Raw genomic sequence first — 130,954 nt, 5'->3', positions numbered from 1 at the left:
ATCCAACATGTCTCTGGACCTACTCACTATCACAGTCATACTCTGGACCTAGTTTTGTCCCATGGAATAAATGTTGTGGATCTTAATAATTTTCCTCATAATCCTGGACTATCGGACCACCATTTTATTACATTTGCAATCGCAACAAATAATCTGCTCAGACCCCAACCAAGGAGCATCAAAAGTCATGCTATAAATTCTCAGACAACCCAAAGATTCCTTGATGCCGTTCCAGACTCCCTCTGCCTACCCAAGGACATCAGAGGACAAAAATCAGTTAACCACCTAACTGAGGAACTCAATTTAACCTTGTGCAATACCCTAGATGCAGTTGCACCCCTAAAAACAAAACAATTTGTCATAAGAAACTTGCTCCCTGGTATACAGAAAATACCTGAGCTCTGAAGCAAGCTTCCAGAAAATTGGAACGGAAATGGCGCCACACCAAACTGGAAGTCTTCCGACTAGCTTGGAAAGACCGTACCGTCCAGTATCGAAGAGTCCTCACTGCTGCTCGGTCATCCTATTTTTCCAACTTAATTGAGGAAAATAAGAACAATCCAAAATGTATATTTGATACTGTCGCAAAGCTAACTAAAAAGCAGCATTCCCCAAGAGAGGATGGCTTTCACTTCAGCAGTAATAAATTAATGAACTTCTTTGAGAAAAAGATCATGATCATTAGAAAACAAATTATGGACTCCTCTTTAAATCTGCATATTCCTCCAAAGCTCAGTTGTCCTGAGTCTGCACAACTCTGCCAGGACCTAGGATCAAGAGAGACACAAGTGTTTCAGTACTATATCTCTTGACACAATGATGAAAATAATCATGGTCTCTAAACCTTCAAGCTGCATACTGGACTTATTCCAACTAAACTACTGAAAGAGCTGCTTCCTGTGCTTGGCCCTCCTATGTTGAACATAATAAACGGCTCTCTATCCACCGGATGTGTACCAAACTCGCTAAAAGTGGCAGTAATAAAGCCTCTCTTGAAAAAGCCAAACCTTGACCCAGAAAAAAAAAAAAACTATCGGCCAATATCAAATCTTCGATTCCTCTCTAAAATTTTAGAAAAAGCTGTTGCGCAGCAACTCACTGCCTTCCTGAAGACAAACAATGTATAGGAAATGCTTCAGTCTGGTTTTAGACCCCATCATAGCACTGAGACTGCACTTGTGAAGGTGGTAAATTACCTTTTAATGGCGTCAGACCGAGGCTCTGCATCTGTCCTCGTGCTCCTAGACCTTAGTGCTGCTTTGATACCATCGATCACCACATTCTTTTGGAGAGATTGGAAACCCAAATTGGTCTACAAGGACAAGTTCTGGCCTGGTTTTCGGTGTTCGGTGTTCCTCAATGTTCCGTTTTAGGACCACTATTGTTTTCACTATATATTTTACCTCTTGGGGATGTCATTCAAAAACATAATGTTAACTTTCACTGCTATGCGGATGACACACAGCTGTACATTTCAATGAAACATGGTGAAGCCCCAAAATTGCCCTCGCTAGAAGCCTGTGTTTCAGACATAAGGAAGTGGATGGCTGCAAACGTTCTACTTTTAAACTGTTGAATCTGACAATTAATCTTGATGTTTGTACAGTTGTCTCAAATAAAACTGTGAAGGACCTCTGCGTTACTCTGGACCCTGATCTCTCTTTTGACGAACATATCAAGACTGTTTCAAGGACAGCTTTTTTCCATCTACGTAACATTGCAAAAATCAGAAACTTTCTGTCTGAAAATTATGCAGAAAAATGAATCCATGATTTTGTTACTTCTAGGTTAGTCTACTGCAATGCTTTACTTTCTGGCTACCCGGATAAAGCACTAAATAAACTTCAGTTATTGCTAAATACAGCTGCTAGAATCCTGACTAGAACCCCAAAAAATTATCATATTACTCCAGTGCTAGCCTCCCTACACTGACTTCCTGTTAAGGCAAGGGCTGATTTCAAGGTTTTACTGCTAATCTACAAAGCATTACATGGGCTTGCACCTACCTATCTTTCCGATTTGGTCCTGCCGTACATACCTACACGTAGTGGTGTGGGGGCTGTGCTTTGGCAAAGTGGGTGGGGTTATATCCTACCTGTTTGGCCCTGTCCGGGGGTATCATCGGATGGGGCCACAGTGTCTCTTGACCCCTCCTGTCTCAGCCTCCAATATTTATGCTGAAGTAGTTTATGTGTCAGGGGGCTAGGGTCAGTCTGTTATATCTGGATAACTTCTCCTGTCTTCTCCGGTGTCCTGTGTGAATTTAAGTATGCTCTCTCTAATTCTTTCTTTCTCTCTCTCGGAGGACCTGAGCCCTAGGACCGTGCCTCAGGACTACCTGGCATGATGATTCCTTGCTGTCCCCAGTCCACCTGGCCGTGCTGCTGCTCCAGTTTCAACTGTTCTGCCTGCGGCTATGGAACTCTGACCTGTTCACCGGACGTGCTACCTGTCCCAGACCTGCTGTTTTCAACTCTCTAGAGACAGCAGTAGCGGTAGAGATACTCTTAATGATCGGCTATGAAAAGCCAACTGACATTTACCCCTGAGGTGCTGACTTGTTGCACCCTCAACAACTACTGTGATTATTATTATTTGACCATGCTGGTCATTTATGAACATTTGAACATATTGGTCATGTTCTGTTATAATCTCCACCCGGCATAGCCAGAAGAGGACTGGCCACCCCTCATTGCCTGGTTCCTCTCTAGGTTTCTTCCTAGGTTTTGGCTAGTTTTTCCTAGCCACCGTGCTTCTACACCTGCATTGCTTGCTGTTTGGGGTTTTAGTCTGGGTTTCTGTACAGCACTTTGAGATATCAGCTGATGTAAGAAGGGCTATATAAATTTATTTGATTTGATTTGATTAGGAACACCTTCCCAATATTGAGTTGTAGCCTTTTTGCCCTCAGAACAGCCTCAATTAGTCATGGCATGGACTCTACAAGGTGTCGAAAGCATTCCACAGGGATGCTGTCCCATGTTGACTCTCATGCTTCCCACAGTTGTGTAGACGTCTTTTGGGTGGTAGACCATTCTTGATGCATATGGGAAACTCGAGTGTGAAAAACCCAGCAGCGTTGCAGTTCTTGAAACAAACCAATGCGCCTAGCACATACTACCATACCCTGTTAAAGGCACTTAAATCTTTTGTCTTGCCCATTCACCCTCTGAATGGCACACATACACAATCCATGTCTCAATTGTCTCAAGGCTTAAAAATCCTCTTTAACCTGTCTCCCATTCATCTACACAGATTGAAATGGATTTAACAACAGACATCAAAAAGGTATCATAGGTTTTACCTGGATTCACCTGGTCAGTCTATAACATGGAAAGAGCAGGTTGTAGTGGAGCAGGTTGAGAGCTTCAAGTTCTTTGGTGTCCACATCACCAACAAACTAGAATGGTCCAAACACACCAAGACAGTTGTAAAGAGGGCACGACAAAGCCTATTCCCCCTCAGGAGACTAAAAAGATGTGGCATGGGTCCTCAGATCCTCAAAAGGTTATACAGCTGCAACATCGAGAGCATCCTGACTGGCTGCATCACTGCCTGGTACGGCAACTGCTCGGCCTCCGACCGCAAGGCACTACAGAGGGTACTGCGTAGGGCCCAGTACATCACTGGGGCTAAGCTGCCTGCCATCCAGGACCTCTACACCAGGCGGTGTCAGAGGAAGGCCCTAAACATTGACAAAGACCCCACCCACCCCAGTCATAGACCGTTCTCTCTACTACCGCATGGCAAGCTGCACCGAAGCCCCAAGTCTAGGACCCAAAGGCTGTTCAACAGCTTTTACCGCCAAGCCATAAGACTCCTGAACAGATAATCAAATGGTTACCGGACTATTTGCATTGGGTGTCACCCCCCCCTTTACACTGCTGCTACTCTCTGTTTACCATATATGCATAGTCACTTTAACAATACATTGTTGTACATACTACCTCAATTGGTCGACTAACCGGTGCCCCTACCCGGAATATCTGCATTGTGTCCCACCACCCGCTCTTTTACGCTACTGCTACTCTCTGTTCATCATATATGCATAGTCACTTTAACCATACCTACATGTACATACTACCTCAATCAGCCTGACTAACCGGTGTCTGTATGTAGCCTCGTATGTAGCCTCGCTACTGTTACTATTCAGTTTTTACAGTTTTTTTTTCCCCTTACTTAACTATTGTTCACCTAATACCTATTTTTTACTTAAAAATTGCACTGTTGGTTAGGGCCTGTAAGTAAGCCTTTTTCTACACCTGTTGTATTCGGCGCACGTGACAAAGAAACTTTGATTTGATGTTAATGGTTTGTATGCTCAGTGTATTTTGCTTGTTAGAATTCAGAATGGCCACTAGGTGGCACATTGAATCATCTTTCTCTCACACATACACACAGGGCCGCTGGAAAACGTGTGGCTATGCATACACATACACACAGGGACGCTGGAAAACGTGTGAAAAGGCATACTTTACCACAGGACTTCTCAATCAGGTGTGGCGCTATTACTGATTTAGTTTAATAAAATGTATTGCCGCACATTTTTTAAAAGAGGGGCAAATAACTAATTTTTATTTTTTATTTTTATCGATTTGACAACTCATGCACAATTTCAGTACTAAACATCGAGTGCTGCTGCAGGCTCTGTGCGTGTCTTGATCAATCAGTCACGGAAATTGCAGTTTCGCGCGGACCAGGCACAAATCTCTCCTTTCTTCCGGTATTTATTTAGAAGGCGCGATGAGCAAAAACTCATACATAAATGTAGCAGCATTAGTGATCTGACATGCTTTATTGGATGGAAACGAGACAATTTTTCAGTCTGATCAACTGTAGGCTACAAACAGCAGCTGTCCCTCTGGCCAAGGTAAACGAAGCAGTAAAGTTGTGCATTTATAGCCCATTTGTTTGTGAGAATGTGAATGGGATCAAAGTTGGTTTATACTGATTTTTTTTTTTTTTAAGTAATCATTTCAAAGATATTACTGAGTTACAGTTCATATAAGGAAATGAGTCAATCTCGAGAAATTCACATGGCTGGGCAGGGGTGCAGCCATGGGTGGGTCTTGGAGGGCATAAGCCCAACACTTGGCAACCAGGCCCAGCCAATCAGAGTGAGTGGTTGGATGCACTGACAAATTCTCTAAAATTATGTTGGAAGCAGCTTGCAGTAGAGAAATGAACATTCAGTTCTCTGTCAATAACTCGTGTGGACATTCATGCAGTCAGCATGCCAATTGCACGCCCCTTCAACTTGAGACATCTGTGGCATTTTGTTGTGTGCACATTCTCAAGTGGCCTTTTACTGTCCCCAGCACAAGGCGCACCTGTGTAATGATCATGCTGTTTAATCAGCTTCTTATATGCCACACCTGTCAGGTGGATGGATTATCTTGGCAAAGGAGAAATGCTCACTAACATGGATGTAAACAAATTTGCGCATCACATTTTTGAGAGAAGCTTTTTGTGCAAATGAAAAATGTCTGGGATTTTTTTATTGCAGTTTCCCATGAAACATAGGACAAACACTTTACATGTTGCATTTATATTTTTGTTCAGGGTATATTCCAATTTGGCAGACTAGGCTAGACTTTTTCAATCCCAAATTATTAACTGGAATTAATCAATAAACGCAATAGCTGACAAGACTGTAATTGTTTTATTAGACCTACAGTTGCATAGGGCAGGACTACGTGATGCAAACCTGCATGATGCAAACCTGCATGATGCACACCTGCATGATGCACACCTGCATGATGCACACCTGCATGATGCACACCTGCATGATGCAAGTTCAGCCCTGTGAGTTTTACTGTCCAATCATGTTGCTTTCTCTGTGTGTCACAGGAGGTTGGTGGCACCTTAATTGGGGAGAACAGGCTCATGGTATTGGCTGGAGCAGAATGTTATCAAACACATGGTTTCCATGTGATGATTCTATTCACTCGGTTTCAGACATCTATTATGAGCCGTCCTCCCCTCAGCAGACTACAGTGGCTGTGTTTAGGAACCCCCCAAGTCCTTCTTTAAGATACACAGCACCAGTCAAAAGTTTGGACACGCCTACTCATTCAAGGGTTTTTCTTAATTTTTTTACTATTTTCTACATTGTAGGATAATAGTGAAGACATCGAAACTATGAAATAACACATATGGAATCATGTAGTAACCAAAAAAAGTGTTAGAAAATTATTCAAAGTAGCCACCCTTTGCCTTGATGACATCTTTGCGCACTCTTGGCATTCTCTCAACCAGCTTCACCTGGAATAGATTTCCGACCGTCTTGAAGTTCCCACATATGCTGTGCACCTGTTGGCTGCATTCCCTTTAATCTGCGGTCCATCTGTTTTGCACTTAGTGGGACTATCATTTGTTTCTCAAAAGTACAATGACCCAACACACCTCCGGGCTGTGTAAGGGCTATTTGACCAAGGAGAGTGATGGAGTGCTGCATCAGATGACCTGGCCTCCACAATCACCCAACCTCAACACAATTGAGATGGTTTGGGATGAGTTGGATGGCAGAGTAAAGGAAAAGCAGCCAACAAGTGCTCAGCATATGTGGGAACTCCTTCAAGACTGTTGGAAAAGCATTCCAGGTGAAGCTGGTTAAGAGAATGCTAAGAGTGTGCAAAGCTGTCACCTTTTATACAACAGATTAATCATGTCATACCATATTAGGTACAGAGTTTTACCTGGTTAGCTTATCAGATCAGGAAAAACTACAGGCCCCAGAAAATGATTTACATCACACACACACAATTCATTCAACTCTTTTCTCTGTATACATCAATGATGTAGCAGCACCCACTCCAGCAGGTATATTTCACTGGTCACCCCCAAAGCCAATTCCTCCTTCGGCCGCCTTTCCTTCCTTCCAGTTCTCTGCTGCCAATGACTGGAACGAACTGCAAAAATCACTGAAGCTGGAGATTCCTATCTCCCTCACTAGCTTTAAGCACCAGCTGTCAGAACAGCTCACAGATCACTGCACCTGTACATAGCCCATCTGTAAATAGCCCATCCAACTACCTCAGCCCTATACTGTAATTTATTTTATTTGGCTCCTTTGCACCCCAGTATCTCTAATTGCACACTCACTTCTGCACATCTGTCACTCCAGTGTTTATTGCTATATTGTAATTATTTTGCCACTATGGCCTATTTATTGCCTTACCTCCCTTATCCTACCTCATTTGCACACACTGTAAATATACTTTTTCTATTGTATTATTTACTGTATGTTTGTTTATTCCATGTGTAACACTGCTTTGCTTTATCTTGGCCAGGTTGCAGTTGCAAATGAGAACTTGTTCTCAACTAGCCTACCTGGTTAAATAAAGGTGAAATAAAAAAAACTGCATTAAAACACAAAATCAGATTTCATGGAATACTTGATATGATTAATCATGTAGTTTACAGTACTGTATTGCTAACAAGCAAACATTTACAGTTGAAGTCGGAAGTTTACATACACTTAGGTTGGAGTCATTCAAACTTTTTAATGGTTTTTCAACCACTCCACACATTTCTTGGTAACAAACTATAGTTTTGGCAAGTTGGTTAGGGCATCTACTTTATGCATGACACAAGTCATTTTCCCAACAATTGTTTACAGACAGATGATTTCACTTATAGTTCACTGTATCACAATTCCAGTGGGTCAGAAGTTTACATACACTAAGTTGACTGTGCTTTTAAACAGCTTGGAAAATTCCAGAAAATTATGTGGCTTTAGAAGCTTCTGATAGCCTAATTGGCATCATTTGAGTCAATTGTACCTGTGGATGTATTTCAAGAACTACCTTCAAACTCAGTGCCTCTTTGCTTGACATCATGGGAAATTCAAAAGAAATCAGCCAAGACCTCAGAATTGTTTTTAGGCCTCCACAAGTCTGGTTTGTCCTTGGGAGCAATTTCCAAACGCCTGAAGGTACCGTGTTCATCTGTACAAACAATAGTACGCAAGTATAAACACCATGGGACCACGCAGCCATCATACCGCTCAGGAAGGAGATGTGTTCTGTCTCCTAGAGATTAATGTACTTTGGTGCGAAAAGTGTACATCAATCCCAGAACAACAGCAAAGGACCTTGTGAAGATGCTGGAGGAAACCGGTACAAAAGTATCTATATCCACAGTAAACCGAGTCCTATATTGACATAACCTGAAAGTCCGCTCAGCAAGGAAGAAGCCACTGCTCCAAAACCGCCATAAAAAAGCCAGACTACGGTTTGCAACTACACATAGGGACAAAGATTGTACTTTTTGGAGAAATGTCCTCAGGTCTGATGAAACAAAAATAGAACTGTTTGACCATAATGAACATCGTTATGTTTGAAGGAAAAAGGGGGAGGCTTGCAAGCCAAAGAACACCATCCCAACCGTGAAGCACGGGAGTCGCAGCATCATGTTGTGGGGGTGATTTGTTGCAGGAGGGACTGGTGCACTTCACAAAATTGATGACATCATAGGTAGGAAAATTATGTGGATATATTGAATCAACATCTCAAGACATCAGTCAGGAATTTAGAGCTTGGTCGCATATGGGTCTTCCAAATGGACAATGACCCCAAGCATCCTTCCAAAGTTGTGGAAAAATGGCTTAAGGACAACAAAGTCAAGGTATTGGAGTGGCCATCACAAAGCCCTGACCTCAATCCTATAGACAATTTGTGGGCAGAACTGAAAAAGTGTGTGTGAGCACTAAGTTACACCAGCTCTGTCAGGAGGAATGGGCCAAAATTCACCCAATTTATTGTGGGAGGCTTGTGGAAGGCTACCCAAAACGTTTGACCCACTCTAAAGGCAATGCTACCAAATACTAATTGAGTGTATGTAAACTTCTGACCCACTGGGAATGTGATTAAAGAAATAAAAGCTTAAATAAATTCTCTCAACTATTATTCTGACATTTCACATTCTTAAAATAAAGTGGTGATCCTAACTGACCTAAAACAGGGAATTTTTGCTCGGATTAAATGTCAGGAATTGTGAAAAACGGAGTTTAAATGTATTTGGCTAAAGTGTATGTAAACTTCCGACTTCAACTGTACATTGCTTTAAATTGAAATATATCCTCTATTTCAGTTCTGATTACTGGGAGTTCGCTCAAGGGGCTGTTCTGTTGTCCACTGACAGAATAAGGTGTTGGATATGCCAGGCTAGCTGCAGCTCAGTGTTAGCCTGGAGCTGGGCCGTTACTCATAGTAGGTTGATGTCCGTGTCCACTGACAGAATAAGGTGTTGGATATGAATGTGCCTTGAATGTGCTGTACGTATAACATGTGGAAGAGATAGCAAGGGGTTAGACAAATCCATGACACATTCAACAAAAGTATCTATCTGAATATTAGGCTCATATAGTTCAAATATTGAAGTAGCCAAATTAAATATGTTAGCCTACTGAGAAAAGAGAAGATCCATTAAACAGTTTTGCTTACATATGAGAGCGGAGAAGGACACACCCTGGTCCTGTTCCGTCAGTCCAACGGAGGGTGCTGCCCGTCTTTGTCCTAGGGGAATAAGAAACTGACCCTGCGCGCTCTTCCGAATTTAGGTTGACAACCCGTTGGGACCTCCGTAGTCTAGGGAGGGCAATGTTTGGATCCTGAGGGACAGGGATGGGGTTTAGTCTTCTGGGTGGCACTGGCACTGGCACATTAGGTTGCAAGGACTGTGTTGAAGACGCCGGCTCCGCATATGCCTCCTGTGGGGGCACTCACATGAAAAGAGTCGTTTGACAATTCTGAGACACCAAACCCATTTCGGTAGCAATAAAAAAATGGTGCGCAAAAACCTTAAACGTAATCCAGTTTAGACCTACCTATATTTTATCCAGACGGTAACACGATTTATTCGGTTGGAACCACAGACTATTTGTCTTTTTAAAAATATCGTTGTCCTGTCCAGCACTTTATGGGCAGCACGGCCATTAGCACATTTTGATGAGGCGGGAAGCGTGAGAAACCGTGTTATTTACCTTGACAAAGACAACACTTGAATCATCAAGAGCACATTGCATAAGCAATTGACTGGTGCTTCATTTGGGTAGGCCAAAACTGTATCTCATAGACTCCCAACGTAAATGCAGATGGTACATCATGTACGCAATTAATACCTACAGCATGCTATGGATGCTAAGTCATGAGAGGAGGACCCAAGGCCGAAACTGTAATAGATTGTCTGTCATTTTCTTAACTCCATGGCATAAACATTTTGTTGCAATTCAAAAGTAGCTGGACATCATGTGAAATTGTGGATGATACCTGGTTAATTAAAGAGTTTGTCTAACTCAGGGAGGAACATAAGGGAAGCCAGGGGTAAGGTCACTCAACACAAGATACTACATACAGTAGGTTATATTGGACTCCAACAAGGCTTTATAAAATGGGTTTTGTCGACAATCTGTGCTGGAAAAGTACATTTGACACAGGGACATCCTTACAGGCTATATAGGAATGCATAGCTACGTTTCTGGAAGGATATTCTGAAACATTTGGGAGAATGGTCAGAATCAACGATCCCGGTTTCACCAATAATATGTCTCTTAGGTGACAACATAATTACCTAATGTATCAAATAAAGAATTTTCACTGATGGTATCATTACAGCTTCTAGATTGATCCTTCTACTTTGAAACAGCCATGCCACTCCTACTATGAAACAGTGGATAGAATCAATGCTGGAAGTGGCATCTTATGAACAAATGCTTACGCAAATCACTGGTAGAAATGAAAACGTTAAGAGAATCCGGACACACTTTCTTGGTCATGTCGTTTCTGGGACTGGGAGGTGATAGTCCAGGTTGAATGTTAATACTGTGCTTGTGAACCCATGTTGTATTGTATCTTATGCGATGCTGAAGTAGTATTAGATTGTGAATGCGTGTTATCCTGGAGGGTATGCCTGGATGTCATGCTCAATGTTTTTTATGGCTTTACAATGTGTTTGTTTGATTTAAAAAAAGGACTAAACTAATAACTTAAATAACCCCAATTTGTTTTTGCTGGACATCATTCTAGCCCATGTAGCCTAATGAACAGGAGGAAGTAAAGAATGGGGCAAATGTAGAGGTGGGGCTGAACAGTCTAATGGCAGGCTGTGTGTGTTGGTGTTGAGTTCTCCTCTCGCCCTATTTTGCCCACAGACTAGTTCTACATTTGGCACACGTACAGACACGCTTACCCCCTGCCCCACCAGCCAGACACAGGCCCAGCTGAGCCCTCTGGGTGAGTGATCCTTTATGAGTGGTGATGGTGGGGGGCTCACCTGCCCCAAATGCAGAGTGTGTGACTGAGAGGGTTGTGCGTGTGTGTGTGTGCGTGCGCATATATATATGTCTGTTTGTGCGTTCCCATGCTTGTGTGTGTGTGTGTGTCTGTCCTATAGGGGCTTTATATGATAGTGAATGTGCCCGCGGGGAGCTGCCACAGGAGAAGTAGTGGACATGCCAGTGCCAAGTCTTAGAGACAAGAGGAATACATTGAGGAGCGGGGGTAGACAAGGTTTTACCATCAATCAGGGAATGCCCATAAGTGGCACCCTGCCATTTTGATTCTCATACTCAGTATGGCCCATCCAGACAACCCATGGACTATGTCTGTGCTAAGACCCTCCATTTTGACTGTTGTCATCGGTTTCATCCCACAGCTTGTTCCACACGCTTCTTTTTGATATGGTTCTGGAGGAATAAGAAATATTATAAACTGGGTGGTTCGAGCCCTGAATGCTGATTGGCTGACAGCTGTGGTAAATCTGACCATATATCCCAGGTATGACAAAACATGTATTTTTACTGCTCTAATTTTGTTGGTAACCAGTTTATAATAGCAATAAAGCACCTCTGAGGTTTGTGGTAAATGGTCAATATACCACGGCTAAAGGCTGTATCCAGGCACTCCGCGTTGCATTGTGCATAAGAACAGCCCTTAGCCGTGGTATATTGGCCATATGCCACCCCCCCTGGCCTTATTGCTTAATTCTACCACAAGTAATTTTTTGTACCCATAGAACAGTAGACCAAGATACTTTTATATGTTCGTCTGGAATATGGTGTTTGTGTGTGTGTGTGTGTATTTTTGTTGTTGTTGCTTATGCTTGTTGTTTGCTTGTGTCTGGGCCACAATTTCCTCCTGCGCCCTGCTAGAGTTTGATGTTCAGTTTGATGACTGAGGCTCTTTGATCCAAGGCTGTGTAAATTCAGGGAACGGAGACAGACTCCTGCGGCCCCAGAGCTAAGACATAGTTATATATATATATGCACGCACAGATACACACACACACACCACTGGAACACAGAGAAGGGAACAGGCGTCGCTGCTGAGCACGTGTCACGTTCAAAGCCCATATAGAGTTGCATGAACAGCAAAATTGCAACATTTTGTTTAATAATGGCTGAGCACTTACAACGAACCACTCTCATGGCTTAACCTATAGCGTTGCGGAGTCCTTACTTCCTTTTTTCCTGGGGAAACGGAAGTTAGGTTGAAAAATACTGCATCCCTGAAAACCAGAAACATCTGCTTTCTGCCAACGACGCTAAGGGCGCTCATGGCTAAGACACAGTTATAAACGTTGGAAAATGTTTGAAATATGAATTCAACTCAGGCCACGTGGTGAAAATGTAGCACAATGTTTAATTAGCTGTCTCTTCTCACCATCTTTGCAACCAAATTGTGTGTCAGTCGTTCCAGTTATGGCTACATATTTATTGATTGGGCTCTTTGAAAAACCCGTTGACTTTATTCCTCCAGTGATATATGTTTTACTGCTGCTGCAGAGTGCTTTATTGCTGTTTTAAACACCAAATACTAATCCTCCTCAGTTTATAGTTCACAGACAAAATGGTGCCACAGTTTCTTGTTCGCTGTTTCATCAATAATGAGTAACAGCCACAGAAAGACAGTAACAGAATCGCTAGTCGAACCACTAGACAGAGATGAGAGAAACCGATCAGCGTTCAGTGTTTGAGGGGGGTAAGACTGGGGTTAGTCAATAGAAAGCTCCATCGACCAAGTATAGACAGAGATGAGAGAAACCGATCAGCGTTCAGTGTTTGAGGGGGGTAAGACTGGGGTTAGTCAATAGAAAGCTCCATCGACCAAGTAAAGTCACTGCATAATCCCACATTTCCAGTGGATAAAAGTGACCGTTGTCACCCATCGCTCTGCCACTTTCTATTTCTCACTCAGGTCTGCCTCTTTAAGGGAGCAGGGGCTGCTGGGATGGCAGACTGTTGGGGTTGGGGGGGGGGGGGGGGTGGCCCTGCAGGACCATTTGTGCTGAAGCTCATTTGCACAGCGACACTTAATTGGCTACAACAATTAATTAATGTGTTGGAAAGTTGGCACAAAAAGTTCATTTAAGAGGGTTTTAATAAGCAATTAGAGGAAAACCAGGAGAGAAAGGGAATTACCAGACTGGAAAAGAGGAGAGATGGACATGAGAGATGGAGGGAGGAGGAGAAATAGAGATGGAGGGGAAAACCTGATCACAAAAGGCAGGTGTATGTTTTGATATAATATAATCGGTCAAGTTCAACTCTCTCATGACCGAATGTGAAAAGCATAGTTTTCAATACATAACAAATGATCTGAGGTCATTATTCTCCTTTCTGACAATGTCGTTACTGTTATTAAGTAGACTTAAGCCTCATGCTATATGTAGTGTGTGCTGCACCCTGACCCCAGACCCAACTTGTCCCGGCGCCAGCCAGGCCCAGTGTAAAATATCACATGACTAATGAGAAGAGGTGGTTGGAATCCTGGGGAAGATGTCCTTGGAAGACGAATGCATTTTCAGCAGAATAATTAACTTAATTAACAAATTCACATGCATATTCATCAGCCTATTAATGTCTGCTCTGCGCTGCTTGATGAGCAATGCGGTAATAACCATTTCATTTGCATACTGCGATCACACTACTCTCTCCCGTCCCCAAAAAAAGAGAGAGGGAAGGAAATTCAAAAAACGGGTGAAATAGGACGCACTCATGAACACTCATACTGTCGCTCAAACTTACGTACACTTTCATATACTATACACACAGGTACATGTAGTCAGTACCCACAGTACTCACAACCCCACATTCAAACGTACAGTTTAACTAGAGCTTCTGCTAGTTGTGTATGCAGTGAATAATGTAGTTCCTGCTGTCTATTAAGTTTCAACAGCTGTGAGTATTGGTATTAGGCTCAATAGGAAAGTGAGATGGGGGTCTACCCTCCCCAGCTGTCTCGGTCTTCACTCTCACTCCCTCTCTCTCTTGCTCTTGTTTCCTGTTTGCATCTCTCTTCTCCATGTTATTAATTCATCTCTAACACACTTGTCTTTTATTTATTTATTTGTTGCTTTTTGAAGTTTCTCTCGTCTGCCTGTCAGTCCGTGTTTGTGGGAGAGTGTTTGTGTGGCTGACTGTGTGAGCACTTGTGACAGTTTTTTTTTTGTGCTTGTGAACGTGTGGAACCTTCTCCTTTTTACAGGATATGTGTGTGTGTGTGTGTGTGTTTACGCTCTATCTCTCTCCATTGGTATTCTGAGTGGCCCTGACTCTGTATGTGCTGTTGTCACTGATGAACTGTTTGTGTGTATTACCTCAGTCTGTACACGCATCATGGGCTTGCTTAGATGTCTGTGTAGTTCTGTTAATGTCTTTGATGGAACTTGTATTTGATGGTGTTTGAATTGGGAGATTGCATGTCAAAATACAGCTTGTTCTTTATCTGTGAGCTTGAAAGAATGAGTGTGTGTGGTTTAAAATTGAAAGTGTGTGTGTGTGTAGATCTGCACTTGTATGGGTGGGATCTTAAGTAAGTGTCTGTGTTTTTAGTGTGCCAGGGAGAGTGTGTGTGTGTGTGTGTGTGTGTGTGTGTGTGTGTGTGTGTGTGTGTGTATATAGATCTGTATGTGTATGGGTGGGATCTTAAGTAAGTGTCTGTGTTTTAGTGTGTGCCAGGGAGTGTGTGTGTGTGGTGTGCCAGCTTGTGCTCAGACAGCAGCAGTTTGCGGAGCGAGAATAAAAAGTGAGGAGTGATGCCAAGTGAGTCCCAGGAGACAAATTCAGGGGATAGAGAGAGAAGAAAGAGGAAATAAAATAGGATTTCAGACACACACACACACACACACACACACACACACACACACACACACACAAAGAGATGTGCTGTGTCGAACATACAATCTAACACACACAATGCACACAGTCACACCAACACATATAATTGTACTCATTTACAAACATTTGAATACTTTCATCAATTCATACACCAACACATCAGCACTGAGAAGACCAAGTACACACAAACACACTTGCAGTCCATCCTTTCTTTTACCATCCCTCTCTCCCACTCTTTGTCAGAGGGTGGTGACACATTGTGTGCAGTGTGACACGGTGAGGTCTGGTTTGACTTTCAACTACTCCCAGCCTTCACACCTCTGCCCCCTACTGGGCTAGCCGCATCACAGCACCTGACCTTCTTCCCTCCCCCCACTGCCTGCCAACTGTGTCCAATAGAAATGAATGGTAAATAATGTGTTGTTTCATTTGAGTCTCTTTTATTATAATTAAGAATACAATATGTTTCTTAACGTTTCTATATGAATGTGGATGCTATCATTATTACTGATAATCCTGAATGAATCGTGAATATTGATGAGTGAGAAAGTTACAGATGCACAAATACCAAAATGCTAACCTCTCCTGTTATTGTAATGGTTAGAGGTTAGCTTGTCTTAAGGCTATGATATTTGTGCGTCTAACTTTCTCACTTATCATTATTCAAGATTCATTCAGGAATATCCATAATCATGGTAGCATCCACATTAATGTAGAAGTGTTTAGAAACTATTCTATTCTTATTTACTATAAAAGTGACTTCAAAATGACACAATAGATTATTTACCATTCATTTCTATTGGGCACAAAATAATCTGAAACAACCAAAACAAAACAGTCACAAGTTTAATCTAGGCATTGCGTGCTATGAATATGGTACTAAATACTTAACTTTTTATTACTTTAATACACAAGTGAATTTGTCCAAATAATTTTTGTCTCCTAAAATAGGGGTATAATATACAAAAAGTGTTGTAATATCTAAACGCTTCACCCGATATGGATGAAAATACCCTCAAATTAAAGCTGCACTTTAACCTCAGTCATTGCTTGATTTCCAATCCAAACTTTTGGAGTATAGAGCCAAATGAAGAAAAAAAATCCTTCACTCTCTCAATACTTACGGAGGACATTGTATGTCATACATTGCCATAACTGTTGCGGCATACTGCTGTGTAAGCTCACCTCGGTCTCCAGTTGTACATGGAACCCAAAAGGTTTCTGAACGGAAACGGGGGGCAGGTAGCCTAGTGGTTAGAGCGTTGGACTGGTAACCGGAAGGTTGCAAGATCAAATCCCCGAGCTGACAAGGTAAAAATCTGTCGTACTGCCCCTGAACAAGGCAGTTAACCCACTGTTCCTAGGCCGCCATTGAAAATAAGAGTTTTCTTAACTGACTTGCCTAGTTAAATAAAGGTAAAATATAAAAAACAGAGCCCATTTTTTCTAAGAGTGTACATTTCATGAATATCACAATGAATTGATCCAGAAGTTGATGCAGCTGGAACCATTTAGTCACTTGTCAGTACACCTGTAAAAAATATTATATAAAACACAATTCTATACATATGTACAACAGCTAGCAATATCTATACCACAATGCAGTGGTGAGCATAATAGGCATTCATAATTATACTACAACATCAGTCCAACTGAATATGGATGTTGTGTTGGTTCCAGGCAGGTTCCAGAATGTTCTTCAGCTGGTGAACCTCTTCTTGTGTTGGGTAATGGCAGCTGGTTTAGCAGGCTTTGGCACTGTGCCGATGTTGGCAGAGATGTTGAGTTTGGGGAGCTGTGATTCAGGCTCCTTGTAGACAACCGTCTGGTTCTTTCTGAACTCCATAGCCAGGTGTACAAGCCTCTCGTACACTTTCTTCCCCACCCACTGCTTGGACCTCTTGCAGAAGATTTGTTTCTACTGCAAGTCTATTGGAAAGACATGAAGGCTGAACACAAGGATGTGTAAAACATGAAGGCTGAACACAAGGATGTGTAAAACATGAAGGCTGAACACAAGGATGTGTAAAACATGAAGGCTGAACACAAGGATGTGTAAAACATGAAGGCTGAACACAAGGATGTGTAAAACATGAAGGCTGAACACGAGGATGTGTAAAACATGAAGGCTGAACACGAGGATGTGTAAAACATGAAGGCTGAACACGAGGATGTGTAAAACATGAAGGCTGAACACGAGGATGTGTAAAACATGAAGGCTGAACACAAGGATGTGTAAAACATGAAGGCTGAACACAAGGATGTGTAAAACACGAAGACTGATCACGAGGACGTGTAAAACACGAAGACTGATCACGAGGACGTGTAAAACACGAAGACTGATCACGAGGACGTGTAAAACACGAAGACTGATCACGAGGACGTGTAAAACACGAAGACTGATCACGAGGACGTGTAAAACACGAAGACTGTTGGGGATTTTTTTTTTTTTTTATCAAGAGGGTATTGTGCTTTCATAAATACTGTTGGCTGTGCAGGTAGCCTAGTGGTTAGAGTGTTGGGCCAGTAACCGAAAGGTTGCTGGATCTAATCCCTGAGCTGACAAGGTAAAAAAAGCAAGGCAGTTAACCCATTGTTCCCCGGGCGTCGAAGACGTGGATGTCGATTACGGCAGCCCCCCGCACCTCTGATTCAGAGCTGGGTTAAATGCAGAAGACACATTTCAGTCGAACAAGCCCTTTCCCGGCTTGTTTAAAAGTCAGATGATGTTGAGCTTATTCCAGGCTGAAAGCTTTCATCTAATGGGTCTACAAACTCTGTACTACTAAAGCTGGGGTCAAGAACATCATCAACATCAACAGCAGGATTAGTAGTCAGTGATTTGACTACTTTGTCCCCATCAATACACACTCAAACAAGGTACTATATCCACCCACACACCTCATATCAATAGATCATGCATTTTAACCTTCACACGCAATACCCATCCCCAACAGGCACCAAAACCATCCCCAACAGACACCTGTCAGGCACCAACACCATCCCCAACAGACACCCGTCAGGCACCAACACCATCCCCTCCTCACTCATACCTCCTTTTCTCCAATTGAGACTTCAAGCCTTGCAACAGAGAAAACAACACTGACCATGTTTATTCCTAGCTCAAGTATATTGATTTTCTCATCATGGAGACATGGAAAGATTTAGTAGATTTTAGTCCGATTTTAGAAAGCATCTTACGCTAATTACTGGTGCTGAGCTTGATGTTGATTTGATAGGACACTAAATAGAACATATAGTCAGTCACATTGACCTCTGCGGTAGGTAGTGAGCTATTTTTCTAACTGTTAGCTAACGTAACCTAACAAAGCTAACTTTAGCTTGCAAAGTTACAATTGACATTGTCATATAGCAGCTGACTAATTACATTGAAATGCTTTGGAATGTCTAGCCAGCATATTATGAAAGCTAGCTAGCTAGATTTTGGTTCAGCCAAACAAATGTAGTTTGCCAGCTCGCTAGCTAACGTTAATTATCCATGTAAAGTTAGCTACGTTACCTCAGCTTGACTTATTTTCTGCTGCTCTGATGCCTTCCTCTTTGAAGGGGAAAGTCTATGGAATAGCATCACCTTTCAACATTCAACGACATCAGTTGAGACAGCCCCATCTGTTTTGAAATCCTCTGGCTGACAGTGCTGGCTACAAACACAGACATTTTCTACTGGATACACATCTATGGGGCGGTATGTCCTGAAATCGCTATGAATTCTGGATATTGTGGTATGCTTATAACTAGGAAATGTAAGCTGTCCCGTTTCTGCTGGTGAAATGAAGAAACGCTCGTATTTGCATGTTGTGAGGAAATTCTACATTTTATGACACATATGATATGTTAGTAACATATTAATGGGCATATATAGTGAAATAGAGCAGCTGTGAAATTTTCCTTTAAGCCAATCACAGTCTCACCAATTGCAGTCTGACTGTGGATCACCAGTGGGGTCATCTGTACATATGCTAGCCTGCCCTGTTGCCTTATGGGTAGATGAATGGGCTCAACTCCAGGAGGTGTGGCTCAGCCAACACTCTGAGTCATCACTCTAATATGGCTGAACTCTATGGAGGTGTGTGTGTGCACGTGTGCGCGTGCAGGCATGTGTGTGTCCTTTGTGTCTATCAAAATCTGTATCAGTCTGTCGATGTCTGAGGATGATGCCTTTCCTTCACATGATGTATATGGTTTTGTAATTTGGGTTTGTGCAATGTGCTGATACTATAAACTATAAGTGCGTGTGTCCTGGCAGGGCAATGGCTAGCAGGGCCGGAGTGATTGAGATATAGAGCATTAGCTGGTGTCAGGAGTAAATGAGGGGCCAGATCTGTTTTATAATCAGAGCACAAGCAGCGTGTTAGAGGAATTAGGGCGACAGCTGCTGGGAGCTTTTTATTCCTCTCTCTCTCTCAGCCAGAGACAGGCAGAGCCCAGCTCAGGGACCACCTCTTTACTGGAGCCACCTGTCAACACAACAGAGTGTGTATGTGTATGTGTGTGTGTGTATGTGTGTGTGTGTGTTCCACTCCCATTTGCATGCACACACTCTACTCATACACGTATGGGTGCACACACATATTAGCAGTTAGAAGCTAGCGCATGTGCATGGACGTACACACACCATGCCGGTATGCACAAACGTGCGAAAACACACACATACACCGTCTGTTGGTACACTGACCTTTCTCCAGCTCTTACATTAATGACAGTGCAGGTTTGGTGTGTGTGAACCCATTGGTTAGTTTTTGTTTTATGTACAGTATGTGTGAAAGGGCCTGGTTCAATTTAAACATGGTAGTGCAGTGCGTGACCTTGCACATGTCGGTTTACTATGCAGATCAGGCCATAATGCAATGTGAAATTAGCTCTGGTTTTGTACCGCTCTATGGGGCAGTCTCAGGGCTTTAGAAATTCATTTGATATTGGCATCATCCCTCCTCGTGCCTTGCTGCCCACTCGCTCTTGTGGAAGCCCTTGTCCGTGTCCAATCAGAGGAAGCATGCAGGAATGCCAATGACAGAACGTAGAGATGCAGTGACCGAGAGAGGCGCCTCAAAGTGACCAGGTGGAACTGTAAGGAGCTACAGTGCCTTGCAAAAGTATTCATCCCCCTTGGCGTTTTTCCTATTATGTTGCATTACAACCTGTAATTTAAATAGATTTTTATTTGGATTTCATGTAATGGACATAAGCCATTTTGCCACAACATTGGAAGTATGCTTGGAGTCATTGTCCATTTGGAAGACCCATTTGTGAACAAGCTTTAACTTCCTGGCTGATGTCTTGAGATGTTGCTTCAATATTTCCACATCATTTCCCCTCATGATGCCATCTATTTGTGAAGTGCACCAGTCCCTCCTGCAACAAATCACCCCCACAACATGATGCTGCCACTCCCGTGCTTCACGGTTGGGATGGTGTTCTTTGGCTTGCAAGCCTCCCTCTTTTTCCTCCAAACATAACGAAGGTAATTTTGGCCAAAAAGTTATATTTTTGTTTCATCAGACCAGAGGACATTTCTCCAAAAAGTATGATATTTTTCCCTATGTGCAGTTGCAAACTGTAGTCTGACTTTTTTTTTATGGCGGTTTTGGAGCAGTGGCTTCTTCCTTGCTGAGCGGCCTTTCAGGTTATGTCGATATAGGACTCGTTTTACTGTGGATATAGATACTTTTTTACGTTTCCACCAGCATCTTCACACGGTTCTTTGCTGTTGTTCTGGGATTGAGTTGCACTTTTCGAACACCAAAGTACATTTATCTCTAGGATACAGAACGCGTCTCCTTCCTGAGCGGTATGACGGCTGCGTGGTCCCATGGTATTTATACTTGCGTACTATTGTTTGTACAGATGAACATGGTACCTTCAGGCGTTTGGAAATTGCTCCCAAGGGTGAACCAGATTTGTGGAGGTCTACAATCTTTCTGAGGTCTTGGCTGATTTCTTTGGATTTTTCCCATGATGTCAAGCAAAGAGGCACTGAGTTTGAAGGTAGGCCTTGAAATACATCCACAGGTACACCTCCAATTGACTCAAATGATGTCAATTAGCCTATCAGAAGCTTCTAAAGCCATGACATAATTTTCTGCAATTCTCCAAGCTGCTTAAAGGCACAATCAACTTAATGTAAACTTCTGACCCATTGGAATTGTGATACAGTGAATTATAAGTGAAATAATCTAACTGTAAACAATTGTTGGAAAATTACTTGTGTCATGCACAAAGTAGATGTCCTAACTGACTTGCCAAAACTATAGTTTAACAAGAAATCTGTGGAGTGGTTGAAAAACTACTTTTAATGACGTCAACCTAATGTAAATTTCCGACTTCAACTGTATGTATTCACCCCCTTTGCTATGAACCCCCTAAATGTTGCAACCAATTACCTTCAGAAGTCACATAATTAGTTAGATTGCACACAGGTGGACTTTAAGTGTCACATGATCTGTCACATGATCTCAGTATATATTATATATATATATATATATATACCTGTTCTGAAAGGCCGCAGAGTCTGCAACATCACTAAGCAAGGGGCACCACCAAGCAAGCGGCAGCATTAAGACCAAGGAGCTCTCCAAACATGTCAGGGACAAAGTTCTGGAGAAGTACAGATCAGGGTTGGGTTATAAAAAAATATCTGAAACTTTGAACATCCCACGGAGCACCATTTAAATCCATTATTAACAAATGGAAAGAATATGACACCACAACAAACCTGCCAAGAGAGGGCCGCCCACCAAAACTCACGGACTAGGCAAGGAGCACATTAATCAGAGTGGCAACAAAGAGACCAAAGATAACCCTGAAGGAGCTGCAAAGCTTCACAGCGGAGATTGGAGTATCTGTCCATAGGACCACTTTAAGCCTTACACTCCACAGAGCTGGCCTTTACAGAAGAGTGGCCAGAAAAAAAGCCATTGCTTAAAGAAAACAGGCATGTGGGAGACTCCCCAAACATATGGAAGAAGGTACTCCGGTCAGATGAGACTAAAATGTAGCTTTTTGGCCATCAAGGAAAATGCTATGTCTGGCGCAAACCCAACACTTCACATCAGCCCGAGAACCACATCCCCACAGTGAAACATGGTGGTGGCAGCATCATGCTGCGGGGATGTTTTTCATCGGCAGGGACTGGGAAACTGGTCAGAATTGAAGGAATGATGGATGCCGCTAAATGTAGGGGAATTCTTGAGGGAAAACCTGTTTCAGTCTTCCAAAGATTTAAGACTGGGACAAAGGTTCACCTTCCAGCAGGATTATGACCCTAAGCATACTGCTAAAGCAACACTCTGGTGGTTTAAGGGGAAACATTTAAATGTCTTGAATGGCCTTGTCAAAGCCCAGACATCAACCCAATTGAGAATCTGTGGTATGACTTAAAGATTGCATGTTGTGTAAATCAAATGATACAAACCCCCCCAAAAATCTATTTTAATTCCAGGTTGTAAGGCAATGAAGTCGGAAAAATGCCAAGGGGGGTGAATACTTTCGCAAGCCACTGTAAACCCTTGGCCCCATGCACACAACCTAACATACCCTAATCTCTCTCTCTCTTTCTCTCTGCCTCTCTCTCTCTTTCTCTCTGCCTCTCTCTCTCTCTCTCTCTCTCTCTCTCTCTCTGCCTCTCTCATTCCCCACCCCATGTCTCTCTCTCTTTTCCACATCCCACACACATGCCCGGCCACACACTCATACATACACACATCTACAATCAGAGGCCTGGAGAGGAGCCAGATCTGCAGCAGCTCAGGAGTTAAATTATTAACATCAACTGGGAGAGACAAAGAGAGGAGAGAAGCAGGGAGGAGATGAGAGCAGAGGAGGAGATGCAGGGAGGGAGAAGAAGAGGGGACATATAGGCAGAAGATGAGTGAGAGTAAAGAGGATCAATTCATAAAAGGGGTGACAAAAAGAAAAGCGAGAAGAGAAGAGGAGAGAGAGAGAGAGAGAGAGAGAATGGTGTAAAGACGTAGAGAATGTGGGGATGTTGGTTCTGATCCAGAGAGTTAATGTTGCGATCACTGATGGATAGAGTGCCAGCCGCGAGGCTCCTTACCCACACAAGATGGATGGAAGACCAGCCTCCCTCTCTCTCTTTCTCTCTCTCTCTCGGCCCTACCGAATCTAAATAACAGAAAGATCCAGATCACAATCAAAATCCCCATCACAAATCACACTCAACTCCTTCTCGTGGACAACCGAAATGCAGCATGTGTGTGCATGCTTCATGCAGCTTGTCATGTATGCGGCCTCTTTCACTGTTTTAATATGTATGGGGTGCAATATAAAAGTGTGTGCATGTGTGTTTGTGCGAGTGAGAGACTGTGTCAGAAAGAGAGAGTGTAAGCTTGAGAATTTTGTGCGTGCGTGCCCCCCCCCAGCACCCCTCATTTCTGGCGGGGGCATCAGGGGTGAAGTGATCTGTGCGAAAGCCTCCTGTTCTGCTGTAGCGCGGGGCTAAGGCAGAGGGGAATTGTGGGTAGCTGTCTGCGGGGGGGGCAGCAGATGGCATGCCACACTGTGAGGGCCGTCGGCTGGCATCCAGAGGAGGGGGAAGGGGGCACAGGGATTGGAGAGGCACTGCTTCCAAAGTGCCAGCAGGCATCAGGAGAGAGGGAAAGGGAGACCGAGAGAGAGAGGGGCGAGAGGATTGGTGGGAGATGGAGTGACAGACAGACAGAGATTGAGCGGGAAGCGGGTGACAGCAGCAGGAAGCTGAACCCTGAAATGAGGGATTTACTAGAGCTTCAGTGGAGGTTTCAGGGCTAATTGCCTCCACTGAAGGAGAACAGAACGACAGATCTGATCTGCCTGGAATCCAAGCTCACTAGTGACTTTTGACCTTCTCAGCTCCGTACAGATAGTCAGGTGTCTTAAACCCCCACAGAACAAGTGATTTACATACGCACATACCAGATTGGGAGAGAGGAGGGGTGATGGTGGGTGCTCTGGCATAGGATTGATATAGGACTGCCATTAAGGGGGCACGAGGTTGGCGTGTGTGTGGCATAGGGTTGGCATGTGGAGGGTATGGATTTGACACTGGGTCTGTTTGGCAGAGGTCTGGTGTTGAGGTGGCATAAGATTTGCCCAGAGTTGGCACTGGGTTACTGTGTGTGTGTGTGTGTGTGTGTGTGTGTGTGTGTGTGTGTGTGTGTGTGAACATGGCAGGAACTCTCCCTGTCACAGTCACTCAGGAGACAGCACACAAAGCAGCTGAATATTTCATGGTTAAAACTTTGCCCGTAATTTCACATACAGATGTGAACTCACGTACTCACACATCTATCGTTGCGTCTCTCGCCCACTCTAGCTCACACACACACACACAAATAGGCTTACACACTACCGCACTTATGTGTTAAACAGTTGATTTAGGCACAGAAATTAGATAATCAGTCAATACATAGAAAATAACTCCAGTTTCTGGTCTGTCTGTCTGTCTGTCAAGGGGGTTGTGGACTCTGTTACAGAGGTGATCTCAGTGTCGTGGTGTTGAATGGTACTGTTTGTATTCTCTTGGTGTGTCTGAGAGCACTACAGGTTACCTGGTGTTATTGTTGAAAATGAGTCTCTGTCTACCTCTCATTAAAGATCCGATAGCAGGACGCAGAACACACACACACACACACACACTTAAATAACCAGCTCCTACTTCCGAGCTCAGCAGAACAGATGTTGAGGAATTTAAGATGCAAACTGCAACTGGGACTCTCCCTCCCTCTCCACCATCTCTCCCCACCCCACGTCTCACACATACATACATGCACAACATTATCATACATACCTAACACAGAAAGCACACAGATGCACACTGTCCGTCTCTCATAAACACAAGCATGCACGCGTGCACACACACACCCCTCATCCCCCTCCAGACTGGCCCTGCTCGTGGGGGCACCATGTGGCACTCCATTCCCCCCTGGTACCATGCTCCCACTCTTCCAGCTTTGCATTGTCCTCTGCCGACTGGAGAGCAGGCACCCAGATCACGCCTTCTCTATTCCACTGTTATTTTCCTCCCTTTCTCTCTCTCTTTCCCCTTCTCTCTTTTTCTCTCGTTTCCCTTTCCCTTACTGAGATGGATGGCGGTGGCAAGCTTTTGGTCTCTGAATTGTAAAAAGTTCAGATAAATATCTGTGCGTTACTATGTGCTATTGGGGAATCCTATTTCCCATGACGATGCCGGTAGCTCATTGTTTTCTTTTGTTTTCTACTTTCCCAAACGGCCAAAATGAATCTCTGTACTTCCTCAGATAATTGATATGCATGTCTCCATTAGGACAATTCAATACTATACCAACATTATAGCAATATTTACTTTATTGTGAGCTGACATACTCAACTGATTCATTAGGGTCTGCATAAAAAAAAAAAATCTTCAAAGTTATTTTATGCTGGTTTATTCATTGAGGAAAGGAGCAAAAATAGAAATGTTTTGGTTGTTCGGTCATCATCAATGTGTATGCCTACTCAATTGACATAGGGCCAAATCACATTGAATCACAATTTGACATGCACTCACTCACATAACCTGAATTTATGTGCAAATATCCCACCGACATGAATGTTCTGTAGGACAATACAATTATTCAGCCCATGGTGCTGGCTTGGGTCAAAGAAACCAGGACCAGTCTGAAAGAGCAAGAGAACGCAATGGAGAGAAACTGACAATAAAACACCAAGGTTCCCATGATAGTAATGCATTGAGGATGAAGGCTGTTGGTTCCCTGCTACCCTGGAGAGTAAAGGGAACATGCTCTATCCCATCACAGATGTCGCTGTGCAGAGAGGGTCCATGGGGCTCGGGGTAGTTTAGCTAGTTTAGCTCCCTGTGTCTGGGTGAGAATTAGCCAGCTTTACCGCTTCGCCTTGCTCTCTAATCTCTTAATCTGGCCTTCTGAAGAAGAGAAGGGCTGCAGGGAGATGTGGAGACGAGGATTGACACCCCGTCATTCTCTCAACCCATTTCTATTTCCTGTCCGGGCTGGCAGTAGAGACACAATGATGGGAGAAAAGTTAACGGAGAGAGTGGGGAGGGAAGTTCCAGGTTGTGAGTTGTGCCCTGTTTTGATTTACAGAGAGAAAGTGGGAGGTGTGTGGGTGGTGTGAGAATAGTGCATGAGGAAGCATGAATTAAGTGGTGCCTTGCTTGTGTGAATGATGGATGCTAATGTCTTCTTTAATATTACCCCAACACACATTAGGTGTATTAACATGGAACGATGGTCCTTGGATTCTTGGAGCTTGCCACTGAAGTCTTAACCCTTTTAATCTAATCAATGTAATCCTTTAATCTAGTAATGTGATCAGGTAAGGAATATATACAGTATATATGTATATTATATTTAGGGCTGTGACGATATTAGTATCGCATTATTTTTTCCATGGCAAAAATAAAAACATGAAGCAGACCAAACCCTTTGGTACTTTAAAAACCTGCTGGAGACTAGAGCTGCCGCTTTCAAGGAGCAGGACACTAATCCAGACGCTTATAAGAAATCCCGCTACAACCTCTGACTCCGACACTGTGGCAGAGCTTGCAAACTATCACGGATTACAAAGGGAAACCCAGCTGCGAGCTGCCCAGTGATGCGAGCCTGCCAGACAAGCTAAATGCCTTTTATAATCGCTTCAAGGCAAGCAACACTGAACCATGCATGAGAACACCAGCTGTTCCGGACGACTGTGTGATCTCGCTCTTCATAGCCGATGTGAGTAAGACCTTAAAAAAGGTTAACATTCACAAGGCCACAAGGCCAGGCGGATTTCCAGGACATGCACTCAGAGAATGTGTCTTCACTGACATTTTCAACCTCTCACTGACCCATTCCATAATACCTACATGTTTCCAGCAAACCACCACAGTCCCTGTGCCCAACAATGTCAAGGTAATCTGTCTAAATGACTATTACCCCGTAGCACTCACATCTGTAGCTATGAAATGCTTTGAAAGACTGGTCATGGCTCACATCAACACCATCATCCCAGACACCCTGGACTCACTAGAATTCGCATACCGCCCCAACAGATCCAAAGATGATGCAATCTCTATTGCACTCCACAATGCCCTCTCCCACCTGGACAAGATGAACACTTACACTGCATTTGGAAAGTATTCAGACCCCTTCCCCTTTTCCACATTTTGTTACGTTACAGCCTTATTCTAAAATTGATTAAATAAATACAAATCCTCATCATTCAACACACAATAACCCATAATCAAAGTAAAAACAGGTTTTTAGAAATGTTTGCAAATGTATTAAAAATACCTTATGCAGACCCTTTGCTATGAGACTCGAAATTGAGCTGCATCCTGTTTCCATTGCTCATCCTTGAGATGTTTCTACAACTTGATTGGAGTCCACCTGTAGTAAATTCAATTGATTGGCACACCTGTCCATATAAGATCCCACAGTTGACAGTGTATGTCCGAGCAAAAACCAAGCCATGAGTTTGAAGGAATAGTCCGTAGAGCTCCGAGACAAGATTGTGTCGAGACACAGATCTGGGGAAGGGTACCCAAAAATGTCTACAGCATTGAAGGTCCCCAAGAATACAGTGGCCTACATTATTCTTAAATGAAAAAGTTTGAAAACAGCAAGACTCTTCCTAGAGCTGGCCGCCCGGCCAAACTGAGCAATCAGGAGGAGAAAAGCCTTGGTCAGGGAGGTGACCAAGAACCTGATGGTCTCGCTGACAGAGCTAGAGAGTTCCTCTGTGGAGATGGGAGAACCTTCCAGAAGGACAACCATCTCTGCAGCATTCCACCAATCAGGCCTTTATGGTAGAGTGGCCCGATGGAAGCCACTCCTCAGTAAAAGGCACATGACAGTCCGCTTGGAGTTTGCCAAAAGGCATCTAAAGGACTCTCAGGCCAAAAGAAACAAGATTATCTGGGCTGATGAAACCAAGATTTAACTCTTTGGCCTGAATGCCAAGCGTCACGTCTGGAGGAAACCTAGCACAATTCCTACAGTGAAGCATGGTGGTTGGTGGCATCATGCTGTGGGGATGTTTATCAGTGGCAGGGACAGGGAGACTAGTCAGGATCGAGGGAAAGATGAATGGAGCAAAGTACAGAGAGATCCTTATTGAAAACTGGTTACAGAGCGCTCAGGACCTCAGACTGGGGTGAAGGTTCACCTTCCAACAGGACAACGACCCTAAGCACACAACCAAGACAATGCAGGAGATGCTTCAGGGCAAGTATCTGATTGTCCTTGAGTGGCACAGCCAGAGCCCGGACTTGAACCCAATCAAACAGACCTGAAAATAGCTGTGCAGCGACGCTCCCCATCAGACCTCACAAAGTTTGTGAGGATCTGAGGAGAAGAATGGGAGAAACCACCCAAATACAGATGTGCTAAGCTTGTAGCGTCATACCCAAGAAGACTCGAGGCTGTAATTGCTGCCAAATGTGCTTCAACAAAGTACTGAGTAAAGGGTCTGAATGTTTATGTAAATGCGGTATTTAAAAAATATATATATATATAAATTTGCAAACATTTCTCAACCTGTTTTTGCTTTGTCATTATGGGGTATTGTGTGTAGATTGATAAGGGGGGGGGGGATATAATCCATTTTAGAATAAGGCTGTAACGTAGCAAAATGTAGAACATGTCAAGGGGTCTGAATACTTTCCGAATGCACTGTATGTGAGAATGCTGTTCAGCTCACCATTCAAAAGCATAAGGCACTCCAAGCTCATCACTAAGCTCTGGGGCTGAACACCTCTGCCTGCAACTGGATCCTGGACTTCTTGACAGTCCGCCCCCAGGTGGTGAGGGAAGGCAACAACACATCCGCCACACAGACCCTCAACACGGGGACCCCTCAGGGGTACGTGCTTAGTACCCTCCTGTACTCCCTGTTCACCTACGTGTGGCCACGCACGACTCCAACACCATTGTTAATTAAGTAACACGCCCCATTCCACATCGGCGGGGTTGAAGTGAAACGGGTGGAGAGCTTCAAGTTCCTCGGTGTCAACATCACTAAGGGATTTTCATGGTCCACAGACACCAACACAGTTGTGAAGAAGGCACGACAACGCCTCCCTGCCATCCAGGACCTCTATACAAGGTGGTGTCAGAGGAGGACCTTAAAATTGTAAAATACTTTAGCCACCCAAGTCATAGGCTGTTCTCGCTTCTACCGCACAGCAGGCGGTACCGATGCACCAAGTCTGGAACCAAAAGGACCCTGAACAGCTTCTGTCCCCAAGCCATAAGACTGCTTAATTGTTAGTCCAGTTACAGTTGAAGTCGGAAGTTTACATACACTTAGGTTGGAGTCATTAAAACTTGTTTTTCAACCACTCCACAAATTTCTTGTCAATGAACTATAGTTTTGGCAAGTCAGTTAGGACATCTACTTTGTGCATGACACAAGTAATTTTTCCAACATATGTTTACAGACAGATTATTTCACTTATAATTCACTGTATCACAATTCCAGTGGGTCAGAAGTGTACATACACTAAGTTGACTGTGTCTTTAAACAGCTTGGAAAATTCCAGAAAATGTAATGGCTTTAAAAGCTTCTGATAGACTAATTGACATCATTTGACTCAATTGGAGGTGTACCTGTGGATGTATTTCAAGGCATACCTTCAAACTCAGTGCCACTTTGCTTGACATCATGGGAAAATCAAAAGAAATCAGCCAAGACCTCAGAAAAGAAATGTAGACCTCCACAAGCCTGGTTCATCCTTGGGAGATATTTCCAAACGCCTGAAGGTACCACATTCATCTGTACAAACAATAGTACGCAAGTATAAACACCATGGGACCACGCAGCCGTCATACTGCTCAGGAAGGAGACGCGTTCTGTATCCTAGAGATAAATCGCAAATCAATCCCAGAACAACAGCAAAGGACCTTGTGAAGATGCTGGAGGAAACAGGTACAAAAGTATCTATATCCACAGTAAACCGAGTCCTATATCGACATAACCTGAAAGGCCGCTCAGCAAGGAAGAAGCCACTGCACCAAAACCGCCATAAAAAATCCAGACTACAGTTTACAACTGCACATGGTGACAAAGATTGTACTTTTTGGAGAAATATCCTCTGGTCTGATGAAACAAAAATAGAAATGTTTGGCCATAATGACCATTGTTATGTTTGAAGGAAAAATGGGGAGGCTTGCAAGTCGAAGAACACCATCCCAACCGTGAAGCACAGGGGTGGCAACATCATACTGTCGGGGTGCTTTGCTGCAGGAGGGACTGGTGCACTTCACAAAATAGATGACATCATGAGGTAGGAAAATTATGTGGATATATTGAAGCAACATCTCAAGACATCAGTCAGGAAGTTTTAAAGCATGGTCGCAAATGGGTCTTCCAAATGGACAATGACCCCAAGCATACTTCCAAAGTTATGGCTTAAGGACAACAAAGTCAAGGTAGTGGAGTGGCCATAGCAAAGCCCTGACCTCAGTCCTATAGAAAATGTGTGGGCAGAACTGAAAAAAGTGTGTGCGGGCAAGGAGGACTACAAACCCGACTCAGTTACACCAGCTCATTCAGTAGGAATGGGCCAAAATTCACCCAACTTATTGTGGGAAGCTTGTGGAAGGCTACCCAAAACGTTTGACCCAAGTTAAACAATTTTCATGCAATGCTACTAAATACTAATTGATTGTATGTTAACTTCTAACCCACTGGGAATGTGATGAAAGAAATAAGCTGAAAGAAATAATTATCTCTACTATTATTCTGACATTTCACATTCTTAAAATAAAGTGGTGATCCTAACTGACCTGAGACAGGGATTTTTTACTAGGATTAAGTGTCAGGAATTGTGAAAGACTGACTTTAAATGTATGTGGCTAGGATATATATATACTTCCGACTTCAACTGTAGCTATTTGGTTAACTATATAACTGTCTGCATTGACCCTTTTTGCACTAACCCGTTTAACTAATCACATATGCTGCTGCTACAGTTTACTACCATGTGATGTGACTCTGGATGACAACATGTTTGTTTCCAACTTTATGGCTGTTTTCCTAAAGAAGTTAAATCTGCTTCCTGTTTTGTTTCCTTGCCACAATACTAACGAGTATCGCGATACTGGTATTGTCCCAACCCTAATTATTGTCCTTTAAGGGTACTACCTGTATCATAACCCCTCTTCTTCTTCTTCTTCATCCTCCTCTCTCATGTTGTCTCTCTCCCTCTCTCTGTTCCTCCTTCTCTCAGACACATGCGACATATTGAGTGCCTGCAGCGAGATTCTTCCCCTTGAGCGGCATTCCAGAGCAGGCCATCCCATGGGGGGAGGAGAGTAGGACTGGACAGGGGGGGCCAGAGGCTCCTTAGAGTAGATGGAGCCTGAGTGGAGGGAGAGATCCCCATTGATGTACCCCATCATTACACACACACATACACGTGAGTACATGCACGTACACATACACAGGCACACACACGCACACACCGTCAGTGAGTGTGTTCTGGACCAATCTAGGGAGAAATGTCCCAACTCCCACATTGTTTGTCTGGTGTGGTTGGTTCTTGCATCAGCCTCAGTCATGCCAAGCAGGCCTCTCTCCAGTCCCCCAGTCTGCAGAGGGGACATCAATTCAAACAGCTCCTATCCACCTATAGGAAAGGCCTGTAGCTGGAAGAAGCAGGTAGTAGAGGCCCAGTTCATTGTAGTGTCTGTCTCTGTTGAGCATCAGTCACATGTAAATGAGTGTGAATGTGAATGATCATATGAAATCAAATCAAGAACACAAGCTATAGTTTAGTCTTTTCCGTCCTTATGTCCTGTTTTAGTTCACCCTGGCCTGTTTTCACCACAAACTGTAATGTATGTCCTGACACATCACATCATACTGCTCATATGGGAGTGTGTTAGGGTGAGTTCTGGATTCGTCAGACTCTGTTCCTTGCTTAATTCAATTAGAACAGGGACTTTGAGTGTGCGATGCAATGCTTATCCCTGTTTGTGTGTGTGCATTTTTGTCACATTATCTTATCACTTCTCTCGTTCTTTCCCTTCGTCCTTGCCTCTTTCTTCATTCTTTCTGTCTGCCACTAAATATTTAATTTGCTGTGCAGTAGAGGCAGGCTGCTACATTAACCAGAGGTGCCAATTGAGCTCTCTGCTTGTGGCTCGCTGTATAAAAATAAACACACTCTACTTGTAATGAACAGATGTCACAGAATTTAAACGTGCACTCACCCCATCCTCTCCCTCTTCCTCCCCCCTTCCTGCACATGCACACACAGCATACATACAGATGCACTAGTGCAATCACACACACACACTCACTCCTACACACATAGCGCAACTCGGTGGCCATATTCACATGAACACTCTCTGAAACACACATACACACACGTACGCACACACATACATTAACATGCATATGTAGAGCACACACACACCTATTCCCATGTGCACTTTACTTGGGAAACAAGACTTCTGTCTGCCAGCTATGTCTCCCCTCTTCTCTCTCTCTCTCTCTCTCGCTTGCTCTCTCTCTCAGAAGGTAACACAGCATGTGGGCCTGTTGTTAAGTTATTGCATCTGCACTGTTTTCCTGTAGTCCTCCCATCTCTCTCCCAAAGCCAGCCAGCCATCCCAGAATCCCTAGCGACAGCATCGGCTCCCATGTCTGTGCCGAGGGGAAGGGTTGTGTGTGTGTTTCCCGACCCCCTGTTGTTCCCACCCTTTTCCCAGGGTGTGTGTGCCAACTCTCCATGTTTCCTGGCTGATAAGAGTGAAGGAGAGACGATGGAGAGACTTGCTACGTACCTGGAGACTCCCGGATGCCAAGGCTGGGCATGGCTTCCTCTAGCTGGGGATGAGCCTTCAGACTGCTCATAGCAAACCTTCACGACCTGTCTGTATTCAGAGAGCTGAGACGTCGGTATTAGTCCAGTAATACATGGCACATTAATTACACGTTTTTATATTATTGTTAGTGACCTACATGTAACTGAACCCTAAGGAGTGAAGAGGTGGTAGAGGACTAGGAGGAGAGTTGAGAGGGTAGAGCTGAGGAGAGGAGTGGAAAGGACAGGTGGTGAAGTGTAGGAGAGGATAGGAAAGGGAGGAGAAGAGAGGAGGAGAAGACAGGAGATGAAAGGAGAGGTGCTGGAGGACAGGAGGGATGGAGAAAAAGAGAAAAGGAAGATGGTGGAGAGGTCGTCAGGGGGGTGATCAGTGAGGTGGATGGGATGCTGTCTGACAGGTCCAGCTGGGAGACTGCCCGCCCCCCCAGTACTGCAAACTGGTCAATATGGAGGCCAATTACTGCTACCCATGTGACCGTAGCATCATCCAACCCTATCACACACACACACACACAAGCACGCAAGAGCACACTCACACACAATCCTATAACACATGCCATCTGTGCAGACCAGCAACAACCCACAGCTACCCCCTCTGATCCAACAGTGTCCCCATACACACTCCTACTTAACCTCCTAAACATGGTTCAACCACGCCCAACCCAGGGAGGGTCTCACTGGTGACCAGCCAGAACATAGCTACACTGCCCTCGACAGAGATGACTGACAGTTGTCAGATGGAAGCATCCATCTGCAGAGAGTAAACAATAAACTATAGTTACCAAGCCATTGTCCCCTATAGGCCTCACCCTCCCTGGTGTCTTCCCAATCTCTACCCCTGCCTGCATTGTCCCCAAAACCTATGTGGCAACCCCCCTAAGGTTCCAAACCTACCTGGCACCCCTCCTAATCTCCACCCCTGTCTGTCACCCTCCCTGCTACCCTTCCTGTTGTCCCCCTCGTTCCTCTACTGGCATTCAGTCCAACAGTAGCAGATTCTCCATTTAGCTTCTGCCTCGTCTGCCCCCGTCGCCCCGTGCCCCACCGCCGTGCCCCATTGTGCGATAACAAACAGATGTTGTGGAATTTCCACTGAATCGCCTGCCAGTGACAGCCTTGCCTCCTTGTCTGGCGTACAGTCTGGCACTGGGGCTGAGCAGTGCATGCATGGGGCTGGCTGTGTCGGATTGTGTGCATGCTTGTATTCACTATGTGAGAGGCAAGATATTTCAAGTAAGCTTTCTCTCTCTCCCTCTCTGTGGTGTGTGTGTGTGTGTGTGTGTGTGTGTGTGTGTGTGTGTGTGTGTGTGTGTGTGTGTGTGTGTGTGTGTGTGTGTGTGTGTGTGTGTGTGTGTGTGTGTGTGTTTCCAATGGCACTAGATATGACCTGATGTTGATTTCCTTTACTTACCTTCAGCATCATGGTCGCTTCTAAAAAAAAAAGCCCTCTCCTGTAGCTTTTATGATAATGACATAAAACAATTATGTATTTGTATTTTATTGATACACAGTATTATACGTAGGCAAATAGGTTCTTTAAATGTTTCCTGTTTAATTTGCTTTTCTAATATTTAGACTTGTTAATTGGAATTCACACCAGTTAAGGATACTTGTGACATTTTGATAATCGCACTATATTGCCTGTTATGTCGGACAAACACTTTTCTTTGATATCTTCCACCAAGTTTAGCGAGAAAAGAGTGGGCACACACGATAATTTAAACAGCGAGATGTATTCACTCACTTTGCAGAGGGCACGTGAATACTGTGTGTTCGGTTTGTGAAGTTCGTAGCCTTCAATACGATCTCTATTCCATTTCTGTTGCAGTGACTCCCTCAATCTCTCAAGAGCTGAGGATTGTGCTGCTGGTGGTCAACAATAAACACCATCCTGGGCAGAGAGGAGTTACTGTAAGGCCACAGTTTACGTTGGCCTAAAATATTTTCATACATATTTTTTAAAATAAATCAATGTTTAGAAAGAATATGAATTGACGTGTGGGAACCATCCTATCACCTGTGCGAGCTCGTGGATAGCCTAGGCACTCGCCCAGATCGGGAGCTCTCTCCATTGTGCAGCAGAGTAGCCTTCTGCCACTCTGTACAGGGTGTCGGCATCAGTCGTGGTTCGGGCAGAAATAAGGGAATGATTGTAATGCAACGTTTTAGCCAGATAACACATTCGTTAACAATCCCAAAATGTAAATTCCTGCTATGTCAATTGATCAAAAAACAGCATGAAGACATTTTCACCAGAGAATTTCTTCAGCACTTACTCGGTGTGTGTGTTTTGAAGTCAGAATAAGAACTTTCTTTTTAAACGTGCTGGATAATGAACAGATGCCGTGAAATTAGGAAAGAAATACAGACTCCTCCCAGCAGCGCCACTTTGGCCGGCAAACTGGCACAAGGCAGCGGCGAGGCGCGCGGGTGTCCTCTCCAGAGCTCGTGCTGGTGCCGGGGAACATTAAGGAACTTGGCACACGCAGCTCTGCATGGCTGCCAACTTCCGCCTCTGGAAAGCGCGCACCTAACGCCGGACAGGGGAATATTTTGATAGATGCCCTCTCCAACTGGCTCGAGCCTGCTCCACCGCATGCACTGACTCAATAAACGCACCAGCACACTTCGGTTTTTGCTGATTTGCCTAAAAACGCATTTTAAAGAATAGACTACGCCTATAGCATTATCATATGCTATTTAACCTTTTTTATGCAATACATCATGCTGTACTCAACTTTCTGCACACAACTGTTTTATTCAGTTTGTCAAGATTGCCAAAATCGTTCCAGTAATTGTATTATCCTAAAGTGAGTGAAGGCACAATTTAGTCACATCACAGTCACGTGTACGGGAATGCATCAATGACCACGAAGCCTAGACTTTGGTTTATTTCACGTCCTCTCGCGCACTGTCATCACTGTCATCGCAGAATGAAACGCGCGAGTGAATTGTGGTCAGTGTTTGGTTTGAAACGAGAGAAAGGAATAGACTAGCCTAAAAAATAGCCTAGATGATTTTAGACACATATACTGTATAAGCAAACTCAAGTATTACTGAGATAAATGCACTGGATTAAGCCTAGGCTACATCAGCCTAATTCCCATTTCATGCACCTGAAGATCTCCTGCGTGCAAAATAGCCTGCTTTTGGGATTAAGTAAAGTTGTCTATTTTTATAGGCTGATATCCGATATGTAGTTATGTTCGTTTTTATATTTGTATTTAGTCTATTTGTGTAAAATGTAGCTAAACTTTCAATTTAGATTGCTGTCCAAATGCCACACCAGTTTTAGTCTAGCCTCTAATACAAATAGATAACAATAAAACTGGGGCTACAAAATTAATTTTGTCCATATATATGTTGTTTTATTATATTTTTAACAAGGCTGTTCTCAATTTATACTGTTGGCTGTGCTGGCCTACATTGCTGCCGGTCATCATCACTCCACGGCCCAAGTCCAGCTCCCTTTCTTCTGTGAGCAGGAGTGTTCTCAGCTAATCGCACCCTGGACATTTTGAGGAACATATGGGACCCGGGGCAGCGCTCCAAACCAAGCCGGGTGGCATCGTTTCATGCACAAGGGACGCGCGAGGGCAACTGCTGCCCCTTGCATAGTGCGTCTAGAAGGCTTGCCTCAAAATCACACGTGTGTGTTCAAAAATAATACAAATGAATGTCATTATTTTTTTATTTTCTTCAGGTTATCATGGCATTGAATAAGCGTCATGAAGTGTTCAAGAGTTGCGACGAGAATATTAGACCGCCCGAGCTGCCTGACAATGATCGTATTTGGGACTAGGCCTGTTGTCTCTTAAATTACATTTTATTTTCTCATTCCGATATTTACTTTACAGCACATGTCAATGTGTTTTTAATTATAGTTGATAGTCAGGAAGTAATCCCCTCCGCGAATTTAGTCGATGTCTTATATGCTCCATTATATTTTGAGAGATAGTTGGCTATTATCTAGTGATGGAGAGGTGTGAATTAAAAAATATATCTATTTAGGAATATGAATGTTTTACTGTTGTTAATGTGCTTATGCTAAAAACTGGAACGTATAAATATGTGAGTGCAGTCATCAATACCAAAAGCATTAGACAGTGCGGGAGGCCATTCAACTAGTTGATAGTCAATTTTGAAAAGCATGTTTGCACATTCAAATACACGTTCATTCAGTGCATTTGACTCAAAATCCCAAAATGTATCTCATAAGAATGCACCATATACATTTTTTAAGGTGTAAAATCAAATAAGGTTAGTGTAAAGATTCATTAAAAACAAATCATTTCAGTTGAAACAATAAGTCTACTGTATTTTCTGACAAACAAAAATCGACGAAAAAAGTTTTGCATCAAGGGAATACAATCACACAATACACTTTTGATAAAGGTTAAAAGCTGTAACTGTGACCTAGAGAATTAGCTACGCCTGGCAAAATAAATGCTAAAAGTCAAGCACAATGGAAATCTCTTATCTCTCAATTCATTTCAATTTAAGGGATTTATTGTCATGGGAAACATATGTTAACATTGCCAAAGCAAGTGAACTAGATAATAAACAAAAGTGAAATAAACAATACAAATGAACAGTAAACATTACACTCACAAAAGTTCAAAAATAAAAAACACATTTCAAATGTCACATTATCTGCAAATAGTTAAATTACAAAAGGGAAAATATATAAACATAAAAATGGGTTGTATTTACAATGGTGTTTGTTCTTGACTGGTTGCCATTTTCTCGTGACAACAGGTCAAATGTTGCTGCCGTGATGGCACAATGTGGTATTTCACCCAGTAGATATGGGAGTTCATCAAAATTGGGCATGTTTTCTAATTCTTTGTGGGTCTGTGTAATCTGAGCGATATATGTGTCTCTAATATGGTCATACATTTGGCACGAGGTTAGGAAGTGCAGCTCAGTTGACACCTTATTTGGTGGTCAGTGTGCACATAGCCTGTCTTCTCTTGAGAGCCAGGGATGCCTACAGCAGCCTTTTTCAATAGTCTTTACATAGTCAAAGCTTTTCTTAAGTTTGGGTCAGTCTAGTTTACTCAGTTTTTTTTGTTAATTCTTTCCAAAGTGTCATAAATATATTTTCGTTTTCTCGTGATTTGGTTGGGTCTAATTGTGTTGCTGTCCTGGGGCTCTGTGGGGTCTGTTTGTGTTTGTGAACAGAGCCACAGGACCAGCTTGCTTAGGGGACTCTTCTCCAGGTTCATCTCTCTGTAGGTGATGGCTTTGTTATGGAAGGTTTGGGAATCGCTTCCTTTTAGGTGGTTGTAGAATTTAAAGGCTCTTTTCTGGATTTTGATAATTAGTGGGTATCGGCCTAATTCTACTCTGCATGCATTATTTGATGTTTTACGTTGTACATGGAGGATATTTTTTGGCAGAGTTCTCTCTCAATTCAGCGGTCTTTATTGGCATGGCAAACATATGTTAACATTGTCAAAGCAAGTGAAATAGATAATAAATAAAAGTGAAATAAACAATATCAAATGAACAGTAAACATTGCACTCACAAAAGTCCCTCTCTATCTCTCTCTCTTTCGGTGTGTGTGTGTGAAAGTTATGGATGTTATGATGTCCTGCTTAGTCCATCCGGGTAGGCTATCTGTGGAGTAATAAAGGTGGGGTTGAATAAATGCGCTGTGGCAAATACATGACTTTGCTTGTTCCCAAAACATTCCAACATGGAGTACATGGGCTGTATTAAGGTCCTCGGCTGCCCGAAGTATTTCAGCCTCTTTCCAATGCCGTGTTTTGATGATAAATTATATCCTTTACTAGTTTGGAATCCTGTATGTTTCGTGCCTTTTTGGGCCACAATTTTCGATAATTTAATGTCAATGAATAGGGCTTTAGTCGCCTGTATTTCTTCCGCCTTTCAAAAATAATATCATATACATATACACCGCCCATTTGCCTCTATCCCGTGCATTGTGACTCTTGTGTCCGTTTGAGTCAAGTTTACCTTTGATGCCAAGAATATTCTGGCATGCGCTCAAAGGGAGCAGGCTGCTGCTTGTATGCACAAACGCAAAAGAAGCCCGAAAAACACACAAACGCATGATCTAGATCCGGGATGGGCACCATTGATCATCAGACTGCATAACTGCAAAGATTTGTCTTGGAAAATATGTAGAATTGCCGCAAACTTGCTTTGAAATGGCAACATTTTCTCTACCCCCCCCCCCTGGCAAAATGTGTACAATTTCAGGAAATGAACTGTAAAACGTAAAGTTTTTCTCTTCGCTGTAAAGTCGGGTGCTAAAATGTGTTGCTCGCAAGGTGGGAGGGTCCCCAAAAGACTTGAACCGGCTCTGACTGCATATGGGTATGGATGTGGGTATGCAGACCCGAGAGCCACTGCGGCCCCTCATGATGAGTTCCTATGTTTTGTGACCCCACCCACATCAAAGTTGCACACCCCTGATCTAGAAGTTAGTTGTCATAGCAGTCCCTCCCTTTAAAGGAATTTGTTAGGCTTATAACGGTTCCCATATCATTTGACCATCCTAGAAATCCCCGAAAGCTTCAGACAGGCCCTTTGGTAACTGTTAGGGATTTTGGCTCGCCTGCAGATCCGGAGGCCGTTTCCCAATCTGTCCAGATCCTGCTGTTCAACTCATTAGAGTCCATTGCAGGGCTTCTTCGTTGACACATTTGTCTTTGTAATATGTTCGTTGTGTTCGGGAAAGATGGTGTTGGCCTGTTGATTAGATCCTATAATGCCCGTTCTTTCCTCCATGCCTAATCATTAGGAATGCTAGCATCTCCCACAGTGGAAGTCTTTCGAAAATGGTTTCGAAAACATTCTGCAACTCTTTTTGTGGGCTTAATTGAAGAATGGGATTTACAGCAACTTATTGATATGTCTGCCATATTAAACCATTGGATATAGCCAGCCGAACCTGTTAGAGTCACATGTCAAGTGACGCTACTTCTTGTAATCGGTCAACGCACTTACCGAAAGCATGAGCGATATGGGGATGTTAAATAGTAAACCCATTATTTTCCAGGCCACACTGCGTCATCTTTTCATAGAGCATTTCCAATGATGAGAATAATCATAGGAATAATATAATACAGTCCTTACGTAGTTGATTATTATGCTGATAATTTAACCTGCTAGCCAGAATATACTTGTTTTACACTATGTAATGGATCAAATTCAACGAGAAAAGATAACGTTTACAGAACTTGGATATAGGTTTAAAATGAAATGATGTAGCGCAAGTTCATGTATTATCATTTTATTTTACCACACACACATTGTTTAAATACAAAGTTTCAACTTTCACTTTCAATGAAAAATGCAACACATGTTGACGACTCTGGGGACCCTTAGTGGAAATATTTGCATTGATGAGTTATTATAGGCAAAAGGATGCATGAAATAAAACAGTTTGTAAATAATAATAACAATAATAGTAATAATCATGTTATTTCAGTGCAATATATCGACCTTCTGATATAACTTCGACTATTTCGAAATTGAGTGCTAAATCCTGGCCCTTACACTTTTAGAAATAGTCCTATTCAACAAGTCAATGTGCTCGATTGATTTAGAAAGTTACTTGACTTGCCATATTTGTTCCTGTGGCATGACATGAAATATTGTGTTTAGCATATTTAATATCGGCCTGTCCCATTTTCCGTCCAGTCACTGACAGGATTGTAGATGTATAAAGGCCAGTAGATGTATAAAGGCAAAGGCTATTGGCTTACATTAAACCATTTTCGATTGCATTAAAATGCAATCTAAAATCTAGTGCAAACTTGCAAATCCATCAAAGGTAGCCTCATCTAATGAACGTAAACACTATCGAATCGTTTACATTAGAAGGACTTGACCATCCGGAACCGGTAGCATGAGCCCATATCTGCTTCTTTAGAATCGTTCATTTCAAATGTTGGCTTTAGCCTTATAGGCCTACTCTGCCAAGTAGTGTTTCATTTTCCTTTGCTTTTCCTTATCCATTGGTGGTATTCTAGGGATCGAAAATTGTATTCTCTGTGTCATTATGGTGACTTGAATCCATGTCCCTCAATAACAAAAATAGACGTCAAGCAATTCCCCACCGTGTGTGTTATGGTAATCAGAATAGGGGCTGAGAAGCAATGAAAGTATATTGTTGAGAAGATTTAAATGAATGATTTAATGTACACTATTTTAGATATAGCCTATAGTTGGTCCTTGTATACTCGTTTGGCGTAGGCTAGTTCTTGCATAGATGTGAAATGTGTTTAATGATCAGACATAGCTGTTGCCAATTGCCGACATTTAAAAAATATATATCTTCCTATCTCTGCGACATGCTTGCTTTTAAGTGCACTGCTTGCTTCTTAATTGAATCCTCTATTTTCATATTAGGCTATTATTTCCAAATTAGTTACAGCATCATCGGTTGTTACAATGTTATAAACGTGACTATGCGGTTGCATTTTAACTATGTTCATCTAGCAATTTCAATAATAACCCATACGCCAATCACCGTCAAATCTGTACACATTCCATTTCAAATGCAACATTTTCACAGCATCCCATCGTCACAGAATAGAAACAAAATAAATACAATTATATAAAAGGACATAGAAAAACAATAAATAAAACGCTGTTTCCGCAATGATCCGTGTCTGGTGTCATAGTCCTTTGAGACTAAGTATTAGGGTAGGGGCTGGGGGGTGACCGTGCACGCTCCTTGCCAAAGGTGGGCAACTAATTGATTGTTGATTGCAAGAAGACTCCCACGCATGGCAATATTACTGCCGTTTCAGTTGTGGAAAAACGCATTGAGTTCATCGTATACGGGGACGGGGGCTCTTTCGTGGTGCAGGTGCATGTCGTGGTAAGGCGATACGTTTTCAGAGTGGATGCTGCTCCGCACACCTGAAGAACCGTATATGTGGCCAGCAGTGGGGCGAGAGCCGGCCAGGCCGGAGTAATGCATAGAGTAATGGTAGCCTTTCTCGGCTACCTCGGGGGACGTAGTGCCCTGGTGCTTCAGAGAAAAGTTGCCATTGATGCACACGGGAGGGGAGATGGGCCCCTCATACTCTGGGCTGTTGTATTCTGGAGATCCACTGCCACCGTACAGTGAATCGTAGGCTGAGCAGTACCCTTGTGTCCGTAAGGGATGCGAGTTGGAACCAGACTGATACTGAGGGCTGGAGAGGCGGGAGCACTGGTAGGGGTAAGGATGCATGGAGAAGGAGTTGGAGCTGGGATAGCGTCCTCCCTCCGGACACTGCTCCGTTAGGAAGTTTCGGGAGTTGAGCTGCAGACAACCCGCAACCAGGTTGGTCGTGGGTTGGGACAATCCTTTACACAGCGTCTGCACGTAGGACACAATATCAGGCTTCTTCCCGGAGCGCAGGATCTCAGAGAGGGCCCAGATATAGTTCTTGGCCAAACGGAGAGTCTCGATTTTGGAGAGCTTTTGCGTTTTGGAGTAACAGGGTACGACTTTGCGCAGATTGTCGAGCGCAGAGTTCAGATCGTGCATGCGCGTCCTCTCCCGTGAGTTTGCCTTCTGACGACGCAACTTGGAGCGCTCGATACGGGCAGGTGTCATTTTACGCTTCTTAGGGCCCCGTTTTTTGGGCCCGTCCCCCTCTGCACCGTCTTCTCCTTCGTCCTCATCCGCCTCGTCGTCGTCCTCGTCTTCACCGCCGATCTCAGAATGTGCCCGGCTGCTTCTCAGGTCCGGGACATCCATGTCGTCATCGCCCACGCGGCAGTGATCCTCATCCTCCTTGGTCTTCGAGTCCTCGCTCTCGCTGTCCTCTGCCCAGGCCGAATACTTCTGCATGTCGGGAAGCAGCGACGGGTCACTGAACAGCCTAGTCAACATTGCGGCACTGAAAGAGATAAAGGATGTTGTGTGAGGGCATTTCAAATCAGAAAAGGGCTAAAGGTAAGAAGAAGAACGTAATGAAATGCATTCAACAACAATGGGATAATACTCAAATGCGGATTAATATCTCTACATGATAAAGGCAGAGGACATGAATAGCCTAATAAGACTGAAATGATACGTGTTGGGAGGAACTAAAACAGCATGCCATAGGAAACATTTCAGTGAACACCCGGATCTATCGCCCAACCGTTCCCCTATTTAATTCCCTGCTGTCGTCCATGTGCTCCCCTTGCCCTCGCGCAGCGGGTCTCAACAGCAGAGGCCACATTACAGACCCGTGTGGCGCGCTGTGAAGCAACGTGCCCCTACTTTCACTCCCCCCCCCCCCCCCCCCCCCCCCCCCCCCGACGCCCACATACTTCTGGCTACATTCCAGCACTATTCCACCGCACTACCCACCTCCACAAAAAGCATGGCAAGAGGATATGTACAGTGTCTCTACCTCGGTGTTGATCATCGTGTCAGAAGATGACAAAATATTGTGTGTGGATATCGGAAATTATTTGAATTAATAGGCTATCGTATTTTTTTGTAAAATGTGACATTGAGATGACTTCTACCACACCTGCAGAGCCGCTGTTGTCTTATCACGCTCAACCTTATATCCTACCAGAGAGCCCTATAGGATAACAAGGGTTAATATTATCCACAAAGATCCATTTTGATTGCCAATAAATTATTCTAATAATAATAATATTAATAATAATGTACATTGTTATTATGACACTCAATAACGATTTAATGTGTAAATATCTTACCCAAACGCCAATTAGAATATCATCCAAATGTTATAATCCAAAAATGCGAAGTTGATTGAGCCAGGCCTTTTTGAAAATGGCATCAATTTTCACCAATTATCAATTATTATTTTGAATGTAAATAGCCAGTGCGAAGATATGATAGATGGACAGTTTAAACCATCTCAAACCAGTAACATAATTGTCACCCTAAATCACTGTAAATCTCTTGTATCTCTGGTAGGCTGGAGAACTGTGGTTGGGCTACGTGATGTTGTGTGGACCCAAAGTCAACCAGGAGGAATACGGTGCTAATTATCTAGAGGGTGTGCCAGAGGCAAAATCTCGTTTGGAAATTTCAGGCTCAGGAGATTTGCTCATTTAAAAAAAAACAAAAAACGTTTAATTAACAGACCATGTAGACTACCTTACCAGAAAAATATTTCACACATAATTCAGTATGCACGACTGAGCGATTCCAAACCACTTTTAGTTGGAAAGGTTTGCAATTACAGATGGAAATTGCTTGTATCCTTTTAGCAGTCGTTAAATATATATCAAAAATGCATTTCAGAAAACAGATTAGTATTTTCTTGAAGTTGCAACAATAATCTCCTCTTGCATGGCCCGTGCTTGCGTGATTTAGGGGAGATATCGATGTATTTGGAATGTAAAAGGGTGTGCTGTTGATAGAATAATTATGGATGATAAAACTACACAAATAAATAATGTCCGTATTAGCCTACTGTACATTCACTTTCAATAACGCCCCACCCACCCTTTCCTTTTCTCCAAGATGAACACTCAGATAAAATCGTCGATAAATCTTCTCTCTAAGCCATGAGATGCAGAAATAATTAGCTGACGGTGAAGAATAATTCTACCTCCCCTCTCTCTACCTATGTATCTCTCTTTCTCTTCATCTCTCTGTTTCCATGGGTCCATGGAAACAGGTTTTATTTTGTATTTTTCACTAATCAAATTAATGCCTTATACTGTCTGACTATAGAAATTAATTAAATTCAGGAGGAAGATTGTTGCATTTTTTTCGATTGTCCGCAGAGATAGACGGTAAACTAGAGCTTGTCTTTGTGTATTGCTGTTTTCTGAACAAAATAAGCATGGAATACTAATATTGCACTCCTAGCCTATAATTAACACACAGAATGGAGGTCCGCGCTGTTAAAAGTTGAAGGACGAATGGAGCATAACATCGTGCCAAACGAAGAACCAGAGCTACACCATAATCCAAATGTTCAAAAATGGCATATAGCTGAGTGAACTCAAAACAGACGTTTACAGGAGGCACAAACATCCACCAAAAAAACGGTCACGAATTAACCTTGCATTATTCATCTCTATTTATTAAATTAATTACTTTCCATATTGGGAAGGTCACTCGTCGATTTGTTTACACTCCAACTTACCTCAGCGGGAGCTCTTGAAGGGGTGGAAAGCGCGTGAGTTCAGACCATCTTCTGGGACCGCGAGCAAACGCTCCTATAGGTGCGGCAGGGTGCTTTCAGTGTGCTATCCGCGCGCGCGCTCTGAGACTGTGGCATCGCTACCAGGCAGGGTTACATACCAGCTATGATGCCAGGCCATATGGTTGGCACGTCACTGGCAAGAACCATCACATGAGAGCCGGTGATTGACATGCGCCCGCATTCGGAGAGATTGTCTTCCCGAGGGAAGAGGGCCCCGCCATCTGTCACTGCGCTCGCGCTCACACAGCCAGAAAAAGAGAGAAACTGAGACGGAGGCAATACGAGTGAAAGAGAGGAAACAGAAAAGTGGGCGAACAAAAATGTTTGTTGTAGACAACGGATATTATTAGTGTATTTGCCTTTATTTTTTATTTTTGTACATTTAACCTAAGGGTTAAGTTAAACGATAGCATGCATAAAACAACGGTGCTCAAGGAGAGGGGGTTGGGGTGCATTTGCAGACCTAGGAACAGAAGGCGATATTGTTCATCTATTTATTTACCTAATTGAATGGCATTATAGTGATCTATTCAGGGGGGAAAATAATCCAAACAAATAGCATTGCGCGCAGACTCTACGGGCAGAATGATCAATGACACTCATCTTCAATAAAGACAGACAGACAGATAAATATAGGCTATTGAGACCCTATTGATTGTTTGTTATTTATAGGTGCTCGTGAGACGAGATCGGAGATTAGACGTGAGCAAGGGTAGGAGGGATGACGAGGTTGTTTGAGCGCTGGTGTTTTCAGAGTGAGACGCTGAGGGTGGCCTGGGGGGCGAGCGAGCTCCAGTCCTCCTGCACAGCAACAACGATGGGGCCCAGGTGTGCGACCCCACCAGGGACAGGATAAGGGCGGGGATCGGTGAGGGAGGGGGCCAGGGGTTGGTTGGAGCTGGCATCTGTGCGGTTGCCCAGAGTGGGAGGAGCGTTGGCACACTAACCAAATCAATGGCATTATAAATAAGAGAGGTTCAAGCCTGCGAATTCCTGCTTTTCTCTTCCCCACTTCTTGTGTCATTGGTATCTCTGAGTTATCTCTATTCCAAGTTCCAACTCCAATATCTCACCATTAGGCAGGCATTAGTGAATTTAATCTGGAAAACGAGCTCTGTGACCATCAGTTGGCATGCATGTGTCTGTCCATTGGCACAGCAATGACACACAATTGAGAGGTGGGAAAAGGGACATTTTGAAGCAAGAAAATAGCACCATGGGTTCATGTCCTTGGACCAGGTTCTCCTCCAACTGCCCAGAGATCCCAGTTAGACACCCACCAGGGGAGGGTCACCTGTGGGGTCAGCAGTAGTGTGGCAACAGCTGTGGCTACGGAGGTCATGATTCTGCACGTTCGATAATGTGTCCCATCCAGTCCCTGACGGGCTGAGAGAGAGGATGGCATCCTGGCACCACTCCAAAGGTGGGGGATGGAAGGCATCACGTCATCACGCCCTGCTGCCAGCCAAATCGGTGCCCTACCTCAGCAGCACTAGTGAGGCGGGAATGGAGGGCGCTGGGCACGGGTTGCCTTACCCGTGCATTTCAACAAGTCCCAATCGTCCTTCAAATCACCTTGCCAAAAGAAATGGCAAATGTCAACAGCATCGTTTTAGCCAATGACAGGCTAAAGGAGACAACAAACATGGCGGTTGTAAACTGGTATTAGAATACTGGGAAGAGTTTATGCAAAATAATGTGTTCGTGTGTATGGATTTTGTCAGATCAAATCAAATCAAATTTTATTGGTCACATACACATGGTTAGCAGATGTTATTGCGAGTGTAGTGAAATGCTTGTGCTTGTAGTTCCGACAGTGCAGCAATATCTAAAATGTAATCTAACAATTCCACAACAACTACCTAATGCACACAAATCTAAGTAAATGAATGGAATAAGAATATATACATATAAATATTTGGATGAGCAATGACAGAGTGGCATAGGCAATATGCAATAGATGGTATAAAATACAGTATATACATATGAGATGAGTAATGCAAGATATGTAAATATTATTAAAGTGGCATTATTAAAGTGACTAGTGATCGATTTATTAAAGTGGCCAATGATTTCAAGTCTGTATGTAGGCAGCAGCCTCTCTGTGTTAGTGATGGCTGTTTAACAGTCTGATGGTCTTGAGATATTAGCTTTTTTTCAGTCTCTCTGTCCCAGTTTTGATGCACCTGTACTGACCTCGCCTTCTGGATGGTAGCCGGGTGAACAGGCAGTGGCTCAGGTGGTTGTCGTACTTGATGGTCTTTTTGGCCTTCCTGTAACATAGGGTGCATAGGTGTCCTGGAGGGCAGGTAGTTTGTCCCCGGTGATGCGTTATGCAGACCACACCACCCTCTGGAGAGAGCCTTGTGGTTGTGGGTGGTGCTGTTGCCGTATCAGGCAGTGATACAGCCCGACAGGATGCTCTTAATTGTGCACCTGTAAAAGTTTGTGAGGGTTTTAGGTGACAAGCCAAATTTCTTCAGCCTCTTGAGGTTGAAGAGGCGCTGTTGCGCCTTCTTCACCACACTGTCTGTGTAGGTGGACCATGTCAGTTTGTCCATGATGTGTACTCTGAGGAACTTAAAAGTTTCCACCTTCTCCACTGCTGTCTCATCGATGAGGATAGGGGGGTGCTCCCTCTGCTGTTTCCTGAAGTCCACGATCTTCTCCTTTTGCTTTGTTGATGTTGAGTGAGAGATTGTTTTCCTGACACCACCTGCTCCCTGTAGGCTGTCTCGTCGTTGTTGGTGATCAAGCCTATTACTGTTGTGTTGTCTACAAACTTGATGATTGAGTTGGAGGCGTGCATGGCCACGCAGCCATGGGTGAACAGGGATTACAGGAGGGGGCTGAGCACACACCCTTGTGGGGCCACAGTGTTGTGGATCAGCGAAGTGGAGATGTTGTTTCCTACCTTCACCACCTGGGGGTGGCCCATTAGGAAGTCCAGGACCCAATTGCAGAGGGTGTGGTTGAGACCCAGAGCCTCAAGCTTAATGATGAGCTTGGAGGGTACTCTGGTCTTGAATGCTGAGCTATGAACAGCATTCTTATATAGGTATTCCTCTTGTCCAGATAGGATAGGGCAGTGTGCAGTGTGATGGCGATTGCATCGTCTGTGGACCTATTGGGGCGGTAAGAAAATTGATGTTGGTCCAGGGTGACAGGTAGGGTGTTGGTGATATGATCCTTGACTTGTATCTCAAAGCACTTCATGATGATAGAAGTGAGTACTACAGGGCGATAGTCCTTTAGTCCAGTTACCTTTGCCTTCCTGGGTACAGGAACAATGGTGGCCATCTTGAACTGGGGGACAGCAGACTGGGATAGGGAGAGATTGAATATGTGCGTAAACACACCAGCCAGCTGATCTGCGCATGCTCTGAGAACGCAGCTAGGGATTCCGCCTGGGCCGGCTGCCTTGCGAGGGTTAACACGTTTAAATGTTTTACTCACGTTGGCCACGGAGAAGGAGAGCCCACAGTCCTTGGTAGCGGGCCGCGTCAGTGTCCTCAAAGCGGGCAAAGAAGGTGTTTAGTTTGTCTGGAAGCAAGACGTCGGTGTCCACGACGTGGTTGGTTTTCCTTTTGTAGTCCGTGATTGTCTGTTGACCCTGCCACATGCATCTCGTGTCTGAGCCGTTGAATTGCAACTCCACTTTGTCTCTGTACTGACATTTCCCTTGTTTGATTGCCTTACAGAGGGAATAACTACACTGTTTGTATTCGGCCATATTCCCAGTCACCTTTCCATGGTTAAATGCAGTGGTGCGAGCTTATGAACCACCTGGGTGTTATCATTGTCTGTTGACGACCACCCAATATATATACTATAATTTAGAGACACTTCAATGGGTGTTTTCTCTATAAAGGTGTGGTCCTTTAGGTGTAGTCCTTTAGTTGTAGTTCTTTAGGTGCAACACTCACATGTACTTCAACACTGTGACTCTCATTGGCTGCATTGTATTGGTTTGTCAGATTATCTACCACAGGGGTGTCAAAGTCTTTTCGCCACACCCCTGTACCTGTCACCTCCCAGCGTCCCACACGACCACGATTCTGACCAGATTACACGTATTTCACTTTTCTGTCTGTGATGCAACTCCTACACTGCAACTTCCACGCACGCACGCACGCACACACACACACACACACACACACACACACACACACACACACACACACACACCCACACACCCACCCTCCCCCGCCAGACTCCCAGACCCCATCTGCACTCTCCTCTCTCCAGCCTCCTAATTGCATATGCACAAATGCAAATGCCTATTAATTAATTACTTGACTAATTAGTGCAGTGGTATTAGAGAGCAATAAATCAAGTGGAGATGGGGCCGAGGATGAAGGGGCAGGAGGAGGTCTGTGTGCAGCCAGCATCCACAATGAACACACACCAGGGGGAGTGCTGCTACTGCTCATCTGTGTGTGTGTGTGTGTGTGTGTGTGTGTGCGCGTGTGTGTGTGTGTTTCTGTGTGCCCATAAGAGTGTGTGTGCACTGGAGCATCCTAAAAATCATTAAAAGACTGAGGAAGTGAAGAGAAAAGAGCGAGTTTATGAATACGGAGTTTGTGGTTCAGCTCATGTATCAGTTTTGACGCTAATGGTCATGTAGCCTAGTTGAGAGGCATACAACAAACCTGGCAGCCCTGGCAGCTCTGTCTGTGTTTGTGTGTTTGTAGGTCTGCCAGGACACATCATAGGTGCCCATAGAGATCTCCAGTCTGAAATATTCATCCCTGTGCACTCTCCGCTCACCAAGACAGTGTGGTCCTAATTGCAGCATCAGACAGCTCCACCTCTCTCTCTCTCTCTGTGCTGCCTGGCTCTGGCTGCCGTGGATACTAGCCGCATTTGTCTGTGTGTGGGTCCATGTGTGTCTGTATGGAGGTGGCGAAAGGTACTCACATTACGTTGTGCTTTGCTTATGTGTCTGTCTGTCTGTCTGTCTGTCTGTCTGGACTGCCTGACTGCCTGACTGCCTGACTGACTGACTGACTGACTGACTGACTGACTGGGTGTCTGGGTGTGTGGCTACAGGGTGTGCGTGGCTCAGGGATTCTTCATCAGTTCCCGTGCCAGACCATGTCCGGCCAAGCTGAACCATCTTATGGGATTTCTGCCTTTTAATTATAGTAACGATAGAGGATTAATTGTGGCAGTGGAAACAAGGGCCCATAGATTATTGATGATATGTGTGAGGGGCTTGGGGGTGTAGAGGGAGGGAGGGAGGGAGGGAGGGAGGGAGGGAGGGAGGGAGGGAGGGAGAAAAAGAGAGATATAAAGAGAGAGAATGGGAGAGAGAAAAAGAGGAGAGAGAGAGAAAGTGAGAAGGAGAGGGAGAGAGAGGTACGTAGACAGAGAGAGAGGGAGAGAGAAAAAGAGCGAGAGAGAGAGAGCGCTAAATAAATCACTGCCTTAGTCACAGCCACCTCCTCTCCTCTGTCATAATGTCCACCGCCTGCTACAGTACCATGTCTAGATGTCAGTGTCGGGGGTTTATTCAAATGATCAAATATGAGGCAAAAGCGACATCTGTAGGATATTAAGTGACACTGCATCCTGGCATGGTTTCTGTTTGTTTCATTGCTGCATCTCCTTTTGTACCAGTAGATGGTGGACTTTGGACACAAAGTGTTCCTGCCGTGGATCTTTTCATCACTTCTTCCCCCTGCCTCGTCTGTAATCCACCTCTCACAGTGGACCTGGTCCATGTCAACATGTGCTTTGTGATTCTCCCTTTTCCCCTATTCTGTTCCTCTCGCTCTCCCTCTTTCTCCGTCTCCCAGGGATTATCCCATCATTCGGTTGTGCATGTTGTCCTAACACATTCCAGATGGATATTGGTCCAGGCCAGAGCCAGAGCGCTCACTTTCTCAGTATGTTCAGTGTCTGGCTTTGTCATCATAATAGTCCTTATGGTACAATAATCTCTTTCTCTCTCTCGCTCTCTCTCGCTCTCGCTCTCTCGCTCTGCCTCTCTCTCTCTCTCTCTCTCTCGCTCTGCCTCTCTCTCTCTCTCTCTCCCTCTCGCTCTGCCTCTCTCTCTCTCTCTCTCTCTCGCTCTGCCTCTCTCTCTCTCGCTCTGCCTCTCTCTCTCTCTGTCTCTCGCTCTGCCTCTCTCTCACTCTCTCTCTCGCTCTGCCTCTCTCTCTCTCTCTCTCTCTCTCTCTCTCTGTCTCTCTCTCGCACTCTCTCGCTCTGTCTCTCTCTCTCGCTTTGTCTCTCCCTGTCTCGATCTCTCTAGCTATCTCTGTCTCTCTCACTTTCTCTCGCTCTCCCTCTCTCTCAATTCAATTCAATTCAAGGGGCTTTATTGGCATGGGAAACATGTTAACATTGCCAAAGCAAGTGAAGTAGATAATATACAAAAGTGAAAAAAAGAACAGTAAACATTACACTCAGAGACGTTCCAAAAGAATAAAGACATTACAAATGTCATATTATGTATATATACAGTGTTGTAACGATGAGGAAATGGTTAAAGTACAAAAGGGAAAATAAATAAACATAAATATGGGTTGTATTTACAAAGGTGTTTGTTCTTCACTGGTTGCAGGTCACAAATCTCGCTGGTGTGATGTATATTGTGATGTATAAATCGGGTTTGTCTCTCTCTCTCTCTCACTCTCGCTTTATCTCTCTCTCGCTTTCTCTCTCTCAATTTATAAAAAATTCAATTTGTTTTATTGGCATGACGTAACAATGTACATATAACCAAAGCTTACTTTGGATATTTACAATATGAAAATAATAAGAATCAAAGGTGTCAATGGCAAAACAGTAACAACATTAACCAAGGGTCAAAATAACCATAAATAACCAAAAATAACAATTAGCATACAGTAGAGAACATGTGCAGGTTGATTTGTCTGTCCGACACTCTCCCTCATCTTATGGCAGGCAGCAATCTAGTGTGCTGCCAACCCACAGCTCTCTGTGTCCTCCCCCAACAGGACGGGTAGCCTATTCTCATCAGAGATGTCTTTGGAACCTTGAAATAAGTGTTTCAAATTTGGGGAAATTACACTCTAGTAGTTTTATATTTATATATTTTGGACATTTTGTCAGGAAATGCAGCTCTGTCTCAGGTTCTGCTGTTGTGCAGTGGTTGCACAGCCTTTCCTCTACATGGAGCCAGGTTTTCCTGTGTCTACCCTTCTCAATGGCAAGGCTGTGCTCACTGAGCCTGTACTTTTTCTAAGGTTTTGATCAGTAACCATGGTCAAATAGTTAGCCACGGTGTATTGTCGATCTAGGGCCAGATAGCACTGCATTTTGCTTGGTGCTTGTGTTTGTGTTTCCCAATAAGCAATGTAGTTTTGTTTTGATTGTGTTGTAATTTGTTTTATTCTGATTGATTTGATGTTCTGGTCCTGAGGCTTCAGTGTGCTAGTAGAACAGGTTTGTGAACTCAGCCCCAGGACCAGCGGGATGAGGGGACTCTTTTCTTTGCTCAGCTCTTGGTATTGCAGGGCTTGGTAATGATATGAGAGGTGGTCACTGTATTTTAGATGTTTCCAAAACTTAATTGCTCTTTTTTGACTTTTTATTATTAGTGGATATTGGCCTAATTCTGCCCTGCATGCATTGTTTGTAGTTTTCCTCTGGACATATAGGAGAATCTTACAGAACTCTGCATGCAGGGTTTAAATGGGGTGTTTGTTCCATTTGGTGAAATCTTGTTTTGCAAGTGGAAGCCACATCTCGCTGCCATAAAGTGCAATTGGTTCAATGACACATTCAATTAGTTTTAGCCAAATTTTAATAGGTATTTCAATTTGAATTGCTTTCTCTCTCAGTTCATTCACTGCCTCATTAAGGTGTCCAGTTGAGCTTATTTTTAAACCTAAGTCGTTGTAGTGTGTGCAGTACTCTATATATTTTGTACCAATTGAGAACTTTGGTCTAATTCCCTAAGATATGAGATCTTTCTCTCTCACTCCTTCTCTCACTCTCTCTCTCTCCTTTTCTCACTCTCTATCGCTCTCTCTCTCTCTCTCTCCCTGTCTCTCGCTCTCTCTCTCTCTCCCTGTCTCTCTCTCTCGCTCTCTCTCTCTCTCCCTGTCTCACTCTCTCGCTCGCTCTCTCTCCCTGTCTCACTCTCTCTCGCTCTCTCTCCCTGTCTCACTCTCTCTCACTCTCTCTGTCTCATTCTCTCTCGCTCTCTCTCTCTCCCTGTCTCACACTCTCGCTCTCTCTCTCTCTCTGTCTCACTCTCTCTCTCCGTCTCTCTCTCTCTCTCCGTCTCTCTCTCTCTCCGTCTCTCTCTCTCTCTCTCCGTCTCTCTCTCTCTCCGTCTCACTCTCTCTCTCCGTCTCACTCTCTCTCTCCGTCTCACTCTCTCTAGTTCTCTCTCTCCCTCTCACACTCTTCCTCTCCCCTTCTTTCTCTCTCCCCTTCTTTCTCTCTCCCCTTCTCTAGCTCTCCCCTCTCACTCCCTCTCTCTAGCTCTCCCCTCTCACTCCCTCTCTCTAGCTCTCCCCTCTCACTCCCTCTCTCTAGCTCTCCCCTTCTCTCTCACTCCCTCTCTCTAGCTCTCCCCTTCTCCGTCCGTCCGTCCATCCGTCTGTCTGTCTGTGATCTCATAGTGGTGCTTGTACTCAATTGTCACCACATCACATACCATTATGGTGTGTGTGTGTGTTTCTACTTGCACGCATGACCGTATGCATATTCATCTGGTTTCCACAGTGCCATCCCTGTACTGACAGACAGGCCAGTAGATAGTGCCTAAACAATGGTCTGTCTCATCCTCAGTCCAGGAGCAAGGCAGGAGATACACAGGTGGATTTGAACTAGCTGCCTCACCTGTCCAGTGCTACCTTCCCAAACCCTATAATGACCACATGACCAGAATCATTGTATGATGTGAACACGTAGTTAGTATTTGCCAGCTGTGATGCGTCAGCGATGTAGGTAATGTAGGTGGAGAGCAGAGGGATGAGTTTAAGTGAGGACTGATAAACACTCTCTTTCTGTGTGACCTGTTATGAATTATGAGAACACCTGCCGTCCTGGGACAAAGCCTCTCTGTGATCCTTAGAAATGAATGATTTCACATTTTTACTTTGCTGTTGACGTCCAAACCCCAGGTGCTTCAGCTTATTACCGACAGAACACTTGGCTGGCGCTCATGAGGAATTAGGGCGGGGCAGGATTTGGACCGGACTGAGTGGGGCTGTAGATTATAGTTTCAATGCTCCATTACCTTTCCATAGCCTTGCCACCTCCATGTACGCAGGCACCTACGTTTCTTTACATCGTATGATCTTCTCTGTTAACAGGACCAGCCACAGAGGTTCTATAGTTGACTATTACGCCATTATATGGGACCAGCTCTCAAACCTCCACTCTTCTTAGTCTGAGCTCATTGAGCCAGAGCAGAGCTGAGCTGAGCATGGCTGAACTTGCCTCTGGAGGGGCTGTAATAACTCTGGGGAGAAAAATAATCGCCAAAATACAGTCTGGAAAACTATTTGTAATGCCATATTGAAAGTAAATGTAGCAATTATATGACATGGGAACAACATTCCCACCTCGTTCATGGCCAATAATACACGTTTTCTGATATTCTTAATGAAGAACGTTAACAAACTCAGGGCAGGAGTAATGCAGGGGCTTACCGGGGCTGAAGCCCCTGGGCCAAGGCCCGTAGGGGGATCCAAGAGGCAGCAACTACTAAACTTCAGCCATCGACGAGAAGAGGGACAACCTTCCACAGGCCACAATCAACAGCCTGATAAACTCTATGCAAAGGAGATGTATCGAGCTGCATGAGGCAAATGGTGGTCACACCACATACTGACAGGTTTCTGATCCACGCCCCTACCTTTCTTTGAGGGTATCTGTGACCAACAGATGCATATCTGTATTCCCAGTCATGTGAAATCCATAGATTAGGGCCTAATTTACTTATGTCAATTGACTGATTTCCTTACATGAACTGTAATGCAGTTAAAATCGTTGAAATTATTGCATGTTGCGTTTTTATATTTTTATTCAGTATATATATAGTATATATATTTATATTTTACTCAGACATCTGTGACCTGTTCAAAACCTCCCTTGACCCACCAGTTGAGAATCGGTGCTCTAAAGCCCACTGAGGAACTCTCCATCTGTCCTCCCACATGTAAGCAAGGCAAAGTGAATAACACGGCTGGCAGCGTTCCTCCTCTGACTGGCCCCCCCTGTCACCTAGTTGCACTCTTCCTCCACCAACCGCCGTGCTGTCTCCCTCATCCCACTCCCAACCCAATACAACCAAAGTCCTTCCCTGACCAGGGGCCAAATCCACCCAGCTTGACTCTCCACTTTCGAAAACCCCTCCTGCCTTACGAGTGAAATTGCAGCATGGTCCTACAAATAACCCTGGGCCTGACTGGGACTTTCCCCTCTCCCTCCTTTATCGTGTTTTCCCCTCTCTCTCTCTCTCTCTCTCTCTCTCTCTCTCTCTTTATCTCTCTTTATCTCTCTCTCTCTCTCTCTCTCTCTCTCTCTCTCTCTCTCTCTCTCTCTCTTTATCTCTCTCTCTCTCTCTATCTCTCTCTCTCTTTATCTCTCTCTCTATCTCTCTCTCTCTCTCTTTATCTCTCTCTCTCTCTCTTTATCTCTCTCTCTCTCTTTATCTATCTCTCTCTCTCTCTTTATCTATCTCTCTCTCTCTCTTTATCTCTCTCTCTCTTTATCTCTCTCTCTCTCTCTATCTCTCTCTCTCTCTCTTTATCTATCTCTCTCTCTCTCTTTATCTCTCTCTCTCTCTCTCTCTCTCTCTCTCTTGATCTATCTCTCTCTCTCTCTCTCTCTCTCTCTTTATCTCTATCTCTCTCTTTATCTCTCTCTCTATGTGTGTGTCTATTTCTCTTTCTCCTCTTGGGCATTGGAACAGCTGTTTTTGTTGCCATGCTGTGATTGCGACCTTTTACCAAGCGTCAGCCTCGTCTTGTTGTTCCTGCTTCCCCAGACACTAAGTCCTCTAATGAACATTATGTTCCAGCCCACTCACCACTCTAACTCTAGACTTGCCTGTAACCGCCAGAACTTTACGGTCTGCCTTGTGTAATGAATGGAATATGTACAGTACCGTGTATACAGTAAAGGCATGTTGCTCTGCGGTTCATATTTCCACTATTTGTTCTGTTTCTAAGTCGTGTGTTCTCCCCGTGCTGCATGCTGATGTGTCCGAGATGTTGTTTTGGTGGCGAAGGTGCATAAAGATGGCAGCCCCCATGTACTTACCACGAATGCCTTGTTTTCTTTTTTTGTTTTTCTACACCGGCTTTTGCGCAGTATACATGATCCCAAATATAGCTCCAAGACAGTGGCCATTTGAAAAAACAATTTACCGGCACGGTGAACTCTGTGGACCAGTGGTAAAAAGAATGACGTAACATCGGAATTCCTCCCATCGTTATGCACCTTCGCTGTTGAACCATCTCGGCGCCTGATTCGCAACTCTCTGTGGAACAGAACAGGAATGAGACTGTTACCTTCTTCCTGCATCCTAAGATCTTTGTTCTTTATGGAAATTCATTAGATGAGTACCCAGCATGCCACGAGTCACCATCAGATATTCACAGCACCACTGTTCACTCAATTAGCCAGCCAATCATAGCACATGCCTCTCTGCCTCCATGCCTGATGCTGATTCCTCTGCATCTGTCATTATTTATTCCTTGTTTTGCTCGGTCACCTCTCTTTTTCATCCTTTCTTTCTTCCTTTCCACTCTCTATATCCCGTTGTCTCTATTTCTCCCTGTTTGCCCCCCCCCTGCTCTCTCTCTTTCTCCTCCCCCTCTCTCCCTCTGAGAGCACAAATCTCTCATTCACAAACAGAGGCCAAAAGAGGCTCAGCTGATGGGATGAGATTATCTTTTTTTTCTGATTACAAATCAACGTCAGCTTAAATATATACAAAAACACAACTCCCCTCCCTCCGGTCCATCCCTCCCCCTCTCTCTTCCCTCCCTCACTCTAGCTTCCTCCGCCCCCTCCCTGCCTCTGTCCCACCCCCTCTCTCTATCTCTCTCTCTCTATCTCTCTCTCTCTCTGCCAGCTGTAAGGACGTGTCTCAATTACTCTTGTTGCACAGGTTGTGAGCGAGGGAAAGAGAGGGAGGAGAGAGAGATAAACACACACCACCTAGAACGTCAAACAAGAGTAAGTGTCAGACAGAAACAGGCAGAGAGGAAGAAGGGAGGGAACAGGGGAGATAAAGGATAGGAGAAATAGCTGACCGTGAGTGAAAGAGGAGAGCGACAAATATAAACAAAGATAACTTTTGAAGGGAGACAGTGGGAGAGAGGTGTGTGTGTATATATAGAGAGAGTGAGAGGTAGACCCAGCAGAAGCAGGACTGCTGTACAGTGTGTTGTGTTGGGACCTTCCTCCAGGGAGCCTAGTGGAGCAGAGCTTGGTGCCCGGTGAGAGAGACCCCCCTGGGACACAGACACAGCCATGGATCCCTCTGCGTCGGATGAGGTTGGGGACGAGTGCAAGGAGAGCAGGAAGATCCACTTTGCTGTGCAGTCCTCGGCACCCACCCAACTGGACCCCCGGCAAGTAGAGATGGTAAGTGAGAGAATTGGTTTGACCTGGGTAGAACAGTGTCTGTGTGTGTACAGTCAGTATGTGTTTAGCTTGTCCTCAGTCAACCTACGCGTGTGAGTGTGTGTGTTCATCGTGTTCCGTGTGTCCGTGCGCCTGACCTGTGTGTCTAGTGTGTTTTCTTGTATGCATCGTCAGTTTCCCCGTGTTACGCACGTGTGCTACAGATGTTCGACCTCACAGCCAAGCTTAGGGACATAACTTATAGTTGATCATGGTCATTGTCAGGGTTGGAACTTGTGGTTTACCAGACTGTGACAAACCGCGCCATGTTGGACCGTCAGTCTTAACTGCGGTGTGACTTCTCTTTTTCTTTGTATCTTGATCTGTGGCCTGATCCTCTCTGTCTTTTTCTTTGTATCTTGATCTGTGGCCTGATCCTCTCTGTCTTTTTCTTTGTATCTTGATCTGTGGCCTGATCCTCTCTGTCTTTTTCTTTGTATCTTGATCTGTGGCCTGATCCTCTCTGTCTTTTTCTTTGTATCTTGATCTGTGGCCTGATCCTCTCTGTCTTTTTCTTTGTATCTTGATCTGTGGCCTGATCCTCTCTGTCTTTTTCTTTGTATCTTGATCTGTGGCCTGATCCTCTCTGTCTTTTTCTTTGTATCTTGATCTGTGGCCTGATCCTCTCTGTCTTTTTCTTTGTATCTTGATCTGTGGCCTGATCCTCTCTGTCTTTTTCTTTGTATCTTGATCTGTGGCCTGATCCTCTCTGTCTTTTTCTTTGTATCTTGATCTGTGGCCTGATCCTCTCTGTCTTTTTCTTTGTATCTTGATCTGTGGCCTGATCCTCTCTGTCTTTTTCTTTGTATCTTGATCTGTGGCCTGATCCTCTCTGTCTTTTTCTTTGTATCTTGATCTGTGGCCTGATCCTCTCTGTCTTTTTCTTTGTATCTTGATCTGTGGCCTGATCCTCTCTGTCTTTTTCTTTGTATCTTGATCTGTGGCCTGATCCTCTCTGTCTTTTTCTTTATATCTTGATCTGTGGCCTGATCCTCTCTGTCTTTTTCTTTGTATCTTGATCTGTGGCCTGATCCTCTCTGTCTTTTTCTTTGTATCTTGATCTGTGGCCTGATCCTCTCTGTCTTTTTCTTTGTATCTTGATCTGTGGCCTGATCCTCTGTCTTTTTCTTTGTATCTTGATCTGTGGCCTGATCCTCTCTGTCTTCTTCTGCCACATGGTTGAGAATAAAGTGTTGTCATGTCTCCTTCTCGGCTGTTTCTCATACTTTTTTCTTCGGCCGATTTAACTACGTGTCCCGTTGTCGCTGAATGTTATCACTCTGGCCAGTTAAACCGTATAAAAGTCAACCATGGTTTGTGGTATCGTTGTAGTCACAGAACTATAGTTAATGATTATACAAGTGACTAATATTTGTCTTGGTCTGACAGATTTTTCTTTTGGACTGCTGGCCCTTCTCACTTCACTTCTTCTATTCACTGCTCAGTTTGTAGAGTCTGTTTCCCTGTTTCCCTGCCTGGTTCTTTTCTGCCGTTTGCCTGTAGTCATAAAAGATGGAACGGGACAATTCTGGTTCTTCTCCTTGGCCCTGCAGCCTGTCGACGGTGTGTTACATTTTAGTCCAGGAGAAAGTGGGTCAAAGTAGGAGTTGGTTGGTGCTGTGTGAGATCCAGGCCAGTGGCTCAGCCTCAAAAGATGCAGAGAGAGTGAGAGTGAGAGTGAGAGTGAGAGAGAGAGTGAGAGGAAGACAAGAACGCTATACGATGAAGGAGTGCAGAGAAAAAGGCACAACCTGTTTTCTCTCACTTTCACCTGTCTGGTGTCAGCTCCCTGAGCTGCTGTCCCTGTTACAGAGCTCTATCTCACATCAGCTAATAGTTTGGCAGGGCACCGTCTCCATGCTTTAGCCTGATTGAATCACTTACCGTGTGCAGTCTCTGACACAAGGGCACGACTGCAGCACTCAAACATCTTGGGATGTGAACCCATGACCCTCTCCTCTCCCTGTCCAACGGCCTTCTCTGCTTCAGCTCTGAAACCCTCTCTCTCTCTCTTAGAGAAGTGTTAAAACCCTCTAGTCTGTTAGTCAACGTTTTTATGTCTTTTTCTGTTGATGGCTCTCTTTCTTCAGAGGAACTGTTGCTCAATCTCCACTTACATCAGATGTTGTGATAGATTATTTCTCTCAGCCTGCAGCTGCAGGCAGGCTGACCCTGGCCTTTGCCTTTGGCCAGAGCCTCCTGTGGGGGCAGCTGGCTGGCTTGCCCCCCCCACCCTCCATGGGGCATCGTGTCTGGCTGGTGCCCCCATCCGGAGAGCAGAGGCTGGGGTCATCTGGTTCAGATAGTTTGCAGTGAAGTTCACAGTAACATTCACATCTAAAGAGAGGTGCAGGTTAAATGGTGCTGACTGTACTCTACTCTGGGAGGGGCTCCATGAAGGGACTGCTGTCTGTGTGTGTGTGTGTGTGTGTGTGTGTGTGTGTGTGTGTGTGTGTGTGTGTGTGTGTGTGTGTGTGTGTGTGATTTAATGTAAGTACCCATGTGTACGAGCTAACTTGTGTGTTTGTGGGCGAGTGTAGAGGTGTGTGTAGTTACTATACCACACAAACATACTGTCACAGGAACGACAAAAGGGAGTTTGGGGAGAGTGGATTATGTTTCACAGCTGTGTGTGTGTATTACTGAAGATACAATCTAGCAGTGGTTAGTTTTGGGGCCCCAGGGACAATGGGGTGGGCATAGTTAATGAGACCCTCATTATCCCACAGCATTAAACACATCCTCGCATGTATACAAACACACTCAAGGCCAGTGTTTGCTAAAGGGGTTTGATACACAAATCACTTCAATTATGTTTTAATGACAGCTATCAACTCTAACTACGTAAACTGCAGTACAGTTAGTATACTAAACTAGCAGAGGCCCATAGGAGTCATTTACCCTGAAGCACAGCTAACATGATTTAACAAGCAGCACGGTCACACTGACCGGTTGCATACTACCGCAGGGTTATTTCCATGACGACCGACTGCACAGCGACTTTCCACAGCCTCCCTCACAGATCACCTCTGAAAGGTCACTGTTTTAATGGAGGAATGTCTCTGTGTGGTTGGGTCGTTTGCATAGGCGCTAGCTTGCACATGTGTAAATGGAGGAGTGGGTCCAGGATCCTGATTTCTGCCCTGGGGGGTTTTAATGTGAGAGCGGCTCCCATAGCTGACACCTAGTGTGCCCTGGACCTGACTCAGACAGAGAGAGAGAGGGAGAGAGGGAGAAAGAGCACAGAAACATGCCCCACGGTAAGGTGACCAAATTTTGGATATGAAAACCGGGTACATATTTTGTTGTGTGCTAGCGGTGCGAAAAAATTATAAAAACAATGTCATGGAACTATATTTAATACATTTTTCACTATAGTCCTTTCAAATACTTGTAGTAATTTTAACACAGAGATGGATTACCCATCCTAGACTATCTAGTAGTTTTCAAGTTTGGTTCAGTGGTTAAAATGTACCACTGATCAAATGTTTGGCTGAACATTCTCATAAAAGGGCTATGGCGAAGCCACGGGAGCAAACAAGTTTGGTACAGGGACAGACATGAAAATCTGATTGGATACAGTGTTGGATTATTGAAATATCAGACTCAATTTAACTCCAGAGTTGCTTTTTTCTTTCTGAGGGCCAATCGGGGACATTTCTGGGGACAGCTCTGGTTGGGGACAGCTCACTAAAATCGGGGACTGTCCCAAGAAATCGGGGACGTCTGGTCGCCCTACCCCATGGCCTCATTCACACTTAACACTCAGACCAACTAGACAAGACCCCAGCACGTCCACTGGCTTGGTACACGTGTAGGTTATGACCACTCAACATCTGTTTTAGGGAAACTTCATGCAGATAAGATTTGTGTTTCTTGACAGTCGTTTCAACATTAGATGTGTTCATCCATGCTCTAAGATTTTCCCAAATGAAATATACAATTTTAATAGGGAAAAATGTAATGCAACTCCTGTGTCACAAAAGTCATTGTGGTGGCCAACAGTACTGGATCAACAGCACATGGCAGCGTGTGATTAACCTCCGTATTCCCCCATGTAATGCTCTGGGAGGGACTGGTGTGGGGGAATGTTCATAATGGACACAGATTAGGGTCATCGTTCAGACTGAGAGGCTCCAGTTGATTCACTCACAGTGAGTCGGCCCGCCCCATCCGTCTATGGACTAAACACACAACACGAGCCCTCTCCATACTAATCCCAATGTCAATCCACCTCTGATCCTATGGATAGATAGAGAAACTCAGGGGACCAAGGGTATCAAAGTACACCAAAGAGCAACAACCGCCCGGTCACCTATTTTAGGTCCAATCGAAATGAATCCAGCAGATGGGATAGAGAGCCTCTGTTGGGGTGGAAGGGTGAAAACCCTCACCCCATCTCACTCTCCTGAGTTACGTGCCCTTCCTCTGGCTGGGCATCACACAGCAACCTTTGGTTCAGTGAGTGTTTGTGTGGTAACACTGGATCTGATGGACTGTCAATATGCACTCCTAACCAGAGCTTCTCAGTGGGGGGCCCAGAGCACAGAGCATTCTGAGTTGGTAAGACTTCATGGTCATTTAGGCTGCATGTGTGCGTCATGTCACCGGAGTGGGTTCTAATCCGGAGGTGATTCGTTGATGCAGTTTATCTGCCAATGGGATGTTTCTAACGATGACTATTCCAGTCAATTAAAATAGTAGTAAAATATGTTATGCTCATTAAGGTGTTACATCAGTTATACCTCATTCACAACCAAAGGCGGTGCTTCCCCCCCCCCCTCCCCCTCTGTGACATCATCACCAGAGCTCTTGTTGAGGAGTGTCTTGTTATCAATAACAGCATCAGTGGAATTGATTGGGCTGGTGTAATCAAAGCACTATGGATGGCCAATTGTGTGACACATTACAAAGTAACAGCTATTATTAATTATATACTATGGTCCCACAGTAACAACAACAAAAATATAGAAAACAATGGCTTAATCATGCCCATACCAATAAGGCCTTTATTTATTTTTTTACTTACACCATTTTGTTTTGTTGCATTAATTTGAAGCGTGTGTCTGTATGTCTACCTTAAAGAGCAACTGCCCCCCTAAAAAACAAATTTGGGTTGACTTTGGATATCACTATGGGGCTAGAAATGGACCATTGGTAAATTACACAATGTACATGCGACAATATATTACATTCCAATAGCTCAAAATTTCAATGACTTAAAACCTCAAACAAACTTTAAATTGTAGAAATTCTTATACAAATTTGGATAGCATTTCATGACAAAACTGCAAGGTTTGCAACATAAAAATGTCTCAATTTCATTGTGTAATTTATCAACGGTCCCTAACTAGCCCCGGAGATAGACTATCCAAAGTCAAACCAATTTTGCCACGATTGCACACCGACTGAAGCTAATTGACTAAATTATTTGTCTAACTCTTCCAACCTGCGAACACACACACAAGACAATTCAGTCATGGCACCTAGCATTTCTTAATTTTACCAAAGTGAGGCCAAATCAAAGTGCAGTTGTCCTTTAAATCGATCAGGAGGAAGTGGCTATGCGACTCCCCTCCACAGTGACCAGGTCATTTGGTTGTATTGTGGTTGTGTCTGTTATTACAACTGTCAAGTGTTCCTCAGCATGCGTGTGTTTACTGTCCAGCACGTGTGCGCAGGTATTTGTGCAAGCTTGTATGGGGTTTTGCGTGCACACTGCTGTGAGCAGGGTTGGGTAGGTTACTTTCTAAATGTAATCCATTACAGTTACTAGTTACCTGTCCAAAATTGTAATCGGTAACATTACTTTTGGATTACCCAAACTCAGTAACTGAATCTGATTACTTTAAGATTACTTTTAGATTACTTTCCCTTTAAGAGGCATTTGAAGAAGACAAAAAGGATCTATCAAACGCATTTGGTGTGTCTTCATAGGGGTCTCTGACTTGTGGTCACGCTCGCTCAGGTGGAACAAACTTGTGCCATTTTTCAGTGCTGAATTGAATGTCATTGAGAGAACAGAAAGGTGTCATAATGTATTTTTTCACTAACATCCTTTCAGAATTTAGAAGTAATCCTCTATTTTTTTCAAAAAGTATCTGTAATCTGATTACAATCTTTTTTGCTGGCAACGTAACTGAAAATATAATTTTGTTTGTAATCAGATTACATGTTATCAGTTACTCCCCAACCCTGGCTGTGAGGTTGTACATTTGCATATCTAGATACAATCTTATTATATTAGGAAATTGAATCCCATACTAGTACTGCTCCTCTTTTTAATTGAAACTCACTGATAGACTATTAATAAACTCAGGCTGATTGACATTCTGTTGTCCTTTACATGCTTCCTATGATCAATGTTTTCCATGTGGCTTCTCTCTCTCATTATTTAACTGTAGTCAATATTAATGTTTCTCTCTTGTATAGTATAGAAGACCTATTCCTTTTGTGTGACTGTATGCACTCATACTTGTGTGTGTGCCTGTCCTCTGTGAGTCTGCAGGTGTTGTATAAACAGGTAAAGCACAAATATTGAAAGTAGGCAGAGTGATTTGTGGTGTGATGACACTGTACACAGTCATCAAAAGATCAACCAGAGAGCACTTCAAGAGCATGAGGGCTTATTATGATGTAACATGTCTGTGTGTGTGTGTGTGTGTGTGTGTGTGTGTGTGTGTGTGTGTGCTGTTAAAATGCCACCACCCAACCCTGTGTTATGATAAACGAGTTCCCTGTTGCCTGTTGGATTTGGGTACACACGTATACAACACTGCAACAGCGCACTCCATAAATCACACCTAGCACGGGCCTATCTAAATGTCAACTCCATAGGAATTAACATTATATCCTGTGAAATGATTACCCAATGCCTCTGAATATAATTTCTGTAAAATGCATTAATTTACATAATCTCAGGCCCTATTCTAAACATGCACATCCACGTAGTAGGTTGTCTTGTGCACTCTTGTACTACCCATCCACTCCAGTCAGCCAGCCAGCCAGCCAGTCAGCCTGTGAGCTACAGGCTCTCAGCAGTGCACCCTGCTGCTGTGACAATAACAGCAATACCATTTCCGTTGAGGGGAGAGAGAGAAGAAGGATTATGATCTTACAGCTCTGTTGCAAACATCAGTGTTGGGGGTTCTGGATCTGTCATGCTAGCTGATGTTACCAGGAGTGGATCAGAGGGTTGGGTCAGTACCAGGACCAATAAATGCCTACAATGGGTCTGGGTTTACAGTGGCAAGAAAAAGTATGTGAACCCTTTGGAAATACCTGGATTTCTGTAAAAATTGGTCATACAATTTGATCTGATCTTCATCTAGGTCACAACAATAGACGAAACACATTCTGCTTAAACAAATAACACATAAGCAATTATACGTTTTCATGTCTTCATTGAACACACCGTGTAAACACTCACAGTGCAGGGTGGAAAAAGTATGTGAACCCTTGGATTTAATAACTGGTTGACCCTCTTTTGGCAGCAATAACCTCAACCAAACGTTTTCTGCAGTTGCGGATCAGACCTGCACAACGCTCAGGAGGAATTTTGGACCATTCCTCTTTACAAAACTGTTTCAGTTCAGCAATATTCTTGGGATGTGATGTGAACTGCTCTCTTGCAGTCATGCCACAGCTTCTCAATCGGGTTGAGGTCAGGACTGACTGGGCCACTCCAGAAGGTGTATTTTCTTCTGTTAAAGCCATTCTGTTGTTGATTTACTTCTGTGTTTTGGGTCGTTGTCCACAAACAATGATGCTCCCTCCACCATACTTTACAGTGGGGATGAGGTTTTGATGTTGGTGTGCTGTGCCTTTTTTTCTCTACACATAGTGTTGTGTGTTCCTTCCAAACAGCTCAACTGTATTTTCATCTGTCCACAGAATATTTTGCCAGTAGCTCTGTGGAAATCCACTTTTGCAAACTTCAAACGTGCAGCAATGTTTACTTTGGACAGCAGTGGCTTCTTCCGTGGAGTCCTCTCATGAACACCATTCTTGTTTAGTGTTTTACGTATTGTAGACTCGTAAACAGATATGTTAGCATGTTCCAGAGATTTCTGTAAGTCTTTAGCTAACACTCTAGGATTCTTCTTAACCTCATTGAGCATTCTGCGCTGAGCTCCAGCAGTCATCTTTGCAGGATGGCCACTCCTAGGGAGAGTAGCGACAGTGCTGAACTTTCTCCATTTATAGACAATTTGTCTTACCATGGACTGATGAACATTAAGGCTTTTAGAGGTACTTTTGTAACCATTTCCAGCTTAATGCAAGTCAACAATTCTTCATCTTAGGTCTCTGAGATCTCTTTTGTTCGAGGCATGGCCTTGTCCCGGACCTGCTGTTTTCGACTCTCTCTCTCTACCGCACTTGTTGTCTCTAACTCTCTAACTCTGAATGCTCGGCTATGAAAAGCCAACGGACGTTTACTCATGCACCCTCTACAACCACTGTGATCATTTAATAATATTTTGGACCCTGCTGGTTATCTATGAACGTTTGAACATCTTGGCCATGTACTGTTATAATCTCAACCAGGCACAGCCAGAAGAGGACTGGCCACCCCTCAGAGCCTGGTTCCTCTCTAGGTTTCTTCCAAGGTTCCTGCCTTTCTAGAGTTTTTCCTAGCCACCGTGCTTCTACATCTGCATTGCTTACTGTTTGTTGTTTTATGCTGGGTTTCTGTATAGCACTTTGTGACATTGGCTGATGCAAAAAGAGCTTTATAAATACATTTGATTGATTGATTGATCCACGGTATAGCACGATTGGAATTTAAAGGCAATGTTCCTGCTGCATATGTCAGCTCAATCGGAAATAACCCTTACATTTCAACCGCACTATACTGCGGATTTTGCACGATGAGGATGGAATCGACCCCTTAGTGTATGTATAAGAAAGGACGAAGGTGAAACAGTGGAACAGTCCTGTGTTTGTATTCGACTGACTGTTGACCGATGGCTAATTAACTGAGCAGTGGGGTAGTGCAGTGGGCAGGTCAGTGAGGATGGGTACTGGGGTAGGTGTGACATCATACTGCCAGTAGCTATAATTACTTCCTGTCTCTTCTGATGTTTGCTGGTTACTCATCGAATCCCAGTGAATGGTGCCTGATATCATCATATATTCTACTGTGACACTGTGACGAGTGTGAGTGGATCTGACAGAGGTGTGACATGATAGAGCTCCCGAGTGGCGCAGCTGTCTAAGGCACTGCATCTCAGTGCAAGATGCGTCACTACAGTTCCTGGTTTGAATCCAGGCTGTATCACATCCGGCCGTGATTGGGAGTCCCATAGGGCGGCGCACAATTGGCAGAGCGTCGCCCGGGTAGGCCGTCATTGTCAATAAGAATTTGTTCTTAACTGACTTGCCTAGTTAACTATAGGTTAAATGACAAATAAAATAGAGCTGTGTAGCTACTGTACTGTATATGATTCTTAGATGTTAGAGAAGCTAGAGAGAAAAGGGCTGAGGTTCCTATAGGTAGGCGTGTTAAGGTTTAAGAAGAGGTACATGGAGACAGTATGGGGATGCTGGTGTTTTATTTATTAGGATCCCCATTAGCCGACATCAATGGCAACAGCTAGTCTTACTGGGGTCCGACACATAACGAAAAATACATTACAGACAAAATACTTTACAATTTATATACATTTAAAAACATGAAACATTAATGGCATCAAACACATCAAAGATGTGGTTTCCATGTGCTTGATGCCATTCCATTGACTCCATTCCAGCCATTATTATGAGCCGTCCTCCCCTCAGCAGTCTCCACTGACATACATGTCAGTACATACACAGGTCGGTCACATGGGGGAGAGGCGTTGTGCCGTGAGGTGTTGCTTTATTTGTTTTTTGAAACCAGGTTTGCTGTTCACTTTCACTATTTAAGATGGGAGTTCCATGCACTCATGGCTCTGAATAATACTGTACATTTCCTTGAATTAGTTCTGGACCTGGGGACTGTGAAAAGACCCCTGGTGGCATGTCTGGTGGGGTAAGTGTGTCACGCCTGCTCCCGCTCCCTCTCTCTGGTACTCGAGGGTGCCAGGCTACCCTTCTTTACACGCACCTGTCACCATCATTACGCGCAGCAGCACTCATTGGACTCGCCTGGGCTCCTTCACATTGTTGATTACCCCCTGTATATCTGCCTGTTCCTCGGTGGTGTTCCCTGTGTCCGCATTAATTGTTCTTATGTGTTCCTGTCCAGACGTTGTTCCTGTTCCGTTTCATGTCCATCAACTATTAAACCTTCACTCGCTGTACCTGCTTCTCGTGTCCTGTGTCGTTCCTTACAGAAGGCAGACACCACTACAAGAAGCATCAGGGAGTTTTTTAGGGTTTTGATTTGTTGGTGATGTCGAACCCGGGGGCTGCCGCCGATGGAATCTGGGGTGCCTATGCTGGCTCGTCGGGCTGTCATGCCCTAGCTGGCTCAAGAGGTTTCCTTGCCCCGGTTGGCTCAGCAGGTTCCCATCTCACTTCATACTTCAGTCGGCTCGTTGGGCTCCTATGCCTCAGCCTGCCCATAATTGATTTTGTTTTGTTGGTGACGTCGGGCTTGGATTCCGCCTCCAATGGAACCTGGGGTGCCTAAGCTGGCTCGGCAGGCTGTCACGCCCGAGCTGGCTCTTAAGGTTTTCCTTGGTGGTGTTCCCTGTGTCCGCATTAATTGTTGTTATGTGTTCCTGTCCAGACGCTGTTCCTGTTCCGTTTCATGTCTGTCAGCTAATAAACCTTCACTCGCTGTACCTGCTTCTCATCTCCTGTGTCGATCCTTACAAAGTGTGTGTGTCAGTGCTGTGTGTAAGTCGACTATGCAAACCATTTGGAATTTCCAACACATTAATGTTTCTTATGAAAACAAGAAGTGAGGCAGTCTTTCCTCAACTCTTAGCCAAGAGAGATTAGCATGCATAGTATTAACATTAGCCCTCTGACTACAATGAAGAGCAAGACGTGCCGCTCTGGCTATAGGGATACTTTGATCCCCTATTTCAGTTTGTTTACACAAAGTTCCAACCTGCAATCTTCTATCCACATGCAGCCCGCATGTGCTGTACGTCTCTTCCTTCAAACACGATGATCATCAATGTCTCTTGTGTTTCAGTTCTTTTTAGTTCATAAGCTCATATCAGCAGCATTCTGTTCAAGTGGGGTGAGAGATGTTCTTTATTTCTCTGTTATATTTTGCTATCTGTCACCAAAAGAATTTCATTACTTTTCGGTCTGTGCTGAGTTTCCAAACCACGTCAGCACCACCAGGCTTTTGATTTAAACCTTTGATGGTTTTGTTCTTGACAGAAGTGTTGCCGCGTTGCTAATGCCTCTTAATAGAAAAATAATCGCAGTGCACAAAGGGAAGGATTACGTTTCACTTTATTGTGTCATTTCCTTTAGCACTTAGCGCGACCTAAAGGTCCAACCATTTCATTTGTCTGGGCTCTCCCAGGGCCTGACACGGAGAGGAAGGGTGATACCACGGGAGAATTTAATAGAGTGAGTCCTGCTGCCTTAGAGTTCAGGCAGACACAGAGCTGTGATAGCAGAGGGTGAATGAGGCTTTGCAGCTATGTGCTCTTAATCAGAGATGAAGGGGTTAAAGAGAGAGGGGGGGACAGAGATGGAAGTGTGGATTAGAGAGAGAGAGAGAGAGAGAGAAAATAGTAGCAGATGGGATATTGACCTGCTTGTGGGAGAGAGAGATTTGAATGAGTTGTGTTTGACAGTGTTAGGTTGGATGGCTGGTTAGTCACTCCTCAGTCGTGAGTGCGTGCCTGGTTGCACACGTAAGTATACTTTTAATTGCATAAAAGTTGCCATGCACATATGCAAACACTATTCCCGGTCAGTGTAGCCCATGCATGTCTGTGTGAGGCCGGGCATCCTAATTGTACAGTATATCAATCACTTGTAAATCTATATGCGTTTGAGTTGAATTATGGCCCAATCATTACAGTGAGAGAGACAAGGATGGAATGCCGTTCTATGGGACCAAAGTACTGTGTCCACCTCTATATCTGGGATCTGCCACACACTGGGCTAATGAGATGGGCTAATGTAATGAAGTAGTACCTACCATATACCTGGAGGACAGCCCCCTAGGGTTGACAGGGGAGTATAACATGGTTGGGTGTCTCTCATTGTGTTGTGTTGGCATTACAGGTGCTGGGTGGATATAGTGTCTCCCTTTAGAGATGGTTGGCTGGTATGATGTAGTAGAGCTCTGCTTAGTTTTAGCAGCATTAGCTAGAGAGAGCCTCTCTCTCGCCTACGCAGGGTCCACTGGGGGTCCTCAGATCTAGTTTAGGCTGTTCTACTGATGTCTTTTAATAGGCTGGCCTATCTACAAGGACCGCCTCTGGAGAGCAAACCCACATCAGCCAGATCTGCACCCCACTCAGCAATGCAAGGGGTGCTAACCCTCACACTCTCTCTCTACACACACACACACACACACACACACACACACACACACACACACACATATACAGTACCAGTTAAAAGTTTGGACACACCTACTCATTCAAAGGTTTTTATTTATTTTTACTATTTTCTACATTGCAGAATAATAGTGAAGAAACTATGAAATACCAGATATGGAATAATGTAGTAAACAGAAAAGTGTAAAACAGATTATTCAAAGTAGCCACCCTTTGCCTTGATGACAGATTTGCACATTTGGCATTCTCTCAACCAGCTTCACCTGGAATGCTTTTCCAACTGTCTTGAAGGAGGTCCCACATGCTGAGCACTTGTTGGCTGCTTTTCCTTCACTCTGTGATCCAACTCATCCCAAACCATCTCAATTTGGTTGAGGTCGGGTGATTGTGGAGACCAGGTCATCTTGTGCAGCACTCCATCACTGTCCTTCTTGGTCAAATAGCCCTTACACAGCCTGAATGTGTGTTGGGTCATTGTCCCGTTGAAAAACAAATGATAGTTGCACTAAGCTCCATTCTTGTTAACCTCTTGGAACTCCCTCCGGATCCGGAAGAATTGTCATCAACTGACACTAATTAGCATAACGCAACAGACAAAAAATATTACTAGAAAATATTTATATTCATGAAACCACAAGTGAAATAAATTGAAACACAGCTTAGCCTTTTGTTAATCACCCTGTCATCTCAGATTTTGAAATTATGCTTTACAGCCAAAGCAAGACAAGCATTTGTGTAAGTTTATCGATAGCATAGCATTATGCCTAGCTAGCAGCAGGCAGCTTGGTCACGAAAATCAGAAAAGCAATCAAATGAAATAGTTTACCTTTGATGAGCTTCGGACATTTTCACTCACGAGACTCCCAGTTAGACAGCAAATGTTCATTTTGTCCCATAAAGATTATTTTTATAGCCGAAATACCTCCGTTTGTACTTCACGTTTGGTTGAGAAATCCACCGGAAACTGCGGTCACGACAACGGCGAAAAATATTCCTATTTTGATCCATAATATCGACAGAAACATGGCAAAGTTTTTTTATAATCAATCCTCAAGGTGTTTTTCAAATATCTATTCGATAATATATCAACCGGGACAGGTGGCTTCTTAGTAGGAAAGAGAGAAACAATGGGCGCATTTGTCTATTACGCACAAAACACAGAGTCTCCAGCTGACCACTGACGCAATGTTGTCGTTCAGGATCATTTTTGAAAAGAAAAGCCTGAAACTATGTATTGTGACACTAGACACATTAGGGAAGCCATAGAAAAAGGAAACTGGTTGATATCCCATTCACTGCTCAATAGGGACGCATAGGAACGCAGAGCTTTCTAAATAAGAGTCCCTTCCTGATTGGATTTTTCTCAGGCTTTCGCCTGCAATATCAGTTCTGTTATACTCACAGACAATATTTTTACAGTTTTGGAAACTTTAAAGTTTTCTATCCTAAGCTGTCAATTATATGCATATTCTAGCATCTTGTCCTGACAAAATAGCCCATTTACTTTGGGGACGTTATTTGTCCAAAAATGCACACCAAGACAGTCGTGAAGAGGGCACAACAAAACCTATTCCCCCTCAGGAGACAAAAGATTTATCATGGGTCCTCAGATCCTCAAAAGGTTCTACAGCTGCACCGTTGAGAGCATGGCAACTGCACCGTTGACTGGTATGGCAACTGCTCGGCCTCCGACTGCAAGACACTACAGAGGTTAGTGCGTTTGGAACAGTACATCACTGGGGCGAAGCTTCCTGCTATCCAGGACCTCTATACCAGGCGGTGTCAGAGGAAAGTCCTAAAAATTGTCAGGCTCCAGCCACCCTAGTCATAGACTGTTATCTTTTCTTCTGCACAGCAAGTGGTACTGGAGTACCAAGTCTAGGTCCAAGAGGCTTCTAAACAGCTTCTAACCCCAAGCCATGAGACTACTGAACATCTAATCAAATGGCTAGCCAGACTACTGGCATTGCCCCCCCCCCCCCCTCCTATTTACACTGCTGCTACTCTGTTATCTATGCATAACTCATGTATAGATATTACCTTGACTAACCGGTGCCCCTGCACATTGACTCTGTACTGGTATATAGCCTCGCTAATGTTATTTTACTGCGCTCTTTAATTTGTTTGATTTTTCTTAACTGCATTGTTGGGGGCTTGTAAGGAAGCATTTCACTGTTGTATTCGGCACATGTGACAAATACAATTTTATTTTAAATGCATTCCAGGTGACTTCCTCATGAAGCTGGTTGAGAGAATGCCAAGTGTGTGCAAAGCTGTCAAGGCAAAGGATGGCTATTTTGAGGAATCTCACAAACTATTTAGGTTTGTTTAACATTTTTTGGTTACTACTACATTATGTGTTATTTCATAGTTTAGATGTCTTCACTATTATTCTACAATGTAGAAAATATTAAAAATAAAGAAACCTTTGAATGAGTAGGTGTCCAAACTTTTGAATGCATTGACACACACACAAGCACAAAATCATGCACACACACACACCAGTCAACCATGGCATATGAATCCTACCTGAGTCATTGTCACACATTGAATGCAGGCGTGAGGAGCAGAGAAGGGTTGTTGTGCCCAGTGCAGGTTTGACTTGGTCCTACCAGCTCAGTATAATCTTCCATACCTCGATGCTACTGATTAAAATACCATCACTGAGTCGACTCACACAGCCCATTAGTGCCAACGGTTTTATAGGAGAACGGAATAGAAACATCCTGTTAAGCGGAGTGACACAGGGAAACCCAAGAGCAGACCCAGATGAGGAAATAGGGATGCATGAACCAAAATATTTGTTACACAGAGATATGGAGTGCAGTAATTGCAATGAGAGGATAAATGGTGTCAGGCACGGGAACAGGCACAGCAGAGTAACAGAATCTTGAGTAATAATAAATGGCTAGACTCATGAACTGACTGAGCAGAGTGGAAGTGGCAGGACTGAGTATTTGTAGAGGTCTTGATTATGTAACGAGTTGCAGCTGGTAGGGATCTGCTCTGACTCCAGCACACCTGTCTCCAACCACACAAAGAGGGCAAGAGAGAACAGGGGGAGTAACTGCAGGTCAAGAAGACACCGGATGAACACCAGAGGGCGTAGCAGGAGCAGATGTGACAGTACCCCCCTTCACGGACGACACCTGGCGCACAGCCCGGCTTGTCTTGGTGTGAGGAATGAAAATCCTGGAAGAGGGAGGGATCCAGAATGTGACGACGGGGCACCCAGCAGGGCTCCTCAGGCCCGTATCCCTCCCAGTCCACCAGATGCTGGCAACTGCAGCCCCAACGGCGCACATCCAAAAGCCGCCGAATAGCATAGGCAGGATGGTCGTTGATGAGCCGAGGGGGTGGAGGAGCAGCTGCAGGAGTGGACAGGATCAGACTGGTTTAATTAAGGATACATGGAAGGTGGGATGAATTTTGAGAGAGTCTGGGAGTTTCAGATGAACAGCCACAATCAATCTTAAAGGGGCCAATGAATCGGGGAGCTAGTTTTTTGGAAACCACTTTCAAGGGCAAGTACTTAGATGAAAGCCATACCTTTTGACCTGGAGTGTAGACTGGGGCTGAAGCACGTCGACGGTTAGCTTGAGATTGGGTCCTGGTGGAGGCACAAAGGTCAGCCTGGGCCCTCCTCCAGGTGCGACAAAAGCGCATGTGGTCCTGGACTGAGGGCACTGCTACTTCGACCTCTTGGGCAGGGAACAAGAGAGGTTGGTAACTCAGAGCCACACTTAAAGGGAGACATACCTGATGAGGCGTTGATGAGGGTGTTGTGGGCATATTCCACCCAGGGTAGCTGGGAACTCCAGGAGGAAGGGTTAGCCGAATTCACACAGCATGTTTCAGTTTCCAACTCCTGGTTGGCACGCTCGGTCTGGCTGTTGGTCTGGGGGTGATATCCAGGCGAAAGGCTGACCTTAATACCCAGAGCTGTGCAGAAGGCTCTCCATACCTGGGATGTAAACTGGGAACCTCTGTCAGAAACAATGTCACTAGGGATGTCATGCAGCTGCAAAACATGGGATACCAACAGGTCCACAGTCTCCCGGGAGGAAGGAAGCTTGGAGAGGGGAATGAAGTGAGCCACTTTGAGAAAAAAAGTAAATAATAGTTAGGATGACTGAGTTACCATTCGATGGGGGAAGGCCAGTGACTAAGTCCAAAGCTGTATGTGACCAGGGGCGACTGGGTATGGGAAGAGGATGAAGCAGACCAGGTGGAGATTTGGTGGAGGTTTTGTTCCGAGCACGCTCGGAAGTATCTCTCCAAGTATCTCTCCATGGTGGGCCACCAAAATCGCTGACGCAGGAAGGCGACAGTCCGGTTCATGCCAGGGTTACAGGTGAGGTGAGTAGAATGGGCCCATTGAAGATCAGAACGAACTGAATCTGGCACAAACAGAGCCTTACAAGGACCGTTTCTAGGATCCGGCTGGTTCAGCTGAGCCTGACGAACAGGGGACTCAATTTCCCAGGAGACCGCAGCAACGATGCCATAATGTTTCTAGCTCGGAACTTGTGTTTTCTGCGGTGAACTGACGGGAGAGGGCATCAGGCTTGGTATTCTTAGATCCGGGGCGATAAGTGAGTGTGAAGTTGAATCTTCCAAAAAAAAAACAATGCCCACCTGGCGGTCTGGATGTAGACTAGATTTTTGTGATCCGTCCACACAATGAAGGGAATGACCGAACCCTCTAACCAGTGACGCCACTCCTCAAGAGCCAGCTTAACAACCAGGAGTTCCCGGTTACCCATGTCAATTTCTCTGCAAGTGAGAGCTTGCGGGACAAGAAGGCACAAGGAGGGAGCTTCTGACAAACTGGAGTTCTGGGTAAGGATTGGAGCAGAAGTGAAGCGGTGCTTGAGTTCCAAGAACGCTGCCTCTGCCTCAGGGGACCAGTGGAACGGAGGTCAGTGGTGAGAGGAGCTGCCAAATGCCTGTAGTCACGGATGAATAGTCTATAAAAATTGTCAAACCCCAGGAAACGCTCTAACTGCTTCAGATTACCAGGTACAGGCCACTCTGTGACTGCCCTAACCTTGGCAGGGTCCATTCATAGCTGTCCTTGAGCAATAATGTAACCCAAGAAGGACAGAGGAAACATGAAACTCACATTTCTCTGACCTTAACAGCTTATTCTCCAACATCCTTTGGAGAACGTGTTGCTTGTGAGCCTCAAGGTCCTTCGAAAGAATAAGAATGTAATCAACAAAGACAAAAACAAAACACCCAATGACATCTTTCAGGACATCATTAACAAGGCTCTGAAAAAGAGCAGGGGCGTTAGTGAGATCAAAAGGCATGACCAAATACTCAAAATGTCCAAGTGGTGTGTTGAACGCCGGTTTCCACTTATCCCCTTCACTGATGCGGACAAGGTGGTAGGCATTCCGGAGGTCAAGTTTAGTAAACACTGTGGCCCCATGGAGGTGGCAAAAGCAGCACTGATGAGTGGCAAGGGATACTTGTTCTTGACAGTGATACTGTTCAACCCATGGAAGTCTATGCATGGCCTCAGTGATCTATCCTTTTTCTTGACGAAAAAAAACACAGCACCCACTGGAGAGGAGGCCGGATATGTCCGACAGCCAGGGAGTCCTGGATGTATTCTTCCATGGCTTCTTGCTCGGGGCGAGAGAGGTTATACAACCTGCTACTAGGGAGGGGAGCTCCAGGCTTAAGCTCGATAGCACAGTCGTATGGCCGATGAGGCAGCAGAGATGTTGCTTACTGAATACAGGAGCTAGACCGTGATATTCTAGAGGAACAGAAGACAGGTCTGTGGGTTCTGGAATGGACTGGGGTGCAGACAAGGCAGGAGGAAGGGCAGAATGTAGACAATTAGAATGACAAAATGTACGCCAAGTAGTTAGCCTTCCGGTGGACCAGTCAATCTGTGGATTGCGTAGCTTTAACCATGGATGGCCCAGAGGTGAGTGAGAACAGTCGATTATGTGATAACTGATCTTTTCCTGGTGATTTCCAGAGAGACGCAGGATAACAGGAACAGTAGCTTTCCATTGAGAGCGTTGGCATCCAGAGGTGAAGTGAGCGAAACAGTGTCCAGACCCAACTGATTAACCTCTCTGGGATATGTGGGATGGTAGCGTCCCACTTGGCCAAAACCCAGGGAAAATGCAGAGCTCCAAATTCAAATAAATTCCTATAAAAATCTAACTTTCATGAAATCACACATAAGATACCAAATTAAAGTTACACGTGTTGTGAATCCAGCCAACATGTCAGATATCAAAAAGGCTTTTCGGCGAAAGCAAACGATGCTATTATCTGAGGATAGCACCTCCATAAACAAAAGAGAAAACATTTCAACCCTGCATGCGCGACACAAAACTCAGAAATAAAAATATAAATCATGCCTTACCTTTGACGAGCTTCTTCTGTTAGCACTCCAATATGTCCCATAAACATCACAAATTCTCCTTTTGTTCGATTAATTCCCTCTATATATATCCAAATTGTCCATTTATTTGGCGCGTTTGATCCAGAAAAACACTGGTTCCAACTTGTGCAACGTGACTACAAAATATCTCAAAAGTTACCTGTAAACTTTGCCAAAACATTTCAAACTACTTTTGTAATACAACTTTAGGTATTTTAAAAATTATATAATCGATCAAATTGAAGACGGGATGATCTGTGTTCAATACAGGAAGAAAACAAACTGAGGCATGCTTTCTGGTCATGCGCCTCTATCAAACAGTACACATGAAGTTACCCTCGTTCAAGATGGCCGTACTTCTTCATTACACAAAGGAATAACCTCAACCAATTTCTAAAGACTGTTGACATCCAGTGGAAGTGGTAGGAACTGCAAGCAAGTCCCTTGGAAATCTGGATTCCCAATGAAAGCCTATTGAAAAGAGGGTGACCTCAAAAATTATCTGAATGGTTTGTCCTCGGGGTTTCGCCAGCTACATAAGTTCTGTTATACTCACAGACATGATTCAAACAGTTTTAGAAACTTCAGAGTGTTTTCTGTCCAAATCTACTAATAACATGCATATCTTATCATATTGGCCTCAAGCAGGTGTCTGGGAAATGGGCAGGCGATTTGGCACAATAGTATATCCCCCACTACTGCTGAGCCCCTTCTTTTGCTGGACGCAGGGAACGAGTGGAGACCCGGTGACCAACCTGGCCACAATATAGGCAGCTCCTAGTACTGATACGCCACTGCCTATCGTCTGGAGATTGATGGGTCCGGCCGAGCTGCATGGGTTCAGGATTAGAACATGCCTGGAGATGTGATGCAGTTGGAGAAAGTGAGCAAGGCACTGAAGCAGATGTTATGGGACATGCAACCCTACCTCCCCTCTCCCTCCAACGCTCATGGAGACGGTTGTCAATACAGATAGTGAAAGAAATGAGTTCGTCAAGTCCATCAGGCTCCTCTCTGGACACTAACTCATCCTTGAGGGTCTCAGTGAGTTCGTTCCGGAATGCTCCCTGAAGGGCCTCGTCATTCCAGCCACTCTCTGCAGCGAGGGTGCGGAACTCGCATGTAATTTCAGCCACACTCTGGGAGCCTTGACAAAGGGACAGAAGTTGTTTAGCAGCATCCTTTCCACAGACCTTCCTCATCTCATCTGTGAATCCACTGTAGGAGAAGCAGTGGCCCAGGAATATGCTGCTCCCCAAAGGCAGCCAATTAAAAAATGTTATCTTTGCTCATTCACTAGCATACGAGTAGGGCTGTTACTCAAATACTAGTGAACATTGCACAAGAAATTATCTGCAAGCGCCAAGATTACCATCACTCAGGAGTCAGAAAAAAGCCTCCCAGGACGGAAAAGAGGGACTTGACACTGTTTGTGAGCTCTGGGCGGAGGTTCACAGGCTCTGTGAAAACTCCTTGATGTTCTCCAGCAGTGTTTTCAGGGCTTGGTCATGTTGCTCAGAAGGGTGCCTTGACCAACAAGAAATAGTAGTGGAGTCTGCTGAGTTCATCTCTTGGCCAGATCGTACTGTTAAGCAGAGCGACACAGGGGAACCCAAGAGCAGACCCAGATGAGGAAACAGGGATGAATTAACAAAAATATTTATTGTTGCACAGAGAGGTATGGAGTGCAGATCCGGGGTAGCTCGGATGAGTTGCAGAAAAACCAGATGTGGAGACTAAGGTTGGAGTTGGCTGAGTAGAACAGGGTAAACAGGTCCTGAAGGGAATCCAAGGTAGTGATGGTGAGTAAAATCCAGAGCAAGGTAGTTGGGTGGTGAGATGAGGAACAGGAGCCAGAGCAGTAACTGCAATGAGAGGATAAACGGTGTCAGGTAGGGAAACAGACACAGCAGAGTAACAGGATCTTGAGTAATAATAACTGGCTAGAATCATGAACCGACTGAGCAGAGTTTACGATCTGGCAGAGTGGAAGTGGCAGGACAGTATTTGTAGAGGCCTTGATTATGGAACGAGTTGCAGCTGGTAGGGATCTGCTCTGACTCTAGCCCACCTGTCTCCAACCACATAATCACACAGAGAGCGAGAGAGAGAGTGTACAGGGGGAGTAACTGCAGGTCAAGAAAACACCGGATGAACACCAGAGGGAGTAGCAGGAGCAGATGTGACACATCCAAGGGGAGGTGTGAAAGTCGCATAAATCAAAGTAGGTTCAAAACGCTTTCATTTTCTGTTCACCATCACTACAGCTCTACACACACACACACACACACACACACACACACACACACTGCTGCTGAGGGGAGGGTGGCTTATAATAATGTCTAGAATGGAGTCAATGGAGTGGTATCAACCACATGGAAACCATATGTTTGACTTGGTTGATACCATTCCATCGACTCCACTCCAGCTATTATTATGAGCCGTCCTCCCCTCAGCAGCCTCCACTGATGTGCACACACACACACACACACACACACACACACACACAGACACACACCTACCCTAGATCAGCATGTATCTGACCCACCTTCTGTTGAAATAAGGTCTCCTTTTCATTTAACCTTAGTTTAACCAGGTGAGTCAGTCAAGCACCTTCTTATTGATAATGATGGCCTGGCTCTCTTGAAGCTTAAGAGCTGTAATATTTCCCCTGTGCTTGTAGGCTCTGTGGGGGACAAAGAGTCCCGTGGGGACACATACCGGCTGTAGCCCCACCTGTGGAGCCCATGAGTGGCCCTGTGACAGCTCATCATCAGCCCATGTCTGTGTACCAAATGGCACCCTATTCCAAAATAGTGGACTACCTTTGACCAGGGCCCACTCTGGTGCACTAAATATGGAAAAGGGTGCCATTTGGGATGCATTCCTGCTCTGCATAGCTGCTGAGAGGCCAGAAACAGTGGGACTGATACTTAAGGATACTGAACAATGGCTGCAACTGAGGAGAGTTGGAGAGGGGGGAGAGGGGTGGGAGTGTAAAGTATAACAGGAGTAATCTCACATGCTGTGCCCCAGTATAAAAGCATAAGTGTGAAGGTCACAGATGATCTTATGTAACTACTGAAGTGGGGTGATTGAAAGACTGGAAAATTACAAGTGGCTGTGTGTTATATCATCTGGCCTTTCCCACCGTCATCCACCCTGCTGCCACCGTCACCCAGCCGGATGTGTGTGTGTATGAGAAATGCCAGGTGTGTCTGTGTGTTTGACCCGTACACAGTGCATATTATTCTTTGGAAATGGCATGTGTGCATAATCACTGTGCATTGATGCCTGTCACAATAGCTGTTACTCACCCTGACCCCTCTATGCGTTTATGGCTGTATATACTCACCTTCTCTATAATTGATGGTGACCTTTTCCTGGAAGCAACTTGACGCCATTCATTGGTCCATTACAGGAAGTCATTAATCACTCTAGCAGCCCTAGTATTAATCACTCTAGCAGTCCTAGTAGTCTACAGGTAGTAGTGACGGTGAAGAGGTTTAGGGTTAAACGTCACCGTCTCTCCATTAACACGGGAAGGCCAGTTGTGATGTCAGTAAGAGCTGAGTCACTCTCACACACACTCTGAGGGTCCACACACACACACACACACACACACACACACACACACACACACACACACACATACATACTGTATGAATCCTTTTATTATACCATAATGACCTCAATTATCCAGCAACACCCTTTCAGCTCTAGGGCAAAAACACATACGCTTGCTCTATCCCCCTGTCTCTCTCGTTCTCTCATTCTCTATCTCTCTCTCTCTCTCTCTCTCTGTGTATGCCGCTTGCCTTCTCTACCTTTTTGGGCTCCCTTGACATTTGTTATTTTAATTTATCTTGCTCTGTCTACATCACTGTTCTTTTCTCTCTTCTCTCTCTTCCTCTAAAGAACAGCGACATCTCAGAGCTCACACCAGAGCCATAGGAAGATACCTGTATTGGTACTATGAGAGTCACACCAGAGCCCTAGGAAGATACCTGGATTGGTACTATGAGAGTCACACCAGAGCCCTAGGAAGATACCTTGATTGGTACTATGTATAAGACCACGAAGCATCCCAGTATAGTAGCTGGGACATGGGCCTGGTTAGCATCTGGTCTGCTGTGTTCTGTCTTACCCACTCTTCCACCACTACCTCAGGCAGGCGGGCAGGCAAGGGGGTTGGTTTTACCCAGCAGAGATATCAGGTATGAGCCAGGCTGACCAGCAGCAGCAGCAGCCCCAGCAACAACCAGGTCCTCTCACCATGTCAGTGGAGAGAGATGGAGACGTAGGGGGTCACACAGTGAGGGGGCCCTGCTGGGATGTCTCCCACTGAGGGAGTGGAGAGACGGCATTCAAGCTGAGCTCCATAATGAGATTACAGAACCCGGTGCGCACAGCCCGGTGATGTGGGGAAAGGGGAGAGAGATGGGTGAGAGACAAAGAGGAAAACGATAGGAGAGAGAGGGGGAGGTTGAGAGAGAAGGTTGTAAAGAAACAGACGAGTGGGGTTGAGGATAATGTCATGTCACTGTCAAGGAATGAAGAATGATATGTGGGGTGAACAGGATAAAGGGAGGAGAGGATGAGGTGGAATTGGAAGTAGGGGACGAGAGAGAGTGAGGGATAGAGGGGAAGTGAGGATACATATACAGAACCTTCATGAGGAGATTATGATGTGTTGTGTGGCCCACCAAGCCTGTGCTTTGGCAACAGTAACCTGCTTGCTTCGACGCACAGCTCCCAGACCCAGGATGTTTACCAAATGGAACCCTATTCCCTCTATAGTGTGCTACTTTTGACCAGAGTTTTGACCGGGGCACATGGGGCTCTGGTCAAACGTAGTGCTCTACTGTATGTAGGGAATAGGGTGCCATTTGGGATGAAGACCCTGTCTGCCCTGGTTAACCAGAGGAATGAGATCCACAGGATCGAACACGAACACATCCAGAGAGCAACTTCATGGAAAATAGAGAAGTGCTACTGATGTTGTGTGGCACCATAAACAGAGAGGAGCAAAGGTTCAGGCCAAGGTTGGCTGGTCTAGAGAGAACCCGCTGGTTACAAACGGGTAAAATCAACATTGTTTCTGTCACGTTCTGACCTTAGTTCCTTTGTTTAGTCTTTTGTTTTAGTATGGTCAGGGCGTGAGTTGGGTGGGTTGTCTATGTTAGTTTGTCAATGATTTTCTATTTCTGTATCTGTTGTCTATGTGGAAAATACATTGGATTTGAAAAAAGTCGTCAGCGTAAACTGTTGTTTTGAAGGTGAAATTTCAACCACAGGATTATGTGGTCATGGTAACCAATATTCAACATAGACCAACCTTGTATAAAATATGTTTAATTTGCACCTTTGAAACAACGTCATCTTCAATGTAATATCCACTATAAGATAGAAAGCAGTAGTCCGGGCAGCACCTCCTACTGGAGAGCACCTTAGAGGCTGCTGTAATATGTTCATGGACTTGAAATCACTGGCCACTTTAACCAAGGAACACTAGTCACTTAAATAATGTTGACATATTTTGCATTACTCATCTTATATGTATATACTGTATTCTATACTTTTCTACTGTATCTTAGTCTATGCCGCTCTGACGTTGCTCGTCCAAATATTTATACGTTCTTAATTCCATTTTACTTTATATTGGTGTGTATTGTTGTGAAATTGTTAGATATTACTGCACTGTTGGAGCTAGAAACACAAGCATTTCGCTACATCCGCAATAACATCTGGACGTGACCAATAACATTGGATTTGATTTGATCTACAGCTTTCTCGTAGTTCTCCCATCCAGAGTTTTAACCAAGCCCAACACTGCTTAGCTTTAATATTTGTCACTGTCTATTACCAATGTGCTAGTAATAAATATGTTAGATTCACTTCTCCATTCAACCAAAAATAAAAGTTAAAGAATAAAGATGAAGTCAAATCAAACTCAATTTCGATTTTTGGTTGAAATGAAAAAGGGAATCCAACATATCAATTGTTAATTAATTTGTAGACAAGCTGGAATTAAAGCCAGGCTCAGTGGCACCGATGGGGCTATCCATACAGAAGATACATCTCCTTAAAAAGTTGATATTTGGTTGCATTGTCTACCAAACACGATTCAACATTACTTTTGTAAGACAGCAAATAGCCTAATGCGAAGGCTATCTTACCAACCAATGTGACAATATTTCTTCAACCTTAAAATGAGTGGCCACATTTTGAGGTTACTTTAACAATAAATGTCTTCTTATGTAGTCATAGAACGCGTGCGTGTATGTTCAGGTTTGCAGGTCTGTGGAAATCTTCACAACTGCTATAATAATCTGCATAGACTCTCAAACAGCATTGATTCCTTGCACCGGGTATTTTAATGTAATCTCAACTAACTGCAATCCAGGTCATTTGGTCATGTGGTCAGATCAAACACAGTGATGACACATTCATTTGTTGTAGAAATAAACAAAACATCTAACATTGTATTCCCATTTGAATTTGAATGTGCTTTTAAAATGGTTGAAAGCGCAGTGATCACAAATATAAGTGACAACTAAACCAAATATAAGACATTGTTCTTTTCATTGGAATTTGGTTGTACCTTTTGGGGCCCGGGGACCCCTTTTGTGTTAGCAAATTCATCAGAGACCCGTTCGTAATCAGAACACAACTGGAATGCGTTAACAACAGCCTACAAAAGGTTTTACTATGACGTCTGCAGTACATGGCTGGACGAACCAAGTCCCGGGCCCAGGGAAAGAACATTTCAAATGTTCAGCAGTTTTCAATCTAATTCCCTGTCATTCTACACATGTTGTCATGGGACAGATGTTTTTTTTTTTTTACTGTTGCAGCTCTAAAGCTAATATCCTGCAATTCAACACAGAGAGACAACTTTGCAGTTTTAAATGACAGTGCATTTATGTCAAATAAAAACAATTTGGGGGGGGGGGGGGGGGGGGGAATAGTATTGAATAGAAAAATGTACAATTGGTGGAGTACCGTGGATACCAATAACACTGTGAGTCTCCCAAGCCTATGTTGCCCAGTATTAAGAACATACATTGTAAGCATTTCACTGTTAGTCTACACCTGTTGTTTACGAAGCACGAACATTTTATTTGATTTGACTGGATTGATTCCTAATTTTACATTGTGTTCTTTTACATATGTTTAACGTATTCCGCAGATCCTTGGACAAAAGTCATTTCATCTGTTGTTAGTAATATTCCCCCCAAAAAATTATGTAAAAAAAAAAAGAACCTCTGTTTTAGATGTTTAAAAATAATATTGATAACACATTGGGAATTCAACAAACCTTTGGCTGTCTTTCTGAGTGGGTGAAAATAGGTTGGAATCTCATTAATCAACGTACTAAATATTACCCAATTGTGTGCCCAGTGAGGAGACTTGTCATGAACTTCTCTGTTTGACTTTCCAGGCTTCCATCCTTATAGTAGTGCACTATTCATCTGACCTGAATGCATGCATCCAAAACAACTTACCACAGTTAGTTTGCAAACTGTTTTCTGCTTGATCTATTTAGACTGTGGGAGACTGTGTTCGCGAGTCAATGCACTGTGAGTGTTGTTGCCAAACCTTCACAGTGGGGTTCTACCTGGAATTAAAACTACAGAACAGAAGGTCCTGTTCTCCTTGACCCTCTCTCTGCATTCCTTCCATGGGCAAATTAATGAACCTTGTACTGTAGCTTAAGAATGCCAGTGTTGACAGAATGAGAGAGCCGTCTGCAGCGTACTGTGAGCACCCAGTTAGAGTGGGTAGCAGGTTACCCATTGGGACAGAGAGTGTACATATAGTCATTTTAGGGAAATCAGTTAAGAACAAATTCTTATATACAATGACAGCCTACTGGGAACAGTGGTTTAACTACCTTGTTCAGGGGCAGAACAACAGAGTTTTCCCTAAGGGGAGTGAGCTCCAGGCTGCCTGCCACTGGTCTAGAGAGGCTGGAGAGAGGAGGGGCAAGAGGTGGGCAAAGAGGGGGAGAGAGGAGGGCAGTAATACCTACTATAGGGCCCTCACTGGATTTTTTTTTAATCAATTAGTCGCAGGTTTTATTTCTACATATTTTTGTTTGCAGACATGCAAACGTGAATTTATGATCACAGACTTGTTTGCTTGAGTGACATAGTTTTGCATCAAACTACTGTTCTGCAGTGAATATCCACAGGCACATGCATATTGATTGGCAAACTATGTTTGTACCATATAATGTATATATCAACCATGTACTAAGTACAATGTATGTAATGACTAAAGTAGAGTTCAGAGTGATACTGATTTCTCCCGGGGGTTTGCTCTGTTAAGTGGGCTAAATCAGGGTCACACAGAGAGTTTATATATATATATATATATATATAAATATATATAGTTGAAATGTGAGTTTGCATCCCAATATTACACTTTACAAACATCACAGAAGACTGAAATATAACAAAACCATTTGACATAGAACCACAGGAGTTTTTGTGGAAAAACCCCCCTGTTTTTTATGAAATTATGAAAAATACTAATAACATTGCACCCATGAGGCCACTAGAGGACGCTTTGGTCAATCGACTGCAGAAAAGGGATCTATGTGACATAATTGGATGTCTTCTGTTCTGATGATCTCTTGTTGACCCCTAAACTCTGACCCCTGGCCTACCCCAACAGTACTCAGACTTGACTTCTTTCCTGGATTCAAATTAGGAGAACTGGACACATTACAAGCGCTGATGAGATGGCTTACACCCAAAAAAACAAATACCCGATTCTCTTCTTCTCTCTCGTGCGTGTCTAGATCCGGCGCCGGCGGCCTACACCTGCAACACTGTTCAGAGTGGCAGACCAGTGTTCCCCTGAGGATGATCAGTCCACCCATCAGGTAACAGAGCGCCCCTTGTGCCTCAGAGGATAACTGCATGTCGCCCTATAGTCATGTGAAGGGTTGCGTTATTTCAAAACTGTAGGCTACATTCAACTTTGTCTTCCTTCCACAGTGGATTGTAGGAGAGAATGGGGTACTCAAGCCCAAGAGAGTCAACCCAAATGTGTATCAGCCACCATCCCTGAAAGGTAAGCGTATAACTGACTGAGTAAGTAGTGTATACATGTCCTCTGTGTGGTGAATTCTCCCTGTGTTGATACTGTGTTTACCTTGCTTTACTGTTCTGTTGCCTCCTGATTATGTTCTTTGTGAAATGGGGGCAGTGGGGTAAGATACACATGACAAAATAATGAATACAAGTCATGTCAATCAGTTGGAGTATCTTTATAAGAGTAGGTACTATACTGTATACACGTGCAAGAGGGATTTCTTCTATGGAACTATATACACATGTTTTGCTTCTATGCACATATATATATATATAGAGAGAGTGAGAGAGACAGCTGTGAGTCACTGAGTGTGAGTCTGTGCAGCTCTGGATCATCCAGGATTACCAAAGGAGCATATACAGCTGCAGATAGAGACACAGACAGACAGACAGACAGACAGACAGACAGACAGACAGACAGACAGACAGACAGACAGACAGACGGTCCGTCCGTCCGTCCGTCCGTCCGTTCTAAATGTTGCTTCATACTTGTTGTTTCACGCCGAGCCATAAACATAGAGCATGTGCTAGTAAGACCAGAAAAAATAAATTTGGAGGCTTGTCAGTAGATGTTAATTAAAGAATTAAAGGGGGATTACTATATGCGTGTAGACTGTTATTATAATAGCCCAGTCTGTGTTCCTGTATCAGTATTTGATTCTTCATTAGCTGAGAGAGAGTGACACCCCAAGGTGACTTAGACAGAGTGGGATTAAGAGAGAGCAGGATGAGTCAACATTTTTTAGAGAGCAAAAGAACAGAGGACCAGAAAGGAGAAATGAAAGGATAAAAACAAATGCAGGAAAGAGTAAAGACGTGTATATATAGGACACACATGTATTATACCAGTCCATTACTACAAAACATGAAAGTGCTGGCTATTCTGCCTTTAAATTTGTCTGTATGTCTGTCTGTCTTGCTGGGTGATTGGCTGGCTGCTTATCTGTCTGTCTGGCATGCATCTGAAAGCCCATATGACACATGGTAACGTTGACAGTGTTGAAGCCTGGTAAACCCAAAACAACCTATCCCTCTCTCCCTTTGTCCCTGTGTGTGTTCCTGTGTATCATGTGTATGTGTGCGTCCAGCCGTCCAGAAGATGGCTGAGGCACACATGCAGAACCTGGGTGTCTACCCCCCCTTGGAAGACCCCTTTGAGGGGGAGGAGTACGACGACTACCCCTGTCATGAGGAGAGGGAGGAGAGGGAGGAGAGATTCCCCACCAAAGCTGCTGGTGAGATAGGGATTTCATACACTGTCAACTAGTAACACACTATATACACTCACTCATATAATCACATTGATGCTTTGACCAATGGTGTAACCGGCTTACATGTTTAGCTGTGTGTATAGCCATTGTTATTCAGTGCCCACTTTTAAGTCAAATGGGATGAACGTGGCACTATGCCATGTTCAAAACAGCAGGGCCTCAGATAAATTCTTCTCTGCGACAAGTAGCAGTGGTATTATATTAGCACATATTAGCATCACTCCACCAAATCTATCAGAGAGCACAGCAGACCTCCCTGTGCCAGTCAGGGGGCCAGAGATGCCTAGCCACGGCTAACAGTCTATCTGCTTTCTCTTTGGCATCAGTACTGATGCTGGGCTACCAGCCCAGATGGCAGAGCTTCCGAGTGAAATCTCTCCTGTAGCATCGTTAAACGCTGTTTCATTGGATATTACTGTCATCGTTTTTCTGTAAATCTGTCGTTTGAAAGCAAAACACGGCTGCAGAGTGGCTGTAGTGTCACACATCACTAGACAGGGACTCTTAAAGATACATTGAAGTAGGGTGTGATTATCCTCACGAGAGCAATTGCCTAATTAGGCCTGCATACACATGCACATTTATACAGAAGACACTTTCATATGTACTGGTATGATTCAGACCTGTATACCATGTTCCACACACATGTACAGTGCCTTGCGAAAGTATTCGGCCCCCTTGAACTTTGCGACCTTTTGCCACATTTGAGGCTTCAAACATAAAGATATAAAACTGTATTTTTTTGTGAAGAATCAACAACAAGTGGGACACAATCATGAAGTGGAACGACATTTTTGGGATATTTCAAACTTTTTTAACAAATCAAAAACTGAAAATTGGGCGTGCAAAATTATTCAGCCCCCTTAAGTTAATACTTCGTAGCGCCACCTTTCGCTGCGATTACAGCTGTAATTCGCTTGGGGTATGTCTCTATCAGTTTTGCACATCGAGAGACTGACATTTTTTCCCATTCCTCCTTGCAAAACAGCTCGAGCTCAGTGAGGTTGGATGGAGAGCATCAGTTTTCAGTTCTTTCCACAGATTCTCGATTGGATTCAGGTCTGGACTTTGACTTGGCCATTCTAACACCTGGATATGTTTATTTTTGAACCATTCCATTGTAGATTTTGCTTTATGTTTTGGATCATTGTCTTGTTGGAAGACAAATCTCCGTCCCAGTCTCAGGTCTTTTGCAGACTCCATCAGGTTTTCTTCCAGAATGGTCCTGTATTTGGCTCCATCCATCTTCCCATCAATTTTAACCATCTTCCCTGTCCCTGCTGAAGAAAAGCAGGCCCAAACCATGATGCTGCCACCACCATGTTTGACAGTGGGGATGGTGTATTCAGCTGTGTTGCTTTTACGCCAAACATAACGTTTTGCATTGTTGCCAAAAAGTTCAATTTTGGTTTCATCTGACCAGAGCACCTTCTTCCACATGTTTGGTGTGTCTCCCAGGTGGCTTGTGGCAAACTAAACAACACTTTTTATGGATATCTTTAAGAAATGGCTTTCTTCTTGCCACTCTTGTCTTCTCCTTGTATGAGCTGAAAGTTTAGAGGGACGGCCAGGTCTTGGTAGATTTGCAGTGGTCTGATACTCCTTCCATTTCAATATTATCGCTTGCACAGTGCTCCTTGGGATGTTTAAAGCTTGGGAAATCTTTTTGTATCCAAATCCGGCTTTAAACTTCTTCACAACAGTATCTCGGACCTGCCTGGTGTTCCTTGTTCTTCATGATGCTCTCTGCGCTTTTAACGGACCTCTGAGACTATCACAGTGCAGGTGCATTTATACGGAGACTTGATTACACACAGGTGGATTGTATTTATCATCATTAGTCATTTAGGTCAACATTGGATCATTCAGAGATCCTCACTGAACTTCTGGAGAGAGTTTGCTGCACTGAAAGTAAAGGGGCTGAATAATTTTGCACGCCCAATTTTTCAGTTTTTGATTTGTTAAAAAAGTTTGAAATATCCAATAAATGTCGTTCCACTTCATGATTGTGTCCCACTTGTTGTTGATTCTTCACAAAAAAATACAGTTTTATATCTTTATGTTTGAAGCCTCAAATTTGGCAAAAGGTCGCAAAGTTCAGGGGGGCCGAATACTTTCGCAAGGCACTGTATTTCTACACACACACTCACAGGAGGCACATGTCTGACCATTAAATGACAGGTAGAACCAGATTACCATAGACTAGTTTAGGAGTAGAGTTATTATGATGTCCCATAAATTGATGAACCTCTTTTCCCTATTGCTGTTTGTTTACCTTCCCTGCATGTCTTTTCTGAAACACCAAAATCCACAAATCTAAGTAGTCATCAAGCTGACTTGTGTAAAAGGTTAGTGGTTTGATTTGAAGGAGACCAGTGTGTGCTGCTGTTCTTTGACATCACCTCTTGTCTCCTTAGACCCCCAAGCGACCAGCACCACAGATCAATCAGAGAAGCCGGATGAAGAGGAAGAGGGGGAAGAGAAAGAAGAGGAGAAAGAGGAGGAAGAGACAGAAGAAAAGACAGAGGAGAAGGCAAAGAAAGTGCGCAAAAGTGTAAAGTTTTAACACTAAACAAAAAAAAGGGAGAGATGGATGGTTGCAGATGTGTGAATGATTGAGTGAATGAATGAGTGGTTTAATGTGTGAACGTGTGAGTGAGAAAGAGAGCTTCTAAGTTTGAATTGTGCATATTCAAATTTAATGAATGAATGACTGAATGAATGTAGGTACTGTTAGCAAATCTGTGAGCAACAAATCTGTACATTGTTCTAGAAGGGGAGAAGGAGAGGGAGAGGGGGGGGGGGAGAGTGTAATAGATATTGCCCTTGTGAAGAGGTGAGGAGTGGCTCCTTAGAACTAATGAGACTAGTGGATAGGGCAAGGTCACCAAGGTAACTGTGACCTTGAGGTCCCTCAATGCAACGCTAGTCTTCTCTTCCATGTCAGGGGAACCATTCATTCAGTTCTTAATTTCTAACTACACATGACACTCAAAATAACTGTAAACGGACAAATGCTGATGAACAGCTTCAGTATAGAACACACACACACACACACACACACACACACACACACACACACACACACACACACACACACACACACACACACAGAGGAGATATCATTAGTCTCTGACTATCGGTCCAGACTATATTCTAAAGCTGCTCCATAACTGTGCAGATATGATAATACAGACTCCTTTTAAATCACAAAGACCTGTATTATGTGTATCAAATTTCACTCTGGCCTAGATTGGATATCTCTGCAGCCTAATCATATTGAGATCTTGTTCTTGGAAGAAGTGAGCAGCTGCTGCCATCTTGTGGCAAGATAGGGGATGTAGAATAACCAGAGAGTATATATCGACATGGATTTACATACAATAAACTGTGCACTGCATAGGCCTTCAGATAATATGCATCTATATAATTGAAATGATCTAGATTTGTAATGCATTTGAAACATTTATTTGTGATGCATTTGAAGTTATTTTTGGTGCCCATCAAAGCTATTTGTGTCAATGATGTACTCTGGGTGTATGTGAGGATGCCATGCTTTTGTAAAAGTAGTCCAATGTAGTTTTTTTTGTGAGAAAAAAACATGTATTAATTTTGTATACAGAATCAGATTTTTATTTTTTGTTTGTTTAAATCATTTCCTGTGTAAAGACCTATTAATCAACTTAGCTGTATATGGTCTCTCTCTGTTGAATAATTGTCACAATGTTTAGTAACCTTTCAGTCATGACTTGGATAACTGTGTTTTTCATATTCTCATGAAAAACAATACAGACAATACAATACATAGTGACTCTCTTTCTCTCTCTCTCTCTTCCTGCTGAAATGGAATGACACATTTGAATATAAAAATATTCACCCTCAGAATGTCATTATCATTGATTACTCATTGATAATGTCAGCCTAATAAACAGTTTTCTTTATTTCCATCACATCTGTTCTCCAACTGCAGGATTGCTTGAGTCAGCGGAATACATTTTGTTGTAGTGTCACAGTTGAATGTCTCAATCTGTACCAACTGTTAATATATAGTAGTTGTTTTGATTCTCTTTTTGTTGGACAAAGTGTTGAGACATATGGCACCTACTCCCTCCATTGTCTGGCTGGAGTGAGCATACTTTCCTTCTCCAAGTCTATCTATCCTCTATGGTCAATAGACGAGTGCCATGGCAAGAATGAACTCTAATCGCACTATTCTTCTTTATTCCACTTTTTGTTTTCGTTATTTTTTCTGTACTTGTTAAAGATGTAGACATTTCAATGTGAGCAACAATAACACTATCTAAATAAACACATTTTTCTGATTTGAAATTACTTTGTGTGTGTGTTCTGGTGTGTGGAACTAATCTTAAAATCCTAAAACTTTGAAAATATACTTTATAAAATAATATATATGACCGCACAAAATGATTGCCACAAGATGGTCATTATTTCACACCCTATGATGGAATGAATGAACATGACCCACATTCCAGAAGGAATTCTGATACTTGGAAGTCTGTATGTTTGCTTCTTAGATGGTATGTTCTTCAAGTGGAGTATGTCAGAAAACACCCTCATGGAAAACAAAACTGGCAATGTCAACTGACAAATTAAAAATAGGCTTCCTAGAAAGTATGCTAATTAATTTCTTTGGACTGATAAGTTATTGCAATAATATACAAATATAATGGTAGGTCCTTTAATATTGCATGTGTAGCTTAAGTAGCCCAATGCTACTGTCAGATAAAAAACAAATAGCTAACATTGTACCACCATAGACATTAAAACCAGATTACCACAAGTCTAAACCGGAAGTGAGATAGTTACCCGTTTCATGTAGAAGGTATTCCCGGAAGATACGTTTCGTCGATGATGATGTACTAAATCAGGTGAGTTAAAGGCTCAGGACTACAGTTGTTCCTTTTTTAAATTCAAACCTATTTCGTGTGGTCATTGTTCAGATGTGAAAGTTGTATCCTATTTATTTATGTTTAATTGTAATATATTCATGGGGTGTATAACGGGGTGTATACTGTGGCTATGTTGTTAGCTAGCTAATGGTAATGCTAAAGACAGCGCTAGCACTGTTGTTTGCTCCACTTGTAATGCAAGCCTATATCAATTAAATATCACCCCCCAGTATTATGTACTAATTCTACATGTGTGTACGTAAACGGAACCTGCATGTATTGCTAAGCCAGTTGTAGCTAGCCAGTTTCAGTTTAGCTGTCAGCTAGCTGGTTAGCTATCTACGGTAGCTAGTTAGCTATAGAACGTTACCTAGTTATTGTACAGTTTTAGTACCATTTCTAATGCAGTGATTTATGTCGACTGGTTTTGATATGACTGTCTGAGCATAACTCATTCAAGTTGGTCACTTATGTAATTTGGCTGGCGGTACACAGGCCAGATCTCAGGGTTAAGTTGCTTGTCTGTAGGAGGGTAATTTAGCCTAATGTGTTGTGTTTAGTCTTCAACTGATGAATTCCATGTTAATCAATAGTGTAAATAGGCCTACTCAGAATCAGATAAATCAACAGCATTTGTTGTTATCTCTTAACAGTCGATTGTTCAAAGTAACTTGTTTACTTTATTAGAGGGTGGGACCGGCCATCACAGTGAATATCAACTCTTGTCTTATGACAAAATCTATCATCTTTACGCTTTCCGTGCATGTATGCCTTTTTTTTACTGAAAACACTGTGTTACGTTTTCCTTGTGCGTTATTGACATTTTAATTCAGTCACTTTTTGACAGCACTTTTTGTACCTGAATGCCAAAACATCAAAGAGATAAATAAAGGTGCTCAAAGTTGACCCACTTTTGCATACCCCACCATACTATGAGACATCCATATCTTCATCACTGGAAAAGAAAACTGTTCAGATTGATACAATTTAAAAGCTTACAAACAGGGTATTGGGAAATTCAGAAGATCATCGGGCAATAATTCGGTATGATCTTCTGTCTAGAATAGAATATCATCATTGATGCTGACCAAATCATAATGTTACTGGTCGTCTATACACATAATTAGCAGATGTTATTGTGGGTGTAGCGAAATGTGTGTATTCCTAGCTCCAACAGTGCTGTAATATCTAACAATACACAACAATACAAGCTAACCTAAGAGTAAAATAATGGAATTAAGAAATATAGACATATTAGAACAAGCCATGTCTGAGTCTGGAGTATAAATAAGTGTGTGTGTGAGAGATGTATAAGCAGTATGTGGATAGAAAATGTAATATATTTGAAGAAAACATAAGATACAATAATATATGCACAGCAATAGTTGAATAAGATGGCCTTGACTAGAATACAGTACAGTGCATTTGGAAAGTATTCAGACCCCTTGACTATTTCCACATTTTGTTACAGCCTTATTCTAAAATTGATTAAATTCATTTTTCCCTTCATCAATCTACACACAATACCCTATAATGACAAAGCGAAAACAGGTTTTTAGAATTTTTTGCAAATGTATTTAAGTAGAAATACTTTATTTTCATAATTATTCAGACCCTTTGCTATGAGCCTCGAAATTGAGCTCATGTGCATCTTGCTTCCATTGATCATCCTTGACATGTTTCTACAACTTGATTGGAGTCCACTGGACATCCCTTCAAATGAGTGATTCAGCTATTTCAGCCATACCAGTTGCTGACAGGTGTATAAAATGTAGCACAAAGCCACACAATCTCCGTAGACAAACATTGACAATAGAATGGCTTTATTGAAGAGCTCTGTGACTTTCAACGTGACACTGTCATAGGATACCACCTTTCCAACGAGTCAGTTTGTCAAATTTCTGCCCTCCTAGAGCTGCCTCGGTCAGCTATAAGTGCTGTTAGTGTGAAGTGGAAACCTCTAGGAGCAACAACGGCTCAGCTTCGAAGTGGTGGGCCACACAAACTCACAGAACGGGACCGCAGAGTGCTGAAGTACGTAAAATCGTCTGTCCTTGGTTGCAACTACCGAGTTACAAACTGCCTTTTGGAAAGCAAGGTTGGCACAATAACTGTTTGTCGGGAACTTCATAAAATGTGTTTCCATGGCCGAGCAGCTGCACACAAGCCTAAGATCACCATGTGCAATACCAAGCGTCGTCTGGAATGGTGTAATGCTCGCAACTGGACTCTGGAGCAGTGGAAACACGTTCTCAGGATTGATGAATCACGCTTCACCATCTGGCATTCTGACTGACAAATCTGGTTTTGGCAGATGCCAGGATGCATAGTGCCAACTGTAAAGTTTGGTGGACGAGGAATAATGGTCTGAGGCTGCTTTTTATGGTTCGTGCAAGGCCCCAATGACATGGCAACAGTTTGGGGAAGTCCCTTTCCTGCTTTTTTTTTTTTTTTTGAATTTTACCCCCTTTTTCTCCCCAATTTCGTAGTATCCAATTGTGTAGTAGCTACTATCTTGTCTCATCGCTACAACTCCCGTACGGGCTCGGGAGAGACGAAGGTTGAAAGTCATGCGTCCTCCGATACACAACCAACCAAGCCGCTGCTTCTTTAACACAGCGCACATCCAACCCGGAAGCCAGCCGCACCAATGCGCCGGAGGAAACACCGTGCACCTGGCCACCTTGGCTAGCGTACACTGCGCCCAGCCCGCCACAGGAGTCGCTGGTGCGCGATGAGACAAGGACACCCCTACCGACCAAGCCCTCCCTAACCCGGGCGACGCTAGGCCAATTGTGCGTCGCCCCACGGACCTCCCGGTCGCGGACGGTTACGACAGAGCCTGGGCGCGAACCCAGGACTCTGATGGCACAGCTGGCGCTGCAGTACAGCGCCCTTAACCACTGTTCCCTTTCCTGTTTCAGCATGACATTGCCCCCGTACACAAAGCGAGGTCCATACAGAAATGGTTTGTCGAGATCGGTGTGGAAGAACTTGACTGGCCTGTACAGAGCCCTGACCACAACCCCATCGAACACCTTTGGGATGAATTGCACGTAGTGCATGATAATATTTTCCTCTTCTTATATCCCTAAACACTGGGCCAGTTTCCCAGACATTCAATTAGCTTTTTAGTCCAGGACTAGGCTTAATCCACTTCTGAGAGATCAGCTCACCATTACTCCCCCTCTCTCTGTCCCAGGTGGATTGGCCCCTTTCTCTGTAGGAATGCCGGGCGGAGTGGACTATGGGGAGTTTGGGGGGAGCCTTCCTGCCATCGCCTCTCTGAATGCGTCCTACTCCACCACTGTATCCCTCCCCTCCCCCCACTACCTGGTGGTGCCACCTGGGGAGAAGAAGGTCATCTCGGACGTCCGTCGCACCTTTTGCCTCTTTGTCACCTTTGACCTCCTCTTCATCTCCCTGCTGTGGATCATCGAGCTCAATGTGAGTTCACTCGTTGTCAATCTATTTCTACTCTCTTATTTTTTTTATTTAGTGTAACCTTTATTTAACTAGGCAAGTCAGTTAAGAATAACCTGGACAACGCTGGGCCAATTGTGCGCTGCCCTATGGGACTCCCAATCACGGCCGGTTGTGATACAGCCTGGAATTGAACCATGGTCTGTAGTGATGCCTCTAACACTGAGATGCAGAGCCTTAGACCGCTGCACCACTTGGGAGCCTGTTTTGTTGCTTTCTCTCATGTGTCTCATCTGTTGTTCTCTGCCCCTTGTTTTTTTACTTTTTCTCAGTATCATTCTCCGTACTTATTTTCACTGTTTTATATTATGCCAATTGTATATATTGTGTGTGTGTGAACCACAGGGTATACACTGAGTATACCAAACATTAAGAACCCCTTCCTCTACAAGGTGTCGAAAGCGACCACAGGGATGCTGGCCTTCCCTTTCCCGTGTTCACTGTCAAGTTGGCAAGATGTCCTTTGGGTAGTGGACCATTCTTGATACACACGGGTAAAAAAAAAAACAGCAGTGTTGCAGTTCTTTTTTTGTGTTTTTTGTTGTTGTTGAATTTTACCCCCTTTTTTCTCCCCAATTTCGTGGTATCCAATTGTTAGTAGCTACTATCTTGTCTCATCGCTACAACTCCCGTACGGGCTCGGGAGAGACGAAGGTTGAAAGTCATGCGTGCTCCGATACACAACTCAACCAAGCCGCACTGCTTCTTAACACAGCGTGCATCCAACCCGGAAGCCAGCCGCACCAATGTGTCGGAGGAAACACCGTACACCTGGCGACCTTGGTTAGCGTGCACTGCGCCCGGCCCGCCACAGGAGTCGCTGGTGCGCGATGAGACAAGGATATCCCTACCGGCCAAACCCTCCCTAACCCGGACGACGCTAGGCCAATTGTGCGTCGCCCCACGGACCTCCCGGTCGCGGCCGGTTACGACAGAGCCTGGGCGCCAACCCAGAGTCTCTGGTGGCACAGCTGGCGCTGCAGTACAGCGCCCTTAACCACTGCGCCACCCGGGAGGCCCCTAGTGTTGCAGTTCTTGACACAAACTGGTACGCCTGGCACATACTACCATACCCTGTTCAAAGCCACTTAAATCTTTATTTCTTGCCCATTCACCCTTTTAAGAAGCATTCATACACAATCCATGTCTCAATGCTTAAAAATCCTTCTTTAACCTGTCTCTTCCTCTTCATCTAAACTGATTTGAAGAGGATTTAACAAGTGACATCAACAAGGGATCATAGCTTTCACCTGGTCGGTCTGTCATGGAAAGAGCAGGTGTTCTTAATGTTTTATATACTCAGTGTATTGCTTTTATCTCTTTACCACTTCCTTAAAAATGTGAACAAGATTGTTAGTCAGATTCCCAGCAGAGCTGTTAACAGTTTATTTAGGTTATTTTCTCTCCGTGTGTGTCAGTTACTTTCTCTCATTATGTCAGCGGTCCCCTAATGATGATGGTATGTATGTATGTAATAGAAAGAGGTTGCCTCTGGCTGCATGTTTTACATATGGTTCTACTCTTGCTTTGTCCCACTGCAGATCAATAACTCCATTTGGCAGAGCCTTGAGCTGGAGGTTGTCAAGTACAACTTTCAGTCCTCCTTCTTTGACATCTTTGTGAGTGTAAACGATCAAGCTATAATTGTAATGGGTCAGAAAGTCGTACGTTTGAATGAACTGAACGTACTGTCACGGTTATTCACCTGCCGATGCTTGCCTTTATTGAAATCAAAGTCGTCATGGCCAGCTCTCACGATCACATACGGGAATAACTTTTTAGTTTTACTGTGTTCTGGTTTGTCTTTTTTTCTTCTTCTCCACCATAGCTCCTTGCCTTGTTTCGTTTCCTGTGTCTCCAGTTGGGCTATGCTGCTCTGCGTCTGAGGCACTGGTGGGTCATTGCGGTAAGAGTGCTCCTTGAGACAGACCGACAGACTGGTACCTAAATGGACTGATGGTCATATGTGGTGGGCTGACTGCTCTCACCCAATACCAGCTGTTGTTTTTAACAGTGTTTCATTCTCATAGATCACCACTCTAGTGACCAGCTCCTTCCTTGTAGTCAAAGTCATTCTCTCCAATGTGAGTGCCTCCCCCTTTCCTCTTACCAGAAACAGTTTGGACTGAGCTCCACACTTGTTTGTGTTCAAAGCCACTTCACATTTTCACTTCTCTATTCAATTAGAACATTAATATATTGTCAGTTTGTCTGCAGTTGACCTTTACTGTGTACTCAGCATGGTGGGGATTATACATTCAAATCTATTCTGATCTGAGTTAAGCCGTTCTGCTGCCCTCTGTGTTTACGCGCCGTGTCGACAGCCTGAAGCCACACACCCCTACAATCTCTTCGCTATTTATTTATAACGAAGGGGAAGCAGACATAATGTTGCTGTTGTCAAGATACTGCTCAGCATAATTTCTCAGAAATGGCATAAGTAGTAGTGTTTATTCAAATGGGATATGGCTGTCCACACAAGTGTATGGCAGAGTCCCAAATGACACCCTTTCCTCTATAGTGCACTACTTTTGACTAGATCCTTATGGACCCTGGTCAAAAGTAGTGAACTAAATAAGGATAAGGGTGCCATTTGGGATGTAGCCTATATATACCACTTGTCTCAGACTGGCATGTCATTCCTCACACAGCTGCTATCCCAGAATGCCTTTGGCTATGTGTTACCCATTACCTCCTTTGTGGTGGCGTGGCTGGAGACATGGTTCCTGGACTTCAAGGTGCTCTCCATAGAGGCTGGTGATGAGAGAGGTGAGTCACAGAGTGATGGATACATTTGAATGGGTCACTGGAAACTCCTTGACACGTTTGTTCAGTCATTTTGCCAGAAAGCACATGAATATGCAAAAGAAGAGGACTGGCCCTCATAGCCTGGTTCCTCTCTAGGTTTCTTCCTAGGTTTTGGCCTTTCTAGGGAGTTTTTCCTACACCTGCATTGCTTGCTGTTTGGGGTTTTGGGCTGGGTTTCTGTACAGCACTTTGAGATATCAGTTGATGTAAGAAGGGCTTTATAAATACATTTGATTTGAAGAAGGTTTGTGCCCTCAGGAAATCCCCTCAGAAGGAGGAAGTGGGTTGTAGTAGACAGACCCAAGTAGGGAAGGAATGATGCATTGGATAATGGAATGGACAAACAGGAGAGGAAGCTATAGTCTTTTACGTCTCCCTTTATGGTCTCTATCTCCCTCAGCCTACCTAGCAGCAGTGAACGCAGCGTCGGAGCGAGCTTCCATGATCTACCCACGCGCTGTGTCTGAAGGACAGTTCTACTCTCCACCTGAATCCCTCGCAGGTACCACACTACATCTCCCTTATAATTCTCAATGTCTTTCTTAATCTTCCATGTCTCGCCTTTTCTTTGTTTCACCTGTACGCTGTCTCTTCCCTAACTAATCTCCATTCTACCTGTGTCTGTGTGTGTGTGTTGTATTATGTTGGCCAGGGTCTGAGGAAGACCTGGATGAGGAGGGGCTGGGTCGCAGGGCAGTCTCCCCCCAGGAGAAGGAGCTGGTGAGGCAGGGTAAAGAGGCCATGGCCGTGGTGGAACAGATCCTGGCCCAGGAGGAGAACTGGAAGTTTGAGAAGAACAATGTGAGTGGCTAGTTCAGGGGCGTCAAACTCATTCCATGAAGGGCTGAGTGTCTGCTGGTTTCTGTTATTTCCTTTCAATTTGTACCCAGTTAAGACCTAGACAATCAGGTGAGGGGAGTTCCTAACTAATCAGTGACCTTTACAAGGGAGGAGCAGACACCTGGCCCTCCATGGAATGAGTGACACCTGTGCGCCAGCTGCTTCTAGTTAGCTACTTGTTGTTGTACGCTGTTAGTTTGTGGGTTGGACACGAGATGGTTTAATAGTGACAGATTTACTGGATGGCTAATATGTTGTTGTTTCTCCTTTTGTCAGGACGCCGGGGAGTCTGTGTACACACTGGAGATCCCCTTCCATGGAAAGACCTTCATTCTCAAGGTACATGGTCATCATTTTATTTCTGTGTATGGCCTTTGCTTTCATAACGTGTGGCTTGTCTGGTGTAAGTACAGTGCCTTGCGAAAGTATTCGGCCCCCTTGAACTTTGCGACCTTTTGCCACATTTCAGGCTTCAAACATAAAGATATAAAACTGTATTTTTTTGTGAAGAATCAACAACAAGTGGGACACAATCATGAAGTGGAACGACATTTATTGGATATTTCCAACTTTTTTTAACAAATCAAAAACTGAAAAATTGGGCCGTGCAAAATTATTCAGCCCCCTTAAGTGAATGCTTTGTAGCGCCACCTTTTGCTGCGATTACAGCTGTAAGTCGCTTGGGGTATGTCTCTATCAGTTTTGCACATCGAGAGACTGACATTTTTTCCCATTCCTCCTTGCAAAACAGCTCAAGCTCAGTGAGGTTGGATGGAGAGCATTTGTGAACAGCAGTTTTCAGTTCTTTCCACAGATTCTCGATTGGATTCAGGTCTGGACTTTGACTTGACCAATCTAACACCTGGATATGTTTATTTTTGAACCATTCCATTGTAGATTTTGCTTTATGTTTTGATTCATTGTCTTGTTGGAAGACAAATCTCCGTCCCAGTCTCAGGTCTTTTGCAGACTCCATCAGGTTTTCTTCCAGAATGGTCCTGTATTTGGCTCCATCCATCTTCCCATCAATTTTAACCATCTTCCCTGTCCCTGCTGAAGAAAAGCAGGCCCAAACCATGATGCTGCCACCACCATGTTTGACAGTGGGGATGGTGTGTTCAGGGTGATGAGCTGTGTTGCTTTTACGCCAAACATAACGTTTTGCATTGTTGCCAAAAAGTTCAATTTTGGTTTCATCTGACCAGAGCACCTTCTTCCACATGTTTGGTGTGTCTCCCAGGTGGCTTGTGGCAAACTTTAAACAACACTTTTTATGGATATCTTTAAGAAATGGCTTTCTTCTTGCCACTCTTCCATAAAGGCCAGATTTGTGCAATATACAACTGATTGTTGTCCTATGGACAGAGTCTCCCACCTCAGCTGTAGATCTCTGCAGTTCATCCAGAGTGATCATGGGCCTCTTGGCTGCATCTCTGATCAGTCTTCTCCTTTTATGAGCTGAAAGTTTAGAGGGACGGCCAGGTCTTGGTAGATTTGCAGTGGTCTGATACTCCTTCCATTTCAATATTATCGCTTGCACAGTGCTCCTTGGGATGTTTAAAGCTTGGGAAATATTTTTGTATCCAAATCCGGCTTTAAACTTCTTCACAACAGTATCTCGGACCTGCCTGGTGTGTTCCTTGTTCTTCATGATGCTCTCTGCGCTTTTAACGGACCTCTGAGACTCACAGTGCAGGTGCTTTTATACGGAGACTTGATTACACACAGGTGGATTGTATTTATCCTCATTAGTCATTTAGGTCAACATTGGATCATTCAGAGATCCTCACTGAACTTCTGGAGAGAATTTGCTGCACTGAAAGTAAAGGGGCTGAATAATTTTGCACGCCCAATTTTTCAGTTTTTGATTTGTTAAAAAAGTTTGAAATATCCAATAAATGTCGTTCCACTTCATGACTGTGTCCCACTTGTTGTTGATTCTTCACAAAAAAATACAGTTTTATATCTGTAAGTTTGAAGCCTGAAATGTGGCAAAAGATCGCAAAGTTCAAGGGGGCCGAATACTTTCGCAAGGCACTGTATTTGGCACATTGGGCTATATGCCTTCGGAAAGTATTCACACCCATTTTGTTACAGCCTTATTCTAGAATGGATTAAATACATATTTTTCCTCAGCAATCTACACACAATACCCCATAATGACAAAGCGAAAACAGGTTGTTCGACATTTTTGTAAAAATATAAGAAATACATAAATATGAGACTTGAAGTTGAGCTCCGGTGCATCCGGTTTCCATTGATCATACTTGATGTTTCTACAACTTGTTTGTAGTCCACCTGTGGTAAATTCTAGATTCACAGTGGTCTAAGGCACTGCATGTCAGTGCTAGAGACGTCACTACAGCACCCTGGTTCGAATCCAGGCTCTATCACAACCGGCCGTGATTGGGAGTCCCATAGGGCGGCGCACAATTGCCCCAGCGTCGTCCAGGTTTGGGCGGTGCAGGCCATCATTGTAAATAAGAATTAGTTCTTTAACTGACTTGCCTAGTTAAATAAAGGTTACAATTCAATTGATTGGACATGATTTGGAAAGGCACACACTTTGACAGTTGACAGTGCATGATGAGGGGAATAAATGATTTAATCCATTTTAGAATAAGGCTGTAATGTAACAAAATGTGGAAAAAGTCAAGGGGTTTCAATACTTTCCGACGGCACTGTATATCGTATATTCAAGGTCTTCCTAGACTGTTTTGTATTTATAGCTATGTGTTTGTGTGTGTTGTCTGTCCCAGGCCTTCATGCAGTGTCCAGCAGAGCTGGTGTACCAGGAGGTGATCTTACAGCCAGAGAAGATGGCCCAGTGGAACAAAACTGTTTCTGGTTGCCAGGTAACCTGCACTATCCTGTCTCCTCTTTTTCTCATGACCAGTCATCAGACAAACAGGCTTAGCCTAGTACAGTGGACCTACTGTGAAAACCTATTTGTTATGATTCGGATAAGTTGTTGTGGCCCGTATGATGGTGATGTAGAGGTTAACCTAGGCCCTGTGTGTCCCCAGGCGCTCTCATTTGTTGACTTCTGCAACCGTAAAAGCCTTGGTTTCATGCATGTTAACATTAGAAGCCTCCTCCCTAAGTTTGCTTTATTCACTGCTTTAGCACACTCTGCCAACCCTGATTTCCTAGCCGTGTCTGAATCCTGGCTTAGGAAGGCCACCGAAATTTCCATCTCCAATTACATTTTCCATCAAGACAGAACTGCTAAAGGGGGCGGAATTGCAATCTAATAGAGAGAGAGCCTGCAGAGTTCTGTCATACTATCCAGGTCTATGTCCAAACAGTTCGAGCTTCTACTTTTAAAGATCCATCTCTCCAGAAATAAGTCCCTCACTGTTGCCACTTGTTATAGACCCCCCTCAGCTCCCAGCTGTGACCTGGACACCATATGTGAATTGATTGCCCCACCCATCTATTGTCAAAGTTCGTACTGCTAGGTGACCTAAATTGGGATATGCTTAACACCCGGTCGTCCTACAATCTAAGCTAGATGCCCTCAATCTTACACAAATCATCAAGGAACCTACCAGGTACAACCCCAAATCCGTAAACATGGGCACCCTCATAGATATCATCCTGACCAACTTGCCCTCTAAATACACCTCTGCTGTTTTCAACCAGGATTTCAGCTGTCATTGCCTGTATCCGTTATGGGTCCGTGGTCAAATGACCACCCCTCATCACTGTTAAACGCTCCCTAAAACACTTCTGTGAGCAGGCCTTCCTAAACGACCTAGCCCGGGTATCCTGGAAGGATATTGACCTCATCCTGTCAGTAGAGGATGCCTGATTGTTCTTTAAAAGTGCTTTCCTCACCATCTTAAATAAGCATGCCCCTTTCAAAAAATGTAGAGCTAAGAACAGATATAGCCCTTGGTTCACTTCAGACTTGACTGCCCTTGACCAGCACAAAAACACCCTGTGGCGTACTGCACTAACTTCGAATTGTCCTCGTGATATGCAACTCTTCAGGGAAGTCAGGAACCAAAACACACAGTCAGTTAGGAATGCTAAGGTTAGCTTTTTCAAACAGAAATTTGCATCCTGCAGCACTAATTCTGAAAGTTTTGCGACACTGTAAAGTCCATGGAGAATAAGAGTACCTCCTCCCAGCTGCCCACTGCACTGAGACTAGAAAACACTGTCACCACTGATAAATCCACGATAATCAAGAATTTCAATAAGCATTTCTCTACATCTGGCCATGCTTTCCACCTGGCTACCCCGACCAACAGCTCTGCTAAAGTCTTCGAAAGCCAAGTGAACAAACAGATCACCGACCATTTCGAATCCCACCGTACCTTCTCCGCTGTGCAATCTGGTTTCCGAGTTAGTCACAGGTGCACCTCAGCCACGCTCAAGGTCCTAAACGATATCATAACCGCCATCGATAAAAGGCAGTAAGTACTGTGCTGCCGTCTTCATCGACCTGGCCAAGGCTTTCGACTCTGTCAATCACCGTATTCTTATCGGCAGACTCAACAGCCTTGGTTTCTTTAATGACTGCCTCGCCTGGTTCACTAACTACTTCTCAGATAGAGTTCAGGGTGTCAAATCGGAGGGCCTGTTGTCCGGACCTCTGTCAGTCTCTATTGGGGTGCCACAGGGTTCAATTCTTGGGCCGACACTTTTCTCTGCACATATCAATGATGTTGCTCTTGCTGCGGGTGATTATTTGATCCACTTCTACGCTGCCGATACCATTCTGTATACATCTGGCCCTTCTTTGGACACTGTGTTAACAAACCTCCAAACGAGCTTCAACGCCATACAACACTCCTTCCGTGGCCTCCAACTGCTTTTAAATGCTAGTAAAATTAAATGCATGCTCTTCAACGATCGCTTCCGGCCCGCTCGCCTGGCAAGCATCACTACTCTGGACGGTTCTGACTTAGAATATGTGAACAACTATAAATACCTAGGTGTCTGACTAGACTGTAAACTCTCCTTCCAGACTCATATTAAGCATCTCCAATCCAAAATGAAATCTAGAATTGGCTTCCTATTTCATAACAAAGCCTCCTTCACTCATGCTGCCAAACATCCTCGTAAAACTGACTATTTTACCAATCCTTGACTTCGTCGATGTCATTTAGAAAATAGCCTCCAACACTCTACTCAGCAAATTGGATGCAGTCTATCACAGTGCCATCCGTTTTGTCACCAAAGCCACATATACTACCCACCACTGTGACCTGTATGCTCTTGTTGGCTGTTCCTCGCTACATATTCGATGCCAAACCCACTGGCTCCAGGTCATCTGTAAGTCTTTGCTAGGTAAAGCTCTGCCTTATCTCAGCTCACTGGTCACCATAGCAACACCCATCCGTTGCACGCGCTCCAGCTGGTATATTTCACTGGTCATCCCCAAAGCCAACACCTCATTGGCTGCCTTCCATTTCCAGTGCTTACCGATCGCTGCAGCTGTACACAGCCCATCTGTAAATAGCCCATCCAACCAACTACCTACCTCATCCCCATATTTGTTTTTGTTTTTCTGCTCTTTTGCACACCAGTATTTCTACTTGCAGATCCTCATCTGCACATGTATCACTCCAGTGTAAATTGCTAAATTGTAATTACTTCGCCACTACGACCTTTTTATTGCCTTACCTCTTTACTTAATTTGCACACACTGTATACAGATTTTTCTATTGTGTTATTCACTGTACGTTTGTTTATCCCATGTGTAACTCTGATGCCAAAGGCTGACATTGCTTTCACTTTGTTCCTTTAGATCCTCCAGAGGGTGGATGACAACACCCTGGTGTCGTACGATATTTCTTCCGGAGCAGCAGGGGGGGTAGTGTCTGCCAGGTAACTCAACACAACATGGACTACCTCGAATATGGAGTCACCCTGTTCCCTATGTGGTGCACTTTGGGTCAGAAGTAGTACATTCTATAGGGTGTCATTTTATATAGGGTGCCAGCCCTCGTTTTGTCCATGTTTTGAATGTAAAAGTAGTTCATGCCCTTGTATCCCTTAGGGACTTTGTGAATGTGAGGCGGGTGGAACGCAAACGAGACTGCTACATCTCTGCTGGCATGGCAACCGACCATGGCGCCAAGCCTCCGCACAGTCGCTATGTCAGGTCTGGCCTTGCTTCTAGACAGCTTCATTTCACTGGGAACAATACTGAAAGCAGATCAAGTCAACCAAACCATTCATGCTAATTAGCTGATATGTGATACTACCATCCCTCGCCCCTCTATCTCTTCTCCTCTCCTCCCTACCATCCATCCCTCTCCTCTCTCTTCCCTAGAGGTGAGAATGGTCCAGGAGGGTTTGTGGTCCTGAAGTCCAGCAGTAACCCCTCGGTTTGTACCTTTATCTGGGTGCTCAACACAGACCTCAAGGTAAGAACAGCCTGTTGAGGATGGTTTGTGCGTGCTTGTTGCTTTGATGTATTGTCGGTGGGCTGGAGAAGCAGTTTAACTTTCATGTCTGATCTTGTTTTGTCTCAGGGTCGACTTCCCCGCTACCTTATCCACCAGAGTCTGGCTGCCACCATGTTTGAGTTTATGGCCCATCTACGCCAGCGCATCGCTGACCTACGGTCCACTCGCTAGACGCCCTCACTTTCTTCCTGTAGGGAAGCTGATGCCTGCAACCCACAGCGCCACCGCAGGTTTGGTGGTGTCACTGCAGATTTTTAGGAACACCTACATTTGGAAGTGCACCTGAGATTATGGTGGATATCAAACTTACTTAGACTAGAGGAAAGTCAACAGCATAGCGAATGGGAGACTGCTGTGTCTGCACTTTCACCTGTCTTTTAGATGTGAGGAGGTCTGGGGCTGTCAGATGAGATGTTCCTCCCCTCCCATGGACTCCATGTTGTTTTTAAACATAGTCACACACATTTTTATGTAACTTTTCTGCTGTTTCTCTCACTGGGACGCTAGTGCTGGATGCATCTCCCTCCAGCCAAGAAGTCTAACAGTATTGAAAGTGTAATGGAGGTCGGATTAGGACGATGCTTGACAAGACTTGATGAAGGTGGACGTCTTTTTGACTGCGTAGGTTTTTTTTTCCTCTCTCACTGGAAGAGAACTGGTGCAATGACTGTGGGTTTGCTGCATCGGACCTCTAACTCTGAGCCTTATTCTGCCGCACATTTATTTTAGCCATAGACTGTCTGTTTTGCTTTTTTCTTGTTATTTACACTGTCTTCACTGTCATTCTCTTGTAACCGGGGAAACCGCTACATTATGAACAAAAATGACCACATTATGAACAAAAATTGAGCTGTTGGAACACGATGAACCCACAATGTGTCTCTTTTTGGCCTCGTTGACCCTCACTGCATTGGAAGCTGACTGTCGGAGTGCTGTGGTCCTCCAGCCAGTAGGGGGCGACACCACCACTCATCTACTAACAACAGGAGACCACCTACTTAATGGAGCTCAAGATGGGTGGTTGTGATGATTTACCGGTCGCTCATGGGTTCATAAAGAGTTTCAGATACTCTACTCGTCTGTGCCAAGCCTTTAGTGGCCTTTTTAGCTAGAGGGAATCCATCTGCCCTTAATGATGGTTGATCTAAGTTATAACTGTATTGGTAAATGTATCGCAGCCTTCTGAAATAAGCCTTTACTGCAGACATACTATAGATAGAGAAGTGTCAGTAAATTTAATGATGTGATTATTTATGTTAAACATTTATCATTGTGGTGGATGCAATATTGAAATGGACTATAATTGGAGTTCTGATTCTCTACTGTCTGTATGTAATTAAAAATATGCCAGCTCCTCGATGGCAAAGCAATCTGCTTCGCATATCACAACCTTCAGCCATCAGCCTGCTGTGTGCATGTTGATGCAGTGCTGAATGTCTGGTATGTCAGGTCATTGAACATTACGTGTGTGAGAACTCATGTTCCCCTCTCATGCATTGCAGTCCTGTAAAAAAAAAAAGAAGTAATAATTGGAACTTGTTCTGTTTTTGGCTCCACTCTATTTTAGGGCCCTAGTTAACAGCCTTAGCTACATCATTATTGTATCAGAACAGAACCAAAACATGTTGAACAAAGAAACAATGTTTAAAAAAAAATTACGGGCTGTCTGAAAGTGAAAATAAGGTCTTCGATTTCCATGAAGAAGAAAAAGAAAGTCTGAAGTTAATTTGAACAGTTTGCCATCTGTGTGAGTGGGAGTTTCACACTTAAGTCAGTTCTGTAAATCCCTTAACTAATAATTGGGCTGAGAAAGCAGTTGGTTGGTTTTGTGCCTTTGTCACAGTGACAGAAATGGGCATAGTGTCACTGTGACCATACTATTCTTTCACTGTTAGGACTTGTCTATTAATACAATATCACTTTTTTGCTAAAGGTCGTTTCTTTTTCAGTTTTGTATGTTTTCATTTCTGTGATTGTTCTGATGTTTTGAAATCATACGAACTGCAGATAATTTACAAAAATGTGTCAATTTAAGATCGTTTTCAAAAATTTTAACAGGATACTGACAAACTTTTTTTTAAACAGAAGATTAGCCCACATCAAATCTCTAATAAAATGTTGAAATTAGTTATTGATGAAACGTCCTGACTCCCATTTCTCAGCCTTACCAGTAAACCCTGTCAACCCTGTAACACAAACTGTCCAAGATGCCTGGGTGAGTAGGTTATCCTGTAGGCCTACATAGAAAGGCCCAATTTTACAAACTGTACACTTGTGATGTTAGGAGTGACTCCACTTAAAAGGAAGACTTCACAGGGAAGGTGTCTGGGATCACAAGCAGTTGATTTTAAACCACTGTGTGTTTGTTAATTGGGTTGATGCAGGCAATATACAGGGTTTTGTCCATTAGGTGCCAAACTGAACAAAGAGGACTAGAACATGGAGAGACTGCCTGGACTTGTCCACAGCAACCTTTGGTTTGCTAGACGTTCACGTTATGTGGCCGACCAACCAAACTACTTTCATTTTTGCCTTAAGTAACCTTGGGTGTTATGTAACCATACCAAACGTGACATGTCATACTAATATGAGCATCCCGGATTTTCGTTTACTATGTTACGCCTAGTCTGAGACCTGGATGTCCAATAAGAAACATTTATTGTTTTAAAAAGTTTCTTATTGCGTTCCCTAATTAACATGGTCTCTCTCTTTCTCACCATGTCTACAATTTGTATGGTTCTCTGTGCGCTCATGCTTGAGGCTGAGGTGTTTTATATCATGATTATAACACTGACTAAAGTTGGCCTCACATGAAAGTCCCCCTGTCATGGGAGCTGTCCATTAACTTCTTACGGCTGAAATCCCGTTAACGGGATCAATTTGACAACAGCCAGTGAGAGTGCAGGGCGCCAAATTCAAACAACAGAAATCTCATAATTAAAATTCCTCAAACATACAAGTATTATACACCATTTTAAAGAAACTTGTTAATCCCACCACAGTGTCCGATTTCAAAAAGGCTTTACGACGAAAGCATACCATGCGATTTATTTTAGGTCAGCGCCTAGTCACAAAAAAACACAGCCATTTTCCAGCCAAAGAGAGGAGTCACAAAAAGCTGAAAAAGAGAGAAAATGAATCACTAACCTTTGATGATCTCCATCAGATGGCACTCATAGGACATCATGTTACACAATACATGTATGTTTTGTTCGATAAAGTTAATATTTATATCCAACAATCTCAAACTACATTGGCGCGTTATGTTCAGTAATGTTTTGCCTCCAAAACATCTGGTGATTTTGCAGAGAGCCACATCAATTTACAGGAGTACTCATCATAAATGTTGATGAAAGATACAAGTGTTATGCATATAATTTAAATATATACTTCTCCTTAATACAACCGCTGTGTCAGATTTCAAAAAAGATTTATTGAAAAAGCACACCATGCAATCTGAGTACAGCGCTCGCCACCATACAGATACCCGCCATGTTGTGGAGTCAACAAAAGTCAGAAATAGCATTATAAATATTCACTTACCTTTGATCTTCATTGGAATGCACTCCCAGGAATCCCAGTTCCACAATAAATGTTTTTGTTCGATAAAGTCCATCATTTATGTCCAAATACCTCCTTTTTGTTTGCGCGTTTAGTCCAGTAATCCAAATGCACAAGGCGCGAGCACTAGGTCCAGACGAAAAGTCAAAGTTCTATTGCAGCTCAAAGAAACATGTCAAACGATATATAGAATCAATCTTTAGGATGTTTTTATCCTGTCTTCAATAATGTTTCAACAGGACAATTCCGGTTGAACATAGCCTTTAGTTTAGTAACGTGCACGCGCTTTCTGCCAGACCCCTGACTCAAACCGCTCTTATTTGCTCCCCCTTCATAGTAGAAGCCTGAAACAACGTTCTAAAGACTGTTGACATCTAGTGGAGGCCTTAGGAAGTGCAATTTGACCAGATTTACACGGTATATTGGATAGGCAATCACTTGGAAAACTACAAACCTCAGATTTCTCACTTCCTGGTTGGATTTTTCTCAGGTTTTCACCTGCCATATGAGTTCTGTTATACTCACAGACATCATTCAAACAGTTTTAGAAACTTCAGAGTGTTTTCTATCCAAATCTACTAATAATATGCATATCTTAGCTTCTGGGCCTGAGTGGCAGGCAGTTTACTCTGGGCACGCTTTTTATCCGAACGTGGAAATAGCGCCTCCCAGCCATAAGAAGTTAACAGTTACACTTCAATCTGCTATATTGTCCTTTTTTGCCTTTTGGAGTGTGGTAGATATAATTTTGTGAACCATGCGTACCTTTGGTCTAGAATAAAAAGAGGTCCACTCTGCATGGATAGAATCTAGAGTCTTTTTATAATAGGGGCACTGAATATCTTGTTTACTGATGAAACGGTTCTCTGATATATTTGCTATTTTACCAGTTCCACTATGTGTAGAATACATCCAGATTGTTGGCCTAGGGGCGATGACATCTTACAACAAATATTTTACTTCGAAGAAGTACATTCCCTAAACAAAAGCTTGTTTTGTTTGAAACATGTAGCCTAGGCTTCTTTCATCTGGGGAGTGTGTGGTTTTAAGTGTATATGATTGGATGAATAAAGGAGATAAGAGTGAGGGTACAGGAGCTAGGGCCTTGCTATTGCTGCTGGGGGGCAGAGGATCGTTCAGCTCACATGACTGGGCTGTGACTGAGTTGGGTCTTGTGTGGATCTGTGGTGATGAGTAAGAGGGGAGAGGCTACTCAGTTCTCTCTTTGTGGCGAGACATTCCCTGGGTCATCCTCTCTTCCAGCTTCTCTGATCCAGGAGGAAAGTCTCTGGGCCAGGATTTGGAGACCCTAGCTAGTGACCTCTTCTGGACCTCAGACATCAGGATCTGGAATGAGAAGAGGATTCCACACCAGGATATACAGAGTGGATGTCGAATGGAGATTGGAGCCCATAGAGCTGTAACTTTTGTGTCTGGAAACTAGTTGAAAATGACCTGTTCACTCTTGACTCTCTTTAGAATGGTTTCTGTCTGACCGAGATATTTTATTGAAACTCATTTTGTCAGTGTGGAGGCAGAGTATCAACAGAGTGAGAATCGTGGGTGTTCCAACAGCTCTGTGAGTGCTTGACAAAATTTTTCTCTTTACTCCTGTGGATATTGTTTTGGAGTCAAACTCGGAGGGTGTGACCAAGGTTCCAGGTCTGAGCCCTCATTCTACACCACTGGGTCACCTATCCTCAGCAGCCACAACAGGGAACTGGGAGACAGAAAAGTGGTTATAGTGTGTTGGGCCAACTACACCGGTGGAGAGGACCTTTATTTACCCCTTCTTACCTGTCCTGTACCTGGATAGGACTTGGAAAACGGTACCATATGCCACCTCTTGTTTTAAAGATGTTAACCATATCTGGACACTAGACCTTATCTGGACCTCAAATTGTTCTCACACTATCTTCTCCGACTGCTCTACTTCCCTCTCTGTCTCTCCATCAGAGATGGGGGCTGCCTTCAAGAGGTTCTGTGCTCGGTTCTGTTGCTGCTGCTGCTGTAGCGATGATGAAAGTGAGGAGGAGAAGGAGCCTTTAATCAGGTATGCAATCCATGACACAGTGACATACACACTTATCACCATGACAGCCCATGACACACTGACCTACACACTTGTCGCCATGACATTCACACTTATTGCCATGACATTCACACTTATCGCCATGACATTCACACTTATCGCCATGACATTCACACTTATCGCCATGACAGCCCATGACATACGCACTTATCACCATGACAACCTGACACTTCCACCACAGGAGGCTGCTGAGGGGAGGACGGCTCATAGTAATGTCTGGAACAGAGTGAATGGAATGGCATCAAACATGTGTTTTGATGTATTTGATATCATTCCACCTATTCCGCTCCTGCCATTACCACGAGCCCTTACTCCCCAATTAAGGGGACACCAACCTCCTGTGACTTACACACACTTATCGCGGCACACAATATGATGCTTAAAAAGAGTCACAATTCCTCATGTGATTTCTCACCCTCCTTATTTCTCTCCACACCAGTCCATAGATTTGAGAGAGATGTCATGCTCTCCATCCACAGCCCTCAGATTTAGTCACACTAGTGTAATACACAGGTGTGGAACCAACCAACAAACAAAGATCCTCTCTATATCTATTGAATTGATAACAGCTTCACAGTCATCCTGATGTTCCCCTGATAGACCACGCGCCTGTGTGTGTGTGTGTGTGTGTTTGTTTGTTTGTTTGTTTGTTTGTTTGTTTGTTTGTTTGTTTCAGTCCTGACACTTTGGAGTACTTTGACCGCGAGGCAAAGAAGCGAAGGGAACAGGAACAGAACCTATGGAGTGAGCCAGGCGACCCGAGCCACTCCGAGAGAGACGATGACCGGATCCTGTACAACCTCATCCAGAACAGGAACCAGACCCGCAGGGGCTCACTGGTACCAGAGGGGGGACCCAGGGAGGGGGACAGGGGACACTTACTGTATGACAACAGAGAGTTTGGGTTCCTAAGAGGGGGAACAACCCACTAGGCACACACTGGTTGAATCAACGTGGAATAGACGTTGAATTGACATCTGTGACCAATGGGAGGTGGACAAAATTAGATATCTTGGGAACAGAGAGGCAGGGTGAAGTTAAGCTAGATTGTCTGCTCTGTCTACAAGGTTTTTGTAGGGCAGCATACAACACTTTACCTCCATCAGCCAGTAGATGGTGCATTTTATGCGCTCTAGTATAATGTAGACCTACATTATCCAACTGGGTACCATGCCTGTCCTCTGTTGTCTCCTGTTTGTTGGGTGAATGTGCTGCTATCTCACATTAGGCTTACCTTAGTTGATTGACCTGTGTTTGTGGTGATGGTTGTGTACTAGGTTAATATTGTTTGTATGTAACCCTGCACCCTTTCCCTCTGTAGGCGCACCGGCGTCTGAGTGTGGACATTGAGGGTATGAGAGATCTGCGTCGGGAGGTCAGGGACAAGTGGAAGATGATCCTGGAGAATTTAGGTGAGCGAGAACAAATGGAAGGGTAAAATGAGAGTGAGCGAGAACCAATGGAAGAGTAAAATGAGGGTGAGGGAGAACCAATGGAAGGGTAAAATGAGGATGAGGGAGAACAAATGGAAGGGTAAAGTGAGAGAGAGACAAAATGAATGAAATCTCATCTCAGCAACTGTGAACTCTCATTGGCTCAGGGTTCATGGCGGAGGCGGAGTCTCTGCTGACGGTGTCTGCCAGTGCGTCGTATGACCGTATGAAGAACGCCTCGGCGTCACGCACACTACTGCACACGCTCCACTCTGAGACATCTATCTTCAACACCCGGGAGGCCCCACCTGAGAGATACCTCTTCATCCTGGTGAGAACAAAATCTAACAGATTCATTCATTTTGTTTCATGGTTATAATGTCTTCCACTTCACTTCTTTCTCCAAATCACTTCCTGTTTGATGATGATGACTCTTATGTCTCCCCTCTTCCTCTGTTTACTCTTTCTTCCTTCCCTCTTTGGGTCTTTTCTCTTTTTCCTTCACTATTTGTTTTTCACCCTCCATCTTCCTCTCTCTTCCCCTTCTCTCTCCTTTTCATATAGGATCGTCTCATATACCTGGATGCTGCTGAGGACTTCTTGGCGAAGGCTAGACGCTTCTACCCCAAGCGTGATACTGATGATGAAGATGAGGACAACCCATTAGCCGTCAACCTGCCGTTGCTACTGGCCAGAGTGAACCGCACCATGAACGGAGAAGGGAGCGATGATGAGGACGAGAGGCTGGATGAGGAAGATGGGAACGGAAGAGAGGACAACTTCTAGACAGAACAGGAGCTGCAATGACCTCAAACAGTAGACAGGGGGCAGCACTTAGTTTATGTTGCAGAGTTGGGAGTATGCAGTACTAGGATGTCTGATTCTGAATGTACTCTGTTGAAAATACTCTCCCAATTTGCACTAACGCTAGGGGCTCTATTCAATCTGTGTTGCTGAAGTGTTACAAATTGTGCAATAGAAATGTAAAGGTCATTTTTGATTGAACAGACATACAGTGTTTACTGTGAAAGTAGTCTCTGCTAACACGGGAACATTGCCTTCACATTTCAATCACTCTGTAACGCTGCACTTCCGCGATTCAAATTTAGTAGAGCCCGAGGTTTGAACAAAAATATACAGCTTTCCTTTCTCCTCATCAGAACCGTGATCCAATTTGATTCTGGTTTTCTTATTTTTCTGTTTAGGCATACTTAGCTGGGTCTCAGGTATATCAGGGAGAGTTTTGGAGGTTTTCACCCTGCCATTTTTTATTTTTATCCATCCAGACCGTGTTAGTTACCCAGCTCCCTGGGCTGTTCATTATTGGTCTCCGCCAGGGAACACAGTGGACACAGTTAAACCCAGCACTGAAACCCGTAGGGCACAGCTGTCCTGTTCCACATCAGCACTTTGTCTCATGATTATCAGCACTTGTTTTCTATAGTCACAAGACAGTCTTTTAAAACCAGTAGTTGAGATTACCTTGGAATAAATGTGTCGTAAACAAATTCAGTCATTTTTGTGTTGTCAATTTCCTCACGGACCATGCGTATCAAGAGGTACTAGTGTGTTTTTAGTTCATGAAGTTTACAGAGATGAGTTTAGTAACAAACTGACTCAACTTTGAGTGAGTGTGTGGGTCTGTATGAACAGCGGAGGTTGCAGTATGTGGTTATCTAATGGTCACTTCAAGTACATGTCAAGATTGTGAGAGCGTTTGGGATGTTTCCGTGAGTTGAAGGGGATGCAGCATGTGTCATGTTCTGTTGTAAAGTTGATATGGAAAATAAAGTGGCAACCTGATACTGCAGACCAAGTTGTTTGTTTGTTTGTTTGTTTGTTTGTTTGTTTGTTTGGCAGGGTTAATGTGTCCACGGGGAGCTCTAAACTCCCAGTCACATGTCGGCATAGTGTGGTCACAGCTCCAACACTGTGGCTCAGCCATGCCTGCTGTGAGCCACGCCCCACACAGATGGCCTCTGACCTGGCCTGTCCTGGGCGTGCTCATCCCTCTGGGTTCACAGGGGTGTGTGGATGAGGATGTTGATGTTTTGATGGTCAGCTGTCTGTAATGTTACGTGAGAATGACACTGGTGAGGGTACATCTCTCAACACGCCAGCAGTCTGTCTCTTAGAACAGAGACGGTGGATTCATGCCCACAGGGGGAACAAAGCCACACGCTCCCTCAGATTTGTCCTGTTTTTAAATTTTTCAGATGTTAAATTAATTACTCAACTTCATTTTTAAGCCCATGTTTTATCATTATAAAAATATATATATTTAGTGGAGGTGGCACACTGACTGGACAAGGCAAAGTGTACCCCCCCCCCCCCCTTCCTCCTAGTAAGTGGTTCCTTCCAAGGTGCACAGAGCAAAGAGCTGCCTAGACAAGATGCTAGATACTCTAGTCTAACAGTTGCAGTATCGTCAGTGGAGGAGAGAAAGTGTGGAGTGACACTGGATTTTAGCTGCCAGTGATGGGCAGGAGGTATGTTTGTGAATTAATTTGATTAAGCTGTGTAGCCTATTGATTCCTTCTTGATGAAAAAATAAACTAATGTTTTGCTGTTTCTCTGTAATACTTATTTTGATAACTCTTTTGTTGTTGATAATTTCCCCCCCCCTTCCTCCTAGTAAGTGGTTCCTTCCAAGGTGCACAGAGCAAAGAGCTGCCTAGACAAGATGCTAGATACTCTAGTCTAACAGTTGCAGTATCGTCAGTGGAGGAGAGAAAGTGTGGAGTGACACTGGATTTTAGCTGCCAGTGATGGGCAGGAGGTATGTTTGTGAATTAATTTGATTAAGCTGTGTAGCCTATTGATTCCTTCTTGATGAAAAAATAAACTAATGTTTTGCTGTTTCTCTGTAATACTTATTTTGATAACTCTTTTGTTGTTGATAATTTTCCTACACAGCAGTAAATGCAAAGTTTTCAGTTTTAAAAAGTTTTTCAGAAAATGCCCATTAATTACAATCCACATAATTTACATTTCCTGTTGCTCAGGAATATATTCCTGCTGTAGAAAACAGGTTCAAATTAAGATCCTACATCCGTAGCCACCTATCAATTGTATGAAGTTGGAAATTCATAGACAGAGCTATATATGCAAAGATTGACAGACATTTAGATTGTTCTTTAAAAAAATGTAATGACAATAAATAGACACAATTGACTAAAATGTATTTAATTATTGGCTTATGACACTATATACCAGTGTGCCAGTTGTACTTAACTCCTAAGGCATGAAGATTCTTAAAGAATCAATGTCCATCGTTCATTTAAATGACAATTGAACCGGTAAAGAGGTACACACATACAGTTGAAGTCAGAAGTTCACATACACTTAGGTTGGAGTCATTAAAACACATTTTTCAACCACTCCACACATTTCTTGTTAACAAACTATAGTTTTGGCAAGTTGGTTAGGACATCTACTTTGTGCATGACACAAGTCATTTTTCCAACAATTGTTTACTGACAGATTATTTAACTGAAAATTCACTGTATCACAATTTCAGTGGGTCAGAACTTTACATACACTAAATTGACTGTGCCTTTAAACAGCTTGGAAAATTCCAGAAAATGATGTCATGGCTTGAGAAGCTTCTGATAGGCTAATTGACATCATTTGAGTCAATTGGAGGTGTACCTGTGGATGTATTTCAAGGCCTACCTTCAAACTCAGTGCCTCTTTGCTTGACATCATAGGGGAAATCAAAAGACATCAGCCAAGACCTCAGAAAAAAACATGTAGACTTCCACACGTGTGGTTCATCTTTGGGAGCAATTTCCAAATGCCTGAAGGTATCACGTTTGTCTGTACAAACAATAGTACGCAAGTATAAACACCATGGGACCATGCACCCGTCATACCGCTCAGGAAGGAGATGTGTTCTGTCTCCTAGAGATGAACGTACTATGGTGCGAAAAGTGCAAATCAATCCCAGAACAACAGCAAAGGACCTTGTGAAGATGCTGGAGGAAACAGGTACAAAAGTATCTATATCCACAGTAAAACGAGTCCTACATCGACATAACCTGAAAGGCCGCTCAGCAAGGAAGAAGCCACTGCTCCAAAACCGCCATAAAAAAAGCCAGACAACGGTTTGCAACTGCACATGGGGAGAAGGATCGTACTTTTTGGAGAAATGTCCTCTGGTCTGATGAAACAAAAATAGAACTGTTTGGCCATAATGACCATCGCTATGTTTGGAGGAAAAAGGGGGAGGCTTGCAAGCCGAAGAAGACCATCCCAACCGTGAGGCACGGTGGTGGCAGCATCATGTTGTGGGGGTGCTTTGCTGCAGGAGGGACTGGTGCAACTTCACAAAATAGATGGCATCATGAGGCAAGAAAATCATGTGAATATATTGAAGCAACATCTCAAGACATCAGTCAGGAATTTAGAGCTTGGTCGCATATGGGTCTTCCAAATGGACAATGACCCCAAGCATACTTCCAAAGTTGTGGCAAAATGGCTTAAGGATAACAAAGTCAAGGTAGTGGAGTGGCCATCACCAAGCCCTGACCTCAATCCTATAGACAATTTGTGGGCAGAACTGAAAAAGTTTGTGCGAGGAAGGAGGCCTACGAACCTGACTCAGTTGCACCAGCTCTGTCAGGAGGAATGGGCCAAAATTCACCCAACTTATTCTGGGAAGCTTGTGGAAGGCTACCCGAAACGTTGACCCAAGTTAAACAATTTAAAGGCAATGCTACCAAATACTAATGGCATATATGTAAACTTCTGACCCACAGGGAATGTGATGAAATAAAAGCTGAAATAAATAATTCTCTTTACTATTATTCTGACATTTCACAAGGTGCATGTAAACTTCCGACCTCAACTGTATTTAAAAGCTGTTTCGTGTGTTTGAAAAATGCAATATTCTCCAACCACCCCCATCACATACTTTGTGCCCCCTCTAAACATAATGGATGCATTATGAACATGCACACACACAATCATTATCCCTCCCTCTGTCTGATCTTGGTTTTAACATTTCTCTCTCTCTCTCTCTCTCTCTCTCTCTCTCTCTCTCTCTCTCTCTCAGTTCATTTAAGTGTCACTTCCCAGCAGCTGAGGCTGATTGTATAGTTATGTAACAGAGAGAGCATTCCCTGGCACTGTGGAGGAGGACGGAATGATAAGCCTGGCAGGATCACCTTATCATTGCTCACCCTTAGGGAACTTCTACAGCGAAGGCCTCATTAGAATTGTGGCGTCACAATTAATCCATGAACAGAGCAACTTTGATTACCCATGCGGGTCCCTATCACACCTACTGTCCGGCAGCTGCGTCCCCGCCAGACATGTGACTTGTGTTGTTGTTGTTGTGTGCTTAAAGAACCCATGCAGCCATTTTTATTTCAATATCTAAGCATTTCTGGGTCACAATTAAGTAACTTGCTGTGATTGTTTTCAAATAAAATGGTAAAAAAAATAAACAAGAAAAGCTTCTTAGCAAAAAGTTATTTCTCAAGCAATAATTTTGCAAGCACTGTCTGGAGTGAGGAGACGACAACTGAAAACTAGCTGTTGTTGGCAGACAGGTTTGGAACTTTCTTTCATTTTGGTCTATCAACTAATTTACAATATACCACAAACCCCAGAGGTGCCTAATTGCTATTACAGTGGGCAAAAAAGGTACACTAGCGGAAACATTTACAGCTGCAATTAAGTTAAATAATATACCATCAGTTTGCTTGTTCGATCTGACGAAGACCGTTTCGGATGGAATTGTTGTCAATAATGTGGTGAATTGGGAGCTTCAACAGTGTGCGGGCCTTCTTGTTTTTTACTCGAATTAGTTTTGAACGAAGAGTTTTATAAATTCACCACATACAGTGGGGCAAAAAAGTATTTAGTATTTAGTCAGCCACCAATTGTGCAAGTTCTCCCACTTAAAAATATGAGACAGGCCTGTAATTTTCATCATAGGTAAACTTCAACTATGACAGACAAAATGAGAAAAAAAAAATCCAGATTTAAAAAAAAAAATTATTTGCAAATTATGGTGGAAAATAAGTATTTGGTCACCTACAAACAAGCAAGATTTCTGGCTCTCACAGACCTGAGGCTCCTCTGTCCTCCACTCGTTACCTGTATTAATGGCACCTGTTTGAACTTGTTATCAGTATCAAAGACACCTGTCCACAACCTCAAACAGTCACACTCCAAACTCCACTATGACCAAGACCAAAGAGCTGTCAAAGGACACCAGAAACTGTCAAAGGACACCAGGCTGGGAAGACTGAATCTGCAATAGGTAAGCAGCTTGGTTTGAAGAAATCAACTGTGGGAGCAATTATTAGGAAATGGAAGACATACAAGACCACTGATAATCTCCCTCGATCTGGGGCTCCATGCAAGATCTCACCCCTTGGGGTCAAAATGATCACAAGAACGGTGAGAAAAAATCCCAGAACCACACCTAGTGAATGACCTGCAGAGAGCTGGGACCAAAGTAACAAAGCCTACCATCAGTTACACACTACGCCGCCAGGGACTCAAATCCTGCAGTGCCAGACGTGTCCCCCTGCTTAAGCCAGTACATGTCCAGGCCCGTCTGAAGTTTGCTAGAGAGCATTTGGATGATCCAGAAGAAGATTGGGAGAATGTCATTTGGTCAGATGAAACCAAAATATAACTTTTTGGTAAAAACTCAACTCGTCGTGTTTGGAGGACAAAGCATGCTGAGTTGCATCCAAAGAACACCATACCTACTGTGAAGCATGGGGGTGGAAACATCATGCTTTGGGGCTGTTTTTCTGCAAAGGGACCAGGACGATTGATCCGTGTAAAGGAAAGAATGAATGGGGCCATGTATCGTGAGATTTTGAGTGAAAACCTCCTTCCATCAGCAAGGGCATTGAAGATGAAACATGGCTGGGTCTTTCAGCATGACAATGATCCCAAACACACCGCCCGGGCAACGAAGGAGTGGCCTCGTAAGAAGCATTTCAAGGTCCTGGAGTGGCCTAGCCTGTCTCCAGATCTCAACTCCATTGAAAATCTTTGGAGGGAGTTGAAAGTCCGTGTTGCCCAGCAACAGCCCCAAACATCACTGCTCTAGTGGAGATCTGCATGGAGGAATGGGCCAAAATACCAGCAACAGTGTGTGAAAAGTTTGTGAAGACTTACAGAAAACGTTTGACCTCTGTCATTGCCAACAAAGGGTATATAACAAAGTATTGAGATAAACTTTTGTTATTGACCAAATACTTATTTTCCACCATCATTTGCAAATAAATTCATTAAAAATCCTACAATGTGATTTTCTGGATTTTTTTTTCTCATTTTGTCTGTCATAGTTGAAGTGTACCTATGATGAAAATTATAGGCCTCTCTCATGTTTTTAAGTGGGAGAACTTGCACAATTGGTGGCTGACTAAAAACTTTTTTGCCCCACTGTATTTGTGAACATAGCACCAAAGCAATAAGAAAAGCTGTAACACTGACTCATATGACAGTCACTAATGTACTGTATGTGCGAGGTGAGTGAGTGTCAAAAAAAGACTGATTGACTTATCAAATGTCAAAATGTATTTAGTTCTGTTTTTTGAAAAGGAGAACGATCTCACTGCAGAAGTATGCCTCGAGACTTACTAGGTTTCAGCAATTGGAATCCTGAACTGAAGTGATATTTTATGGTTACCATGGCTGCATAACACATAGTGTGTGTGTGTGTGTGTGTGTGTGTGCGTGTGTGTGTGTGTGTGTGTGTGTGTGTGTGTGTGTGTGTGTGTGTGTGTGTGTGTGTGTGTGTGTGTGTGTGTGTGTGTGTGTGTGTGTGTGTGCGTGCGTGCGTGCGTGTGTGTGCGTGCGTCTGCGATGTGATATCTCACATATGTTGTGTCATTACGGTACATGTCTTAGACGTGAGAATAGGAAGAATTACTGTACTAAGGGGACATTTTTAAGAGGTTTTATTAGAGGACAGTTAAACTAAATGAACTACATGAGAATATTAATTGTAACTAATAAGTCATAGCTAATAATATAACCTAAAGTTGAGCGAGAGGAACAAATCTAATACTTTATAATTGTTTGGATTATCCGATAACTATGCAGCTGTGTAAAATATTGTACATTGAAGAATAGATGAATGTTCAGTTTCAATATTAATTTGAAAGCAACGGGTACATGTGTAACTTTACATGTATTCTTGTTATGCGGGTGTTATATATTGGATGACATCAGTGACTGATGAGGAAGAGTTAATCATTGACAGAGTGGCTGGTAGTGACACCGAGGCGACATTACATGTGTGCGTGTGTGTGTGCGTGTGTATTTTGTGTGTGTGTGTCTTGTGTGCGTACGTGTGTTTTGTGTGTGTGCGTGAGAGAGAGAGAGAGAGAGAAAATCTTTAAGACTGTAACCCGAGAGACTCTTGGCTGGAGTGGGTCTCTGTCATCAGACTAATAAATCAAAGTTAGAAGTCACAGTCCTTGACAGACGAAACACGGCTACAACACAGCTAATAAGCCCGATAACAGATTCACAAGGTACTGTTTTCCAGTCAAATAAAAATGACTTGTGTTTTACTGACTGTATTTTATACAAGAAAATAGTTGGTCACTTGGTCAATGCCTTGGCCTGGTATCTGTTCCGTAGCACGTATAGCTTTGCTTTATCCAAAACAGACTGACCACCTGCCTACAGAACATCACCTTTGATCTTGAGTCTCTAAAAGGAACTTTTACCCCAAATATAGCCAGGCCGTACATGCCAGGGCACTCCATAGTTCCTGAAAGAGACAATCTTAAACTCAGCAGTTTCACACTGCTAGATATCAAGATAACTGTCAGTTTCAAAATCTGTATGTATGTTTATGTACAGTATATGTACATGTCCGCTGAGTATACCAAACATTAGGAACACTTTTATATTATTGAGTTGCCTTTCGCCCTCAGAACAGCCTCGATTCGTCGGGGCACGGACTCCACGAGGTGTCGAAAGCGTTCCACAGGGATGCTGGCCCATGTTGGCTCTAATGCTTCCCACAGTTGTGTCACGTTGGCTGGATGTCATTTGTGTGGTGGACCATTCTTGATACACACGGGAAACTGTGTGAAAAACAGCGTGAAAAGCTAAGCAGTGTCGCAGTTCTTGACACAAACCGGTGCACCTGTCACCTACTACCATACCCCGTTCAAAGGTGCTTACATTCACCCTCTGACTGGCACATACACAGTCAATGTCTCAAGGTTTAAAAATCCTTCTTTAACCTGTCCCCCCCCCACCCTTCATCTACACTGATTGAAGTGGATTGAACAGGTGACTTCAATAAGGGATCATAGCTTTCATCTGGATTCACCTGGTCAGTCTGTGTCATGGAAAGAGTTCTTCATGTTGTGTATGCTCAATCTATGTATTCTCTCTTGGGGCAATAGAGTTTCCCCTCAGCACCCATCATTATTAGCATGAGCTGATCTCTTTCCACATTAGTGTTCTGCCACTGGTTGCTATATGTACATCAAGACCTGAGCTCTATTCAGATGCCAGCTCTCAAAAGTCCCCCCCTGTGTGCCCGTGTGTGTTTACATGTCTCTGAACACTGGGTCTGATGGTGCTCTTATGAGGGAATCGTTCTACTTCGTTTGATAACCAGATGTCCCTCAATTTAGCATGTTAGGTCGAGGTGATTATAGAGGGGATTGGGGGTATAATTTGGGTATCAGGGGATTCTGAGTACAATTACCGGTAACCCACCCACTCCCATTTCTTTACCGCACTCTCTTTCTCTCTCCCCCAGTCACCTCCCTCTCTCTTTCTCTCTCCCCCAGCCACCTCCCTCTCTCTTTCTCAACAGCTGCCCTGAGTGAGTCAGTTCTAATTCCCGGGACAAAGTCAGAGACGGGCCGCTCTTGGTGTCAGGTGTCAGCACACACCAGCTGTGGAGTGACAACATGGCTTAGAAATAGCACCAGGGCTTCTATAAAGGAGATAGACGGGCATGGTCCCAGACACAAACATCAGAGACCACCAGACCATCACCATCACCACAGAGGCAAGAGAGAGGAGAGAGCTGCCTGAACCGTCACAGATTACCTTGGCTAGCAACTACAGACAGACAGATAGTCCCAGAGAGAAGAACACCGAACACAGAGATACCAAGACAGACAGAGAGAGGAGTCTGAGAAACTAACAGAGGTGATAAATCCGAGATAAGGACAGAACTTCACCCACACGGAACCGTGATAATGCAGGTGTGTACTGTTATTGAGAAGCGTGCTGGGGCCGTGGTGGGGGCTGAGCTGGCCTGCAGCGTACGGGAGGAGAACCAGGCTCAGAGGGAGAGCTACAAAGCCGACTGGAACAGCGTTAACATGAAGACCCGGGCCATGGACAGGTGAGACCCAGCCTTTGGACAAACTGTATTCATTTCTTCTGGTAGATGTAACTTATTGAACAACATTAAGTAATTTCTTCTTCTATAAAATCGTCGATATCAATAAAGCTAGACGTCCTCCTATATTACCTTGTGAGTCATCATACTCAAGACTAGACTACTGTATCATTTATCTTAGTTATAATAACTGTCAGGCTAATCTATCAGCTGCCTGTAAAATGCAATGATTTTCATTTTGCTGGTAGGATTCTCAGCTTGATACTGAGAGAGATTCGAGTTTGAAAATCACTGAGCAATGTCCAACTGTTCATTCCTAACTGTGACGGTCTCATCTCTCCACAGGCAGACAATGAACATGAACGATGACTCTCGTCGGGAGACCTACACTCGTCGGTGGGAGGCTCGCTCTCTGGCCCAGGCCTGTCCCTCAGGGGTATACAGAGTGGGCACCGTGGAGAGGGGTGTGAGGGAGCACCAGCTCCTGCCCAAGAGGAACACCCTGCCCCTGCCCATCTTCACCCCTGCACAGCTGGGCATCCGGCTGGGCCGCGGAGCACCACACACCCAGGAGGACCTCCGTCCCTTCCCCGTCCCCGACGGTGCCTGCCCTGGCAAGAGGGCCGTAGTCGAGATCACACAGGACCTGCCCCCCGCCAAGCCACTCAGGATGGAGTTCGCCAAGGCGCCCAAAGCACTGGGCCGCTCCGTGTCACAGGAGGTCCAGAGAGGGTGAAGGAAGAGGAGAGGAAGAGGAAGATTGGATGTTAGGGAGAAAGGTTCCTTGTGGGGCTCAGCCCATCAGATAACAGCATGGAGGGATGTATATAGATTTATTCCTAGTGACATGTATTCCATCCCTATTCCCTAGTAGAGCCGTCACACAGTGCATACCTTTCCTGTTTCATTACTGTAGGTATTGCATGTCCAATGTCGCACTGTTTGTTATACAAGGTATTATTCGCTTAGAGATCTGATGGCATCTTTTGATTGACAGAAAGGCAGACAAATGCTCTGTTCTTTCAGCTGTGCCATCAACTAATCTCCCTGCTGACTGGAAAAGACCAGACTGTCCTTGTCACATCTACACACTGAATGAACTGCCCCTGTCCCCCTGCCTGGCTAAAGCCAGCTGTGGATAAGCCACACAGCATAGTATGGCATTCTGACCGCATTGTATGCAGTGGTACATTCTACCCCACTTGTCATGTTATGGCAATGACACCTCACAGTATTGAGACAGCAGGACGTTTGATATGCTCAACCAAAGTGTGTATGAGGATGTATTTATGGATGCGTTCATGTGGAATGACCACGCACAGATGAGGGAGGTGAAGGAAGGGAAATATGAAGATATCAAAGACGCTTCAAAAGGGACAGAGTGGGAGAGAGCAAAAAATAATTGGAACTGTATAGAGGAAATTAACAAGAAAGTGGGCAGGGAGGGAGGGGTGGGCTCAACATACCTTGGCATCCATCCCTCTTCTTTTGTAAGAATGGAGAGCTGGTGAGCCTCCAGACCTTCAGAAGTCCTTGACACACTAATCCTGGGTGAGAGGACAGAACGGTACAACACGATCCCACACTGGGAACCCAGACAAAGGAGCCCCCTGGGCACAGACGTCGATTCAACATCTATTCCACGTCGGTTCAATGTCATTTCATTGAAATGATGTAGGAAACAACGTTGATTCAACCAGTGTGTGCCCAGTGGGAGGTGTGTGTGAGCTGACAATTCATGACTCAAGTCATTGATATAGACTGACTACCTGTATGATCAAGACTTATTGTCTATATTTTAACAAAGTGTAATTTGACCGTGTATGAGCTGATCGGCCCACCTAGCTGTGTGTTAATGTTGACATCTGATGTATCTGGTAGAGTTAGTGAACAGATCATACAGAATGATGTGTCTCTACTGTCATTGAGGAAAGTGGGGTAAGTTGAGCCATTTCTTACATTCAGCATCACTCTGTCAAGGGAAATATAGTATTCTTTCTAACAAAGATATCTACATGTATTTCAGGATGTTGTGTATCCCTGGAAATAAACAGAATTCATGTAAACATTATAGTTTTGAAAGCATAGTTTGTCTCTTGGCACAACTTAGTTGAGCTGGGGGCCGGGTAAGTTAAGTTAAGCCGTCTACAAATGTCTGTACTGAATGAAATATTACCACTACCTGTTTCCCAAATACAATTCAACACCATCATAATCACTTTTTTGTCTTGTAATAATTTTAAGCATCTTTTAACACTTGCCATTGGCTCAATTTACCCCATTGGCCATTGGCTCAATTTACCCCATTGGCCATTGGCTCAATTTACCCCAAGGCAAACATTTTGACAATATCAGCCCAGACAGTTACAAGGATGCACTTTCATGCTAGGTTTAGGACCTCTTGTTGAAGCTTATACAGACCCCACATTATGTATAGAACAATCTTTCACAGACTCCATGAAATGATGGCCTCTTCCTAAATATTTAGTCAAATGATTAATTTTGTGTATGGTTTCCAAGAAACAGCTAACCCCTTTGGCTCAACTTATCCCCCTCTCCACTATCTGTTTTCATGTGTTGTGTTAATGTTTTTAGAATTATTTTTGTATAATAAAATCTGAAGTGCTTTTCACTTTTCTTCTGTGTGTTGACCTGTCATAATAAAAAAGGTTGAGTACAACCATCACAAAGACCACACACACACACACACACACACACACACACACACACACACACACACACACACACACACACACACACACACACACACACACACACACACACACACACACAGAGAGTAAATGGGGAGTGGTGATGATAGATGAATCCACTGATTATCAGCTGTAAACAAAATGGCTGACTCATGATCCTGCACCTACTGGCTTCAGTTCAGGCTGCAACAGCTGTACTGGGTTAGACAATTCAACATACAGCTTTATTAGTGGGGTAGAATAAACATGGTCAAGCTCTGGACTAAGGAGAGTACAGATGTAAGCTCTTCATTTTAGCAAGTTTTTTACAGCAGGAAACTAGTCCTGCAGTAACAAGAAATGTGAATTATTATGTTGATTATAATTAATGAACATTTTTGTAGTGGCTTCTATATTTTTTCGCAAGGAAAATCAAGTCTGAAATTTCAAAGTGGAAATTAAAAACTTCAGAAGATTTCTCAAACTTCAAATACACTACAAGTTTTACATTTCCTGAAAGTTCCACTGCAACAGGGTGATACAATTGGTGCCTAACATCTTACCGTAAAGATGGAAACTTGTAGACTGACTGAGCTGGACATCTCTCATCTCTTTCTCTTGACTTTTTCCACATTTTTGTTAAGTTACAGCCTCATAATAAAATGTATTAAATTGTTTCCCCCCCTCATCAATCTACACACAATACCCCATAATGAAAAGCAAGAACATGTTTTTAGAAATATTTTAGAAATATTACATTTACATTACATAAGTATTAAGACCCTTTATTCAGTACTTTGTTGAAGCCCCTTTGGCAGTGATTACAGCCTTGAGTCTTCTTGAGTATGATGTTACAAGCTTAGCATACCTGCATTCAGAGACTTGTCCCGAAGTCATTCCTGCATTGTCTTGGCTGTGTGCTTAGAGCCGTTGTACTGTTGGAAGGTGAACCTTCGCCCCAGTCTGAGGTCCTGAGCGCTCTGGAGCAGGTTTTCATCACGGATCTCTCTGTACTTTGCTCCGTTTATCTTTCCCTCGATCCTGACTAGTCTCCCAGTCCCTGCCGCTGAAAAACACCCTCACAGCATGATGCTGCCACCACCATGCTTCACCGTAGGGAGGGTGCCAGGTTTCCTCCAGACGTGACGCTTGGCATTCAGGCCAAAGAGTTCAATTTTGGTTTCATCAGACTGGAGAATCTTGTTTCTCATGGTCTGAGAGTCCTTTAGATATCTTTTGGCAAACTTCAAGTGGGCTGTCATGTGCCTTTTACTGAGGAGTGGCTTCCGTCTGGCCACTCTACCATAAAGGCCTGATTGGTGGAGTGCTGCAGAGATGGTTGTCCTTCTAGAAGGTTCTCCCATCTCCACAGAGGAACTCTCTAGCTCTGTCAGAGTGACCATCGGGTTCTTGGTCACCTCCCTGACTAAGGCCCTTCTCCCCCGATTGCTCAGTTTGGCCGGGTGGCCAGCTAGGAAGAGTCTTGGTGGCTCTAAACTTCTTCTATTTAAGAATGATGGAGGCCACTGTCTTCCTGAGGACCTTTAATGCTGCAGAAACTTTTTGGTAACATTCCCCAGATCTGTGCCTCAACATAATCCTGTCTCGGAGCTTTACGGACAATTCCTTCGACCTCATGGCTTGGTTTTTGCTCTAACATGCACTGTCAACTGTGGGACCTTATATAGACAGGTGTGTGCTTTTCCAAATCATGTCCAATCAATGGAATATACTACAGGTGGACTCCAATCAAGTTGTAGAAACATCTCAAGGATGCTCAATGGAAACAGGATGCACCTGAGCTCAATTTCAAGTCTCATAGCAACGGGTCTGAATACTTATGTAAAGAAGGTATTTCTGTTTTTTATTTGTCCCTGTCATCTCTCTTTATTGTGTTTCCCCCAGTAGGCTAATATCTCTACCGGCTCTCTGCCCAGGACACACTGTTCCAGTCTCGACCCACAAACTGTGACCTCTCTACTACTTTCTCTCCCCTGTCCCTTCATGTTTACTCTCCTTCCAACTCACAATTTCTCCAACTGAGATTGTTCATTTTCTCCCACTTCCCTTTCTTTTGGTCTTTCTCTCCATCTGTCCCTCTCTCTATCCTTTTTTTCAGCCCACCCCTTGTCTCTCTGTTATGGGGTCTAGTATGGCTCTGTGTAGGGGTCTAGGTATTATTAGCAGGGTAAACATTGCTATCACTGGAGAGACAGAGCCAGAGAGACAGCCGTATCTGCCTGTTCTTCTCCTCTGAGCTCTTAATCCCTCACTTTTTAATCAGAGCTTTGGTTCATCTGTTCTGCTTCCTTTCCCCCATATCTAGAATATTACCCCCCTCTACCACCCCCCTAAACCCTATCTGCCACAGCCACACCCCAAACAGGCCGAGACAGAATCCACCATAGACGCTGCCAAGTCATGAAACTCCCCTCCAGTAGCCAAGGAATGTCAGTTGACACGGAGAGTGAAGTTCATGTGGAAAATCTCTACACAACACAGACTCCCCCAAGTCTCAGTCCATCAGATAGCCCTCATCCCATGTCTCCTACTCCATCCAGTAAGTGTACATGCATTCTAGCACAGATATCAATATTGTGTAACTCTAGCTTGATTGAATTGATCCATCCATCCATTTTGTGAATTACCAGTATGTGCTGTATCGTCTGCCATTTCAAGACCGACCCCACATTTCCTTGTATTTTTCATCACCTTCAGGGTCCATGGAGTCAGTTTGCTTTTGATCTCCTGCCTTCTAACCCCCCTGTGGACTCATCACATTACATTTAAACCCCCAGGGGGTCATGGGAGGTCATACCGTGGTGAAGTACTGTAGAATGAAGAGTCACTGTGAACGCCTGTCCAAACATGTGTTCTATTCTCTTCTGACCTATCAATAGGCTCTCAAAAGCACTTATGTCACACCCTGATCTATTTCACCTGTCTTGTGCTTGTCTCCACCCCCATTTGTCCCTAATATCTCCTGTGTATTTACTGTGTACCTGCATTTTCTTTTTGACTTTTGCCAGTTCGTCTTGTCCAGTCATGTCCTACCAGTGTTTTTTCCCCCAATTTTTGAGTTTCCATAGTTGCTGTTTTCTAGTCCTCCCGGTTTTTCCAACATCTTCGGACTACTAAACAGCTATTGATTTAGAACAATGGAGGTACCACAAGTCGAAAAGAAAACAGGAGCTGCCTCCAATATTGCAGCACCATTTCAACTTCATCCTCTAATCCCCTATCCTCTAATATAGTGACAACTAACATATACCAAAAAAACAATTTAGTTCAATCAACGTAAGCTAAATATGATGTGGCTGTCCATGTTACTGATTTCTGTGTGTGCATGCAAGTAGAAAAACACATGTTGACTGACCCTACATGTAGAGAAACGCCAATGCCACCCTCCTCTTTCATGTTGCCTAAATAGTCTGACTGTCATACAGTACACACTTTTAGTTTTTATTGTCATAGGCTACCTGTCTAAAATGCTTGCTTCCTAGCCTAACTTCCTTTCATTGACAACGATGCGCCAGGCCATCTAGTTAACATTAGCATACTACATCTAGCTACATGTTGAACTTCCATCCTCTCAGGCCAGGGGCACAATGTATGAATTTATGGTTGGATCAGAATCGCCATTATAATGATTGGCCAGTATGGAGAATTAAGTAAAACCACAAGTCCAAATTCCTATCTCCATCCATAGCTGATATAGGAAAGGCTGATTTTAGCTAGCTAGCTAAACACCGGAGGACATTGACATAGAGAGAAGCAACAAATCAAGTTTTTTTTCTGTCAATGACATTTGGTTTCTGATGTGATGTGATTGGTGTGATGCCAAATCCAAACTGGCTTCCCTTGACACTTTTTGGGGGGTGAGTCAGAACCATCTTTTTCTTCTTCTTTGGTATCAAGGTATTTGCACATTTTGTTTGTGCATGCCGCCACTTACTGTGTGTTCAATCGCGTTCCATTTGTGATACAAAAATAAAAAGGAAGGGGAAAAAAGAGAAAATTGCACCACCAACCAACCCTACACATACAGTGCCTTGCGAAAGTATTCGGCCCCCTTGAACTTTGCGACCTTTTGACGCATTTCAGGCTTCAAACATAAAGATGTAAAACTGTATTTTTTGTGAAGAATCAACAACAAGTGGGACACAATCATGAAGTGGAACGACATTTATTGGATATTTCAAACTTTTTTAACAAATCAAAAACTGAAAAATTGGGCGTGCAAAATTATTCAGCCCCCTTAAGTTAATACTTTGTAGCGCCACCTTTTGCTGCGATTACAGCTGTAAGTTGCTTGGGGTATGTCTCTATCAGTTTGCACATCGAGAGACTGAAATATTTTCCCATTCCTCCTTGCAAAACAGCTCGAGCTCAGTGAGGTTGGATGGAGAGCATTTGTGAACAGCAGTTTTCAGTTCTTTCCACAGATTCTCGATTGGATTCAGGTCTGGACTTTGACTTGGCCATTCTAACACCTGGATATGTTTATTTTTGAACCATTCCATTGTAGATTTTGCTTTATGTTTTGGATCATTGTCTTGTTGGAAGACAAATCTCCATCCCAGTCTCAGGTCTTTTGCAGACTCCATCAGGTTTTCTTCCAGAATGGTTCTGTATTTGGCTCCATCCATCTTCCCATCAATTTTAACCATCTTCCCTGTCCCTGCTGAAGAAAAGCAGGCCCAAACCATGATGCTGCCACCACCATGTTTGACAGTGGGGATGGTGTGTTCAGCTGTGTTGCTTTTACGCCAAACATAACGTATTGCATTGTTGCCAAAAAGTTAAATTTTGGTTTCATCTGACCAGAGCACCTTCTTCCACATGTTTGGTGTGTCTCCCAGGTGGCTTGTGGCAAACTTTAAACAACACTTTTTATGGATATCTTTAAGAAATGGCTTTCTTCTTGCCACTCTTCCATAAAGGCCAGATTTGTGCAATATACGACTGATTGTTGTCCTATGGACAGAGTCTCCCACCTCAGCTGTAGATCTCTGCAGTTCATCCAGAGTGATCATGGGCCTCTTGGCTGCATCTCTGATCAGTCTTCTCCTTGTATGAGCTGAAAGTTTAGAGGGACGGCCAGGTCTTGGTAGATTTGCAGTGGTCTGATACTCCTTCCATTTCAATATTATCACTTGCACAGTGCTCCTTGGGATGTTTAAAGCTTGGGAAATCTTTTTGTATCCAAATCCGGCTTTAAACTTCTTCACAACAGTATCTCGGACCTGCCTGGTGTGTTCCTTGTTCTTCATGATGCTCTCTGCGCTTTTAACGGACCTCTGAGACTATCACAGTGCAGGTGCATTTATACGGAGACTTGATTACACGCAGGTGGATTGTATTTATCATCATTAGTCATTT

The 130,954-nt window shown here is 43.8% G+C and overlaps 5 protein-coding genes and 1 long non-coding RNA gene across 9 annotated transcripts in view; 5 read left to right on the top strand and 1 right to left on the bottom strand.

The window, feature by feature from the left end:
- Nucleotides 1–40,197: 40,197 nt before the first annotated feature.
- LOC110486238 (neurogenic differentiation factor 2) lies at nt 40,198–45,330 on the bottom strand. Its single transcript, XM_021557684.3, has 2 exons — nt 45,045–45,330; nt 40,198–42,821 (listed from the first exon to the last, which is right to left on the bottom strand). The coding sequence occupies exon 2, from the start codon at nt 42,812–42,814 to the stop codon at nt 41,735–41,737; it is 1,080 nt and encodes a 359-aa protein (XP_021413359.2). The 5' UTR covers nt 42,815–42,821; nt 45,045–45,330; the 3' UTR covers nt 40,198–41,734.
- An 11,823-nt stretch (nt 45,331–57,153) lies between these two features.
- LOC110538167 (uncharacterized) lies at nt 57,154–91,305 on the top strand. The gene is made up of 5 exons (XM_021624804.3): nt 57,154–57,689; nt 85,411–85,494; nt 85,610–85,685; nt 86,794–86,940; nt 89,394–91,305. The coding sequence occupies exons 1-5, from the start codon at nt 57,576–57,578 to the stop codon at nt 89,540–89,542; spliced, it is 570 nt and encodes a 189-aa protein (XP_021480479.3). The 5' UTR covers nt 57,154–57,575; the 3' UTR covers nt 89,543–91,305.
- A 454-nt stretch (nt 91,306–91,759) lies between these two features.
- LOC110538166 (stAR-related lipid transfer protein 3) lies at nt 91,760–107,569 on the top strand. Of its 4 annotated transcripts, XM_021624801.3 has the most exons (14): nt 91,760–91,865; nt 95,089–95,333; nt 96,911–96,988; nt 97,198–97,275; nt 97,400–97,453; nt 98,021–98,138; nt 98,578–98,679; nt 98,830–98,978; nt 99,294–99,356; nt 101,777–101,872; nt 104,779–104,858; nt 105,031–105,135; nt 105,307–105,400; nt 105,509–107,569. In XM_021624801.3, exons 2-14 carry the CDS (start codon nt 95,115–95,117, stop codon nt 105,611–105,613), a joined length of 1,341 nt encoding a protein of 446 aa, XP_021480476.2. In that variant the 5' UTR covers nt 91,760–91,865; nt 95,089–95,114; the 3' UTR covers nt 105,614–107,569. The 4 variants fall into 4 exon arrangements, with proteins under 4 accessions (XP_021480476.2, XP_090049363.1, XP_021480477.2 ...); XM_090193237.1 differs by lacking the exon at nt 96,911–96,988 and having other exon boundaries at nt 91,777–91,865; XM_021624802.3 differs by lacking the exon at nt 97,400–97,453 and having other exon boundaries at nt 91,777–91,865.
- A 2,572-nt stretch (nt 107,570–110,141) lies between these two features.
- Nucleotides 110,142–114,338, top strand: LOC110538165 (melanoregulin). The gene is made up of 6 exons (XM_021624799.3): nt 110,142–110,832; nt 110,960–111,056; nt 111,772–111,934; nt 112,417–112,507; nt 112,696–112,859; nt 113,093–114,338. The coding sequence occupies exons 2-6, from the start codon at nt 110,962–110,964 to the stop codon at nt 113,312–113,314; spliced, it is 735 nt and encodes a 244-aa protein (XP_021480474.1). The 5' UTR covers nt 110,142–110,832; nt 110,960–110,961; the 3' UTR covers nt 113,315–114,338.
- A 7,950-nt stretch (nt 114,339–122,288) lies between these two features.
- Nucleotides 122,289–125,519, top strand: LOC110538164 (telethonin). Its single transcript, XM_021624798.3, has 2 exons — nt 122,289–122,885; nt 123,228–125,519. The coding sequence occupies exons 1-2, from the start codon at nt 122,737–122,739 to the stop codon at nt 123,616–123,618; spliced, it is 540 nt and encodes a 179-aa protein (XP_021480473.3). The 5' UTR covers nt 122,289–122,736; the 3' UTR covers nt 123,619–125,519.
- Nucleotides 125,520–126,805: 1,286 nt separating this feature from the next.
- Nucleotides 126,806–130,954, top strand: part of LOC149979368 (uncharacterized) — a 17,147-nt gene continuing 12,998 nt past the window's right edge. The window contains exon 1 of the long non-coding RNA XR_016485238.1: nt 126,806–127,423. This is a non-coding gene — a long non-coding RNA (uncharacterized LOC149979368). The remainder of the gene's footprint in view (nt 127,424–130,954) is intronic.

The sequence above is a fragment of the Oncorhynchus mykiss genome, chromosome 12 (assembly GCF_057628025.1).
Source record: "Oncorhynchus mykiss isolate SJ-2025 chromosome 12, ASM5762802v1, whole genome shotgun sequence".
NCBI classification, from domain to species: Eukaryota; Metazoa; Chordata; class Actinopteri; order Salmoniformes; family Salmonidae; genus Oncorhynchus; species Oncorhynchus mykiss.
This window is presented reverse-complemented; position numbering and strand designations above follow the sequence as displayed.

Bases quoted from the DNA above. Each gene is read 5' to 3' on its own strand.
- LOC110538165 (XM_021624799.3), top strand. From the start codon at position 110,962: ATGGGGGCTGCCTTCAAGAGGTTCTGTGCTCGGTTCTGTTGCTGCTGC. The intron at 111,935-112,416 runs GTACCAGAGGGG...TTCCCTCTGTAG, and splicing joins AGACCCGCAGGGGCTCACTG to GCGCACCGGCGTCTGAGTGT. The intron at 112,508-112,695 runs GTGAGCGAGAAC...TCATTGGCTCAG, and splicing joins GATGATCCTGGAGAATTTAG to GGTTCATGGCGGAGGCGGAG.
- LOC110538166 (XM_021624801.3), top strand. From the start codon at position 95,115: ATGCCGGGCGGAGTGGACTATGGGGAGTTTGGGGGGAGCCTTCCTGCC. The intron at 98,680-98,829 runs GTACCACACTAC...TATGTTGGCCAG, and splicing joins TCCACCTGAATCCCTCGCAG to GGTCTGAGGAAGACCTGGAT. The intron at 105,401-105,508 runs GTAAGAACAGCC...GTTTTGTCTCAG, and splicing joins TGCTCAACACAGACCTCAAG to GGTCGACTTCCCCGCTACCT.
- LOC110538164 (XM_021624798.3), top strand. From the start codon at position 122,737: ATGCAGGTGTGTACTGTTATTGAGAAGCGTGCTGGGGCCGTGGTGGGG. The intron at 122,886-123,227 runs GTGAGACCCAGC...ATCTCTCCACAG, and splicing joins AAGACCCGGGCCATGGACAG to GCAGACAATGAACATGAACG.
- LOC110486238 (XM_021557684.3), bottom strand. From the start codon at position 42,814: ATGTTGACTAGGCTGTTCAGTGACCCGTCGCTGCTTCCCGACATGCAG.
- LOC110538167 (XM_021624804.3), top strand. From the start codon at position 57,576: ATGGATCCCTCTGCGTCGGATGAGGTTGGGGACGAGTGCAAGGAGAGC. The intron at 57,690-85,410 runs GTAAGTGAGAGA...GTGCGTGTCTAG, and splicing joins ACCCCCGGCAAGTAGAGATG to ATCCGGCGCCGGCGGCCTAC. The intron at 86,941-89,393 runs GTGAGATAGGGA...TTGTCTCCTTAG, and splicing joins ATTCCCCACCAAAGCTGCTG to ACCCCCAAGCGACCAGCACC.